The sequence below is a fragment of the Silene latifolia genome, chromosome 11 (assembly GCF_048544455.1).
Source record: "Silene latifolia isolate original U9 population chromosome 11, ASM4854445v1, whole genome shotgun sequence".
Lineage (NCBI taxonomy): Eukaryota > Viridiplantae > Streptophyta > Magnoliopsida > Caryophyllales > Caryophyllaceae > Silene > Silene latifolia.
Window position 1 is genome coordinate 204,252,835 of NC_133536.1, and position 144,179 is coordinate 204,397,013.

General features: G+C 39.8%; 9 protein-coding genes and 1 long non-coding RNA gene across 13 annotated transcripts; 3 read left to right on the forward strand and 7 right to left on the reverse strand.

Annotated features, from left to right (window-relative positions):
* Positions 1 to 3,460: 3,460 nt before the first annotated feature.
* LOC141612399 (uncharacterized) lies at positions 3,461 to 4,864 on the reverse strand. Its single transcript, XM_074431163.1, has 5 exons — positions 4,679 to 4,864; positions 4,500 to 4,571; positions 4,199 to 4,312; positions 3,998 to 4,115; positions 3,461 to 3,915 (listed from the first exon to the last, which is right to left on the reverse strand). The coding sequence occupies exons 2-5, from the start codon at positions 4,559 to 4,561 to the stop codon at positions 3,535 to 3,537; spliced, it is 675 nt and encodes a 224-aa protein (XP_074287264.1). The 5' UTR covers positions 4,562 to 4,571; positions 4,679 to 4,864; the 3' UTR covers positions 3,461 to 3,534.
* Positions 4,865 to 19,055: 14,191 nt separating this feature from the next.
* LOC141614726 (protein FAR1-RELATED SEQUENCE 7-like) lies at positions 19,056 to 19,739 on the reverse strand. The gene has a single exon (XM_074433472.1). The coding sequence runs from the start codon at positions 19,737 to 19,739 to the stop codon at positions 19,056 to 19,058; it is 684 nt and encodes a 227-aa protein (XP_074289573.1).
* A 953-nt stretch (positions 19,740 to 20,692) lies between these two features.
* Positions 20,693 to 22,397, reverse strand: LOC141614727 (protein FAR1-RELATED SEQUENCE 5-like). The gene is made up of 2 exons (XM_074433473.1): positions 22,256 to 22,397; positions 20,693 to 21,531 (listed from the first exon to the last, which is right to left on the reverse strand). The coding sequence occupies exons 1-2, from the start codon at positions 22,395 to 22,397 to the stop codon at positions 20,693 to 20,695; spliced, it is 981 nt and encodes a 326-aa protein (XP_074289574.1).
* Positions 22,398 to 29,788: 7,391 nt separating this feature from the next.
* LOC141614728 (protein FAR1-RELATED SEQUENCE 5-like) lies at positions 29,789 to 32,357 on the reverse strand. Its single transcript, XM_074433474.1, has 4 exons — positions 32,216 to 32,357; positions 31,508 to 31,559; positions 30,557 to 31,423; positions 29,789 to 29,864 (listed from the first exon to the last, which is right to left on the reverse strand). The coding sequence occupies exons 1-4, from the start codon at positions 32,355 to 32,357 to the stop codon at positions 29,789 to 29,791; spliced, it is 1,137 nt and encodes a 378-aa protein (XP_074289575.1).
* Positions 32,358 to 35,669: 3,312 nt separating this feature from the next.
* LOC141612397 (uncharacterized) lies at positions 35,670 to 41,641 on the reverse strand. Of its 3 annotated transcripts, XM_074431158.1 has the most exons (7): positions 41,375 to 41,641; positions 41,024 to 41,126; positions 40,235 to 40,270; positions 39,661 to 39,712; positions 38,011 to 38,071; positions 36,558 to 36,613; positions 35,670 to 36,015 (listed from the first exon to the last, which is right to left on the reverse strand). In XM_074431158.1, the coding sequence occupies exons 1-7, from the start codon at positions 41,482 to 41,484 to the stop codon at positions 36,005 to 36,007; spliced, it is 429 nt and encodes a 142-aa protein (XP_074287259.1). In that variant the 5' UTR covers positions 41,485 to 41,641; the 3' UTR covers positions 35,670 to 36,004. The 3 variants fall into 3 exon arrangements, 1 of the variants encoding a protein (XP_074287259.1); XR_012529080.1 differs by lacking the exons at positions 40,235 to 40,270; positions 41,024 to 41,126; positions 41,375 to 41,641 and adding exons at positions 38,468 to 38,570; positions 40,038 to 40,228 and having other exon boundaries at positions 36,558 to 38,071; XR_012529081.1 differs by lacking the exons at positions 39,661 to 39,712; positions 40,235 to 40,270; positions 41,024 to 41,126; positions 41,375 to 41,641 and adding an exon at positions 38,468 to 39,654 and having other exon boundaries at positions 36,558 to 38,071.
* Positions 41,642 to 41,708: 67 nt separating this feature from the next.
* On the reverse strand, positions 41,709 to 43,635 carry LOC141612395 (uncharacterized). Its single transcript, XM_074431157.1, has 6 exons — positions 43,490 to 43,635; positions 43,296 to 43,368; positions 43,090 to 43,200; positions 42,532 to 42,658; positions 42,215 to 42,422; positions 41,709 to 42,104 (listed from the first exon to the last, which is right to left on the reverse strand). The coding sequence occupies exons 2-6, from the start codon at positions 43,358 to 43,360 to the stop codon at positions 41,974 to 41,976; spliced, it is 642 nt and encodes a 213-aa protein (XP_074287258.1). The 5' UTR covers positions 43,361 to 43,368; positions 43,490 to 43,635; the 3' UTR covers positions 41,709 to 41,973.
* Positions 43,636 to 57,928: 14,293 nt separating this feature from the next.
* On the reverse strand, positions 57,929 to 64,286 carry LOC141614729 (uncharacterized). Its single transcript, XM_074433475.1, has 8 exons — positions 64,228 to 64,286; positions 64,010 to 64,126; positions 63,455 to 63,584; positions 63,148 to 63,355; positions 62,839 to 63,015; positions 61,343 to 62,436; positions 60,116 to 61,214; positions 57,929 to 60,060 (listed from the first exon to the last, which is right to left on the reverse strand). The coding sequence occupies exons 1-8, from the start codon at positions 64,284 to 64,286 to the stop codon at positions 57,929 to 57,931; spliced, it is 5,016 nt and encodes a 1,671-aa protein (XP_074289576.1).
* Positions 64,287 to 66,135: 1,849 nt separating this feature from the next.
* LOC141615366 (uncharacterized) lies at positions 66,136 to 67,735 on the forward strand. The gene is made up of 5 exons (XM_074433756.1): positions 66,136 to 66,483; positions 66,624 to 66,731; positions 66,877 to 67,006; positions 67,086 to 67,293; positions 67,401 to 67,735. The coding sequence occupies exons 1-5, from the start codon at positions 66,419 to 66,421 to the stop codon at positions 67,607 to 67,609; spliced, it is 720 nt and encodes a 239-aa protein (XP_074289857.1). The 5' UTR covers positions 66,136 to 66,418; the 3' UTR covers positions 67,610 to 67,735.
* A 508-nt stretch (positions 67,736 to 68,243) lies between these two features.
* Positions 68,244 to 71,988, forward strand: LOC141612400 (uncharacterized). 2 transcript variants are annotated; one of them, XM_074431164.1, is made up of 6 exons: positions 68,244 to 68,478; positions 68,703 to 68,820; positions 69,883 to 70,005; positions 70,100 to 70,226; positions 70,332 to 70,533; positions 71,611 to 71,988. In XM_074431164.1, exons 2-6 carry the CDS (start codon positions 68,711 to 68,713, stop codon positions 71,772 to 71,774), a joined length of 726 nt encoding a protein of 241 aa, XP_074287265.1. In that variant the 5' UTR covers positions 68,244 to 68,478; positions 68,703 to 68,710; the 3' UTR covers positions 71,775 to 71,988. The 2 variants fall into 2 exon arrangements, with proteins under 2 accessions (XP_074287265.1, XP_074287266.1); XM_074431165.1 differs by having other exon boundaries at positions 68,254 to 68,478; positions 71,616 to 71,988.
* A 34,041-nt stretch (positions 71,989 to 106,029) lies between these two features.
* LOC141615367 (uncharacterized) lies at positions 106,030 to 108,682 on the forward strand. Its single transcript, XR_012529820.1, has 3 exons — positions 106,030 to 106,510; positions 106,623 to 106,695; positions 108,493 to 108,682. It is a non-coding gene; the product is annotated as an uncharacterized LOC141615367 (long non-coding RNA).
* The last annotated feature ends 35,497 nt before the right edge of the window (positions 108,683 to 144,179 follow it).

Consider the following 144,179-nt stretch of genomic DNA (forward strand, 5'->3'; position numbering starts at 1 on the left):
AAAAAAGGGTACAATTAGAAAACATGCTGACCTAAGTTCGATACTATAGTTAAATTTATGCTTCGGCACACATAAGAGAACAGCACAGGTAAATTCAAGTTTCTCCTTTAATTGTAAAAGCTCGCTTCACTGGTAAATCTACTTGTTAAAGTCATGAGAGGTAGCAAAACCCTCTTTTCCTCTTCTCTTCAAACTCCCAATAATTTGTTTTACCCAAATTCTTGTCTAATTAGAGAAAATGCGCGGCAAAGAGTTCCCGCGGACTAAGATGATCGGCGGAGTAATTTGAAATTCTTTTTGGTTATGGTGTTCTTATGAAAAGAACTAATTGACCGAGTAGAGTTGTTTTAATTTTAAATTGATTTCATCCGACATTGGATGGACATATGATTTTCGCTCTCTTTTATTTTCGTGTCTTATTGTGTTGGCTTATCACCTTATCTTCTAACACATAATTATTTCACAAAAATGATATTCACACAATTTGTTTCTATGATTAATGTTTATGTAACACATGAAGATGTAATAGAACACAAGATGGGAAAAGAATTCAGATTCCAAAACTCTACGAATTTCCAAGAACGGGATTAGCAAAAAAGTATTGTTAACTCATCATATACGGAGTAACTTTGTAATGTGCAAATTATATGATAGACCGTTCTATGGTACGACAACCATTTTTTAAAAAGGTTATCACTTTTTAAAAGTGGTCCAATTTTAACATAAAATAGTCAATTTTTCATTTCTTGCCTTTGTCATTCCTTTAGGATGGTTTATATATAAACAATATAAAGAAATTCATATAAACAATTATGTAAAGACCCATTAATACTAAATCCAACACCCTCCCTAAGTTGGAGCATACAAGTGACAAAATGCCCAACTTACAAAGAAGAAAATTAAAATGTCGTTTCCTCGTACTTTTGAGGGTACATGACTCAGAGAAATAATGTTTTCTCTAATTGAATCACGTAAAAAATGGCAATCCACCTCTATATGTTTTGTTCTTTCATGAAATACCGGATTCTTAGCAAGATAAAAAGCGGACTGACTGTCACAAGATACTCTCATCGGCTCTGTATGAAAGACACCAAAACATTCTAATAGTCCCTTGAGTCATTTAAATTCACAAATCAATGTGGCTAAAGAACGATATTCCGCCTCAGCAAAGGAACGAGAAACGGTCGCCTGTTTCTTTATCTTCTACGAGATATGAGAGGAACCCAAAAAGAAAATCCACCCAGAAACAGAGCACTGTGTGACTGAACAACCCGCCAATCTGAGTTACACCAACTAGCCACCGTCAAAGCACAATCACTTCAAAAAAGGAGTCATTGACCAAGACACCCTTTCAAGTATCTAACAACCTTTAATACGGCCTCCCAATGATCAATACATGGTTTATGTAAAAATTGGGACAAAACATAAACTGGGTAGACTAGATCCGGTCGGGTAAAAGCCAATTACAAGTAAATCAAGCGTCCGACAAGTTCGCGATACCGTTCAATATCAGGAAACGGCTCGCTCTTTGATCGGCTAAGTTGATGATTTTGTTCCATTCGAGACATGCTTGCAACCAAGAAGACCAGCTTCAGAGTTTATATAAAATATGTATTTTCGTTGACAAAGAAAGATCCCCTCTTTACTACGAATAACTTCAATGCGCAAAAAATATTTACCCTAAGATCTTTCATGTGAAAACAAGTAGACAAATAGGTGTTGAACTCAACAATGGCAGCGAAATCATTACCCGAAATAACTAAATCGTCAATGTAAACAAGTACATGTACATTAACACATGTAGCACCCTTCTTCAATGTAAATAATAAGTAATCAGAATATGACTGTTAAATTCCATATTTTTTTAACGAGACGGCTAATTTATCAAACCAACAACGTGGAACCTGCTTCATCCATATCATGGCTTATGGTGGCTTTATGTACACCTCCTCAGATAGATCACCTTCCAAAGGGGTTGCAAATGGATCCGCTGGCTCACCAATCATTGATGGTTCTAAAACCGCCGCTAAGCCTACGTTACATGCAAAGTGTAGTTGATGCCAGCCACCTGATGGTTCCCAAACACTACAAGACACACCTTAAGACGCTCAAATACTTCCATCCGAATTATACTTTACTTTGTAGAACTATACTTTACTTTGTTAGATCTCACATGGGACTAGGCCGTACCCTTCGAGGAAAAGAGTGTCCACTTTACAAGTTCAGGGAGGTTTCATCCCAAAACCAATTGGCAATGGTTGGAGTAGCTCCTTGGGTTATAAGCTATATCACTTTTCTCTATTTTTCCGATGTGGGAGACCTACATGTGATTCTTCACACGCCCCTTCACATCTAACATTTCCTTTTCGATCGATCAACAAGAACGTCATTCTTTTTCGATCCTGTTTCGTCGGGCGGGAACATCTTCATTTTTCGGACCTCCTAAATAGTGGTCCAGTTTTTTCGTCGAACGGGAACATTGTCGCTTTTTGGACTCGTCTTCGCCTAAAAACTCAGGACTAAACCTTGGGCTGGGATACTAAGTGAATAAACAAACACAAACTGTTCTATAAGACCTATATTTAGGTAAGACTAACCAAATAGCCTAAGGCCCAACAAAACTACTTAATAAAAATACGAAATAATACTTTTATTTTAATAACGTAATATTTTAAATTAATAACCTATATATTTAAATATGTTAATTTTGATCATTATAAAATATAAACTTATCATAATAAAATCAAAAACTTAATTTTTACTTTGGCTTTTCTTCTATTGGGTCATTCATATGTTATAGGACGATCCTATAAAAAAGTTGATAATAAACAAATTAAATTTTCATTTCTTGCCTTTCTCATTCCTTTAGGATGGTTTATATATAAACAATATGTAGAAGCCCATATCAACAATAATATAAAGGCCCATTAATACTAAATCCAACAAATGCAGAACTTTTATTATCCAATGTTACTTGTATGTCATTCTCGTATTTGGTAAAGTATTTACCAAAGTATAATCCTACAAGCAACGCTGAATTATAAGGCATGATTGGCCAAATATAATACTACATAATAGGACAAGCAACAAGTGGGATGATGGAGGCAAAAATATCACCATTTTGAAACTATTTGACTCGTCTTTAGCTATAGACGGATATATCCATCTATAGCAAGACTAGCTAATTCTAGACTCCTGTAAAACTATAAATCATTAGTTTTAACGCGACTCGTTTTCAAGCAATTTTTAAACGAGCTAGGTAGGATGTGTAGCCGTTCAAATCCAATGATAACCATTTAAAATAAATAATGAATTACTTGTGTCATAAATAATTCAATTATTTTTAATGCCAACCTTCGAACAATTTGGTTTCTCTATAATCTATTCCAGACTTGTGTAAAACTATAAATCGTTAGTTTAAAAGCGACTAATTTTTAAAGAACCTTTGTCAAACAATCACTCAAATACATTACACCATGTATATCTATATCCAAAAGAACAGCAGCATTATCATTTCAACTATTCGAGCCAAATTTAATTTCCCCAACAGTTTTGTGCACGCTTCTTCAAGACTTTCCCATTGCTACGAGGACGCAAGGTACGCGAAATATCCTTGTAACAGCCTTGACGAAATTTACTTTTAGGATGGGAAAACGAACCCGTTGGACATATTTCACAGTGATCAATTGCTTTACTATCTAAGACGCGACATGCAGTTGTCACGTACTTTGCACGGCCACCTTCATGTCCGGCAATCATCACTTCCGCGAAGAACAGTTCAGCTTTCCCAGGACCGGCTTGAGATGTTTCAGTTGATGTATCAGCTTTCGCAGTAAAACTGGAGTGAATCCAAATTTTACTGGAGCGGATAAAAGCATTACTGTTAATGGGATCAACGAGCATATAATTTGTACCCTGTCAATCAATATAAGATATGCGGATTACTACACAAATATAATCGGGTGCAAATATAAAAATTAGTTATAGGTAAACTTACATGTCTGGTATTGTAGTACTCTAAAGCTCGTTCAGCAGACTTAATGGTTTGCGACTGATCTTTTACATACCTTTTAGCTGGATATTTGGGTTTATCATAGCATAGCCCAGGTAAAAACCTGAAATGTCACGGCAGAAATTGTTACGTTCTGACCCCGAAAAAAAAATAATGGAACAGGTTTATTAAAGCTCTAGGACATACCCGACCGGAGCAGCACTATCACCATGACTATGAGATTGTATTTTCTCCTCAATCAAAACTCCATTCTCCACAAATAATTTAGTACCATAGTTAGTGTTGAAAACATCCAAAACCCTGTTACTTTTCGACAATGAATTAAAAGAAAAAACATTTGCGAATAGAAACAAAATTAAAATAGGGTTTTACTAACGTGTGGTGTTAGTCACGGTAATGATCCAAAACTTTAATATTTTTGAATTTTCAGATATTTTCCGATATACCGAGAAAACACACAACAGAAATTCAGTTAAACAAAATATACCGGCGTTTCTCGTTGCCGAACGGCCAGCCGTGGGTATCACTATCACTGTCTTTAGTTGCCATTTTTTTTATCCTTCATACAACAATAAGGCAACCAATTTAATCAACAATCGAGGTCTCAAATTCACAACATCACAAATAAACAAGAAAAAACACAATCAGAATGACGAAATCACTAACCTAAAATCTAGATGATGATTAGTAATTCAAATAATTGTAATAAACCATATACTTCGTAAAAGACACGATTCACATGCAGCAATTGAACATAATAAGAAATTAAAAAAGAGGAATTTGGTACAAGCCCTAATTTCTTTAGAAGAGAGGAGTTAATGCGTGAATTGCTTGATTGGAAAAGGGTTATTTATTAACTGAGATTTTTGGGTTTGACTTTATAATTTTGGAAAATTTTCGGCTCTAAGTTTTTTTTTTTTTTTTTTAGATTAATTTCACTTGGTGTTACGAGGTTTGGACTACTTTTTACTCTGGTGACTTAAGTTTTGAATAAATTCCGAGCTTAGTAGAGCTAAGTATTTATATTTTGTTGTGAAATATAGAGTAGAGAGAATTATGGAGAGAAGGTAGAGAGAAAGTAAGGGAGACAAAACTGTATTCTTATTTCATTATGAAGGGTATATATATATATACAATACAATGGGAGAAGGTTTCCATAAGACAATATATTCTATAGTATTCTATGATATGGACATCCATATAATAATATTTCATAACACTCCCCCTTGGATGTCCATTACTGAAGAAGATGTCTCATTAATACCTTACTAGAAAAACCTCATGGGAAAAAAACTAGAAAGGAAAAAAGTACAATGATTTTCAAACACGCATAATAATAGCTGCCTCGTTAAAACCTTTCCATGGAAAACCCAGTGGGACAAAACCATGGATAAGGAAAAAGAGTACAACACGTGTTTACTCCCCCTGATGATTACATAACTTGATGTATCTTAAAATGATCTATGCTTTGACATTCCTTCTTGATGATCGTTGAAGTAGTACCCATTGTGGTTGATAAACTTGAATCTTCACTCAATAGAAATCCATGACAGCTTCGATATTATATTTCTTTGACAACTCACAGTCTGGATATAATCATTTCATAACAACTCTTGGATCATCATTTGAAATAATAATTCCGCAATAATGATATAGGATCTCATCAATAAACGACATAACATTATATGTCTAAAACAATTGTCATCTCAACAATTACAATGACGTGACTATAGCGTAATAATGCGCTCATAGTGCTACCTCGTTAAAAAAACCTTGCTAGGAAAAACCCATTGGGACAAAAACCTAGTCAAAGGGAAAAAGAGTGTAGTCATCATTCCTTAATTCCTCGTATTAAGGAAAATCAATCTGATAATTATTGAATAAATCATCCAACTCCTTTGAGCGATTTTCTTTGCTAAAGCGTATATGTATGGATTGACATTTTTCATTGTAGACTTGACTACATTGTTTTCCAATTGTTATGGTACTTCTGGACCATAAGCTAATTTCACATGTTTAGCAAGAAGCTCATTTCAATAATTATTCTCATATGCTCAGACTTCAGGTTGAGACAATAACTTTTCAAATAAACTCTGTAGGAGTTTTGATATTCCACTTTCGGAACTAATCACGATATCTTTCAATCGTATTGTAGAGGTTTAAATATTTCATCAAGAGTTTTCAATAACTCAAATTGATCAACCATTAACAATTGATGATCATTTATAAGAGGCTCCTACAGGGAGTTATCCTCAAAGGAGTAGAGATCATAATATATTTCTCCTTTTCAACATTATCCATTCAAAATTATATTATGAAACATGTGCATGCATATGATATAAAACTAAGTTATAAATAACATATCCTAAAATAATCCAATAATAATAATGTATATAGTAAAACTAAATGCAGTGATAAACTTATTATCTATATGCACATGATGATGACTCGATAATGCAAACTGTACAGTTTTCTTTTCCAATATTTATAATTTAAATTGACTTCAAGTCAATAACTGGACATCTAGTCCATGAGCTCATTTATAATCATAGATTATATGTCGACAATGAAAATAGACTTAATTAAATTTACGATCCCCATTATAAAGTCCATAAAATATCGCGCGCAAATGTATGTAGGTTCCATAAATATATCGATATAATTTCATCACTTCTTGATGATATCAGTATTGTTTAATGATATCTGAATCTGAATATGTATGTGGTACCATTATATTCATTTAAGCCATCTATTATCTTTCGGATATCGTGTCATTTCAGGGACACTTCAAATATAGCAATTATATGTCATACCAACTACTTAAACTTGCTATTTCACATTCATTGGAACCGTCAATTCATATCGACTTTTATTATAATACACTTCAAGTGTATATACTTGTATTATTCTGGTAAAACATATGGTTATATCAAATTCAAAAACCTCTACTCAATGAATTTAACGTATAACCTTCTGAACTTTTGGTTCAGTATGGGATCAATTTTGTTTTTACCAGCTTTAACTCACTTTTCCCCCCTAAGGTGGTAAAAACTATAACCAATGTATAGTCTAAATATTTATCATAACCACCTTAGATCTCAATTTCTCATATCATCGATGAGCTCTTATATGGGCATATTTGTACTATATAACAGATATTTCTGGAAGAAAAGTGTAATGCAGTTGGATTTTTAATGTGCTGATTTACAATGCCCAATTTATGAGATCAACGATTTTATATAAAAATCTGAATGTGATTTTTAATCACGGGAACTACTCAGAAACATCATCATGTGATTACACTCAATATAATGTCAATCCATACACGAACATTTAAGTTCTTTATTCAATATCGAGTAGTGTTTAGATCTCCAACATCATACATACTCAATCTCAGTGTAGTGTCTTGCCTTTAATAAAATTTGTACACGAGAGAATTTCAGCACTTATCTTTTCTTGAAGATAAACTCAAGGTTTATCAAAACGGGTATAGTAAGAACCCGGATGGCTTTAATTTGTCACATCTGAATCATTTCATGTCAACTTTCTTAGTTTGCCAAAAATACACGGCAAACGTTAATCAAAATTGGATGTATCTCAATAATTTCACTTATCACATGCCATATTTTTGTTGACTATATTCACCATGCTTATCTTATGGTTATTAATACTTTATCCAACCGGATAAATGATGTGACATATGACACAATAGGTGTCTCATATATGTAGGCAAGACTCGTCAATATTCCAATAGGGAATATATATATTACTCTTTGACTCTTTGAGTATTTTCATATGACCTTTCATGAAATATTCACTTTCATGAGATATTTTCATTTCTTTCAATGAACAAATTTGGCTTAATAAGGCCACATCATTAAGCTCAATTAAGGCTTTTTTACTTGGCTCATCAAATGCCATATTATTAGGCTCAATTAAGGCCGCAATGTTAGGCTTATCATAACGCCATATTCTTGATCTGTATTACAAACAGAGTCTTTATGAGATGTCACATTCATCTTCAAAGAATGGATCAAATTTCATATTTCATTATACCGTTCAACTTCAGGTGAACAAGAATCAAGTCGCAAATAATAAATTTGCCTTTCATAAAGACCGCTTTAAACTAAACAGCGGTTCATATTCTCATAGACGTGGACTTCTGGCCACTAGCATTTACACGTGGACTTCTGACCACTTACACTTATACAATATGAAAATATTGTACTGATGAGACGGTGTTAAAATTATTATACACCTTCAAAAACTTTGAACTTTAGGTCAAAGTTACAATTTGGACATATCTCTCATCTTTATAATAAATCAAATCCAAAATAATATGATATATCCTTTTTTTTAAAAAAAAACTTGCATACCACATGCATAATTCTTCGGATGAACAAGAAATTAATTCAAAATCTTTCTCAAATTCCTTTCCTGTTATATCTCAGAAACATAATGGAAAATTCACAATAGATAATTATTATCCCAATACAATCTCTATACATAAGTAAACAATGTTACATATCCGACGAACTCAACAAACAACAATATAATAATCGTTGGCATGAAATATTCAACGAAAGCAGCAAACATCTTGATGCCCTAGTTGGGAACAAAATTAGTGACAATGGAATACTCCATATTTCATCATAAATACGAGTAAGAAACAAATTTGGTACAACACCTCATGACTATTAGTAAATTAAAGAAACCAAGTTATGCACTCCTACACGCTGCAATTGCTATAATAGTATAATCACATCACAATTTGCGAAGATGTTCCTTATCAATCATGGTATAATCATATTAATTACTTTTCAGAGGGTTATGCATGTAGACATGTAGTAAACACATAAATTACTTGGACATTCAATTGTTACGTGTATATATAACAGGGGGTCATCCCATAATATTAGGTGATGATGTCGAACAATAAATAAATCATTACTCCCTCCGTCCAGGTCATAATATGTTAACAATAAAAAAATCATTTTTAATAGAATTAATCACAATGACAATAATTCTAGAGCAATAAGCAATTATGTAATAATGAATGGGCATCACAATTTGTTTATAGGAAGACAATCATGTGAAAATAATAAAAGATTAACCATCAGCAAATTAAATATCCCAAATATTAATATGATTAAGAAAATAATTAACAAACAATCGGATTAACCGCTCGCAAACTAATAGGTATGATACTATAACAAAAATCAATCAAGATGTCGCAAAATCAATTAACGTATTCCATAAAACATAGTGTGTTAGACAACTAGACGAAGAAAAGGAACGTGCTTGATGCACTATGTATAAATTTGTTTATTATATTACTTATCATGGTTGTTTTATAATAATAATAATGAGTAATACAAAAAGATTGAACGGATTATATAACATAATTAAGACGTGTTCACCGTTTTATTAACCGTAGGATGATTGCGAAAACATACATACCTTAATTACCGAAATAGAATAATAAGATCTGATATGAACCTCATGATTATCAGATTTTAATAATGCATGAATTATATACAAATTAAGGATGTAATTACTTTTCGCTCATTGGTTGAGATTCGTGCTAATAACGTGTTGTGAAATATAGAGTAGAGAGAATTATGGAGAGAAGGTAGAGAGAAAGTAAGGGAGACAAAACTGTATTCTTATTTCATTATGAAGGGTATATATATACAATACAATGGGAGAAGGTTTCCATAAGACAATATATTCTAGAGTATTCTAAGATATGGACATCCATATAATAATATTTCATAACATATTTGTATTTTTCTTTATTTTTTTTTTAATTTGATTAAAACTTAAAGAAAGTATAAAGAAAATAATGATTGAACAAAGTTTGAGTTGGGCTCGAGCCTAATCCAAACTAATTCAGAGCATTGATTTTTTAAGCTCGGGAAATTCCGAGCCAATTTCAATCTCAAACTCAAGTTTCCAAGCCGATTCTGAGCCCACTAGAGCTCGGGCTAGACAACTTCCTCTCAAAGCAACCTCACAGATCCCACTCAATCTTTTACACCAATGTATTGTACTATCTCGACCGGGGTCGAGAGCATGTAGCACCTTGATTGCACTCACTCAGCTAACTCGAGCTCAAATCGGCTCGGTTACACCACTATACGAGATATGTGTGCTTTATAACAAGACAATATTGGGCTTGCTCTATACTCCGTAGTATACCGCCAGAAGTCAGGTGATAAGAGGACGTGAGTATTTTGGTCTTTCTGTTGTAAGAAGTCAGCTTAACTGTATTCATCCATAGACGGATAGAAGTATAAAACATTAAAAAGGAGTAATCACATAACATCATCAACATAAGCATTAAGCATCTACGATTAATACTTATATTGTTGTTTCATTAATGTAAACTAATGCAGATCCAGCGCGAAAGTGCGATTTTTTAGACCGTGTTTTCGTAGAGAATTTAACAATTAAATTGATTGTAAAACAAATTTTAATAATGTGTATAGTTGATAGTAATTAATTAAATAGTCCATTCTTGATTGTTTTTATAGAGAATTTAACAATTAAATTGATTGTAAAAATTTAGCAACTTATAGTTTATAGTTGAGTTAATTGGATTTTACTCCTTTTTTAACATCGTTTTATTTCCTTATTTGTGCAAACAATTTTGAGGATTCCCATGCTACTTCACCAGCTTACACCCTATTTTGGGATATACAACAGTTCGTCTAATTATAAACGATCACTAATTATAGACGATCATTATCCGTCTATAAATATAGACGGATATTAGCCATTTCACAAAATTAAAGTCGGTGGACAAGTGGGGTATTCATTTCCCATTATTTGCACTACTCACTTTCATTTGTAAAAGAAATACTATTCGTTTATAACTACAAACAGATAGTATCCGTCTATAATGAGAATTTGTGTTCAAATATAATTTCTATAAACTAATAACCAAACATTTGACTCAAGAAACTTTATTTTTGACACAAAGATAAAACAAATGTAATAAAATTATCTTTTCATCTTTTACTTTTAAATGACCCACTAGCAAATGTTATCATATTTACAAGTGTTAACCCGGGCTTGACTGTTAACCCGCATTCAACTTACCCAAATGACTCGACTTGGACCTTATTTGTTGCACGTTGATAATTATCTCGAACTAAATTGATGATAATGACAAACCCGGAAACAACCCTATCTAACCCGAATTCTTACAATTCCGAAATAACTCGACCCAGCCTAGTTGACCGTTTGACAAGTCTAATTGTTGCAACTATTCAAATGAGTGATATTTGACCCACTTAAACTTAAAACGGATAAGTTCATTCAGTTTTTTTTTTTTTTTTTTTTTTTAAAAAACAGGTTTTCTAAAGTATTTATAAAGGAGGAGATGAAAATTAAAGGATGCTAGCTTTGAGTGAGCTACTCCGTATTAAGTACATCCCATCTGCCTCTCATAGTCTCATTTACCTCCCCCCATCTACATAGTACAAACCCTCATTTACCTTCTACTTGTCCTTTAATTCTCTTCACAATCTCGTTTGCTCCCTCCCTCTACGGCTCTACATTTCATTTCTTCATTTCAGTTATGTCGTCGTCACGGAGGTTAACTCTTCATCTTCTCATTTTTGCATGTTTTTTCTATCTTTAATTTTTTGAGCAAGTTTTACATGGTTTTTAGATCTCATTTTTCATGCTAGCATGTGCAATAATATTATAGAACTACTAGTTGTATGCATGCATGATTGCTTGAATGCTTGTAAGGCTTGAGGAAAGTGCAAGCTTAGTTACTCCATGAACAATAAGATACTTATGTTTGTCTACTAAAATTATGGGTTTTAATAGTTATAGATGTAAGATATATGCACACCTAAATTTTAGGGACAGTTGACGTAGTTGGGTGAAAAAGAAAACTCAACTCCAACCCGGGTTAGATCGGACGAGTCTGAGTTGAGTCGTCAGATCCATGTGATGTGTTATAGCCATAACCTAAATTATGGTCGATAAATTGGTTATCCTTAATTTAGCATGGACTTCTTCTTATAACATTGGATTTTTCTAAGTTTACCGTAAAAATAATTAATTTCTTCAACCATAATAATTTCAATTACGTAGTATATGGTTCAAAGTCGGAATTTAACTATGGTTTAAAGATTGTACTACCTTTGAAATAATGATATGCTCTACTGGTAAATTTTTATTTTGAAAAATTTCTTTTATGTTGAATTAATTATATCGATCAATTGTTTTTATTGAAATAACAATAAAAGATATAAAATGACCGAGACGGAGGGAGCATACTAATAAAAAACGGGAAAAAAATATAAAACAATAATAACAATAATCTTTGCAAAATACTAACAAACGTAGCAATATTCGTGACAAAATAATAATAAACTGTGGCAAAAGTTAAGTAGATTGTGACCATATACGTAACAATAAATATATTTGATGATAAATTATAACAATATACGTACTGATTAATATTTTTTTTCTTACGAGTTCCTTTTGTCTTTAGGACCCAGTGTCGCAAATCCATGCTATAATATCACCATCGTGACAACATAGTTATTCCCGTGAATTTCACGGGTAATAAAATTAGTTCTTAAAATAAAAAGGACAAAAACTCACTGAAACATCCGATATGAAACAGACCGTGATAGAGCGCCACCGGTTGACACTCAATCCGCGTGTCACCCTCTCACATGCATTCTTAATTGAAGGTCTCCACTCACTCCATGTGAGAGGTTAACGCTCAAATTGAGTGTCACCCAATAACGCATTTTCATTTTCCATATGAAAAAGGACAACAGATGTACAATATGGACAGTTGTTATCCAAATCACCACTTCATAGTCATACAGTCATACAGAAGACCATAGTACAATCGAAAATTTGACCAATGCGTACTGTGCATGCTTTTTTATCGTCTGAATTCTTTTGCATGAGAATTAATTGGCAATACCAAAAATGGAAAATCTTGTACTCCCTTGGTATACCAATTTCATAACTCCACTGTAATTCTCTAAGCTACTTCTTTATTTAACATTCCATCATTTCTCCCTCAACCACTCATCATGTTGTCTACAATGAAGGCAAGAAGGTTAAGTGTTCATTTTACTCATTTTTTATGTTCCTAATATAACAAAAAAAATTTATTGCTTTAAATATGTTTCCTAGTAGATAAATGTTACGCTGAAATAATGAAAATTCAAAACTAGGATTCTAAGAATCTCGCTCTTTGATTACAACAATCTTCTTGTCATTTTTGTCACACTTCTTGTTGTCTCGACATTCTTAGTGATTATTCAAACAATGTTGTAGTTATTGTGGGGGAATACAAGGATGATTCCTTGTTCAATGCTAATGAAGTCGTTGAAACCTTGTGGATCTATCAAAATGTTGATGGTGACAAAGATAATTGTCGGTGGAGAAGTCAGGTCCTAGGCCTTCCTTAATCTTGATTACATCATTTTCATTTACTTGCTTTATTTTCTTCAGTAGTTTAATTGTTAGTTTAGTTGATTAGTTTAAGATAACTCTTCTCCTTTATTGCCGACTTAGCTAAACACAAGTTTAAAAACGATTAGTAATCTCCCACGCTCCTTGTGGATTCGACCCTCATATTGTGCAATGACAACCGTGCACTTGCGAGGTTAAATTTGAACCATCAAGTTTTTGGCGCCATTGACGGGGAGCAAAGGTTAGATATTACTCGTTTAGTTCTAGTTTAGACTAAGTCTTTCTTTGTTACTAATCATATTCTTGGGCGTGTAGGTCTTTTGCATGAATAGGCGGCAAAGACGAGGTCAACCAACATTCCCAATTGATCTCGAAGTTGAAGCCACCGCTAGGAGACTTAACGCATTACGAAGAAGGGGTTTGATAGAAGCATCAAGTTGAAATGTTGAAGAACCGTTAGTAGTGGAAAGCGAATTAGAAGAACCTAGTAATCAAGAATTCTTTGAGAATCCTTTTGGGACTCCCGAAGAAGAAGTCATGGGTGCGGTTCCTATGAGAGACAATTTAGCTTCAAAAACAATAGTCAACCCGAGTATTGTGAAGCCACCTATTCAAGCAAATAACTTTGAAGTGAAGGGTACACTACTACAACTAGTTTGGGACCGGTACATGCATACCCGGTCTCCCTTAGGTTGTGAGTAGTAGGCTCCTTGTGTGGCATGTCACATCACAACGCATAAACGTGGCGTCCTTTCCTTTTTGACCATGAGATGTTCATTTGTGTGCATAACTTGAAACAAATGGTTGCATATCTTTTTTTAAGCCTCACATTGCCAAATAAGCCTAATTTTCGATTCTTTAGACTAGGACCGATTTTGCTTAACCCTTTTGAGCTTTAACCTTTCATTTGACACCTACAAAACCAATCACATACCATAAACAACCTTCCTTGATCAAGAAAGTTGCTTACATGTTGTCGGTTGTATGAAGAAGTGTACTTGAGTCCTAGTTGATGAGTTCTAGCTAGGCTCATTTGAGTTGGAACAATGGTTTCATTTGGTTTGTTTTGAATAAAGAAGTTTTGAAAAGAAAAGAAAAGAAAAAAATGTGAAAGAAAAAAAAGATATTTTTTTATTACTTGTATCAAGTTTGATGTGAAAAGCCATGCAACGCTCCTCATTCGTCATCAAGGAAAAAGGTGTTGCAAAATAAAAGGGGCATATGATGTTTTTCCAATGTGAGTTGAGTTTACACAATGTTTGCTTGAATTTGGCAAGCCGAGTTCATGTTAGGGTGTAGACGTTACTTAATTGTTGCAATAAAGTGATGATTTTCATGTTTTTCCAAAGAGAGTCGGGTTTGCACAATTTTTGCATAATTTGGGAAACCGAATTTTTGTTAGGATGTAGACGTTACTCTTTTGTTGTAATAAAGTGGAAGAAATGGAATTTTTGGCAACTTCTTGATATGTACCTCCACATTTTCCCAAAAATGGTGCTTGCACCAATCCCGTTTCGACCCCTCACATAGCCTCGTAACAACCCTTGTTTCTCTTTATGCACATTCCCTTTTTTTGCATCTCATGTATGATCATGTAATAGGAGATTCTACGTTAGATTGCGGGCATGTCTCACGAGTCGGGTAGTTGAGTGATTTTGATTACTTTTTGGCACATAAATCACCCGCCCTTCAAAAATGAGCGATTAGTGAAAAGCGTGAGGAAGTCGGTAATCTAGGCCCTCTTAGTCATGGGTCAACTCGGTAGAATCTTGTGTGTGTCATGTCAATCCTGAAGGTTAGGCTTTGCTTTCCCCTTTCCCGCCTTTGAATTTGTTTTCTAGGCATTTGGTTCTCATTTTGAGGTTGCTTGAGCCATCACTAGGGAATTGACACCCCGTTAAGACTCTGAGACTATCTCCCGATCGAGGCCTTTAACTTTTCAAAACAAAATCCCCGCTTAGATGAGGAAAGCGGTTGAATTTTTGCTTGATGCATCATATGCTTAGTTACGTGCCTTGATGTGGATGTGTCTAAATTTTCCGTAAGTCCCCAATTGCCTTACAAAGGGACGTATACCTCATTACGTTTCATTGTGAGTTTAAGGGACGGAGGAGGCCGGTTAATTGCATACCATCAGATATTATTAGTCTATATTAGCATTTGGTTAATTAAGGGTCTCGTTTTTTGCTCACTTAATTACTCGGAGACGAGTAAGGTTCAAGTGTGGAGAGGTTTGATCTACAATTTATTTACACCAAATTTCCCTTCTATTTTCATGTATTTTGACTCCAATTGAGTCGGTTTTATATGTCTTATCTTGCATTTTGTGTCCGATCTCCTCGTCTATGATTTTGTGCCTCTCCTACAGGATTTGAGGCGGTTATAGAGGAATCGGAGCAAATAAGACGATTCGATGAGTAAGCACGGAGAAAAGAAGGAGGAATTGCTGAAGAAGTGTTCTCTGCCGGCAGGGCGGCAGCCGGCCCACCGACAGGGAACCCCTCCAATACCTTAGACAATTTGGAGAAGAGGAATGAAGCAAAATGAAAAGGAACTTGCTGCCGGTTGGCAACCCGGTAATTGATGGTATCAAATTAAACCTCGCAAGTGCACGATTCTCGTCGCACAAAATTGAGGGTCGATCCCACGAGGAGCTAGGAAGATTACCAATCATTTTTAGTCTCTTTTTTAGCTAAGTCGATAATAAATGAGAAGGGTATTATTCTAACAACTAAACTAAACAAAATAAAATGCAATTTAACAAGAGAGATGAAAATAAGCAAGATAAGATTAAGGTGTAATTCAAATGATTAAAAAGGCCTAGAACTCGGTTCTCCCACAACAATTCGTAATTCCACATCACGATTCCCTAGGGTAATCATAAGGGTAGACAAGCAAGGGGGAGATGACTCTAATTCGCCTACTAACTCCCTCTCGGGCTCATAATAGGACACTAGCTCTACCCACCAACCCCCCTCTCGGGTTCGAAGGTCGGAATCCCTAACTTAATACCCAACTACCCCAAAAACATGCATTTTTACAAGGTAGCCTAGTATTAGGCTAAGGTCACTAAGCACTCATCGTATTCCGGGTCATCCCACTCCTCCTCTCGGAGGTCGATTTCAAACGCTAGTCTAGAGGTACCCTCCCTTGGTTCTCCCTTTCGGTCTCAACCTAGGTTAGTGATAAGACCAACTTCCGGGTATCCAATTTACAACCTAACCAACTCTCGTTGGTGGACAAGGGTTACAAATTGACACTACCCAAAATCAATCCATAAACCAAATCATTCCTCTAAACTACCCTCACCAATTTCCCCAAACAATTAACCTTTATGAGAATCAATTAATGGAATTACTCATGCCGGGTCAAACCGAGTCCTAGTAGAAGACTAATCACTAATCGTTTTTCTAAAGGCAAGAGAAACAACAAAGATGGATTCTTTGAGCATAATCATGGTGGAAGAATACATTCTACTACTAATCATGCAATAATCCAACACAAATTAGGAAGAAGGATAATTTAATCTAAGAATTGATGAGGATTAAACTAAAAGACACAAACTTTAACTCGAGAAACTCAAAGTTTCAATCTTTTACACAAGGAAAAATCAAAGACTCAATCTTTGAATGCAAACAACAATGATGAACAAAGAAAAGATGAACAAGAGAGATATAAACAACAATCAAACAACAAAGGGTGCAATTCTAACTTAAACAACTAAACAAAACTTAAGAGAAAAACAAAATGTAAACAAATGAAATTAAGAAGAGAAATCATAACAACTCAATAGCAAAGAAAGGAACTTGGATTGAAAATAAGAAAGGAGATGCCTTCAATCTTCTTACAACCCAATTTCTACACTAATAATGGTATAATTATTGAAGAACTTGTTCTAATTAGGGAAAGATTAACAAAGTAATTAACAAGGTTTTGAAACTTGGAAAAGGGAAATAATTAGATCTAGGGTTCTTATTACAAAATGAGAGAGTAAAAGAGACTAATTTCTAATCTAATTTCTAAGGTAATGGTAGTGGAATGTGTAGTGTCTAAGGTTAGATGGTGTCTAATATATATATTCTAATAATAATAATAATAATAATAATAATAATAATAATAATAATAATAATAATAATAATAATAATAATAATAATAATAATAAACACTCTAATCCTCCCCAAAGAAAATCAATCGACACTTACAACCCAATAAGCAAAACAAAAAAGGAAACAAAAAGGAAAAGAAAAGGAAAAAGACGGAGCAGGGGGGGTCTGCCGGCCCGCCGGCCGCCGGCCATGTCACCGGTAGCGAGACCATTGAAGCAAGAGGAAGAATTGATGTTGGATGTTGTGTACCGGTTGACCGGTAGAAGGTCTACCGGTAGAGAGCGCGATTTGTTGATGCGAGACGTTGAAAGAATTGTTGTGTGCCGGTGAGAAGGCTACCGGTGCCTATGCCGGTAGCGAGACATTGAGCAAAAGGATGAGAAATTGATGATGTTTGTGCCGGTGGGGGTAGTCGACTGCCGGTTGACCGGCAGAGGATACAATTGCTTTATATTGACTCGGTTTCGGTCTCGAGTCAAAGATGGCGATATATGATGGTGGTGGTGGCGATTTCAGACCATGGGAATGCGTGGTAGTTCGTTTGTCTTGCATTGATGATGACGGATTAAATGACGATTAATGGTGATGATGGCGTGGATTGCTGGAGCATGGTGGTTGTCGACAATGGCGATGGAGGTGGTTGATGATGGTGGCTGCTGCTGTGTTGATGTCGTGGTGAATTGTTGATGCTGGTGGTGACGATGATGAAGGAGGATGATGGTGGTGAAAGGAGTGTGAAAATGGTGGTTTGCAGGTAAAACGAAAGTGGTGTTTGATTATGGAGGAAAGGTGTAGGTGAGTTAATGGTGAAATGAGACGTGAATGGGTGCGTGGAGATGCTGTGGACAAGATGAATGTCGGGTTTTCACGAGAGAAGCTCTGCAATGGTACTTCCATGGAGGTAGATTGATGTTGATGCTGAGTTGGTTATGATGATGAGATGATGACGCGAAAGCAGGGGAACTTAGTTTGTGATGAAGACGGGTTGACTTTGATAAAGTCAAAGATTGACTTTGTTCTTGCCATCATTTATATCGTCTTAAACTCCGTCTTGCTTTCCCGTCTCACCTTAACATTAAATTAGAATGATATTAATACTAATATTATACAATAATCCCACTAATTATTAATTATAACTAGGATGACTAATTATTATAAATTAGTAATTAAATGAGCTTTTTAGACATTTAAGCACACAAAATCGAGTCGGAATAAGGTATAAATACGGGATAAAATACGACTAAAATACTACTTATCAGTAGTCAGTTAGCCGGCACACGCACCAGCTTTTTGAAGAATTGAAGAAAAAGAACCAAGCAAGAGGTGTCCTATGCCAGCAAGCCGGCAGCCGGTCCACCGGCAGGGAACAACCCCAAGTCAATTCTATACATTTGGAAAAAAGAACTATCTGCCGACAGGAAGGCCGACAGCCGGTTGACCGGCACAGAGGCCTCTGACGCGTGTTGGGCTTCATTTCTCTACCAATTAATGGCCTCATTTGCAGCACTTCGGCGCATATCAGAAGGTAGTAAACGTTTCCAGACATCCGTTTTTGCAAATTTCGTCCACCTCCTGTGGATGCAACTAGCTGGGATCTCCTGCACAGAATGCATGTGCAGGACCCGTATGATGTGATAACATATTATGCCCATTACTTGGTACTTCCTACAAGTGCAAACACACAAGTTGTTCCCGCAATCATAAGTGACATGATGGGAAGACCCCTCGTTGCCAACCGTGTCGACACTATAAATTAAGGTGGTATCTTCATGGGTGATAAGTGCTGCCCGGGTGCCCATTGCAAGTCCAAACTCCTTCTCAAACACACGGAACAGCTCCATAGTGTATATCTGAGATGCATGTTGTAGAAGGTCTACAAGGGGGAACACGGATGTAGGGGCAGCTCTTATAGAGTTGAATTCTTTCCGCTCCTCCTCTACTCTCCACCTCCTCACGGTCGTCTCATATATTCCAAAGAATTCAGTGACTGGTGTTGTTTTTGAAGCTTGGAACCCCATAGCATGATTTGTACTCTCGCTCCTTTGGGAAGAAAGGATACCCGCTGAGAAATACTGATTATTCAATGCAGTGCACCATTTAATTCGTAAACTGTACAATCTATTGAACCATGGGTGGTTCTCAACACCATACTCTGTCGTCATTCTTTGCCATGTCGCTTCAATTCCTTTTCGTTAAATCAACCATTAAGACATTTGTTGAACAAATTCTGGAATGTCCTATCATGCTTTAAATGACCAAAGTGTGAGATGGCGTTCTGTTGGATGTGCCATTGGCATAGCCTATGCCTGCTTTCTGGGTATATCTGTATGGAGACAGAAGAGAAATTTTAGCATTTAGAAGTCATATATTTATGTTTGCGATGTTCAATTGAAGACAGTACTTAACAGATTCATATGGTGACATTTTAATAATTAACACACAAGTTCAACAGTATAATATGATTATATATCTACGAAAAATGTTGCCATTAAATGGGATTACATAAGTGCTTCATATGGTGACATCTTCAACTTAAGTCAAAGAGCTGATTATTAAAATATGTTGTCAATTGTTTGACAATTGTAAACGTAGGTTAAGTGGTCACATATTGAATAATTAACTAGACATAGTCTGTGCCTACTAAGGACAGAAGACAATGTTAGCGTATAGAGGTCTTAAGTTTATAGCTATATTTTTTTTCCCATGTAATTACCTAAGTGCTTCATATGGTGACATCTTTAATTTACCTTAAAAGGTTGATTACTAAAATATGTTGACAGAGTTTGGAAAATTGTTGTCATTTGAGTTTCCATTTGACTTAGTAAAATATGGTGACATATGTTATTGATCTAATAACATAAGATCTTAATATAGTGATTTCTGCAGTTGTGACCTCAGCATTTCCATATGCCTAATTTGTTATCATATTTCGGATTAATGATATGCAAAGTGAAGTGGTCACATAATGGTGGCATGACTCAACATGCGAAACTTAACAGAAGGACATAGAATATACCGCTTCAACTGCATTTGTCATAGCTTTGTCTTGGTCAGTGAAAATGGAGACAGGACGAGCATCCTCACCCATAGCTTCGTTAAACACATTGAACAACCATTAGAATGATTCTTCTTGCTCGTCGGATAGGAAAACACACCCAAACATGACATTGAACCAGTGGTTATTTATACCGACAAATGCACCACAAATCAGATTGTACCTGTTAGTGCGATACGTTGTGTCAAAGATGACAACATCATGATACAATCGGTAGTCCTCCCTCATCATCGAGTCACACCAGAAAAGGTGGTGGAGTCTCCCTTCTTTGTTGAATTCGACTCGGAAGAAAAACCCGGGATCCTCAGCTTGTCTTTTAGTGAGAAGATTAATTAGCGTGGCTGCATCACCGCCCTCGATCGCTTTAATCTTCAGCCTATGAACAAAGTTGATGTGATCCCTCTTGGTGTGTCCGACGAATACATCGCCCCCCGCTACAGCAGCTGCCACTTTGTATTGAACCGAGGGGGCTACAAAGGCTTCAGTCAAGGCCCTTATAGCCTCTTCCTCAGCATCAGTAATTCTCCTCTCCGAGCGGTGGTGTTGTTGCCATTGAGGGGGAGTCAGCTCATGGTTGTGTTTTGTGGCATGTTGCATTACCTCCCACTGCCCGTCCTCATTCACTTGTGTCCTTAAACCGGCTTTGCATTGGCAACGTGTGACTGCAGAATTCCTCAAAGGATTGCCGTTATCGTCTCGCCTATTACCATTTGCATGTACTCCGGCACATGAACATACAAAGTATCTCTCGAATACGGGTGTACCACTTCCGTTCGCTCTACGAGAAGTTGCTTTCTTAATGCTGAAACCAATGGCCTGTGAGTGTTTCCTGAACATCTCATAAATTAATTCCCATTTCTCTGCTTTCATTCCCAATAGGGATTTTGAATAGTCTATACCTGCATAGGTTTACAGGGTCACATTAGGCAATAAAGTGTAAACATTTATAACATAAATAGCAACATCTGCATTTACATATTTATCCAAACTCTAGTTACAGGGTTACATAAGGACGAAAATTAGACACATTTGTTTGACGTACAAAATTTGTTTCCAAGTAAGCTGGTCCAATGTAGTTGACAGGGTGACATTATGTAGGAAAATGCACACATTAAACAGATAAATAACAATATGCATTATTGTTGACAGGGTGACATTAGGACTAACAGTAAAGCCATTAACACCGAAAATGTAAACATCCATTATATTTAAACAACCGTATTATATTTAAACATCCGTTATATCATACACATATGCTGCACCGAAAACCTACAAATAATATTCAAATTAATAAACTGATAGGCTGACATTTGGACCAACAGTACAGACAAAAGACCGATAAATGTAAACATCCATTATATTACAGTAAAATCAAACATATATGGTACGCATCAAAACTATAAGCTAATATTACAGTTCATGATGGTAAAACTTAACAAAAAAAAAACTTTATGCCCACTGAGGATTTGCACATCAATATAATGCAGTACAAATGTCACAAACACATCAATATAATTCAATAACATGTTATTTCCTTGATTTTAAAATGTATTATAGTAACATTAATAATAACAATAATTTGCCCTACCTTCTGAACAGAAAAATGGCGTAAAAAAGGCATACCTCTACCTCTAGTCGTCGTGTTTTCTGTTGAAGGTTGATCAATTATCCCACCATGATTATTATCTGCACATTCCATTGTTGTTGGAACGATTAGGGCACCATCAACTAACATTTCTGTAAAGGTTTGTTCAAGATCCTCCATTTTTTTTGAACTATGAGAATAATAAAGTTGTAAATTTTTACGACATTTTAGTTGTAAATTATAGAGAATAAAAGGAAAATGTAGAAAGAAGATCAGAATTATGAGAATGAAAGCAAATTGTTGTGCAAAATCATGGTGAAATGGAAGTAGGGTTGTGCAGGGGGGGGGGGCAAAGATCTCAGAAGCATTTAATGCAAGATACACTTATTGCAAATTATTGGAATTAAATATGTTAACAAAAGTACAAATTGGCAATAGAATAATCTTTGCAGTACACAAGTCATGCGTCGCCAACAGTGAAGCCGCCCCCTTTTGATGTGCTGTCAGCGCAGGCTTCCATGCAAACGGGTACCACATTGAGTTAAATGGTATGTATTTGACCCGTCTCTTATTTGTGACGGATATCTCCGTCACAAATAAGAATTTGTGATGTTAATATTTGTAACCAACATCCCTAACCAAATTGGTCACATATTAATATAAAAAAGACATCAAATTAACATCACTTTGACACCATTACAAACATGCTACAATCAAATTATAACTGGTCACAAACAAAACTATGCAACATTTCATATATATAGTACATATAGATAGCTTCCAACATTCATGATTAATTTGGTCACATATTTCAATCAGAACACACCCAAAAAGACACCAAATTAACATCACTTTGACACCATTCAAATCATGCTACAATAAAATAAAAAATGGTCACAAATAAGACGGTGCCGCATTATATATAAAGTTCATAGTTATTTGCTTATTGTCACCTAACTACATTATCTACAAAAGTGATGACAAAGATAATCCACCTAAGTTCATAATCAATAGGCAGAAATTGTTCCCATTTAATGCACAATTTGTCACCATCTCAATTAGACTTCATTCACCATACATACAATCTGTCAGATGCCATCATTCTTAACCAATTTGGTCACATTTTACATTCAAAATAAACCCTAAAAAGACACCAAATTCACAAACTTTGACACCATTCCAATAATGCTACAATAAAATGAAAAATGGTGACAAATAAAACGATGCAACATTTCATATAGAGTCCATATTTATTTGGTTATTGTAAATTAATGATATAATAAACCAAAGTGATCACAAAGCAGGTTAATCTACAGATACAAATTGTTCCCAATTAATCCAAAAATTGTCACCATCTCAATTAGACTTCATTCACCATATATACAATCATGTCAGATGGCATCATTCTTAACCAATTTGGTCACATATTACATTCAAAACAAACCCTAAAAAGACACCAAATTCACAAACTTTGACATCATTCAAATAATGCTACAATCAAATGAAAAATGGTGACAAATAAAATGATGCAACATTTCATATACAGTCCATATTTATTTGGTTATTGTAAATTAATGACATAATAAACCAAAGTGATCACAAAGCAGATTAATCAACAGAGACAAATTGTTCCCAATTAATCCAAAAATTGTCACCATCTCAATTAGACTTCATTCACCATATATACAATCATGTCAGATGCCATCATTCTTAACCAATTTGGTCACATTTTACATTCAAAACAAACCCTAAAAAGACACCAAATTCACAAACTTTGATACCATTCAAATAATGCTACAATAAAATGAAAAATGGTGACAAATAAAACGATGCAACATTTCATATACAATCCATATTTATTTGGTTATTGTAAATTAATGACATAATAAACCAAAGTGATCACAAAGCAGGTTAATCAAAAGATACAAATTGTTCCCAATTAATAAAAAAAATGTCACCATCTCAATGAGACTTTATTCACCATATATACAACCATGTCATATGACATCACTCTTAACCAATTTGGTCATATTTCACATTCAAAATAAACCCAAAAAAACACCAAATTCACAAACTTTGACACCATATTTATTTCGTTATTGTAAATTAATGACATAATAAACCAAAGTGATCACAAAGCAGGTTAATCAACAGATACAAATTGTTCCTAATTAATCAAAAAATTGTCACCATCTCAATTAGACTTCAGTCACCATATATACAGTCATGTCATATGCCATCATAAACCACCTAAGTGATAACAAATTTGGTCACATTTTACATTCAAAACAAATCTATCTACATAAACCACCTAAGTGATAACAGAGGTGGTTCATCAACCGACAATAATTTATCCCAAATTATTCAAAAAATTTATCCCAAATACTGTCCCATTTTATAATCAAAACACACAAAAATGGTGTCAATTTATCAAGCTATAAACAATTTATCAACAACACACCAAAAATGAGGTTGAATCACTTACTTTCCCACCACAAGCGAAGAGTCATCCCCCTTCCGCTTCTTGGATCCCTCACCAACTTATGTCTTCCCCTTTACAATCTTCAGTGCCTTCGGCTTTAGCGGACGATCTGTGCACAACATAGATCCATTTGTAACCACTTAAGATTTGTAACATACCAAAAAAAAATGGTCACATAAAATATGACATAGACCATTCACATCATTTACCAGAAAAAGGTTTTAGCACTTCAGATCTAGCACACAAAATGTGCACAACATAGATCCATTTGTAACCACTTCAGATTTGTAATATACACCAAAAAAATGGTCACATAAAATATGTCATAGACCATTCAACTCATTTACTAGAAAAAGGTTTTATCTTTAGTGACCTCAGTTGGCTTTGACACCGCCTTCTTCTTCAGCGCGCTTTTCCCAACCGTTACCGCCATATTGACAGCGACATTGACACGATCTTTTCATGGCGAAAGAAAATATTATTAAGATGCCAACAAATTACTGAAAAATGTGAATACAAAATTATAAACCATAAACTTGCCTTCGTCATCATCATCCGCCTGTTCATCCTCATCAGCGTCTTCTTCACCCGACTCCTCAATCTCTTCCTCTTCCTCCACAACCTTATCCTTCCCTTTACTATTACCAATGCTGAACGTCACCCTCTTCTTCGTCCCCTTTCTCTGACATGCAAGATCTCCATTCGCATCCTCGTTCACATCCTCTTCTGCCACAACCGCTTTACCTTTTCCCCGCACTTTTGCGGCCACGACTTTCTTTCCTCTGCCTTCTGCCTGGACCTCATTCACTGAACCAAACAACAATAAAATGAACAAACAACATTAATGAACCCTAAGTAGACGATACATCCCAATAATTGAAACCAAAAACCCACTAAGTAGGAATAAGAGAAAATATGATCCAAACCAGTTGAAATTGAAACCATATCAAAAATATGAACGAACCCATACTATTTTAATAAATCAAAAAACATACCATTACCTTCTTCTGCATCATCCACCTTTGGACCTCTAGTAGTTTTCTTATTTGGCCCCCTTCTTGCTGCTTGTTTCGTTGGCATGATAATGATTTTGGTTGATTTGTGGGTATTTTTGGTGGTTATATAATGAGAATATGAAGAGAGAGGATTAAGAGAGAAGAAAGAAAGTTGGGACGATGAATGAAGAGGAGTAAATGTGGAAATAATAATGAATATGATTGGTTTTCAAAATGAAAAAGTGGACGGTTTTTTTGCATTGGGAAGGACGATGCATTAATTAATAATTTATCTCAAAATCTCTTTTCCTTCCCCATGCAAATTCCTGACACAGCCACATATCCCCTCACAACCCGTTTCCACTAAAACACTACTATTCGCCCCGTCTCTTGCTTGTGACGGATAACCCGTCACAAGCAAGACTTATTGTATTAACATATGCTTGAACTATGTCGTAGGAAAAAGAAGGAGGTGGATGGCCATGCATCACCGAGGCAATTGTTCAATATGATTGCTATTCTAACAGAAGCTCAGAAAAAGGATATCGAGGACATCGGTTTCGGTAGGCTGCTAGAGTTGAAGACGCACGCTTTTTATCATCAGATGGTGGACTGGTTGCTCCAGAAATATGACCCTAGTTCGAGGATGTTCTTGTTTAACCGCCATGTCCAATTTGTTCTAACCAAATATGATGTCTACGACGCCTTCATGCTACCGTGTACTGACAAAACTATAGAACCGAGGACCGATCAGGAATTGGCACAGATTTGGCGTGAAAGTTTCAAGGTCACAAAGAAAGATGAGATATCAATAGAGAGTGTTAGAGTAGCAATGATGGGGCTGCCTGACGGGGGTGCTGATTTTAAGAAAATGTTTGTGGTATTTGCTATGGCGACTTTCCTTGCACCAACGGTGCACAATCGTATCGACTTACGCTTGGTGAAAGCAGTGGAGGATGTGGACTCTATTTCACAGCTGGACTGGTGTTCATTGGTATTGCTACGTCTCAACCGAGCAGTTGCGTCGTGGAGGTCCCACGACACCAAAAATGTAGGAGGTTGTCTCATGTTTCTACAGCTGATGTACTTCCACCGTCTGACTTGGTGGGGGCTCCCAGAACCAACTAGCCTACCGCTTGTTCAGCATTGTACTCTTGAGCGTCTGAAGGAGAGAATGGCCCAGGAAATTGCTGCATACCCGCATCATCGCGGCTTTGGGATTGGTGTTTGGGAGCTGCCCACATATCCAATATCAAGGCACCAAGTGAAGCGCTTGTACCGTCGCAGAAATGTCCAGGACCCTCCGTCCAGATTTCTTCAACTCCCACTACCTGAAGGCATTCCGACTGATGAGGAATTGCAGGCCTCTTATGATGATGTACGCTCTCCTCTTTCATCTTTTTTAATGTTGATGTCTTCAGACAGTATGTTACCAGTGGTTGTAAATGTTGGCAGCTAACATTCTTGAGGTTTGTAATGTTTACGTCTGCAAACATTATGTGACCATCTGCATTGGTTATGTTCACATTATATCATTTCATTTTATGTTTACATTATATCATTTCATTCTATGTTTACATTATATCATTTCTTTTGGTATAGGTGCGAGTCCGCAATTGGATGACAACAAGGAGGAACCTTTCAGTGGTCTCCGTTATGCACAAGAGCCTAATGCATGAGTTGGCAGCCCATGAGGGACTTGCAGACGTGCTTCAGTCAGGGTCTGTGGCAAGTACTGTCGGTGAAGGCGAACAGTCCCAGGGGTCATTTACGCAAGCGTTGGGTTCACCGGGGTTTGTTGCTGCTTGGAATGCGCTTGGCGAAAAGTTGGACGCACTTGTGAATGTGGAGATGGTGGAGGCGCCTTCATTTTCTCTTGGCCTTGATGACATTGGCGTTACTAGTCAGAGAACCGGCCCGACTAACACCCGCAGCAAGGCGAGGAAATCAGCTGCCCCGAAGTAGTAGACGTGTCATGGTTGGATGTTGTTTATGGGCCTAATGTATGGCCTTATTTTGGATAATTAATATGGCCCTGATGGATGGCCTTATTTTGGATATTAGATATGGCCGTAATGTATGGCCTCATTTTGGATGTTAATTATGGCCCTGTTGTACGGCCTTATTTTCGGACATGTTCGGTAGGTTGGCTGAATATTTGTGTTTGTATAGCTATGACTTCTTTGTTTGTTATCCAGTTGTGTTTCCCCTCCCTTATATGGGTGTTTTAAGTTGTCCCATTTCGTATAAAAATAGGAACAAATGTTACCTAAGCAGATGGTTTATACTTAGACCAATTATGTTACCGTGTTCTATTTAGTAACATATGTTCCAAGAATAGTGTCTAAACTATCAAAGGCCAATGTCATATCCTTCCAAGCGCTGAATTATTTAAAAATGTCAAGTGTATACATATAATTATGGTATCATATTGTGCAAAAATAAGGACATCGTTTAACGAGTCATAAAGCAGCCTTTAATTCAACATTGTTTCTTAGAATAAAATTAACTAACTCAAATGGTTTACAGTTTGAAAAATTATGTTACCATGTTATATTTGGTAACATATGTTGGAAGAATAATTCCTATACTTTAAAAGAGTGGCAACCCTAAGCTGTTTATACTTTCAGCAATAATGTTACCAAATATTTATAGTTACATATAGTCCAAGAATGGCTGTTTATACTTTCAGCAATAATGTTACCAAATATTTATAGTTACATATAGTCCAAGAATGGCAACATGCCTTTAAAAAGTGAAAACCTTTAATTTAAGATCTGCTAACAGATTGTACAATAATGGTAACATTAATTCGGTACATCGTTTTCCAAAAAGCAGACCATACTTCCAAACATTACGACATATTTCAAAATGACAAAATATCAGACCATTTTAGATAACCTAACAAATAATACAATAATGGTCACAACAGTGATGTCTTCCACGCCCTATGGCTAAGTGGCAGTAGCTTTGATGCGTTGTGGTTTGCAAAAGGTCAAAATGTTACCATATCAGCGACGTTCACAGGAGATGGGGTATTGGGGTGTATGCGTCCCCATCGTTTGCAGCAGCTTTTTTGGCCTTCTTCTTCTTTCCAAGTCCGCTTTTTTTCCTTGCGCTCCTACCTTTCGTCTTTACATGGATAGGATCAAGAATAGGGCGCTCTTCGGTTGTTTGAGTGTTTGTCTTGGCGTCCACAGAAAGCTTCTGCAGTACCACTATTACTTCAGCATTTGTCGCCTCAAATAACTTCTCCACAATTACCCTTACCTCCATTACCTTCTGGCTCTTTGTTATGAGATTGTGGACATTGGTGAGGGTTGAACGTCGCCAATTAATGGCCTCATTTGCAGCACTTTGGCGCATATCAGAAGGTAGTAAACGTTTCCAGACATCCGTTTTTGCAAATTTCGTCCACCTCCTGTGGATGCAACTAGCTGGGATCTCCTGCACATAATGCATGTGCAGGACCCGTATGATGTGGTAACATATGATGCCCATTACTTGGTACTTCCTACAAGTGCAAACACACAAGTTGTTCCCGCAATTATAAGTGACATGATGGGAAGACCCCTCGTTGCCAACCGTGTCGACACTATAAATTAAGGTGGTATCTTCATGGGTGATAAGTGCGGCCCGGGTGCCCATTGCAAGTCCAAACTCCTTCTCAAACACACGGAACAGCTCCATAGTGTATATCTGAGATGCATGTTGTAGAAGGTCTACAAGGGGGAACACGGATGTAGGGGCAGCTCTTATAGAGTTGAATTCTTTCCGCTCCTCCTCTCCTCTCCACCTCCTCACGGTCGTCTCATATATTCCAAAGAATTCAGTGACTGATGTTGTTTTTGAAGCTTGGAACCCCATAGCATGATTTGTACTCTCGCTCCTTTGGGAAGAAAGGATACCCGCTGAGAAATACTGATTATTCAATGCAGTGCACCATTTAATTCGTAAACTGTACAATCTATTGAACCATGGGTGGTTCTCAACACCATACTCTGTCGTCATTCTTTGCCATGTCGTCAATTCCTTTTCGTTAAAGCAACCATTAAGACATTTGTTGAACAAATTCTGGAATGTCCTATCATGCTTTAAATGACCAAAGTGTGAGATGGCGTTCTGTTGGATGTGCCATTGGCATAGCCTATGCCTGCTTTCTGGGTATATCTGTATGGAGACAGAAGAGAAATGTTAGCATTAGAAGTCATATATTTATGTTTGCGATGTTCAATTGAAGACAAGATTTCAATGATTCATATGGTGACATTTTAATAATTAACACACAAGTTCAACAGTATAATATGATTATATATCTACGAAAAATGTTGCCATTAAATGGGATTACATAAGTGCTTCATATGGTGACATCTTCAACTTAAGTCAAAGAGCTGATTATTAAAATATGTTGTCAATTGTTTGACAATTGTAAACGTAGGTTAAGTGGTCACATATTGAATAATTAACTAGACATAGTCTGTGCCTACTAAGGACAGAAGACAATGTTAGCGTATAGAGGTCTTAAGTTTATAGCTATATTTTTTTTCCCATGTAATTACCTAAGTGCTTCATATGGTGACATCTTTAATTTACCTTAAAAGGTTGATTACTAAAATATGTTGACAGAGTTTGGAAAATTGTTGTCATTTGAGTTTCCATTTGACTTAGTAAAATATGGTGACATATGTTATTGATCTAATAACATAAGATCTTAATATAGTGATTTCTGCAGTTGTGACCTCAGCATTTCCATCTGCCTAATTTGTTATCATATTTCGGATTAATGATATACAAAGTGAAGTGGTCACATAATGGTGGCATGACTCAACATGCGAAATTTAACAGAAGGACATAGAATATACCCTTCAACTGCATTTGTCATAGCTTTGTCTTGGTCAGTGAAAATGGAGACAAGACGAGCATCCTCACCCATAGCTTCATTAAACACATTGAACAACCATTGGAATGATTCTTCTTGCTCGTCGGATAGGAAAGCACACCCAAACATGACATTGGACCAGTGGTTATTTATACCGACAAATGCACCACAAATCAGATTGTACCTGTTAGTGCGATACGTTGTGTCAAAGATGACAACATCATGATACAATCGGTAGTCCTCCCTCATCATCGAGTCACACCAGAAAAGGTGGTGGAGTCTCCCTTCTTTGTTGAATTCGACTCCAAAGAAAAACCCGGGATCCTCAGCTTGTCTTTTAGTGAGAAGATTAATTAGCGTGGCTGCATCACCTCCCTCGATCGCTTTAATCTTCAGCCTATGAACAAAGTTGATGTGATCCCTCTTGGTGTGTCCGACGAATACATCGCCCCCCGCTACAGCAGCTGCCACTTTGTATTGAACCGAGGGGGCTACAAAGGCTTCAGTCAAGGCCCTTATAGCCTCTTCCTCAGCATCAGTAATTCTCCTCTCCGAGCGGTGGTGTTGTTGCCATTGAGGGGGAGTCAGCTCATGGTTGTGTTCTGTGGCATGTTGCATTACCTCCCACTGCCCGTCCTCATTCACTTGTGTCCTTAAACCGGCTTTGCATTGGCAACGTGTGACTGCAGAATTCCTCAAAGGATTGCCGTTATCGTCTCGCCTATTACCATTTGCATGTACTCCGGCACATGAACATACAAAGTATCTCTCGAATACGGGTGTACCACTTCCGTTCGCTCTACGAGAAGTTGCTTTCCTAATGCTGAAACCAATGGCCTGTGAGTGTTTCCTGAACATCTCATAAATTAATTCTCATTTCTCTGCTTTCATTCCCAATAGGGATTTTGAATAGTCTGTACCTGCATAGGTTTACAGGGTCACATTAGGCAATAAAGTGTAAACATTTATAACATAAATAGCAACATCTGCATTTACATATTTATCCATACTCTAGTTACAGGGTTACATAAGGACGAAAATTAGACAGATTTGTTTGACGTACAAAATTTGTTTCCAAGTAAGCTGGTCCAATGTAGTTGACAGGGTGACATTATGTAGGAAAATGCACACATTAAACAGATAAATAACAATATGCATTATTGTTGACAGGGTGACATTAGGACTAACAGTAAAGCCATTAACACCGAAAATGTAAACATCCATTATATTTAAACAACCGTATTATATTTAAACATCCGTTATATCATACACATATGCTGCACTGAAAACCTACAAATAATATTCAAATTAATAAACTGACAGGCTGAAATTTGGACCAACAAGATGAGAAAAGACCGATAAATGTAAACATCCATTATATTACAGTAAAATCAAACATATATGGTATGCATCAAAACTATAAGCTAATATTACAGTTCATGATGGTAAAACTTAACAAAAAAAAACTTTATGCCCACTGAGGATTTGCACATCAATATAATGCAATATAAATGTCACAAACACATCAATATAATTCAATAACATGTTATTTCCTTGATTTTAAAATGTATTATAGTAACATTAATAATAACAATAATTTGCCCTACCTTCTGAACAGAAAAATGGCGTAAAAAAGGCATACCTCTACCTCTAGTCGTCGTGTTTTCTGTTGAAGGTTGATCAATTATCCCATCATGATTATTATCTGCACATTCCATTGTTGTTGGAACGATTAGGGCACCATCAACTAACATTTCTGTAAAGGTTTGTTCAAGATCCTCCATTTTTTTTGAACTATGAGATAATAAAGTTGTAAATTTTTACGACATTTTAGTTGTAAATTATAGAGAATAAAAGGAAAATGTAGAAAGAAGATCAGAATTATGAGAATGAAAGCAAATTGTTGTGCAAAATCATGGTGAAATGGAAGTAGGGTTGTGCATGGGGAGCAAAGATCTCAGAAACATTTAATGCAAGATACACTTATTGCAAATTATTGGAATTAAATATGTTAACCAAAGTACAAATTGGCAATAGAATAATCTTTGCAGTACACAAGTCATGCGTCGCCAACAGTGAAGCCGCCCCCTTTTGATGTGCTGTCAGCGCAGGCTTCCATGCAAACGGGTACCACATTGAGTTAAATGGTATGTATTTGACCCGTCTCTTATTTGTGACGGATATCTCCGTCACAAATAAGAATTTGTGAACATTATATTAGATTGTGGTATGATAATCATTAGTAAAATTTACAAATTTATAATCGGATAGTGAAATTTACAACTTAGCAATATGGGATAGTGTAATATAAAAGTTGTACTCCGTCCCAGTTAATAGTTGCTACTGTATTTCTTTTCAAGGATATTTCAATCAATAATTATCTTTTTCTATTTTGGCTAAGTTATTGTGGGTCATCTCCTAAATAAGTGGGATAATATAATTTTTTATGGTTCAAAATAACCCTCTTTTTTTTGTCTTTGTTTCTAAATGAATAAATAACTATTGATGGAGGAGTATGATATTTGTCCGGTTGATATATGCATATAAGAATGTGAAGGTTCTGATTCTTGTGTGATTCTTGTGTGTAATATGGTAGTAAAGTTCTACACAAGTGTTTCTACTTTCTTGTATTCATGTTGAATTGCTAGCTACATGCCTACATGACATAACTACTTAAAAATAAAGGATTGTTCATGTAATATCTTATGAAAGGTTGCACAATTTCCAATTTTATGAAAGTCTAGATGCTATGAAATATGAACCTAGAGATTGATTAGTGGGATGAAATAATAATTTTTCCGTCACAATTATTTATTTATCTTTAATTAAAATATTCTTCATAAAAAAAATCAAACAAATAATTGGAACAAGAGGAGCAATAATCAATTGTTCTTGACTCTCTCAAACCAAATGAAATGCACAAATTCTCATTGAAGACATGACATATCCGTCACAAGTTGAAGACGGATACCATTTTACCTCACAATGTACCCACTTTTTCTCTCTCTGCAACACTATTCATGTGGTCCCCTTTCTCCACTAACCCATTTTGTTACCATTTTATCTCACAAAATATCCGTCACAAATGGTAACCCGTCACAAGAGAGACCAATTGATGAAATGATAGTACTCATGATTGTGTTTAATATCTTGAAATTTGACTGTTTTTTAATATTTGAGTTGTTAAGTTATATGTTTGTGTGATAATGGGGATGTTTTTGAGGGTTTGATCTTTGTGATTTTGTGGGTAAAATTGTCCACAAATTTTCATTTAAAACGGTATTATCTATCTTAAATTTAAGTCGGATGGAGTGCTATGTACTCGATCCGTCTAAATTTTAATGTCGTCTTAATTAAGGAAGACTTAGCAATAGCAAATGAGTTTATATCTCATTTTATTTCTGATTTATGACAACTTAACCATTTTTTTTTTTGTGTTGTTTGAAAAGGGATCAAATAGTCCGTATATGGAATTGTGTTGGCGATGGTGCTGAGTCAGTGAAGATAATTCAGGACGCAACTCAACAACGGCGCGGTAAATATTCGCTTGTTAGGAGTAGGACCATTTAATAAATTGCTAATATAATAGTAGTAGGTCTATTTAATAAAATAAATCTACAATTAGCCTGATACTTATTCAATTTTTTGCTAATATATTTTAAAAAAAATTGCTAATATATTTCAAATACGACCTTACATGACCCTTGAACCATCTTGTGAAAAATTTGCTAATATATTTCAAATACTACACATAAATACCGGATTAAATTTTCCTTCAAAAAGATAAATACTTGATTAAATTTACTTTATGTGTTGTTATTAGTTATTACCATGGATCGGTATGAAAGTATATGACCTTATCTGACGCTTAACAGAACAATCTTCCTCCTTCGTCTTAATTATTTTCTTAGCTTTTATATTTTCTTTTTGATAATCTTTTTTAATCAAAGGTAAACAAAATTAAATGACGTGTGATTTGAAAAATTGCTTTGTAAGCTTAATGACAATTAACAATGTGATTTAAAATTTGTTTTCAGACAAATGTCTTTATGCTGCACTTGGGAAGCACATTGATTACAATCTTAGGATTGCATATTGTAACATTGTGAATGGTGGTCGGGTAAAACTACCTGATTACCAACTAGTTGACTATTTGAGGTGGGAAGATGAGAACAAAGCTGTTTATGGAGATATTAAGAGCATTGAACGCCTTCTAATATATGCAAAATCTAAAGGTGTTCCATTAGCAAATGGTTTAAAAGTCAAAATAGACCATTTTGCTCATTTTCAGCATCCACTGCATCTATGTGTAGATGATATCAGACGTCAACTTGATGATTTTACATTGTTGGCTTCATTTCGGATTCACCGTGATTACTCACCGACTGGAGAGACGCCCTATATGGGTCGGGATGTACAACAATACAGAAAAAGAATACCCGAGACTCATGCTGTCGTCTTGGTTGGAGAATACAAAGATGACTCACTGTTTAATCAAGGTGAGCAGATTGAACCGCTTTGGATCTACCAAAATTCAGATGGCGACAAGCAGAAGAGTTTCCTCGGCAATGGGCTTAATGTGGTTAGGCACAGTTTATTGGAGGAGGTGTGGTGTGCTGAGACTTATTCAACTAGTCTACTGTTGCATGACTATTTCTTGCCCAAGGTCAAGTCATACCGCATATAACCAACCACGGTTCATCGTCTAGTGTCTGTCTTTCTCCGTCGGTTAATGTTGGAACTTTGTCTAATTTAGTATTTCTATCTTTTGTTTTCATATCAAAAACAATCCGGTGTTGCTATACAGTATACACCTTTGAATGATTTTATGTTTTTATGTTGCAAAATTAATGTACTGCTGTTTTTATGTTGAAACTACTGATTTGCAATTGCGACTTGTCTCTCATTTATTCAATTTGCCGACACATGAAACCTATTTACACGAATGACTGCATGAATGTCTATTTATATCTGCCATTTTTCTTGCCTTCCTCTGGATTTTCCGAGACTGCAAGTCTCGATCATAGTCTTGACGTATCTCAACTATCGTCTACATATGTTAAAGTAATTAAACAATGCCACAAATCCTCCAGATGTTAAATTAAAACTGGTCCAAACTCAACCAATACACACTGAATATGAGTTATTAACAGTTCAGGAATTACATTCGACACTTCATAAAAAAAACGATTTGTAATAGAGTCAGTCTCCAGTAAGACCTATGAAGCATTACACAAGTAATTACCGTAATGCTCCAGCATTACACAAGTAATAGAGTCGGTCTCCAGTAAGACCTATGAAGCAAATAAAAGTCATAATGCTCTCTCTGAAATTCACAACATCAAATTAACTTATATGACGCCTTTGAACCTCACTAGACCTACAGTGCTCCCGTTATGCAAGAGGGACATGACAAACTTCCTGCTGTTATTCAGGATTTACCTGCAATTACAACATACGAGTATTGCGGTTAACATTTTGCAAGAGGGGCATGACAAACTCCCGTTATTGCGGTTTGCAGGTTCATCACAATGTGAAAATACCTCCCTCGTAAGCTGTCAACATTTTGGTAACCCAATGAACTCTAAAAGTCTTGCGGTTCAAATCATCAGTGATCTTGTACTAACCATGTGGACACATAAATATGCCTTACTTTTTGTATCACGGCCTAGCTTTCGTCAATATGGCAACATACGTTGATCTTTAAAGCTCACCCAAGACAACCTTAAAACTAAACATCTAAAATAAGTACTCCCTCACTAATAGAAAGTAGACACAGGAAAATAACAAGAAAAGAAGGAAGAGTAAGGGAGAGAAGACAATGTATTCCTCAATTCTGCTACAGAAAGACTAACATCAACTCTAAAAGTTAACGAAACCTGGAGACTTCCATTTACACCCAGGTAACAGTCAAACAACCTCAATCAAGGAGGAAATTCAGTTGCAATCAGGAGTACATATAAAGGGAAGGTGTAGTAGTAAACCTTTCGTATCGATGCCTCTTGTCTGTTCCAGTAATGTTTTTCGCCTGATGCCTAGACTGCAAAGACGAGAAGGTAGAATGAGGAAATATGTCAGCATTCAGTTTAAGCTTGATGTCATCATGTAAGTCAACTGGAGCCGCATTTATGCTTTGGGGCACATGAGATAGCACAGGTAAATACAAAGAGTTAACTTTACAGGAAAAATTACTTCATAAAAGTAAATAGATGGATCTTCCATTATATTCATTCAATCAAATGACTACACAATCTTGTCGAGAAACTAAACTTCTAAACATGCAAATCCCTCGTTTTCTTGCATAATAGAGTATGTCACAACTCACAATAGTGAGCTTCAAGATCGCACATCCCCAGTAAAAAAAACCTACAAACCAAAGAGAAACTAAATCCAGGTTTCAAATGGAAACTTGCTATTTACAACTTCGAAACCAAGAAAAATGCCAACCTCTAATGCTTCGTATACTATCGACCCTATGCCAAGATATGAAAATCAGGCAGGTACTATTATTAATGTTGGAATCACCCCTTTCCACAAACCCAGAATCTTGTAAGCAGAACTGGGATCAACAGCAATTTCAATAGATGATACTAGCATGATCTATTGGGTCGTGTAAAGAACTTAAGAAGATGTATCGATCATGAATCACATCATCTAAGGAAAGTTGAAAAGGAACCATTCCTCACCCGTATATGCTACAGGCCAGGATGTAGTTCCAATATTTCACATCATTCAAAATCTATGATCTCTGAGTCAGAATGTCCGATTGTTAAAACCATGGGCACAGACAAACTTTAAGTAAGGGTGCAAATTCAGACCTACAGTTGGGGTCGTGTGCAATATTTTATTACATTATCGATTGAAAGATGTACTTGAGCCTACACACATATTATGAAGCATTGATCCGATAATTGTGTAATACCCTTAATCCTTTCAGTCCACTGAAAAGTCCAACCAAAAAAAAGGAAATCGTTAACTGAATAACCATGACTGCGGGGCATGAAGAAAATGTGCTTTGTTACAAGTCCAACACTCGGTTGCAAGTGTGGGACACAAGGCTGTTTGGAGGAAAAGGTTCACGTTTTAAGCCCCCATGAGTCGGGGGCTTGTTTTGACAGTAAGGGGTTGTTTGGTTACCCATTAAATAACACAGGAATTCCAATTCATGTGAATTGCAAAATGGGTAACTTGTTTGGTTACCCCCAATTCACATGAAATAGAATTACCTTGGAACTCTAATTCCTCCATAATGGAGGAAGTTGCTTACCTAGGTCCCCCTAGGTAAGTGGGAATGCCTACATGAATTGCATTTCCTTTATGCAACCAAACAACTTTTCCTAATTCACATGAATTCTAAAATCATGTGATTTATCACTTCCTAGGCAATGCAACTTCCTCCATGCAACCAAACGACACCTAAATATATGTTGGATGAACCTGACTTGGCCTGCAGTGCCCCTGTTGTGCAAGGAGGACATGACAAACTCCCTGGATCTGCCTGCAATTACAGCATATTTTGTAAGCTCTTATTTCATAAACAAGGAATACAGGAAGGCCGAGGTGGATGTATAAATAATAAATCCATGCTACACATGGCAGGGCAATCACGAGGCCAAGACCGTGATATGCGATGTTTTGGGGGAAGGGTAGGAGACAGTTCGAGTAATAATGTGTGGTCAGAAGCGGATTGTGTTGTCGCCGCGTGGACAGACAGGTGAGGAATTGCTGGTAGCAGACCTCGTGACAACGGACAAAACAAAATGGGATACTCACAAGGTGCACTCTTTATTATTGCCTTTTGAACATAAAGGCATACTTGGTATTCGGCTTAGCGCTGACCGTCATGTTTGGTGTTGGGAGTTGGGGCCAGAGAAGATGATATATTGGTACGTACACGGTTCAGTTTCCGTGTCGGGTGGAATCAAATGGTCGATCCGGCTGCGGGTCCATCGGGTTACCAGAACGATAGATGGTTATGCAATAGTATCTGAAGTACCCTGCATAGAACTCTTCTTTTAGCAACTGTGATAATGCTATTGCCACGAAGGACACCATGGCCAAGCGAATGCACAAGGAAGATAGCTCTTGAGTCTTTCCCGGTGTGTCATTACGAGGTGGAGACTTTTCTTCATCTCTTTTGGGGTTGTGTGTACAGAGTAACAAGTTTTAATCACCAAATAAATTACTCAGTGACTTGTGATGCTTCGGAATTCATATATACATGATAATCTAACAAAATCAAAGCAATTGTAGTGGGCAATCGAACACCCATACAAACATGTCATTCAACGATAGTACGCAACCTAGGATGAGAGTAGACCAAATTGAATATATGAACCAAAATTATTTTAATTAATTAACAAAATCTAATAAATGAATCTATTACGAGAAGTGGGAATGAGTCACCAAAAACGGTTATTAATCCTAAGTCAAACTTGTCTAAGACGGACTCGCTGGATGATGCATTTACATGGCATATTGAGTGAATGTTTATAATAAACGGGCGGTGGAACCAAATGCTATGGGTTAGCAGTTGCGCATAAAGCGTCCCTTCACCTAAAGGAAGATGTAACCAAGCTTAGCTACTATCACTAAAATGACGGCTTTTCAAAACACACTGAAATCTGCAAACACACAAGTGATAGATAGCTAGCTAAAATCTTGCAATTAAAATCATCAGTAATTTTGGACACATAGAGATGCCTAACTTTCTGCATCACGGCCTAGCTTTCTTCATAACTTGAGACTATCCTATGTTAAAATATGGCCAACATACGTACAACTTTAAAAACTCACCCAAGAGTCCAAGACAGCCTTACAAGTAAACATCTTAAATAATTACCTCCTCACTACTAGAAAGTAGACACGGGAAAATAAAGAGAAACAAGAGTAAGGCAGAGCAGAATGCATCCTCAATTCTGCTGCAGAAAGGTTAACATGAACTCTACAAATTATCGAAGCCTGGAGACTTCCAGTTATGCCCTTCCACATCTACTTGTAGTCAGGTAAAGGTCAAAATAACCTCATTCAAGGAGGCAATTCAGTTGCAGTCAGGAGTACATACAAAGAGAAGGTGAAGTAGTAAACCTTTCGTATTGATGCCTCTTGTCTGTTTCAGCAAATTCTTTGCCCGAAGCCTCTGCAAAACACGTGAAGGTAGAATGAGGAAATATGTCAGCATTTAGCTTAAGCTTGATGTCATCATGTACGTAGACTGGAGTCGCATTTATGCTTAGGGGCACATGATATAGCATAGGTAAATACAAGTTTTTCCTTTTATTGTACTGTAAAAGTTTACTTCACAGGTAAAATTCCTTTTAAAAGGAAAATAGATGGATCTTCCATGACAATTATATGTTCACTCATTCAAATGACTACAAAATCTTGTCGAAACACTAAAACTTATAAACATGCAAACCCCTCGTTTTTTGCATCATATAAAAACCTCTATAATAAAGATGCACCTGGCCACGGTCTATTAGACACGTAAAATAGCACTCGATAGAAAAGATATATCCAATTGTCCTAAAAGATGTCAAATGCTGCCAATTGGAATACAAATCATTACTGTCTCACCAGATTGTTTAAAAGAAGAAAGAATTTGAAACTTATTTGTCTCTTGGAGGATTACATGAAAACTGAATCTTACAGCGAGCATTACCTTCACGACCAAAAGTGGATATGTCACAATAGAAACCTACAAACCAAAGAGAAAGTAATTCAAAACCAAGACAATGCTATGCAGATTCCCCATTGCTAGTGGTCTTCTTCGTTTCACGCCATTCCCTTATTTTAAGGGGATTTTATACCCCATAAACTGCAGAAAAGATTGTTTATTTGCGAGTACATGAGCACACAATAACACCTTAATAGTAACAATAAATGCTCAGTATACTATCGACCCTAAGCCAAGATATGAAAATCAGGCAGGTACTATTATTAATGTTGGAGTCAGCCTTTGCAAAAGCCGAGAATCTTGTAAGCAGACCTGGGATTGACAGCAATTTCACTAGATGATACTAGCACGGTCTATTGGGTTGTGTAAGGAACTTAAGATGTATCAATCACGAATCACATCATTTAAGGAAAGTTGAAAAGAACTATTCCTCACCAGTCACAGCTACAGGCCAGGGTGTAGTTGCACTATCCAATATTTCACCATCATTCAAAAGTTATGATCTCTATTAGTCAGAAAGTCCGACTGTTAATTAAGTATGGGTGCAACTTCAGACATTAATTCACACCACAATAGTTGTTTTTAGTTTTGTGTGGCTGGTGTTTGTCTTTTCAGAACTAAACGTATCATACTGTCAAATCCAAGTACTTTCACAGAGATTCACTGACTTGGTTGAAACTCGAAACTGGAGCATATCTATATTTAGAACAGATAAGGAAGAGAGTGGTTAAAATAAAAGGATAGGGAGTGAGAAGCAACAGCAAAAAGGCTTACTCCGTATGTGGTGGTAGAAAAACAATGTCTTGTTGCATGCCCAGAGAAATAGACAATCACTGGCGGGCCAAAAAAAAATTGATTGCTGCAGACGCGTCTACTTCTGAAGTGGTCAAAAAAAATACATTAGTGTCATGCTATGGTGACGAGATAATACTATGAACCACATTACACTACTATTACTACTTGCTGATGAGCTGATCAACAAGGATCATTTGTAGTAAAGCTTTTTGTAGCATAATACTATATCATTGAAGCATGATTTAATCATAAACAACATTAGTCGTCCATCAATAAACCCATGTGAGGATCCAGAGGTAATGCAGCCTACAAAGGGGAGTAGTAGTTTACATTATCCAAACAAAGTGTAAGGCACCTTCCACTTGTATATTCAAAGAAAAGGAGCCAATGCCTCCTAAACCCTCCCTCAAACCAAAAGTACTACAAAAACATAGTGACATAAGAAGATGGAAGATCAATGCTGCTGCAAAATCCACTGATGTTGATAGGAATTAACAAGTCAACCACCAAGCAACTAACCAAAAGAAAACAGCCATAGGCGTTACACGTATAAAGAAAGGATCAAAATTTAGAAAATTTCATGCATTGCATGAGAAAGCTAACCATTTATGAGCAGCGACATATCCTTGGCATGATGAGAGCTTCCTCGCACGTGTAAATATGCTAAAATCGTTAAATACTTCCCATACAACCAGAGTTTAAAATGTATCTACGCACAAAAGCAAAGTAATGCCGGCAATTACATAAAAGGCCATTTCTTCCAAATTTATAGCTACTAACAACTTCTAGAGAAGTTTGTGTTAATAAGACCAAATATACCCCTCCATAACTTGGGGAATCTATGTCTACTCTAGAATAACTAGGGTCAGACTACAATGGTGGTGCCTTGCCCTATCCCCTATACTCCGACACCTTTCAATGCTTGCTCCCTAGGAGAATTTCCCTTTACCACGAGGGCGTAATGCGCGTGTCTGATATGGGTAACGGCCTTGACGAAATCCACAAGTCGGATGTTGTAGAGTGTCATCTTCACACATCTCGCATGGTGAAGTTGTTTTACCTGCAAAAGATTAATAATAATTTACTTGCATTACAAAACAATTATTGAAAACCAATGGTTGTTACATAGTTTTAGAATTGTTTGCTAATAACATTATAAACATTTCTCACCCTCCAAGGGACGACAGGCAGTGACCAAAAACTTTGTAGTTTTAGTTTTCTGCTTATATTTGGCAATCTTCAACTCAGCAAAAAAGAGTTTGGTGGATGAAGCACCGGAACCCTCAATCTTAACCTTAAAATTGCAATGAAACCAAAGTCCACTAGCCCACAAACGACCAATGCTCGTACCGGCATCAACCAGCTCATAATTGACTTTCTGTCAATCAAAAGATACAACTTAGAAATTACTAAACATTACAGGCTCGTCTTAATGACTTGCTTGCTTATAAGAATGGAAACGCTTAAGAAATTTTACGATAACATACATGTTTAGTGTTGTAGTAGGCCAATGCTACTTTAGCGGTTTCAATATCTTGCGCTGACTGGCCTGCTTTGTCTGCATCGGAAGGGGGTAATCTCTTTGGTGGGGAAGAGCATGTGTAAGCCGAAAGCCTAAATTCAAATAATCATTACATTTAGGGAAAATCAGCACCACTAGCATTATCTAAACTGTAAACTACTCAACAATACAAAATTGACAATTTAATTTATTTACTCCCTTTTATCCCGGTCATTTGTTGTCTTTTTCCATATTGGGGTGTCTCAGTGAGTTGTTGTCCTTTCTATTTTAAGAATGAACTCGATGAACAATTTGATTATTCACACTCAATTTGTTCCACTTGACATTTAGTAATTGACCCCTTCCTCTTTCCTTGGTCTTTGTGCCAAAACCAAAGGACAACAATTGACCGGGACGGGGAAAGTATTTTTTTGGGTGTTGACCAATGACAAGAGTATCCCTACCAGTTTCCAAAACATATAGTCCCTCCGTTGCAATCGATTTATTTTAATCAAAGGTAAACAAAGATGTAGTAGTAGATTACCCAGAATTCTGACAAACTTGACAAGGACCTCGAGTAATTTCTTCCTCAACAAGAACCCCATTCTCTACAAATAGCTTAGTATTATGATCAGTGTAATGAACATCCAAAACCCTATCAATTTTCCAACAAACATACAAATAAGAGTAATACTAATAATAAATAAATTTAATAATGACGATAACGATAGCAATAACTTTGATTAATACCGGCGATTATCGTCGCCAAAGGTGGTGTTACGATTGTCCTTAACTGTTTCCGCTTCCGTTGCCATTGTTTTACCTTCAGTAAAATTAATTAAACAAAAAAAAAAAAAAATGCAAAATCGAAAATTTCTCAAGAAACCGGAATTAATTGAACATAATTATGTACTGTAATAGCTGCAAAAGATGAGAATACTAACCCTAATTTCTTCAAGGATTAAATGGCGCCAAATTCGTGACAGTTGATTACTTGTGTGATTGTGTTCCAATCAATTCTGACGAAGAATGCGTGAGGGCCTTATGTTTCCCTCGTGCGACTATTTTTTTTGGGGCACACGTGTTGTTGCACTATTTTCAATTAAGCGCTTGGTTTGATTAAGGATAAAACGGGATTGAATAGGAAAGTGTTATGTAAGGTGATATGTTTTTTCATGTTTAGTATGATAGTAATTATTTTCTGAATTTATTACTCTTATGAAAGGGTAGTACATTACCCACCTTCTTCTGGGTAATAATTAAGGGAGTAAAAACCTCTACTCAGGGCTTGCCTGCAATGCATGAAATAATTAAGGGATAAATTTTAATTGGGTAATAATTAACTAGTATAGATCCCGCGCAAATGCGCGGTTTTTTAGATAGGGATATTAGAGAATGTAACAATTATACTATTGGTATTTAATAGTGTAAATCCCGCACATTTGCGGTATATATAGATGTTTGTTTTTAGTTATTATTTAAATATTATAAATTGATACATTATTAATTTTTCATATTTTTCATATAACTCATCGTATTTCGATATGAGAAAAAAATGAGCTATGAACTAATCAAGAAAATTTAGTAAAGTTATAAAATATGTTTAATGATTTTTTTCTTTAACATAAAACTAATGATTACAAATAATAAATTTTCTCAAACTATGTTAATGATTTTTTATTTTTTTTGTGATGAAGCTAAATATATCAGTTTAATATTTTATTTTATACAAAATGTGTCAAGTCATTCTCTCATATATAATAATACATAACAAAAATTTAGAGATTTACAGTTTATAAAATTATAGTGAATTTATCTTCTTTAATTAAAATATTATAATTTAGATTTTCAAAGAAAATACAATTATTTGATTAAAAGGTTATATTTTGATGAAATGATAATAATTTAAAGAAAGAAGTATTTTTGTTTTCTTATTTAGCTTGATACATTTTGGAGGAAAACATTGGAGAATTTTATTCTCTTAGTATATAGGAGGATTCATTCCTAATTTTATACCTTCACATTTTTATATTTCGCCTAATTGTACTTTAATATGAGAAAAAAAACGTAGTATGTCATGAATTTTTTTTTAACATAAAGTTAATGATTTTATTTTATAACTTTGCTTAAATTATCTTAATGAGTTTTTTCACGTAGGTAATAATATTATTTTATTGTTTTATACAGTTTAAGTATGCATTAAGTCATTTTCGAAGAAAAATTAACGATTTTGTATTTTATAATTTTATACTCCTTTTATTTTATTTTGATCAAAACATTATATAATTATAATTTAGAATTTAATAAAAAAAGTCATGCTTTAAGAAAAAGATTATAGTTTAATGGGAACATTTTATTTCTTTCCTTATATAAGTAGGTGAAGTTTGGAGGGAAAACTTTTGAGAATTTTTATTCTCTTAGGGCTCGCTTGGAATGAGAGTAATTATTAAGGGAGTAATAAAGCTAAAATGAACTAAAAAATGGAGGGAATGGATGAGGATGATAGATAGAAATGGATAGAAATGGGGAAATATAGTGTAATAGTTCCTCCATTAGGGGAGTAATTGTTACCTACCTCCCCCTCAAGTAATTATTACTCCCCTAATGGAGGAACTATTACACTATATTTCCCCATTTCTATCTCTCATTCTCATCCTTTCCCTCCATTTTTTAGTTCATTTTAGCTCTATTACTCCCTTAATAGTTACTCCCATTCCAAGCGAGCCAGTAGTAGGGGGGATGGATAAGTTAATTACTTGGGTAATGAGTTCCTTGAAGATATGTTTGGCATAGGAGTAATAATTACTGAGAAAATATTTTACTCCCTTAATCATTATCCAGGGGGAGGGTGGGTAATGTATTACCTCTTTATGTGGGTAATAGATTCGGGAGGTGAATAATTACTCACATACCAAACATGTAAAACATACCTTACATATTACTCCCTTATTCATTTCCCCCCTTTTACCCCCAATCCAAGCAAGCCCTCAGTAATTATTACTCCTCTATATGTCAAACCTATTCAAGGAACTCATTACCCAAATAATTAACTTCCCTAGTAATTATCATCCAATAAAAATTTACCCCCTAATTATTCCATGAAATCCAGGCAAGCCCTAAGAATTAAGATGTTGAAATTATCTCCACTCGCCCTTCTCATGAACACGGACACTATCCGTCACAAGCTGAAAACGGATAGTATCTCTCTCACAAAATGCAAATGGATAGTGCAAGTGGGATGGAATTGATACCCCCACCTGCCATTCCACTTGCACAGGGGCGAACCCAGAAATTAAAATATGGGGTAGCGAAATTTTTGTAACATTTTTTACGATAAAAGAAGCACAGACATAAGAATATAATTTTTTTGTAATAATCATATTTTTCAACTTGAAAAGATAAATTATTTCCGACTTTCCGCGCTTATTGTGTTGAGGTTGATGATTGTGCTTGTATCCTCTATAATGACATTATTTTAGGTGAAAAATGCGTAGAATTATAGATGTTACTAATAAAAGATAGGGTACGATATGTAATTTATAACCAAAACTTTAGACAAGTACGGAGTAATAATTTGTAAAATAATAATCTAGTGGGTTATTAATAAGAGGATATGTAATTAAAAAGGCATTTGTAGGAATCGAACTCCGTCACATGTAAATATGAGTTGGAAAAAATGTTTTAAAAGGTAAGGCATTTGTAGGAATCGAACTCCAGCCGCACTAACTGGAATGCCAATACTTTACCACTAAACCACACATGTATTGATGCTTTATATGCAGTCTTATTTATTGTTATAGTTTCGCAAACAGTACTGGGGTAGCGAAACTTCATCTTCCCCGTTTAATTTTCTGGGTTTGGGGTAGCAGCCGCTATCCCTTGCTACTCACTAGGTTCGCCTCTGCACTTGCATTTTGTGAAAGAGTCTATATCCGTCTTCAGCTTGTGACGAATAATGCCCGTCTTCAATGAGACTTGTTTGAAAATACTATTTTTGGAAAAAATGTCGGAAGAACAAAGGTGTTACTTGTTACTCTTTGAAAAGAATAACGATGATATCAAAATAAATAAAAGGGTTTATTTATTAATGTGACAAATATCTGATTACAACTCAAACCATGAAATATAAAACTCGATTGCGGAAGCTAAGTGATTTATCTTTATTCCTTATGTCAACGTCGATCTCCAATCCAGCCCCAACGTCCATTAATTAACCTGTACACAACTCTGCTCACACAATGGGCGAGAACCAAGGTGATTAGGCAGGCCCATCCAAAAGGAGAAGAAGGGATGGACAAGAAAGTAGTGTAAGAGTCAACCAACGGGGTTGAGTAAGATAAAACTACATCTCGTAAAATTAAAAAAAAAAACTTCAAAACATTTATTTATTTAAATAAACTTTAACCAAAACCTAATAACTTTAACCTAGTCCAACGAGATAAGATAGAGGCAATATAGAAGGATCCAACCAAACGGTGTCCGGTCCGTGAGGCCTTCCTCAACTATGTAAAAACTGACCGGCCACTAGTCCCGAGTGCATGCACCCCTCCAAGGGCCAACCCCAAGGAGGAGGATCTAGAGGAACAAGGTCGTGATCAACCGACCCTAGGAAAAGGAAGCTCTTTATAGGAATTCCTCGTCAAGAACACCCTACCCCTCTATCAGATCCGAATTCAGAAGTTCAAAACCCCACGGGAAACATTCCCGAAATCAAATATAACTCGCGGGAAACCTTCCCAAAATCCAATGTAAACTCACGGGAAACATTCCCGAAATCTAATATCAACTCACGGGAAAGCTTCTCGAAAATCCGGTTGTAGTCTCAAGAAAACTTTTTTAAACCTTTCAAAGTATTTCAAATCCTCGTTTTCAAATCGTCCATTTTATCCCAACTAATATTTGAAGAAGATGAGCATTATATCTTACCTCGATAACTTGAACAAAGCTTAATAAATTAAAATTCCTCTTCGGTAAAGTCAAAATCTACATTTTATTATTAATTTATTAACATACATTCATAAATTCTCCATTATGTCATGTCCATGCAAGTGTCGTGTCTAAGTTCCCTTAATCATTCTAGGTAACGGTTTGAGTCGTTTTCGAAATAAAAGTCCCTTAACATGATTAATTACTTTTAAAGGTATAAGCTAAGCCACTCATATATTTTAAGCACCTTTAAGGTTTACTTAATAGGCCTCACTTGTTATTTTAAAACATGTACATGTCACTTAATATTTATCAAACCGAAACAGAAACTTCTAAAAACTTTCAGCATATAACCCGGTTTGTTTTATCATTTATATACTCAAAATATTGTAAACTTTTAAGGTGGCTATCATTTATAGCGATATTAACCTCTCTAGTTTATACCCTAATAAGATTGGGTGGTGGTTTTTTGTATAAATATATTATAAGTGAACGAGTGGTTTCTTAAGACCTAGTACTACATTTCATCTTCTTAAGATCTGGACGAGTGTTTGTGATATTTGGGGTATGTCGTGTATCACGACTATGAGGCACGTGAATTTCTATTATTGTCTTTTATGTTGCAGGTCTTATTTTGTTTATTTATTTGTTGTTTAGTTATCCTACTCAACGGTTTGGTTGACCGAGTATTCTTTAAATATCTGTGATGAATCAATTATTGGGGAGAAGATTAGCTGACAGGTTAGCTTTTGAGATGTGCTGGAAGCTTAGAGGGAGCTTGGGACACATGACCTTCGTCCGAGTCTAGAAGATCACTTAGTTTATGTTTTTTGATAAAATGTAAGTATATATATATATATATATATATATATATATATATATATATATATATATATATATATCAAAAAGACGTCACCATACAATGAGACGAGATATACATACATCAGCTAGACACTATATCCCACCCATACGAACCAGCTCAATAAGCCAAAACGACTATCAAGCCCAAAAACAAAACAAGGCATCAAACATTAAAGAGACAACAAATCGAAATTACAACAAAATCGGATTTGTATGTCCTAAACCCTAAAAAATCAAACAATTTATTATTTTTATATAAATTATAGATTTTTCAAATTTTTGTAAATAAATTTCATTTGCAAAATATTTTGTTAGTTAGTTGTGTTAAAATTAAAAGTCGGAATAAAATATTTTCGACAAAAAATATAAAAAAAAGGTAAGAAAATATTCAAAGTTTTCTATTTTTCAACATTTTAAACGGTTTCATTCATATGTTTCTCACTGAGACCTATTAGCTCCATGTTTGGAGTCATGGCTACACACACAAATGGTGTTATGATGGCCTATTTATAGGCTTTATATGTCGGTGGAAACATTCATGCACATAGCATATTATGTGTTAGATTTCTTAGTGCTCTAATCTATTTTTTTTTTGTGAAAGGTAAGTAATTCTCATTAAGCTCAAACCAAGTAAACAAGATACATCTGTTGGGGTTGGTGTCCTTAACAGTTAGTGCAAGGACTTATAAACCTCTAAAAGGATCAAAGGGCATACTTTGGTATTATTATCAGTTGATCCACGTTTATCAATAACAGTTGGCTTGCTAGATAAGTTTGACGTTATTGTCATACAGATGGCGGTGATCAACTGGTCCCTAAAAGTCACACCTATAGGATACGTTCGAGAGATGTGACGGTATGAAAATACTGTCAAGTAGATGCCAAAATTGACTAACCAGTTAGTCCGAGTTATTTGACTAGTAATTAGTCAAATATGTGATGTTGAGATATTATATTTAATACGGATTAAATATCATGGGCTAAGGCGAATTAACCAGTTAATTCGTAAAATTAAATATAAGCGTTTTATATTTAATTAAATGTATATTGAATATAATTATACAATCTTTTTTTGTCGGACACGTATTAATAATTCAAATAACCCGTATTATTAGCTGATGCCTTAATTTCCGATAACCGATAACAGTTTATAATACAAACCCGTCATATACATTCTAGGATTTGGCGAACTGGACCTCGAGCTAAAATTAAGAGAAAGTGGAAGCCCACTTCCCCATGCATGCACTCGGTCCGGCCGAACCAAACAAAAGGAGAGACTCCCTCTCCTTTTGACCTAATCATCATTTGAAACAAAGATTAGGGTTTGAAGGGCATTCTTCTCTGAGAACCTGAGATCTCTCATCTCGAAAAAACTCACATCAGTTCTCCCTATATTGCAAGGCAATTGGAGAACACTGTTCTAGCACAAGGGCATATCTCGGACAAGTCTTGGGTGCAACGATTAGGAGGAAATCTGCTTTGATTTACTTCTTTCTTTACGCCGCAATTTAAAGGACCCGAGGTTATTTCTATACATTAATCATTTCATTGTGTTTATCGTTTTATGACTATAAATTGCATGTTTAAATTTACGTTATAGTCCTGCAATTAAAGGGTAGTATACGGATATTAACCCACAAGTGGTATCAGAGCGAGGCCACGTAAATTTTTATATGTGTTTTTCATCAAACGCTTATTGAAACGATGAATTTTGGTTAAAAAATCTGTCTCGGCAGCATTTTTTTTACTCGGCAGAAATTTTTTTTGCTGCGGTTTTTGGTTGCTTTGGGAACCGTGTCTTGTTTACACGGTTGCTCTTGTTGTTGTTTTGTCTCGAAAACCAAACCGTGCCATGTTTTACACGGCTGTTTTGTTTCAAATTTGATGTTGTTTTTACATGTTGTTATTTTATACGGAGATTATAGCAACATGTCAAGTTTTTGTCAATTGTTAAAATTGTTTTGATGCGTTTTTGATCAAAATTGCAATTGATTTTGTCTCGACAAACTGTTTTCACGAGGGTTTTGAAGTTTCAGCCTTATAAGCATTCGATCGAGCGTATTTCTACTCGATCGAGTCTTTGTTTCTCGTCTTGTTTTTGATCGATCGAGTCCTGTTGTACTCGATCGACCTCGTTTAAAAAACCTTTTGCTCGATCGAGTCCCTGTTGTACTCGATCGACCCCTTTCTAAACCCTCTTTGCTCGATCGAGTTGTCCTCGTACTCGATCGAGTGGATTTGCTTGATATAAGTTCTCGATCGACCTCCGTTTAGTCGATCGAGTACCCCTGATTAGCATACCCCTCGATCGACTTGCGATTCGATCGATCGAGCCTGTAGTTCCTCGATCGAGCACTTGTGTCCCTGGATCGAGGGATTTAAATCTTTAACTGACTTTGAAAATTTGTTTCTTTTGATTTAAATTTTCTTTTTGCTTCAATATGTACTTTATACGGATATAGTACACTCGCTATGATTGTGAAACGGTTCACACACGTACCATATAGTTGTTTTAAAGCGTCTTTAAAATGACGGATTATAATAGATTAAAATTAATTGATAGAAGCGGTTTTATCACACGAATTTTAATCATTAAAAGGTGGTTTGGATAAATTTAACATAATTACGGAATTATGTCACGAATGAATTTTTTTTGTTGATGCATTTTTATTTATCGTTTTGTTGAATGCCGTGAATGCCATTTTAATTACGTATTTAATTTTTACAATCAATTGTAACTTAGTGTGGCCTTAGTAGAACGTGTTACCGTAATGATGGAACACGGTCTTGGTTGTATTTTGAGATCTTGTATCTCCGTTTTGGTTTTTTTTTTTCACTTGTAATTACAGTTTTAATTAGAATGTAAATAGGTTTATATTTTGTAATTTTAATTGTAATTTTTGAGAAGACCAAAGATGGAGACCGGATGCTCACTCCCGCTACTTGGATCAAGATGGAACATCAAGACAAGCTTTTCGGGTCCAACGGTGGATTCCAAAGTTGTATTATGTTCTTTTACTAGGATAGGCCACACTAGGATATTTTTATTTACGTATTGCATTCCTTTATTTATTTATCGTTACGATAATATGCATCATTTTCCGCCTAAAAACCAAACCACCTAATTATTGCATGAAAACTGACACATATAGAGGTCACGAGTTAGTTTTCATTGACATTCTCATGTCACACGATTTTAAGCCATCATCTAAATTATTTCATTCACGACAGACGCTAGTTATTCGTTCACTTAAAATGAATTAAAACTTAGTTGATGGGATCTTCCTCGTATAAACCAAAATTGAGAACGGTCTTTATAGGTCAAACTCCAATGAGTCCCTTCTTCGTCGGTAGGCATACTATGACCCCTTCTACGTCGGGTAAGTTGGAACCGATTGACCTATTTTATCTCAACACTATGGTCACTCGTACGATCCTGTGATCATGGTGGACTATAGATAGGATTTACGAAAATCTATCGACCAAGAGTTCTTCCGGAAGAATTAGCTAAACAGTTGGCTTATCAATTTACTGAAATTGAGTCTTGGGATCACTTGTATCATTCTTGAGGGAGATCAATTATGCAAGTGCAAGAGTCTACATGTTTAAAATGAATTTTAAAATAGACTTAAATCACCTCGATGAGTTGCTTATTTCGTTTTGTTTTTCTTTCTTTTTCAGTGTAGATCACGTTTTAAATCGCTAAACAACAAATGGTTGGTTCAAGTGATAACCCAATGCCAAGTGCCACATTGGACCGTGAGTCCTGGCTTAGGATCTTCATGAGTCGGATGAATCGGTTTACTCGATCAAGAATGACGGATCCAACTTCGCGGACGGGAGGCGGATTACGGAATCTGCCGCTGCACGGGAAGCTCAAATATCTGCTTGAGCCCATGCCGTTAAACCCAGGCCCCACGGCTGGAATTAACGAAATCAACAAGTATAACGATTTCGCTTTAGAAGCGGGTGCGGTAAAGAACGTACTTATTTTTGCAATGGAACCCAATTTGCAGAAACGCTTCATAGCCCAAGGTGCAAACAAGATTTTCACCACGCTCACTAAGGAATTCTCGAAAGCACCGAGAATCGTGACCTATGAGCATACCACTCGCTTCTTTGATGTGAGACTCGGAAGGGCCAACCGGTTAGCCCACACATTCTCAGCATGATTGAGAATGTCGAGAAGCCGGAGACCTTTAATTGTAACATCAGCGAGAACATTGTTATCGACCGCATGCTTCACTCACTCCACGATGGTTTTTCGCAATTTAGAGCGAATTACTATATGAATGATTTGAAGAAAACTCCCCATGAATCGCACTCCCTCCTCGTACGGACCGAGAAGGACATGAAGTGCGGGGGAGCTCAAAACAGGATGTTCTCGTTGTGTCAAACAAAGGGAAAGGTAAGGGCAAAGCTCCGGCAAACCTAACGATGAGGTAAGGCGAAGTTCAAGAAGTCGGGTTCAGGGAAGAGTGGTCCTGTGAGGCGAGTAACTCATCGGGCATGACAAAGAGCAAGAGTGAAAACATGGAATGCCATCATTGCCACAAGATCGGCATTGGAGATGCACATGTCCTGTTTATCATGAGGACTTAAAGGCAGGTCGTGTTAAACCCGTTGGTATGTCTTCTCTCTCTTCTACTTTTATTCATATGATTGAGATTAACCACGCAAGTTACGGAACTTGGGTACTTGATACTGGTTGTGGTTCTCATCTGTGTAATCATGTGCGGGGCTCAAAACATCGAACCCCTCGTAAAGGGTGAGGTGGACCTGCGTGTTGGGAATGGAGCAAGAGTAGCTGCCATCTCCAAGGGGACATATGTGATCCAGCTTCCTAGCGGATTTGAGTTATCATTATATGATTGCTATTATGTACCCAGTCTTTCTAAAAACATTATTTACTTTTCGCGCTTGATAAACTTGGTTTTTCATTTGTAATAGAGAATAATTCTTGCATTTTCTCATTACACAATATGATTTATGGCAAGGCGGTCTCCATGAATGGAATTTATGTTTTAGATCAGACCAATGAAATATTACACGTAATGAATAAAAAGTTAAAGGTTGGTGACAAAGATCAAACGTATCTATGGCACTCGTATATGGGACACATTAATGAGAAACGCGTAAAACAGCTCATCAAGAATGGAGCTATCTCGGCCTTTGATTTTCAATCATTTGGCACGTGTAAATCATGTCTCATCGGTAAGATGACTCGGATTTCCTTCAAAGGTGTTGGAATGCGCGCTGCTGACCTATTAGGGCTCATACACACGGATGTATGTGGTCCTATGTCAATCACCGCACGAGAAGGCTATAGGTATTTTATCACTTTCACGGACGATTTGAGTAGATATGGCTATGTCTACTTAATGAAGCACAAAAGTGAATCCTTTGAGAAATTCAAAGAATACCAGAATAGGGTACAGAACCTATTAGGTAGAAAGATTAAAACACTGCGTTCAGATCGTGGTGGCGAGTATCTTTCTCACGAGTTTGATCAACACCTAAAGGACCGTGGGATTGCCCTACGATTAACTCCACACTGGAACACCTCAAATTGAACGGTGTGTCCGAACGGAGAAATCGAACACTACTTGATATGGTTCGATCCATGATGAGTCACACGATATTACCTGATTCATTATGGGGTTATGCTCTTATGTCGGCCGCTCTAATACTTAACAAGTCCGTCTAAAGTCATTGACAAGACTCCATATGAACTATGGAAGGGAACGGTCCCTAACTTGTCCTTTATACGGGTTTGGGGCTGCGAGGCTTATGTCAAGTGGAGACCTGAAGATAAGCTCGGCCCGCGATCGGTCAAGACATACTTTATAGGTTATCCTAAAGGATCACGTGGTCATTACTTTTATTCGCCAACCGAACAACGTGTTTTTGTTGCGGCTAGTGCGACATTCTTAGAGAAGGAATTTCTCGAGAATGCAAAGAGTGATAGAACCTTCGACTGTCGGAGATTCCCGAGAACCAAACACCGAGCAACCATTGGAGGAACCAATTCCTTCAATCCCGCTGCGGTGAATATTCCCGAGGAACCTAGGAGGTCGGGTAGAGTCTCTATTCCTCCGGACAGATACATTGGTATGGTCGAGGAACATGACATAGATGACGTTCTACTCTTAACGAGTAGTGAACCCGCAACCTATAAAGGTGCCATGACAAGTTCTGACTCAAAGCTATGGCTTGAGGCCATGCAATCCAAGATGGACTCCATGTATGAGAACAACGTGTGGGATCTTGTTGACTTACCTGCTAAGGTTCGTCCCCTTCAATGCAAATGGCTTTACAAGATAAAGCATTCTCGTGGAAGGTCGCAAGATATCTACAAAGCACGACTAGTTGCTAAAGGTTTCACCCAAGTGCCAGGTTTGCACTACGATGAGATTTTTGCACCCGTAGTTATGCTTTGCGTTCCATTCGGATTATCTTAGCGATTGCTTTTCTTTTCATGACTATGAAATTTGGCAAATGGACGTGAAAACCGCCTTCTTAAACGGCTTTTTGGAGGAAGAGTTGTACATGGTACAACCCGAAGGTTTCATCGATCCTGAACATCCTAAGAAAGTGTGCAAGCTTAAGCGTTCCATTTATGGACTTAAGCAAGCATCAAGGAGTTGGAATCATCGCTTCGACCAAGTGATAAAAGACAATGGATTTACTCGATCGGTCGAGGAACCATGTCTATATATCAAGTCGAGTGGGAGCAAGATTGTCTTCCTAATATTGTATGTTGACGACATACTCCTGATTGGGAATGACATACCTCTCTTAACTTCGGTGAAAGTATGGTTGAAAAACCATTTCCAGATGAAAGATCTGGGAGAGGCACAAAGAATTCTAGGCATCCGTATCTATCGAGATAGATCACGACGGATGTTATCTCTCGATCGAGTCTTACATAGACAAAGTCCTAGAGAGATTCAGCATGACTAACTCCAAGAAGGGGTTCCTTCCTATGGCTCCAGGGGTGCATTTGAGCAAGTCTCAGGCACCAGAGACACCGGAAGAGAAAGAGCGCATGACACGGATTCCATATGCCTCGGCTATAGGATCAATCATGTATGCCATGATATGCACACGTCCGGACGTGGCATATGCATTGAGTATGACAAGTCGATTCCAACAAAGAACCAGGTGAACCACATTGGTTGGTCATCAAGAACATTCTTAAGTACCTCCGGAGGACTAAAGATTGGGCATTGACTTATGGAGGCTCTCAAAAGCTATGCGCAACCGATTCTGCAGATGCTAGCTTCCAAACGGATCGAGACGACTCGAAATCCCGATCTGGATTCGTTTTTACTCTTAATGGCGCTGCATCACCGGAAGAGTTCGAAACAAACTGTTACAGCAGATTCTACGACTGAGTCCGAGTACTATGCCGCGTCTGAAGCAACAAAGGAAGCGATATGGATGCGTCAATTCTTACATGGACTATCTGTAGTGCCTAGTTCGAATGACCCGATCACCATCTATTGCGACAATAGTGGTGCCATCTTCCAAGCTAAGGAGCCTAAGTCTAGCAACAAATCTAGACATGTACAACGGAAAGCTCATCTAATCCGGGATTACGTGGAGCAAAAGGAAGTAGTGATAGAAAAGATTGCTACAGATGATAACATAGCAGATCCTCTCACTAAAGCATTACGACAAGATAAGCATGAAGGGCACGTTAATTCCATGGGAATCAAACGTGTTCCTGAGTTGTAGTACTCTTTTATGGATTAGATTCATTCTCTTTTGTACTCTATACGACATCATCGTTTTGATATTATATATATATTTTGTTTTTCATGTGGAATTGTACGACAATTTTGAACACCACAAAGTGAACTGAACAAACATTATAGTTTTTAGTCCTTAATTGCCCACATGAGCTGATAACTCTGGCAATTATTTTGTGACGTTGGTTGATGGTGGGTTCAACGAGCCATAAGTCAACCGGTTGACTGACCAATCACAGAGGCGATCTATACGGATATTTCGTAGGACACTATTGTGACATCGACGTGGAGTCCTAAATGTTTTATAACATTCGTTGCCCGGTCGTGGATAGGACCTCCATAGTGATCCTCGTAGTCGATTCTTTGACTATCGACTGTCTCTTGAGACTACGGCAGATTTTGGGTGACTTTGGTTTCTTTCTCACGGTCATCCGTAACAGGGGCCAAGTAGATTTTTTCTGGTCATTTCATGCGTGCTTAGATCGGAAGGAGTCGAGTTGAAGGAAATATTCAGCCTTTATCGTGTACTCGATATTTCTCGGGGCCACTCGAGGAGTCAGAATCAAATGCATGGCCATGCTCGGATACGGATTCGTTTTATCGGTTAAGTTACTCTCTAGTCGGGGAAACCACTCTAGATACGGATCGATTGTAAAATACGACCTTTGTGGATCCAGATCTGCAAATTGTTTTACATTGAGTGGGAGAGATTTTAAATGAATATGAGAATCGGTTATCGCACATACACTTGTACGGACAAGTGGGAGTTTGTTGGAGCTTGTGTCCTCCGGTTAGTGCGGATAACGTCATTGCACATACACTTGTACGGACAAGTGGGAGCTTGTTGGGGTTGGTGTCCTTAACAATTAGTGCAAGGACTTATAAACCTCTAAAAGGATCAAAGGGCATACTTTGGTATTATTATCAGTTGATCCACGTTTATCAATAACGATTGGCTTGCTAGATAAGTTTGACGTTATTGTCATACAGATGGCGGTGATCAACTGGTCCCTAAAAGTCACACCTATAGGATACGTTCGAGAGATGTGACGGTATGAAAATACTGTCATGTAGATGCCAAAATTGACTAACCAGTTAGTCCGAGTTATTTGACTAGTAATTAGTCAAATATGTGATGTTGAGATATTATATTTAATACGGATTAAATATCATGGGCTAAGGCGAATTAACCAGTTAATTCGTAAAATTAAATATAAGCGTTTTATATTTAATTAAATGTATATTGAATATAATTATACAATACTGTTTTGTCGGACACGTATTAATAATTCAGCTAACCCGTATTATTAGCTGATGCCTTAATTTCCGATAACCGATAACAGTTTATAATACAAACCCGTCATATACATTCTAGGATTTGGCGAACTGGACCTCGAGCTAAAATTAAGAGAAAGTGGAAGCCCACTTCCCCATGCATGCACTCGGTCCGGCCGAACCAAACAAAAGGAGAGACTCCCTCTCCTTTTGACCTAATCATCATTTGAAACAAAGATTAGGGTTTGAAGGGCATTCTTCTCTGAGAACCTGAGATCTCTCATCTCGAAAAAACTCACATCAGTTCTCCCTATATTGCAAGGCAATTGGAGAACACTGTTCTAGCACAAGGGCATATCTCGGACAAGTCTTGGGTGCAACGATTAGGAGGAAATCTGCTTTGATTTCTGTTCTTTACGCCGCAATTTAAAGGACCCGAGGTTATTTCTATACATTAATCATTTCATTGTGTTTATCGTTTTATGACTATAAATTGCATGTTTAAATTTACGTTATAGTCCTGCAATTAAAGGGTAGTATACGGATATTAACCCACAACATCATAATTTAGCTTACAAGACTAGTAATCCAATCTCTATCCTTAGACATTTTGACCCTACTAAGCTGATTAAGTAGTCTGATTTTCATCAGATTTTTACATTGAACGAATAAAGCAGTAGGTCTCAAAATAACTCCTTCCAAACGGGCTGAATTACGCTGCTGCCATATAGCATAAGTAACGGCCATGAACACAGATAAGCAAACATCCCGCTGAATTAGTGTCCATTTCCTTCTATCAGTCCAAATGATACAGTTCCCCTGCGGTTCAGTGATCTTCAGCCATGTGCAAACCAGTAGTAAGATCTCTCTGTAATATTGACACTGTTGAAACAGATGCGTCACAGTCTCGGAACCAGCCTGGCATATGCAGCACAAATCATCAGAAATTATGCCTAACCTGTGCAGCTTCTCTTTTGTATTCAGAGCATTCCTCATTATCAGCCAATTCACGAAGGAATGCTTAGGGAGACCAACATGATTCCAGATTAGCTTAGCCCATCCCACTTTTGTTTCCTTAAGTCTGATCCAATCATAGCCAGACTTAACAGAATATCCTCTCATATCAGCAAGCCAAACACCCTGTGAGTAACCATTCAGAAACAAATCCCTGGTCTTACATATAGCCTTCCAGTTGCCACTCATATGACTTTTAGGAATATGGTCAGACCAGGAAGAACTTTTTATGTAAATTTGATGCACCCACTTCACCCATAAACTATCCGGCTTGCTATAAATCCACCACACTAACTTCCCAATAGTGGCCAAATTCCAGTGATAACTATTCCTGATGTCAAGACCACCTTCACTCTTAGGGGTACAAATGTGATCCCATCCAACAAGAGGCACCCTCATATAATTGCTAGTGCCATCCCACAAGTAGTTACGACAAATATTATCAATTTGTTTCAACACACCCTTAGGAATAAGAAAAATATTTGCCCAATAAGAAAAAAGAGAAGTAAGAACAGACTTAACAAGGATGAGTCTACCAGCATAGGAGATCTTCCTTGCACCAAGCATTCTGATTCTGTCAACAATTTTCTCCACCAGGATCTTACACTCTTTTTTCCCCAATTTACCAGCAGCTATAGGGACTCCAAGATATCTAAAAGGAATCTGACCCTCAACACACCCTGAACATTCTATGAGTTGCTGTTTGATAGAGTTATGCACCCCATTGAAATAAATGTTAGATTTTGCATTATTCATCTCCAAACCAGAAGCTCTAGAAAAAGTGGCAAAGGACCTTAACAGGAGCATAACAGAAGGATAGTCTCCTTTTGAGAACAATAAAAGGTCGTCAGCAAACATCAGATGTGACAACTTAAGCTTCCTACAGAGGGAGTGATGATTGAAAGGCAAAGCTTCAGTTGTAAAGTTAAGAATTCTGGTGAGGTATTCCATAGCTATGGTGAACAATAAAGGGGAGAGGGGATCTCCCTGTCTAAGCCCTTTTTTTCCATGAAAAAAACCAAAGCTATTACCATTAAGGACAAGAGAATATGAGGCACTAGACACACATTCCATAATAAGCTTCTTGAAGTGAACTGGAAAGAGTAAAGCATCAAGCATTTGACTGAGGAATTGCCAGTTCACTGAGTCATAAGCTTTTTTCAAATCAACTTTGATGAGGCATCGTGGGGAAACAGCAGTTCTCTTGTAAAGTCTAATGATGTCCTGACAAACAAGAATGTTCTCAATAATGTTTCTCCCTTTAACAAAGCCTCCTTGAGTAGGGCTAATAATGTGAGGCAGAACTCTAGCCAATCTGGTACATAAGAGTTTAGAGATCACTTTATAAATGACATTGCAACATGAGATTGGCCTAAACTGTCCAACAGTTTGAGGCAAGTCCACTTTGGGAACAAGTGAGACTAAGGTATGATTCACTTGTTTTAAAAGCCTACCATTGAGAAAGAAATCCTTCACAACAGTGCACACCTCCTCTCCAATCACTTGCCAGACATCCTTGTAAAAGGCACTAGTGAATCCATCCGGGCCTGGTGCTTTATGGCCAGGAATATGGAAGAGAGCATCCCTGATTTCATCATTAGTAACAAGAGTACCTAGTTCAGCACAGAGCTCCTCACTGCAGCAGGGGCCCTTCTGAACAACCTGAGCATTAACAGCCTGCACAGCTGTAGTCTTCCCCAACAGATCTTGGTAAAATGATAAAAAAAGCTTCCTGAATACTATCAGGATCATTTAGCCAAGTGCCCTTCTCATCTGCAATCCTGAATACTTTGTTCTTAGCCTGCCTCTGTTTCATATAACTGTGAAATAGTTTTGAGTTGCTATCCCCACTACAGATCCAGGTGGCTTTGGATTTCTGCATCATGAAGCTATCACAGGCCTTCTGAAACTCAAAATACTCTTTAGAAGCATTGATTTCCATTCCAATCAGATCAACATTGGCAGGATCAGATCTAAGTTGCATCTGAATATGCTCCAAATGCTTCCACGCCCTCATAGTATTATTCTCAATATCAGCATATAAATCCCTATTCAACAGCTTCAAAGGTTTTTTGAGTAACTTAAGCTTCTTTACAAACTGAAACATAGGAGTACCCTGAATGGAAGTCCCCCAAATCTGAGTAACACAAGGAATAAAAAGATCAGAGTCACTCCACATGTTAAAATATTTAAAACTCCCCTTCCTTAAGCCAATATCAGAAGTCTTCTGTATCAAACAAGGTGTGTGATCAAAATACCCCTCAGTATGGAAGTGAGCATAATAATCAGGTCTCTGCTCAGTCCAATCATGATTAACAAGGGCTCTATCAAGCCTACTAAACACTCTAGTAGCTGCATCCTGCTTGTTATTCCAGGTGTAAAAAGAACCAGTTGCAGGCATATCCACCATACTACACTGCTCAAGACAATTTTGAAAATCTTCCATTTCCTCCTCAGAGGTAACTCCTCCCAAACGTTCACTAGGTTTAAGGACAGCATTAAAATCTCCCCCTATGAACCAAGGTCCCTGAATACTCAGGTTGAAGGCAATTAATCTACTCCATAAGGACTTTCTCTCTTGGATACCATTAAAGGCATAGACAATAGTAAAGTAAAACATTGACCCATTAGCAAGATCCTGAACAATAGTATGTATAAATTGAGCATTGTACTCAATAAATTGAACATTGAACAGATTAGGCTTCCATAAGATCCAAACTCCTCCACCTTTATGGTACTGAGTATTTGTAGAAACACACCAACCATTACAAATATTATCCCTAACACCATTTAGAGACGAAGGCTTAACCTTCGTCTCAAGGAGACCAAATAATCCAACCTGATGATGATGAAGAAACCATTTAATGTACTTTTGCTTAGCTGGACTATTCAATCCCCTAACATTCCAAAAGCCTATCATTGCCCCCCCCCCTTTTCAGGGGGTACTCTAATCGTCCCTATCCCCACCTTTGGAGTGGCATTGTTTAAGGCTTCCATGAAGGTGAATTGCCCAAATTTAGAAATGGTACTGCCCTGATCAATCAACTCTTGTCTACTCAATCTTATCACAGCCCTCGCAGGGGTAGCTACTTGACTTGTCCCAGTATGAGCACCCTGTTGAACAACAGGCACCACAGGGGTAAACATAGTCCTAGGACTAGGTTGAACCAGAGGAGTAGCTTTTGGAGAAACAGCTATCCTAGCAACTAGTACCTTAGTTCCAAGATCTTTGACACCTGCAGGCTTAGGTATCCACTGTTGAACAACCTTCTTCTTAGCAGGAGGTTTGGTTTTAGCTTTCTTACAGGCATTAGTTATGTGACCAACTCCCCCACAAGTTTTACAAAGGATAGGGTTCCACTCAAACTCCACCTGAATCTTAACTATATTCCCTAATTCATCCAAGAATTTAACCTCTTTGGGAGCAGGCTTGTCAAAAGGAACATCAATTAAGACCCTGGCCATTCCTAGCCTTGTCTTATCCTCAGTAGGTCCATCACACCGCACAAAATCACCAATCAATCCTGCAATTTTAGGAATACACTGTCCCCAAAACTTAAGAGTTAACAAATGCAACTTAACCCATACAGGAACAACTTTAACATCCGTCTTTGTAAGCGGGTCCTGAGAATGCCAAGGACGTAAGATTACAGGTTTATTCTCGAACAGCAAGTGTCCATGTTTCAAAACTGCTTCCTGTGCTTTCTGATTCTTAAATTTAACCAGAAAAACACCAGAAGGTAAGAAAGAAATACGATCAATCCCATATTCACCCCATAACCCCTGAATAAACTCCTCAACTACTTCCCAGGAAGGATTGGCACCCAATATGAAGCATATAACAGAGTTCTTCCAAAATTCAAGTTCCTTATGAACCTCAGACTCAGTAAATTGCAGCATACCTTCAGGCTCCTCAGGAATGGTAGCCAATTTCTTCCCTTTTCCACGCTGCTGAACAATCCATTCTTCCGTCTCGTCATCTGTGATGAGGTCATCAAGGTCCAAAGGTTCGATTTCCACCGGATTTGTTCTAAGCTTGACCACCGACGAAGACGAATTCCCTGCAACAGAAAAATCCAGAGAAGAGAAACGATTTTTATTACTATTTTTATGATTTTTTGTTGAAGAAGATGAAGAACTTTTATGCGCCGTCATCCCGAAATTCTAGGTTACTGAAAACGATGCTTCTATTTTTCAGAGCTTTTCAGGTGTTTCTCTTTCTATCTCTAGCACTTTGTCAAATCTGTCTACCATTTTTTAGTGCTCTAATCTAGATTTCTCTAGATTATGTTTAACATATTTATCGTTCGTTTGAAGATGAAGTTCCCGGCTGGCGTTTCGGCGATGAGAAACGCCGGTATATTTTGTTTAACTGATCATGTCTTAATTAACATCGGCGAAATAATTGCCAGTAGGAACTAATACTTGTAGATTGAGGTTTCATGGAGCCATTGGAGAAAAACAAGGGCCAACCGGTATTGCTGATGGCTCCTTTGATGGATTGCTCCGACGAATAACTTTCCCATTATAGCGAGGGCGTAAGCCACGTGTCTTGTACTTGTAACGCCCATGACGATATCCGTAGGTAGGATGTAGCATTGCGTCGTTTCCACACATTTCACACTGTTTAGTTGTTTTACCTGCAGAGAATTATAATTAAGCCTATAACTAATTTTATTGATTATTACCAAAAGCGTTCACCAAAGAAAACCGCTAATGTATACGATTAATCGAGTATTAATAGTAAGCGAACATATTAGAGTTGGTCTTACCGGCCATGGGACGACATGCAGTGACCATATACTTGGTAGTTAAAGATTTATGATCGAATTTGGCAATCTTTATTTCAGCAAAAAAGACTTTGGTGAATGAACTGTCTTGACCCTCAAGCTTAGCCGTAAAGTTGCAGTGATACCAAAGTCCACCAGCCCACAGACTGCCGCCACTGCTAATGGGATCCACCAGCTCATACGTCACATTCTGTCGACAAAAAGATAATATTCGTTAGTAAGAAGTGAACATCCTCATGTTTGATTAATTGTGAAAGCGAAAACAGAGAAGTGATTCAGGTTGAATTACGTGTTTAGTATTGTAGTATTCCAATGCTACTTTAGCGGTTCTAATATTTTGCTCTAACTGTGCTGCCTTGTCTTCATCAGACGGAGGTGGCGTCTTTGGTGGAGGAGAGGTGGAATAATACATAGAACGCCTACATAAATACGAATCAAATGAAATCGCAATAGTAACACATTATTGTACTCAAGGAAGCAATAGGAAACAGTTGTATAGTAGCATTGTACAACCGCCTCAAAGTTGTTGAACTCTTAAACAAAGTTGTTGAACTATTTTACAAGTTATTGAGCTATTTTACAAAGTTATTGAGCTTAATAATTATTCTGTTAAGATCAATAACTTTGTACCGTAGCTCGGTACTTTTGTTAGTTGAGCTCGATAACTTTATAACAAAGCTCAACTACATTGAATAAGTTGTATATACAACCAGTTGTATAATACATTAACTGGGAAAACAATAACCGAGAGTGATTAGCCTGTAATCGAATTAGCCAATCACTAAAAATTCCGCTATTCGGCATTATCGTCATTAGTCAATAAGTAGAGATAGAGAAACATTACCCAGGAGCAGGAGATGGAGAAGTATGATTACGAGATACTTGAATTTTTTCCTCGACGAGAACCCCGTTTACCACAGACAACTTGGTATTACGATCGGTGTAGTAGACATCCAAAACTCTGTCAATTACCAATAGAAATACAAAAGAAAAATCAATACAAACAACAAGATTATTATTAACAATAATAAGAAAAAGAAAAAGGAGAAGTTTCATGCATACCGGCTGTTCTCGTCGCCAAAGCTCGTGTTATGGTTATCCTTAATTGTTTCCAACGCCATGTTTTTACCTCACCAAAATTAAATAACCATGTAAAATTGCAAGTTCGTAAGAAAAAGGTAGTAATTGAATAAATATGATATGACGAATTCAAGGAGCAGAAATTGCTATACGAGATAGCGAACAAGTGGAAAGAGGAGAATAAACCCTAATTTTTGTAAATTTTATTCAGAAGATATTATATTGGGTTTGATGGTGTTTTTCTAATGCGTGCCCTAACATTAACAACCTATATGTGGAATTGTGGAAACAATAATAAGATAATCTCATAATTATGGTAAAAATAGATTATCTTGTTATTATTATTTCCACATATAGGTTATTAATGTGTATCCTCGGGGGCACACGTTAAAAAAACTCTTATTTTAATATGGAAAATGAGATAAATACAACTCTAAGGGTTATATTTAAGGTATCAAAAAGGGAAAGAAAATCTTAAATCAAGCATTAATGATATCAATTTACACGTAATTGTATCATAAATTCCTAATTTAATTCCATTTTGAGAAGTAATTTAGTTCTTAAATACAACCCTAAGGGCTGTATTGTATTTATCATTACCCTTTTAATCGGGGGTGTCTAAGGCCACGGGCAACCACGGGCCTGGGAACCGGACCTCCGCTTTTGGTCACCGTATTATAAGCTTTTATTAATGAAATTCAATACAAATCTCGATGTATAATATACTTGTGCATTTATTTTACGTAATTGCTAAATCCCGCACACACTTTTACTATATCCTACACATTTTCCACCATTATTCCATTATTACCCTTCTTATAAAAAAAAAAAAAAACAAAAACCCTTCAACTCCTCACCAATCCTCGACCACCCATTCCCCGGCCCCGACCACCTATCTCCCAACGACGACGACCACCTTGCGCCGTCGATCACCGAACTCGAGTTAGTATCATCACAAACCGTCGACCACTCACATCCCTTCCCCCGCACCGTTTCATCAACAATTAGGGTTTCCATTGATCTGGGTTGTTGAAGGGGTGGTTGGGTCGTCAGGCTTAGGATTCTCGGAGGGGGGAGGGTGTCGAGTGGTAGTGTTAGGCGTGCGTCGTCGAGTTGTGGTTGTTGTAGGCTGTATGCGCGGGGGGGGGGGGGGGGTTGTCGACACGGGGATGGTAGCAAGGAGGTGTGGTCGGCGGGGTGGGGTTGTGGGGGAATGGTCGGCGCGAGGGTGGGGCTGTGGAGGGGTGGTCGGCGGCGCTGGGAGGGTGGTGGACTGGTGGGGGAGAGTTGTCGGGGGTTGGGTATAACGATGGTTTCTTTCTATTTTTCTTTTTTCTTTTTCCTTTTCTCTCTCTCTTTTTCTTGTTTCTCTGGCTGAGAAATGAGAGTGGCACACTCGGTATAACGGGAATAAGTGTGCGGGATTAAGTAAAATAATGTACGGGATTTAGCAAGTCCCTTATTTTAGGGCCTCATTTTTCCGTGTCGCACTGGGCCTATATTTGTTTTAAGACGTCCCTGCTTTTAATATTACTCACATTCACATCAACTAATTAATATCGACATTTTCACGTCACATATTTAGGGGGTGTTTGGTTCACTTGAAAAAGGTAGGAGGTATGGGTTTAGAATGATCTCAACCCATACCATATGTTTGGTTTGCAAATGTGAGAGTTTCATACCCATACCTCAAACCTATAAGGTATGGGTTTCTCGTACCCAAAGAGGGGGTGGGTATGAGATTGATACTCATGGGAACGAAATTAAAATAAGCAAAAATATGAAATAAAAATATAGCATAATATAATTCAAATCATCTATATATATATTAGTCATCGGCTCATGTGTGTAATGTGTATGAAACGCAAGTAATCAGATCCATATCTTTCGAGGGGGTTTGATAGCCGGTGGCTTCAACTTACCTCCCTCATTCGAAAGGATGAGATAGCTTGGTCATACCCTAGGATCAACCTAGTTTTCTTATCTAATCAAAAAAAAATATCATTGGTGAAATTAGGGTTTGTATTCTCATCTTTTGCAGCTATTACACTACATAATTATGGTCAATTAATATTTGTTTCTCTTTCCTCAACAAAAAAAAAAAATAATACTTGTTTCTTGCGAATTTGTACAATTTTGCATTGGTTAATTAATTTTGGTGAAGGTAAAAACAATGGCTACGGAAGCGGGAGCAGTTAAGGACAACCGTAACACAAACTTTTGTGACGATAACCGCCGGTATTAATCAAAGTTATTGCTAATTTGCTATTAATATCTTTATCGTTATCATTAACGTTATCGTCATCGTTATTGTTATTATTATTAAATTTATTTATTATTGGTATTAGTGTTATTGTATGTTTGCTGGAAATTGCTAGGATTTTGTATGTTCATTACACTAATTATAATACTAAGCTGTTCGTGGAGAACGGTGTTCTCGTTGAGGAACAGATTCAAAGTCCTTGCCAAGTTTGTCAAAATTCTGGGTATGTAATCTACTTCTATATTATCTTATATTCTTATGATACGCACTTTGTTTGAATAATACTCTAACGTCTCAATCATTTATTTATATTTGATTAAAATAAATATATGGGACAGAGGTAATTTGGTCATTTGAATTTCTTATAGGGTTTCGACTTATTACACATGTTGTCCCTCTCCAAAGAGGCCACCTCCGACTGATGCAGACGAGGCTGGACAGTTAACGCAGGATATTGAAACCGCTAAAGTAGCATTGGACTACTACAACACGAAACATGTATATTATCATGAAATGTTTATGCGTTTTCATTCTTATAAGCAAGCAAGTTAATAAGGAGTACTTTTTTTATTGACAGAAAGACAAGTATGAGCTGGTTGATGCCATTAACAGTAACGGCTGCTTGTGGGCTAGTGGACTTTGGTTTCATTGCAGTTTCAGGGTTAAGCTTGAGGGTTCTAGCGCCTCATCAACGAAACTTTTTTTTGCCGAGTTGAAGGTTGCCAAATTCGAGCAGGAAACTAAAACTACGAAATTTTTGGTCACTGCGTGTCGTCCCTTAGAGGGTGAGAATATGTCTAAAACTTATGTAATACAGTACAACCATTGATTTGCATTAATCGTTTTGTAATAATACAAGTAACTTTTTAATCAATATGTGCATCTTTTGCAGGTAAAACAACTACACAATGCGAGATGTGTAAAGACGATGACACTCTACTACATCCGAGTTGTGGATTTCGCCAAGGCCGTTACCCATATCACACACGTGTATTACGACCTCGTGCTAAAGGGAAATTTATCCCGAGCAAGAATTCAAAGGTGTCGCCATACAAGGCAGAGGGTGAGGCACCACCATTGTCGTTTGGCCCTAGTTATTAGTAGAGCTATATATTTGCAATTGGTCTTGCTTCAAACGAGCCATTTTGATTTAAAATAATAAGACGAAATTTTGTAATCATTATACGTTTAAATGTGACTAGTATTGAAAAATAAGTTGGCATAAGATGTAACACTGCCTGTACTATTGTGGTTACATTTAACCATAAAATGGTCACATATACCCATCAAAGTAATGACAGCCACTACAAGACTAGGATTATGAAGAAAAATGATAAAATCATTTATTCCGAATTCAGTTCACTTAGTGTTGTATGCAATTACGACTACCATCCAAATGGTCGACGGTAGCTGTGGGGTTGGTCGATGGCCAGCTGAACCAAGAGATTATACCCACGCTATTTTCTTTGTAACTTGGTCTTTGTGTAAAGCATATGTAACATTTCAATGAGACGGAAGGCGCAATGGGATAAACTAAGTCACGAAATAGGTATAAAATTACACGTACAAAACAAGTCCGTACTTAATAGAAATCATAATGATATAAAGAAATTCAGGGACATAAATCAACTCAGAACAAGCCCATGGAAAAAGCGCACCTATTTCTGCACCTGTTCTTGAATTGAGCTCTGGCTGTGAAGTCAAAACCACTATCTATTAATGTTCGTTGATGTTTAGACTCGAATGCGAAACAAAAACAAGTCTCTAAGCCAAACATTAGAGATATTCTAACAGTGTGTAGATTGACAGTCTCATGCCACTCCCACCCGTGTCCCCCAAATATTATAAAATTATATTGTCAAACCCTAAAAATCTCAATTAAATACCCCTTTTCCAATCATCAAGCAATCAAATACGGAGTACCAGTATCTCGATTCAGCGCATTTACTCCTCTCTTCTCAGAAATTAGGGTTTGTACCACAAATTCCCCTTTTTAATTTCTTATTATGTTTAATTGCTGCATGTGAATCGTGTGTTTTATATGGTTTATTTTGATCATTTGAATCCCTAATCCTCGACTAGATTTTAGGTTGGTGATTTCATTATTATTGTTGTGTTTTTTCTTGTTTATTTGTGATGGTTATGAATTTGAAATGATTGTTGATTAAATTTGGTGGATTTATATCATATGAAGGAAAAAAAATGGCAACAAAAGACGATGATACCAACGGCTGGCCGAAAAAACAGTATATTTATCGTTCGTTTGAAGAAAAAGATGTTCCCCGCTGGCCTTCCGGCCCCGAGAAACGCCGGTATATTTTATTCCCTTCAAATAAATACTCCTTGTGTCCCGGTCATTTGTTGTCCTTATCCATATTGGGTGCCGTAGTGAGTTGTTGATGAACAATTTGATAATTCACCCCTAATTTGTTCCACTTGTCCTTTGGTAATTGGCTCATTCCTCTTTCCTTGTTATTTGTGCCAAAATCAAAGGACAACAATTGACTGGGACGGAGGGAGTATCTCTTTTGCTATCAGTGAGTGGGGAGGGTTATCTTATCTGCTTTGCCCTATGACAGATTTCACAACATTTAGGGTTTGTTTGGATTGAGTGATTTGGAGGGGAAAGAAAGGGAGGGAGAGTCGGGGTTTTAAAATTCCTTGTTTGGATAGCAAATGAGGGTGGAAGGAAATGAAGAAGAAGAGATTTGAAAGGATCCAATTTCACTCCTCCAAGCCTAATCAAAATCTCTCCACAATAGGAAGATTTGGAGAGAAATTGTATCCAAACACCCACACCTCATTCCCCCTCCCCTTCCCTTCTCTCCCTTTCCCTTTCCTCCTTCCCCCTCCCCTCCCTTTCCCTCCGCTTTTGCTATCCAAACACACCCTTACTGTCATCCTTATGAGAGGAAAAACCACAAATTTCTGAATTGTAAAACATGTTTCGGAAAGATGGGTGTCCAAGTCTCTGATGCCATATATCCTTTTTGTTGTTGTTAAAAGCCAACACTATAGAATTCGGGATGGGTACATGCCGTAAATAATAAATGCCACCTCTATTATGACTGACTCCAATCAATTTGTTGCGATTAAAGTCATGAATAATGCACATATCAAAATAATAGTAAGTAGCAGAACACCCTAATTCTTGACTCAGTTTGTGAACTGAAATCAAATTGCACTTTGAATCCGGCACATATAGCACACTCTCTAATGTTATGAGAGAACTCAGTTTCACACACCCAACTTTTGTGACTTTCATAGTGTCGCCATTAATCTGTCTTTTCGCCAACACACATCAGAAAAAGAGCCTTTTTGATTTTGTTTGTATTTGCAATTATTTTTTTTAATTCTTCGTCGGAAATTAACAGGGTTTTGGATGCTTTCAACACAAATTATGGTACTAAGATATTTGTGGAGAATGGAGTTTTGGTGGAGGAAAAGATCAATTCCCATCATCCTAGTCACCTGTGCCCTCCTTGTGCTCCTGTTGGGTAATGTTCTATGTTTCTATGATGAGCATGAATAACTTTGTTTAATTGTTTTCTTTATTTTTCGTGTCGAAGTTTAACGTAGTTATTGTTTCAGGTTTTCATCTGTTGGAGTATCTTACGATGCACCAGAAAAGACAGATAGCGTTGTAAAGCCTGCTAAAGATTTCTCGCAAACTATCGAGACTGCTAAACCGGCATTGGTCTACTACAACCGTAGACACGTATGTTTTTCTTTGATATCCTTATTAAAAAATTATAACAAGTCAGTGATGTTGACATTTATTATGTTTACTTGTTTACTAATCCACCTATCGCTTATTTTGCAGAATACAGATTATGTGCTTGTTGATCCCATCAACAGTAATGCGTTTATCCGAACGGGAAAAATTTGGTATCATTCAAGTTTTACTGCAAAGTCCAAAACATCAGCCGAAACATCAACTGTACTATTTTTCGCCGAGTTAAAGATTGCCGGATTTGAATGTGGCGCTCCAAAGTATGCAATAGTCACATGTCGCCCTTTAGACGGTAAGAGTTACAGTTATACGAATTTGCCAAGATTTAATCGCCACTTTTCCTTTTGTGATGCCTTTTTACTAATGGTTTTCGTCTTGTGAAAACATGGCTAATGCATGCTTGCACTTCCATTGAATTCTGTTTTGGTTGGAGCCTTCTTTGTTTAAAATTGGCCTGTTTTTAGCATGTGTGGCAGTAAGGCTGCAGACTATGTTCATTTATGTTAATAATTCAGAGAGATACATGCCTTTTGTGTTGGTTTAGTAGGTCATACTGTTTAATTTGACCCTTTAGTATATGTGTTTCTAATCATTTGGGTAAAATTTTGCTCTTTTGCATCTTATCGAGAGTGTTTGCTCCCTCTCTTGAGCTTATGGTATACTCACTATGTCCTGGTCATTTGTTGTCCTTTTCTATTTTTGGGTGTCTCAGTCATTTGTTGTCCTTTTTATTTAAGAATGAACTTGATGAGTAATTTGATCATCCACACTCAATTTGTTCCACTTGTCATTTAGTAATTGGTCCTCTCCTCTTTCCTTGGTCATTGTGGCAAAACCAAAGGACAATAAATGACCGGGACGGACGGAGTAGTATTTATTTGCATATGGACTTTTGGGCCCTTGACCTTTTCGGTTTTCTTTGTATCTTCATTTTGTTTTTGTAATTGATTTCTTCACCTATACCAGGCCATTTATGTGGTTTATTGATTCTTTCCCAACTTTTTGCCTATTTTTTTGTACCTTGAAACTTCATATTATGTTTTAAATGTTGCTGCTGGGATTCTGGGAAAAAGCTTGTATCTTTCTATGCGAATTTTGTTTGTTCTGCCACCACATTGAGTATTCAAAAGTACATTATATTCTTTCTATATGGAAAATTAGAAAATGCATGATCTATACAATCACTTCTGTTGGATATTAAAAGGTAAAGAATATTGAACCAGTGTTTGAAAATGGAAAAGGTGTGTATTTCGTTTTCAATAGTATTCCCAAAGTTCAGGCCTGCAAAAATTTTCGCATAGGGGCGCTGAGATATGAATCATATGATGACATAAATTTCAATAGTATCTGTTTATCTAATCCTTTGCAGAGCAGAAAGCACTTGATCAGTGTGAGATATGTCCAAAAGGGTTGCTTCCGCATCCTAAAAGCAAATTTCGTCAAGGTTGTTACAAGTCTAATCCACGTGTCTTGCGTCCACGTAGCAATGGGAAAGTGGTGAAGAAGCGTGCAGTCCATAGTTGGGGATACTAAACTTGGCTTGAAAGTCATACTTAGAATGCTAATGCAGCACTTTCGAATATACTCCGTATATGTACGGGACACATTTATGAAATTGTGATGGTTAGGAGTTTTAGAATTGTGTCGAGACAATATGAGAAAAGTTGTGTTGGTTGACAAACTCTGTTTTTGAATTGTGTAATGTAAATAAATGATTGTGATTGGGAAGGAGAGATTAAAACTACCATAGTAGATGTTTGACCGGGAAAGTGGCAAATACACCCCATACGTTTGCAAACTATGTGCAAATCGACCCCAAACGTTTCAACATGTGCAAAATAACTCCATAAGTTTTCGTTTGTGTGCAATTAAACTTTAGGTGCTATTTTCCGGTAAATTGCTCGTCGGAGAAAATTAATAAAACACCGGATATTTTCCCTTAGCCTGCTTCCTCAACAAACATCACCTCAATTCATCACCATCACCATCCCAAATTCATTTCAGTTTCGAAAATTCGCTGCAAATAACAAATCTAGTAAATGTTTCTATTTTTATGGGATATAGTATCATTTTATTGTCTTTGATTGTCTTCTATTATCCAACCTTCAATTTTCTATCTCTAAACTCTCACTTTGTTTCTCTTTCCTCCATTGTTACAACGGAGGTTCTCCTTTTGTTATCCTCTCCTCCTTCGTAGTCAAAACCAAACATGTCACCTAGATTGACAATCAAACCACAAACTCCATGGCAAATCCTAACCCAATTTAAAGCCTGCCTCTAGCCATTTATGATAGATCAGTAATATTTTTTTTATTTTCAGTTTTAAAGTAATATTTATTTTTAAATTTATTGTGTTTAATTATCTCTCCGGCATCTTATCACTCTTTTCCGGCAAGCTAATGACCGGAAAATAGTCATTGGAGTTTAATTGCACATTAACTAAAACTTATGGGGTTAATTTGCACATGTTAAAACATTTGGGGTTGATTTGCACATAGTTGCAAACCTATGGGGTGTATTTGCCACTTACCCGGATGTTTGACAATGCTGACTGCTGAGGCGCTGCCCTCTGTTGGGCTCTTTATGTTTGTTGGGCCTATGCGTGTCTCTGGACTTTGCCTTCCTTTTTAATAAAACTCCAAAATTCGTAAATATCGACGACGTTTTAGTAAATATCGACGACGTTTTCATTGCAAAAGACGTCGACTACGCCTACTCTCTCACTAACAAACTAACTATCCTCTCTAATTCAAAAAACCCAAACAATAAATCAACAATCCACCAATTAACCACCACCACCAACATTCCACACCACCATGTTGCTGGCCGCCGCCGCACGCCGCCGTCGCCACCACCCGTCCACTACTTCCACCACCACGACAACCACTACTTCCACCACCACCATAACAAGTAAGTCTCAATTTTTTTAATTTTTTTTTTTGTTAAAGTTGGCTAAATTGTTGTTTTTAATTGTTTGTTTCCCTTCCCCTTCCTTTATTGTTGTTATTAATTGATTATATGACTTTAATTTTGTTTTGTAATTGATTAGTTAGTAAATTAGTTTATGTGTTAGGTTTTATTAAAATTAATTGAATTAGTTTTGAAATAGGTTAGTTTTTCTTGTAAATTTCATGTTAATTAGTTCGTATGATGTAAATTTTATTATTGTTTGTACTTAGGTTGATGTTGTTTGCGAAATAGATTAGATTTTGAGTCGATTTTTGTTGTTGTTAAATCGGATTTGGGCCGATTTGGGGCAAGACCATGGCAAACGGTGGGATTTTACGTTTGGCCATAGTCTGGAACGTTGGTTTTTGACGTTTGCCCGTGGTCAAACAGAGGAAAATTTCGTTTGGCCATGGTCAAACAACGAGATTTTACGTTTGGCCGTGGTCAAACCAAGGAATTGCACGTTTGGCCATGGTCAAACGTTGGGATTTTACCTTTGCCCATGGTCAAACTAGTAAAAATTACGTTTGGCCATGGTCAACTGTCAGATTTTTACGTTTGGCCATGGTCAAACAAGGGGTTTTTTTGTTTGACCATGGTCAAACAAGGGGCTTTTTTGTTCGTCTGTGGTACGTTTATTTTTTTTAAAACAAAAAAAATCGTGTTTTTTGCTATTATTTGCCGATTTTTGTTACTTTATATATTTTTTAGTCGATTAACGTGTTTTCTAACAACTTTTATTTTCTTAATGCAGATGGGAGATCGAAATAAGAGAGGAAATGTCATCATGCAAGCTCTGCCTTCGCCAAACGTACACGACCGTACTGCTGGGCGGTTTGTTACGGGCTCGAAACGTCGTTTACGTGTTAAGCAGGCCCACAAAGAGCCACCGCCACTTCGAGAGACGTCTCACATGGTTATGATGCCTACTCTCGGTCACGGCCGTAGTGATTCGGAGGAGGCGAGGTCACGGGAGGTTGCTGGTAGTTACCAGAATGATAGAGAGGATGAGCCGTCGGATGACGGTTCCGAGGAGGAGGAGGATGCTGGAGAGTATCGGGTCCAAGAGAACCCATCATCGCAGAGATTGTTGAGTCTGAGGTTGGGCCGGGATAGTAGAGGACGCTATTCGAGTGTTAGAGAGACGTCCTCTAGCACCGATAGGTCGAGGAGGCCGAAGAGGGATAGTTCTTGGATCCTGAGAGAGCTCGTTCCTCGTGGTCCTAGTAACATTGGCATCCTACGGAGTTTTGGTGGACACGTTGCGTTCAACTGTTGGTCGGACCCTAGCCCGGAGAATATGAGGTCGTGGATCAAGCTCTACTAGAGGGCGAAAGCTGCGAGGGAGATTAGGGAGATATGTCTCAGTGAGACTGTTGCTGTTAGGGTACAAGCGAGTGGGCTTGGGGTTTTGAGGGAGTGTTTTACCACCGGTCTAGACGATAACCTCCTTAGTGCTTTTACCGAGAGGTGGCACCCGGATACTAACACTTTCCATATGCCTTTTGGAGAGATTAGTATCATGCTCCATGATGTCCAGCGTATTCTTGGGATACCTGTTAGTGGTGAGCGGGTACGTGTGGACGGTTTGGTCGAGGCTGATGATAGTGGTCTGAGGAGGAAGATTGCGAGGTTTTATGGAGTTCCTGAGTCCGATGTTGTACCACCGCGCTACAAGAATGGCGGTTTACATACATCGGACTTGAGGAATATTGTTTACCTAGGGAACGAGCATGACTCGTTACGGGCTTACCTCTTGAATTTAATGGGTCATAATCTTTTCGTGGATAAGAGTGGTGATAGGGTGTCCGCTCAGTTGTTGCCCTTGTTTGATAGTCTTGATCGGGTTGGTTCCTATGCTTGGGGTGCCACTTGTTTGGCTTACTTGTACCGACAGTTAGGGATAGCATCGCGCCGAGATAGTACTGGTGTTAGTGGGTGTCTACCGTTACTCCAGGCATGGATATACGAGTACTTTCCCAGGTTCCGACCCGACGGTGGTTTCTTTTTTGAGGACCGTCCTCTTGTTGAGGCTTGGGCCAGCTTGCCTCGGGGTAAGGGCGATTCTCATACTTTTCAGATGTATCGTCATAGTTTGGACGATCTTAGGTCGGAGCATGTCCGATGGTTGCCCTACGGGAACCGTCCCCAAGGAGCTTGCAGAGTATCGCTTTAATCGGGTTTTATCAGGCATCTTGATATAGTAGAGCCGTACCAGCGAGATCGATGCATGCGTCAGTTTGGGTATATTAAGGCTATCCCGCTCCCGATGCCTATTCCGATTGTTGAGTCTCGGGCCGCGAACGGGACTTACAAGCTGGACTTCGGGCAAGAGCCCGATAGGACATGGGAGAGCGAAAATGCCATCACACCGTTACGAAAACTGTCAAGGAAAGCATATATGCCTTTCGAGTATGGTGATGGATACATGACCTGGTATACGGAGATTTCACACCCCTATTTGTATCCCTCCTCATACCGCCTCCATTTTCGGTCTGTCGAGTTTCATGAGGAGCAATAAACGAGCATTAATCCATTTTTCACGATTATCCGAGATTTGACGAATGCTGGTTTATGGCATACCGGCACCCCTAATTGTCTTCCGTTGCTACTCAAATTTTGCGTGACCGCTTTATCTGACCCGAGGAACTTTCTATGTGATTGCTGGATAATTTTGTTCTAGGACCCTGGAATCTCAAAAAACCGTGTATTATATACACTTCAATTTGAGCCGTTCGGGAGGTCATACCGGACCCAGTTTCTTTTTCTCCCGGTCTTTCTATCACGCGTCCAAGGTCATTTCAGAAGTTAATCTATTCGATTCAGCCTCTAATAACGAGCATTAAATGAGCATTAATCCATTTTTCACGATTATCCGAGATTCGCGAAGGCTGGTTTATGGCATACCGGCACCTTCAAATGTCTTTCGTTGCTACTCAAATTTTGCGTGACCGCTTTATCTGACCCGAGGAATTTTCTATGTGATTTCCGGATAATTTTGTTCCGGGACCCTGGAATCACGAAAAACGTGTATTATAGAATTCAATTTGAGCCGTTCGGGAAGTCGTACCGGACCCAGTTTCTTTTTCTCCCGGTTTTTTTATCATGCGTCCAAGGTAATTTAAGGAGTTAACCTATTCGATTCAGCCTCTAATAACGAGCATTAATCCATTTTTCATGATTATCCGAGATTCGACAAATGCTGGTTTATGGCATACCGGCACCCCCAATTGTCTTCCTTGCTACTCAAATTTTGCGTGGCTGCTTTATCTGACCCAAGGAACTTTTTATGTGATTTCCGGAGAATTTTGTTCCGGGACCCTGGAATCCCGAAAAATCGTGTATTATATACTTCAATTTGAGCCGTTCAAGAGGTCGTACCGGACCCAGTTTATTTTTCTCCCGGTTTTTCTATCACGCGTCCAAGGTCATTTCAGGAGTTAACCTATTCGATTCAGCCTCTAATAACGAACATTAAACGAGCATTAATCCATTTTTCACGATTATCCGAGGTTCGACGAATGCTGGTTTATGGCATACCGGCACACTCAAATGTCTTATGTTGCTACTCAAATTTTGCGTGGCCTCTTTATCTGACCCGAGGAACTTTCTATGTGATTTCAAGAGAATTTTGTTCCGGGACCCTGGAATCCCGAAAAACCGTGTATTATACACTTCAATTTAAGCCGTTCGGAAGGTCGTACCGGACCTAGTTTCTTTTTCCCCCGGTTTTTCTATCACGCGTCCGAGGTCATTTCAGGAGTTAACCTATTCGATTTAGCCTCTAATAACGAGCTTAAACGAGCATTAATCCATTTTTAACGATTATCTGAGGTTCGACGAATGCTGGTTTATGGCATACCGGCACCCCCAAATATCTTCCGTTGCTACTCAAATTATGCGTGGCCGCTTTATCTGACCCGATGAACTTTCTATGTGATTTCCGGATAATTTTGTTTCGGGACCCTGGAATCCCGAAAAAACGTGTATTATATATACACTACAATTTGACCAGTTCGGAAGGTCGTATCGGACCCAGTTTCTTTTTCTCCCGGTTTTTCTATCACACATCCGAGGGCATTTCAGGAGTTAACATATCGATTGAACCTCTAATAACGAGCATTAAACGAGCATTAATCAATTTTTCACGATTATTCGAGGTTCGACGAATGCTGGTTTATGGCATACCGGCACACCCAAATGTCTTCCGATGCTACTCAAATTTTGTGTGGCCGCTTTATCTGACCCGAGGAACTTTCTATGTGATTTCCGGAGAATTTTATTCCGGGACCCTGGAATCCTGAAAAACCGTGTATTATACACTTCAATTTGAGCCGCTCGGGAGGTCCTACCGGACCCAGTTTATTTTTCTCCCCGTTATTCTATCACACGTCCGAGGTCATTTCAGGAGTTAACATATTCGATTCAGCCTCTAATAACGAGCATTAAACGAGCATTAATCCATTTTTCACGATTATCCGAGTATTGACGAATGTTGGTTTATGTCATACCACCACCCCCAAATGTATGTCGTTACTACTCAAATTTTGCGTAGCCGCTTTATCTGACCCGAGGAACTTTCTATGTGATTTCCGGATAATTTTGTTCCGGGACCCTGGAATCCCGAAACACCGTGTATTACACTTCAATTTGAGCCGTTCGGGAGGTCGTACCGGACCCAGTTTATTTTTCTCCCCGTTTTTCTATCACGCGCCCGAGGTCATTTCAGGCGTTAACCTATTCGATTCAGCCTCTAATAACGAGCATTAAACGAACATTAATCCATTTTTCACGATTATCCGAGGTTCGACGAATGCTGGTTTGTGGCATACCGGAACCCCCAAATGTCATCCGTTGCTACTCAACTTTTGCGTGGCCGCTTTATCTGACCCGAGGAACTTTCTATGTGATTTCCGGAGAATTTTATTCCGGGACCCTGGAACCCCGAAAAACCGTGTATTATACACTTCAATTTAAGCCGTTCGAGAGGTTGTATCGGACCCAGTTTCTTTTTCTCCCCGTTTTTCTATCACGCGTCCAAGGTCATTTCAGGAGTTAACCTATTCGATTTAGCCTCTAATAACGAGCATTAAACGGGCATTAATCTATTTTTCACGATTATCCGAGGTTCGACGAATGCTGGTTTATGTCATACCGGCACCCCCAAATGTCTGCCGTTGCCACTCAAATTTTGCGTGGCCGCTTTATCTGACCCGAGGAACTTTCTATGTGATTTCCGGATAATTTTGTTCCGGGACCCTGGAATCCCGAAACACCGTGTTCTAGACACTTCAATTTGAGCCGTTCGGGAGGTCGTACCGGACCCAGTTTCTTTTTGTCCCCGTTTTTCTATCACGCGTCCGAGGTCATTTCAGGAGTTAATATATTCGATTCAGCCTCTAATCACGAGCATTAAACGAGCATTAATCCATTTTTCACGATTATCCGAGATTCGACGAATGCTGGTTTATGGCATACCGGCACCCCAAAATGTCATCTGTTATTACTCAACTTTTGCGTGGCCGCTTTATCTGACCCGAGGAACTTTCTCTGTGATTTCCGGAGAATTTTATTCCGGGACCCTGGAATCCTGAAAAACCGTGTATTATAGATTTCAATTTGAGCCGATTAGGAGGTCGTACCGCACCTAGTTTCTTTTTCTCCCGGTTTTCTATCACGCGTCCGAGGTTATTTCAGGAGTTAACCTATTCGATTCAGCCTCTAATAACGAGCATTAAACGAGCATTAATCCATTTTTCACATTATCCGAGATTCGAGGAATACTGGTTTATGGCATACCGGCACTCCCAAATATCTTCCGTTGCTACTCAAATTTTGCGTAGCCACTTTATCTCACCCGAGGAACTTTCTATGTGATTTCCGGATAATTTTGTTCCGGGACCCTGGAATCCCGAAAAACCGTGTATTATAACACTTCAATTTGAGCCGTTCGGGAGGTCGTACCTGACCCAGTTTCTTTTTCTCCCGGTTTTTCTATTACACGTCCGAGGGCATTTCAGGATTTAACCTATCGATTGAACCTCTAATACAGGCATTAAACGATCATTAATCAATTTTTCACGATTATCCGAGGTTCGGCGAATGCTGGTTTATGGCATACCGGCACCCCCAAATGTCTTCCGATGCTACTCAAATTTTGCGTGGCCGCTTTATCTGACCCGATGAACTTTCTATGTGATTTCCGGAGAATTTTGTTCCGGGACCCTGGAATCCCGAAAAACCGTGTATACACTTCAATTTGAGCCGTTCTGGAGGTCGTACAGACCCAGTTTCTTTTTCTCCCGGTTTTTCTATCACGCATATGAGGTCATTTCAGGAGTTAACATATTCGATTCAGCCTCTAATAACGAGCATTAAAAGAGCATTAATCCATTTTTCACGATTATCCGAGATTCGAGGAATACTGGTTTATGGCATACCGGCACTCCCAAATATCTTCCGTTGCTACTCAAATTTTGCGTAGCCACTTTATCTCACCCGAGGAACTTTCTATGTGATTTCCGGATAATTTTATTCCGGGACCCTGGAATCCCGAAAAACCGTGTATTATAACACTTCAATTTGAGCCGTTCGGGAGGTCGTACCTGACCCAGTTTCTTTTTCTCCCGGTTTTTCTATCACGCGTCCGAGGGCATTTCAGGAGTTAACCTATCGATTGAACTTCTAATAACGAGCATTAAACGAGCATTAATCCATTTTTCACGATTATCCGAGATTCGACGAATGCTGGTTTAAGGTATACCGGCACCCCAAAATGTCATCTGTTATTACTCAACTTTTGCGTGGCTGCTTTATCTGACCCGAGGAACTTTCTCTGTGATTTCCGGAGAATTTTATTCCGGGACCCTGGAATCCCGAAAAACCGTGCATTATACACTTCAATTTGAGCCGTTTGGGAGGTCGTACCGCACCTAGTTTCTTTTTCTCCCGGTTTTCTATCACGCGTCGGAGGTTATTTCAGGAGTGAACCTATTCGATTCAGCCTCTAATAACGAGCATTAAACGAGCATTAATCCATTTTTCACGATTATCCGAGATTCGAGAAATACTGGTTTATGGCATACCGACACTCCCAAATATCTTCCGTTGCTACTCAAATTTTGCGTGACCACTTTATCTCACCCTAGGAACTTTCTATGTGATTTCCGGATAATTTTTTTCCAGGACTCTGGAAACCCGAAAAACCGTCTATTATACACTTCAATTTGAGCCGTTCGGGAGGTCGTACCGGACCCAGTTTATTTTTCTCCCGGTTTTCTATCACACGTCCGAGGGCATTTCAGGATTTAACCTATCGATTGAACCTCTAATACAGGCATTAAACGATCATTAATCAATTTTTCACGATTATCCGAGGTTCGACGAATGCTAGTTTATGGCATACCGGCACCCCCAAATGTCTTCCGATGCTACTCAAATTTTGCGTGGCCGCTTTATCTGACCCGATGAACTTTCTATGTGATATCCGGAGAATTTTATTCCGCGACCCTGGAATCCCGAAAAACCGTGTATTATACACATCAATTTGAGCCTTTTGGGAGGTCGTACCGGACCCAGTTTCTTTTTCTCCCGGTTTTTCTAGCACGCGTCCGAGGTTATTTCAGGAGTTAACCTATTCGATTGAGCCTCTAATAACGAGCATTAAACGAGCGTTAATCCATTTTTCACGATTATCCGAGATTCGACGTATGCTGGTTTATGGCATACCGGAACCCCCAAATATCTTCCGTTGCTACTCAAATTTTGCGTGGCCGCTTTATCTGACCGGAGGAACTTTCTATGTGATTTCCGGATAATTTTACTCCGGGACCCTGGAATCCCGAAAAACCGTGTATTATACATTTCAATTTGAGCCGTTTGGGAGGTCGTACCGGACCCAGTTTCTTTTTCTCCTGGTTTTCTATCACGCGTCCGAGGTTATTTCAGGAGTTAACCTATTCGATTCAGCCTCTAATAACGAGCATTAAACGAGCGTTAATCCATTTTTCACGATTATCCGAGATTCGACGAATGCTGGTTTATGGCATACCGGCACCCCCAAATGTCTTCCGTTGCTATTCAAATTTTGCGTGGCCGCTTTATCTGACCCGAGAAACTTTCTATGTGATTTCCGGAGAATTTTTTCCGGGACCCTGGAATCCCGAAAAACCGTGTATTATACACTTCAATTTGAGCCGTTCGGGAGGTCGTACCGGACCCAGTTTCTTTATCTTCCGGTTTTTCTATCACGCGTCAAAAGTCATTTCAGGAGTTAACCTATCCGATTCAGCTTCTAATAACGAGCATTAAACGAGCATTAATCCATTTTTCACGGTTATCCGAGATTCGACGAATGCGGGTTTATGGCATACCGGCACCCCTAAATGTCTTCAGTTGCTACTCAAATTTTGCGTGACCGCTTTATCTAACCCGAGGAACTTTCTATGTGATTTCCGAAGAATTTTTTTCCGGGACCCTGGAATCTCGAAATACAGTGTATTATACACTTCAATTTGAGCCGTTCGGGAGGTCGTACCGGACCCAGTTTCTTTTTCCCCCGGTTTTTCTATCACGCGTCCAAGGTCATTTCAGGAGTTAACCTATTCGATTCAGCCTCTAATAACGAGCATTAAACGAGCATTAATCCATTTTTCACGATTATCCGAGATTCGTCGAATGCTGGTTTATGGCATACCGGCACCCCCAAATGTCTTCCGTTGCTACTCAAATTATGCGTGGCCGCTTTATCTGACCCGAGGAACTTTCTATGTGATTTCCGGAGAATTTTAGTCCAGGATTCTGGAATCCCGAAAAACCGAGTATTACACACTTAAATTTGAGCCGTTCGGGAGGTCGTACAGGACCCAGTTTCTTTTTCTCCCGGTTTTTCTATCACGCGTCCGAGTTCATTTCAGGAGTTAACCTATTCGATTCAGCCTCTAATAACGAGCATTAAACGAGCATTAATCCATTTTTCACGATTATCGAAGATTCGACGAATGCTGGTTTATGGCATACAGGTACCCCAAAATATCGTCCGTTGCTACTCAAATTTTGCGTGGCCGCTTTATCTCACCCGACGAACTTTCTATGTGATTTCCGGATAATTTTGTTCCGGGACCATGGAATCCCGAAAAACCGTCTATTATACACTTCAATTTGAGCCGTTCGGGAGGTCGTACCGGACCCAGTTTCTTTTCCTCCCCGTTTTTCTATCACGCATCCGGGGTCATTTCAGGAGTTAACCTATTCGATTCAGCCTCTAATAACGAGCATTAATTCATTTTTCACGATTATTCGAGGTTCGAGGAATGCTGGTTTATGGCATACCGGCACCCCTCAATGTCTGCCGTTGCTAATCAAATTCTGCATGGCCGCTTTATCTGACCCGAGGAACTTTCTATGTGATTTCCGGAGAATTTTGCTGCGCGACCCTGGAATCCCGAAAAACCGTGTATTATACACTTCAATTTGAGCCGTTTGGGAGGTCGTACCGGACCGAGTTTCTTTTTCTCCCGGTTTTTCTATCACGCGTCCGAGGTTATTTCAGGAGTTAACCTATTCGATTCAGCCTGTAATAACGAGCATTAATCCATTTTTCACGATTATCCAAGATTCGACAAATGCTGGTTTATGGCATACCGGCACCCCAAAAAATCTTCCGTTGCTACTCAAATTTTGCGTGGCCGCTTTATCTGACCCGAGGAACTTTCTATATGATTTCCGGATAATTTTACTCCGGGACCCTGGAATCCCGAAAAACCGTGTATTATACACTTCAATTTGAGCCGTTTGGGAGGTCGTACAGGACCCAGTTTCTTTTTCTCCCGATTTTCTATCACGCGTCCAAGTTCATTTCAGGAGTTAACCTATTCGATTGAGCCTCTAATAACGAGCATTAAACGAGCATTAATCCATTTTTCACGATTATCCAAGATTCGACGAATGCTGGTTTATGTCATGCCGGCACACTCAAATATCTTTCGATGCTGCTCAAACTTTGCGTGACCGCTTTATCTGACCCGAGGATTTTTCTATGTGATTTCCGGAAAAATTTATTCCGGGACCCTGGAATCCTGAAAAACCGTGTATTATACACTTCCATTTGAGCCGCTCGGGAGGTCGTACCAGACCCAGTTTATTTTTCTCCCCGTTATTCTATCACATGTCCGAGGTTATTTCAGGAGTTAACATGTTCGATTCAGCCTCTAATAACGAGCATTAAACGAGCATTAATCCATTTTTCACGATTATCCGAGTATCGACGAATGCTGGTTTATGTCATACCACCACCCCCAAATGTATGTCGTTACTACTCAAATTTTGCGTAGCCGCTTTATCTGACCCGAGGAACTTTCTATGTGATTTCCGGATAATTTTGTTCCGAGACCCTGGAATCCCGAAACACCGTGTATTACACTTCAATTTGAGCCGTTCGGGAGGTTGTATCGGACCCAGTTTCTTTTTCTCCCCGTTTTTCTATCACGCGCCCGAGGTCATTTCAGGAGTTAACCTATTCGATTCAGTTTCTAATAACGAGCATTAATTTATTTTTCACGATTATCCGAAGTTCGACGAATGCTGGTTTGTGGCATACCGGCACCCCCAAATGTCATCCGTTGCTACTCAACTTTTGCGTGGCCGCTTTATCTGACCCGAGGAACTTTCTATGTGATTTCCGGAGAATTTTTTTTCGAGACCCTGGAATCCCGAAAAACCGTGTATTATACACTTCAATTTGAGCCGTTTGGGAGGTCGTACCGGACCCAGTTTCTTTATCTTCCGGTTTTTCTATCACGCGTCAAAAGTCATTTCAGGAGTTAACCTATTCGATTCAGCCTCTAATAATGAGCATTAAACGAGCATTAATCCATTTTTCACGGTTATCCGAGATTCGACGAATGCTGGTTTATGGCATACCGGCACCCCTAAATGTCTTCCGTTGCTACTCAAATTTTGCGTGGCCGCTTTATCTGACCCGAGGAATTTTCTATGTGATTTCCGGAGAATTTTTTTCTGGGACCCAGGAATCTCGAAATACAGTGTATTCAATTTGAGCCGTTCGGGAGGTCGTACCGGACCCAGTTTCTTTTTTCCTCGGTTTTTCTATCACGCGTCCAAGGTCATTTCAGGAGTTAACCTATTCGATTCAGCCTCTAATAACGAGCATTAATCCATTTTTCACGATTATCCGAGATTCGACGAATGCTGGTTTATGGCATACCGGCAACCCCAAATGTCTTCCACTGCTACTCAAATTTTGCGTGGCGGTTTTATCTGACCCGAGGAACTTTCTATGTGATTTCCGGAGAATTTTGTTCCAGGACCCTGGAATCCCGAAAAACCGAGTATTATACAGTTCAATTTGAGTCGTTCGGGAGGTCGTACCGGACCCAGTTTCTTATTCTCCCGGTTTTTCTATCACGCGTCCGAGTTCATTTCAGGAGTTAACCTATTCGATTCAGCCTCTAATAACGAGCATTAACAAGCGTTAATCCATTTTTCACGATTATCCGAGATTCGACGAATGCTGGTTTATGGCATACCGGCACCCCCAAATATCTTCCGTTGCTACTCAAATTTTGCGTGGCCGCTTTATCTGACCCGAGGAACTTTCTATGTGATTTCCGGATAATTTTTGTTCCGGGACCCTGGAATCCCGAAACACCGTGTTCTAGACACTTCAATTTGAGCCGTTCGGGAGGTTGTATCGGACCCAGTTTCTTTTTGTCCCCGTTTTTCTATCACGCGTCCGAGGTCATTTCAGGAGTTAATCTATTCGATTCAGCCTCTAATCACGAGCATTAAACGAGCATTAATCCATTTTTCACGATTATCCGAGGTTCGCCGAATGCTGGTTTATGGCATACGGGCACCCCAAAATGTCATATGTTATTACTACTTTTGCGTGGCCGCTTTATCTGACCCAAGGAACTTTCTCTGTTATTTCCAGAGAATTTTATTCCGGGACCCTGGAATCCCGAAAAACCGTGTATTATACACTTCAATTTGAGCCGTTTGGGAGGTCGTACCGGACCTAGTTTCTTTTTCTCCCGGTTTTTCTATCACGCGTCCGAGGGCATTTCAGGAGTTAACCTATCGATTGAACCTCTAATAACGGGCATTAAACGAGCATTAATTAATTTTTCACGATTATCCGAGTTTCGACGAATGCTGGTTTATGGCATACCGGCACCCCCAAATGTCATCCGTTGTTACTTAAATTTTGCGTGGCCGCTTAATCTGACCCGAGAAAATTTCTATGTGATTTCCGGATAATTTTACTCCGGGACCCTGAAATCCCGAAAAACCGTGTATTATACACTTCAATTTGAGCCGTTTGGGAGGTCGTACCGGACCCAGTTTCTTTTTCTCCTGGTTTTTCTATCACGCGTCTGAGGTTATTTCGGGAGTTAACCTATTCGATTCACCCTCTAATAACGAGCATTAAACGAGCATTAATACATTTTTCACGATTATCCAAGGTTCGACGAATGCTGGTTTATGGCATACCGGCACCCCCAAATGTCTTCCGTTGCTACTCAAATTTTGCGTGCCCGCTTTATCTCACCCTAGGAACTTTTTATGTGATTTCCGGATAATTTTGTTCCGGGACCCTGGAATCCCGAAAAACCGTGTATTATACACTTCAATTTGAGCCGTTCGGGAGATCGTACCGGACCCAGTTTCTTTTTCTTCCGGTTTTTCTATCACGCGTCCGAGTCCATTTCAGGAGTTAACCTATCGATTGAACCTCTAATAACGGGCATTAAACGAGCATTAATTAATTTTTCACGATTATCCGAGGTTCGACGAATGCTGGTTTATGGCATACCGGCACCCCCAAATGTCTACCGATGCTACTCAAATTTTGCGTGCCCGCTTTATCTGACCCGAGGAACTTTCTATGTGATTTCCGTAGAATTTTATTCCGCGACCCTGGAATCACGCAAAACCGTGTATTATACACTTCAATTTGAGCCTTTGGGAGGTCGTACCAGACCCAGTTTCTTTTTCTCCCGGTTTTTCTATCACGCGTCCGAGGTTATTTCAGGAGTTAACCTATTCGATTCACCCTCTAATAACGAGAATTAAACGAGCATTAATCCATTTTTCTCGATTATCCAAGATTCGACGAATGCTGGTTTATGGCATACCGGCACCCCCAAATGTCTTCCGTTGCTACTCAAATTTTGCGTGGCCGCTTTATCTCACCCTAGGAACTTTTTATGTGATTTCCGGATAATTTTGTTCCGGGACCCTGGAATCCCGAAAAACCGTGTATTATACACTTCAATTTGAGCCGTTCAGGAGGTCGTACCGGATCTAGTTTCTTTTTCTCCCGGTTTTTCTATCACGCGTCCGAGGGCATCTCAGGAGTTAACCTATCGATTGAACCTCTAATAACGAGCATTAAACGAACATTAATCAATTTTTCACGATTATCCGAGGTTTGACGAATGCTTGTTTATGGCATACCGGCACCCCCAAATGTCTTCCGATTCTACTCAAATTTTCCGTGGCCGCTTTATCTGACCCGAGGAACTTTCTATGTGATTTTCGGAGAATTTCGTTCGAGGACCCTGGAAACCCGAAAAACCGTGTATTATACACTTCAATTTGAGCCGTTCGGGAGGTCGTACCGGACCCAGTTTCTTTTTCTCCCGGTTTTTCTATCACGCGTCCGAGGTCATTTCAGGAGTTAACCTATTCGATTCAGCCTCTAATAACGAGGACTAAACGATCATTAATTCATTTTTTCCGATTATCCAAGGTTCGACGAATGCTGGTTTATGGCATACCGGCACCCCCAAATGTCTTCCGTTGCTACTCAAATTTTGCGTGGCCGCTTTATCTGACCCGAGAATCTTTCTATGTGATTTCCGGAGAATTTTTTTTCGAGACCCAGGAATCTCGAAATACAGTGTATTCAATTTGAGCCGTTCGGGAGGTCGTACCGGACCCAGTTTATTTTTCTCCCGGTTTTTCTATCACGCGTCCAAGGTCATTTCAGGAGTTAACCTATTCGATTCAGCCTCTAATAACGAGCATTAATCCATTTTTCACGATTATCCGAGATTCGACGAATGCTGGTTTATGGCATACCGGCACCCCCAAATATCTTCCGTTGCTACTCAAATTTTGCGTGGCCGCTTTATCTGACCCGAGGAACTTTCTATGTGATTTCCGGATAATTTTACTCCGGGACTCTGGAATCCCGAAAAACCGTGTATTATACACTTCAATTTGAGCCGTTTGGGAGGTCGTACCGGACCCAGTTTCTTTTTCTCCTGGTTTTCCTATCACGCGTCCGAGGTTATTTCAGGAGTTAACCTATTCGATTCACCCTCTAATAACGGGCATTAAACGAGCATTAATTAATTTTTCACGATTATCCGAGGTTCGGCGAATGCTGGTTTATGGCATACCGGCACCCCCAAATGTCTTCCGTTGTTACTCAAATTTTGCATGGCCACTTTATCTGACCCGAGGAACTTTCTATGTGATTTCCGGATAATTTTACTCCGGGACCCTGGAATCCCGAAAAACCGTGTATTATACACTTCAATTTGAGCCGTTTGGGAGGTCGTACCGGACCCAATTTTTTTTTCTCCTTGTTTTTCTATCACGCGTCCGAGGTACGAGCATTAATCCATTTTTCACGATTATCCAAGATTCGACGAATGCTGGTTTATGGAATACCGGCACCCCCAAATGTCTTCCGTTGCTTCTCAAATTTTGCGTGGCCGCTTTATCTCACCCTAGGAAGTTTATATGTGATCTCCGGATAATTTTGTTTCGGGACCCTGGAATCCCGAAAAACCGTGTATTATACACTTCAATTTGAGCCGTTCGGGAGGTCGTACCGGACCTAGATTGTTTTTCTCCCGGTTTTTCTATCACGCGTCCGAGGGCATCTCAGGAGTTAACCAATCGATAGAACCTCTAATAACGAGCATTAAACGAGCATTAATCCATTTTTCACGATTATCCGAGGTTCGACGAATTCTGGTTTATGGCATACCGGCACTCCTCAATGTCTGCCGTTGCTACTCAAATTCTGCGCGGCCGCTTTATCTGACCCGAGGAACTTTCTATGTGATTTCCGGAGAATTTTGCTGCGGGACCCTGGAATCCCGAAAAACCGTGTATTATACATTTCAATTTGAGCCGTTTGGGAGGTCGTACCAGACCGAGTTTCTTTTTCTCCCGATTTTTCTATCACGCGTCCGAGGTTATTTCAGGAGTTACCCTATTCGATTCAGCCTGTAATAACGAGCATTAATCCATTTTTCACGATTATCCAAGATTCGACGAATGCTGGTTTATGGCATACCGGCACCCCAAAATATCTTCCGTTGCTACTCAAATTTTGCGTGGCCGCTTTATCTGATCCGAGGAACTTTCTATATGATTTCAGGATAATTTTGTTCCGGGACCCTGGAATCCCGAAAAACCGTGTATTATACAGTTCAATTTGAGCCGTTCGGAAGGTCGTACCGGACCCAGTTTCTTTTTCTTCCGGTTTTTCTATCACGCGTCCGAGGGCATTTCAGGAGTTAACCTATCGATTGAACCTCTAATAACGAGCATTAAACGAGCATTAATCAAATTTTCACGATTATCCGAGGTTCAACGAATGCTGGTTTATGGCATACCGGCACCCCCAAATGTCTTCCGATGCTACTCAAATTTAACGTGGCCGCTTTATCTTACCCGAGGACTTTTCTATGTAATTTTCGGAGAATTTTATTCCGGGACCCAGGAATCCCGAAAAACCGTGTATTATACACTTCAATTTGAGCCGTTCGGGAGGTCGTACCGGACCCAGTTTCTTTTCCTCCCCGTTTTTTAATCACGCATCCGGGGTCATTTCAAGAGTTAACCTATTCGATTCAGCCTCTAATAACGAGCATTAATCCATTTTTCACGATTATCCGAGGTTCGACGAATGCTCGTTAATGGCATACCGGCACCCCTCAATGTCTGCCGTTGCTACTCAAATTTTGCGTGGCCGCTTTATCTGACCCGAGGAACTTTCTATATGATTTCCGGATAATTTTGTTCCGGGACCCTGGAATCCCGAAAAACCGTGTATTATACACTTCAATTTGAGCTGTTCGGGAGATCGTACCGGACCAAGTTTCTTTTTCTCCCGGTTTTTCTATCACGCGTCCGAGTGCATTTCAGGAGTTAACCTATCGATTGAACCTCTAATAACGGGCATTAAACGAGCATTAATTAATTTTTCACGATTATCCGAGGTTCGACGAATGCTGGTTTATGGCATACCGGCACCCCCAAATGTCTTCCGATGCTACTCAAATTTTGCGTGCCCGCTTTATCTGACCCGAGGAACTTTCTATGTGATTTCCGTAGAATTTTATTCCGCGACCCTGAAATCCCGCAAAACCGTGTATTATACACTTCAATTTGAGCCGTTCGGGAGGTCGTATCGGACCCAATTTCTTTTTCTCCCGGTTTCTATCATACGTCCGACGTCATTTCAGGAGTTGACCTATTCGATTCAGCCTCTAATAACGAGCATTAATCGAGCATTAATCCATTTTTCACGATTATCCGAGGTTCGACGAATGCTGGTTTATGACATACCGGCACCCCCAAATGTCTTACGTTGCTACTCAAATTTTTCATGTCCGCTTTATCTGACCCGAGGAACTTTCTATATGATTTCCGGAAAATTTTGTTCCGGGACCCTGGAATCCCGAAAAACCGAGTATTATACACTTCAATTTGAGCCGTTCGGGAGATCGTACCGGACCCAGTTTCTTTTTCTCCCTGTTTTTCTATGACGCGTCCGAGGTCTTTTAAGGAGTTAACCTATTCGATTCAGCCTCTGATAACGAGCATTAAACGAACATTAATCCATTTTTCACGATTATCCGAGGTTCGATGAATGCTGGTATATGGCATACCGGCACCCCCAAATGTCTTTCGTTGTTACTCAAATTTTGCGTGGCCGCTTTATCTGACCCGAGGAACTTTCTATAGAATTTCCGGAGAATTTAGTTCCGGGACCATGGAATTCCGAAAAACCGAGTATTTATAAACTTCAATTTGAGCCGTTCGGGAGGTCGTACCGGACCCAGTTTCTTTTTCTCCCGGTTTTTCTATCACGCGTCCGAGGTCATTTCAGGAGTTAACCTATTCGATTCAGCCTCTAATAACGAGCATTAAACGAGCATTAATCCATTTTTCACAATTATCCGAGGTTCGATGAATGCTGGTTTATGGCATACCGGCACCTCCAAATGTCTTCCGTTGCTACTCAAATTTTGCGTGACCGTTTTATCGACTCCGAGGAACTTTCTATAGAATTTCCGCACTTTAGTTCCGGGACCATGGAATTCAAAAAACCGTGTATATTATACACTTCAATTTGAGCCGTTCGGGAGGTCGTACGGGACCCGCTTTTTTTTCTCCCGGTTTTTCTATCACGCGTCCGAGGTCATTTCAGGAGTTAACCTATTCGATTCAGCCTCTAATAACGAGCATTAAACGAGCATTAATCCATTTTTCACAATTATCCGAGGTTCGACGAATGCTGGTTTATGACATACCGGCACCCCCAAATGTCTTACGTTGCTACTCAAATTTTTCATGTCCGCTTTATCTGACCCGAGGAACTTTCTATATGATTTCCGGAAAATTTTGTTCCGGGACCATGGAATTCCGAAAAACCGTGTATTTATACACTTCAATTTGAGCCGTTCGGGAGGTCGTACCGGACCCAGTTTCTTTTTCTCCCGGTTTTTCTATCACGCGTCCGAGGTCATTTCAGGAGTTAACCTATTCGATTCAGCCTCTAATAACGAGCATTAAACGAGCATTAATCCATTTTTCACAATTATCCGAGGTTCGATGAATGCTGGTTTATGGCATACCGGCACCTCCAAATGTCTTCCGTTGCTACTCAAATTTTGCGTGACCGTTTTATCTGACCTGAGGAACTTTCTATAGAATTTCCGGAGAATTTAGTTCCGGGACCATGGAATTCCGAAAAACCGTGTATTTATACACTTCAATTTGAGCCGTTCGGGAGGTCGTCTGGGACCCGTTTCTTTTTCTCCCGGTTTTTCTATCACGCGTCCGAGGTCATTTCAGGAGTTAACCTATTCGATTCAGCCTCTAATAACGAGCATTAAACGAGCATTAATCCATTTTTCACAATTATCCGAGGTTCGACGAATGCTGGTTTATGACATACCGGCACCCCCAAATGTCTTACGTTGCTACTCAAATTTTTCATGTCCGCTTTATCTGACCCGAGGAACTTTCTATATGATTTCCGGAAAATTTTGTTCCGGGACCCTGGAATCCCGAAAAACCGAGTATTATACACTTCAATTTGAGCCGTTCGGGAGATCGTACCGGACCCAGTTTCTTTTTCTCCCTGTTTTTCTATGACGCGTCCGAGGTCTTTTAAGGAGTTAACCTATTCGATTCAGCCTCTGATAACGAGCATTAAACGAACATTAATCCATTTTTCACGATTATCCGAGGTTCGATGAATGCTGGTATATGGCATACCGGCACCCCCAAATGTCTTCCGTTGTTACTCAAATTTTGCGTGGCCGCTTTATCTGACCCGAGGAACTTTCTATAGAATTTCCGGAGAATTTAGTTCCGGGACCATGGAATTCCGAAAAACCGTGTATTTATAAACTTCAATTTGAGCCGTTCGGGAGGTCGTACCGGACCCAGTTTCTTTTTCTCCCGGTTTTTCTATCACGCGTCCGAGGTCATTTCAGGAGTTAACCTATTCGATTCAGCCTCTAATAACGAGCATTAAACGAGCATTAATCCATTTTCACAATTATCCGAGGTTCGATGAATGCTGGTTTATGGCATACCGGCACCTCCAAATGTCTTCCGTTGCTACTCAAATTTTGCGTGACCGCTTTATCTGACCTGAGGAACTTTCTATAGAATTTCCGGAGAATTTAGTTCCGGGACCATGGAATTAAAAAAGCCGTGTATTTATACACTTCAATTTGAGCTGTTCGGGAGGTCGTACGGACCCGCTTTCTTTTTCTCCCGGTTTTTCTATCACGCGTCCGAGGTCATTTCAGGAGTTAACCTATTCGATTCAGCCTCTAATAATGAGCATTAAACGAGCATTAATCCATTTTTCACGATTATCCGAGGTTCGACGAATGCTGGTATATGGCATACCGGCACCCCCAAATGTCTTCCGTTGTTACTCAAATTTTGCGTGGCCGCTTTATCTGACCCGAGAAACTTTCTATAGAATTTCCGGAGAATTTAGTTCCGGGACCATGGAATTCAAAAAACCGTGTATTTATAGACTTCAATTTGAGCCGTTCGGGATGTCGTTCCGGACCTAGTTTCTTTTTCTCCCGGTTTTTCTATCACGCGTCCGAGGTCATTTCAGGAGTTAACCTATTCCATTCAGCCTCTAATAATGAGCATTAAACGAGCATTAATCCATTTTTCACGATTATCCGAGGTTCGACGAATGCTGGTATATGGCATACCGGCACCCCCAAATGTCTTCCGTTGTTACTCAAATTTTGCGTGGCCGCTTTATCTGACCCGAGGAACTTTCTATAGAATTTCCGGAGAATTTAGTTCCGGGACCATGGAATTCCGAAAAACCGTGTATTTATAGACTTCAATTTGAGCCGTTCGGGATGTCGTTCCGGACCTAGTTTCTTTTTCTCCCGGTTTTTCTATCACGCGTCCGAGGTCATTTCAGGAGTTAACCTATTCCATTCAGCCTCTAATAACGAGCATTAAACGAACATTAATCCATTTTTCACGATTATCCGAGGTTCGATGAATGCTGGTATATGGCATACCGGCACCCCCAAATGTCTTCCGTTGTTACTCAAATTTTGCGTGGCCGCTTTATCTGACCCGAGGAACTTTCTATAGAATTTCCGGAGAATTTAGTTCCGGGACCATGGAATTCCGAAAAACCGTGTATTTATACACTTCAATTTGAGCCGTTCGGGAGGTCGTACCGGACCCAGTTTCTTTTTCTCCCGGTTTTTCTATCACGCGTCCGAGGTCATTTCAGGAGTTAACCTATTCGATTCAGCCTCTAATAACGAGCATTAAACGAGCATTAATCCATTTTTCACAATTATCCGAGGTTCGATGAATGCTGGTTTATGGCATACCGGCACCTCCAAATGTCTTCCGTTGCTACTCAAATTTTGCGTGACCGCTTTATCTGACCTGAGGAACTTTCTATAGAATTTCCGGAGAATTTAGTTCCGGGACCATGGAATTCCGAAAAACCGTGTATTTATACACTTCAATTTGAGCCGTTCGGGAGGTCGTACCGGACCCAGTTTCTTTTTCTCCCGGTTTTTCTATCACGCGTCCGAGGTCATTTCAGGAGTTAACCTATTCGATTCAGCCTCTAATAACGAGCATTAAACGAGCATTAATCCATTTTTCACAATTATCCGAGGTTCGATGAATGCTGGTTTATGGCATACCGGCACCTCCAAATGTCTTCTGTTGCTACTCAAATTTTGCGTGGCCGTTTTATCTGACCCGAGGAACTTTCTATAGAATTTCCGGAGAATTTAGTTCCGGGACCATGGAATTCCGAAAAACCATGTATTTATACACTTTAATTTGAGCCGTTCGGGAGGTCGTACCGGACCCAGTTTCTTTTTCTCCCGGTTTTTCTATCACGCGTCCGAGGTCATTTCAGGAGTTAACCTATTCGATTCTGCCTCTAATAATGAGCATTAAACGAGCATTAATCCATTTTTCACGATTATCCGAGGTTCGACGAATGCTGGTATATGGCATACCGGCACCCCCAAATGTCTTCCGTTGTTACTCAAATTTTGCGTGGCCGCTTTATCTGACCCGAGGAACTTTCTATAGAATTTCCGGAGAATTTAGTTCCGGGACCATGGAATTCCGAAAAACCGTGTATTTATAGACTTCAATTTGAGCCGTTCGGGATGTCGTTCCGGACCTAGTTTCTTTTTCTCCCGGTTTTTCTATCACGCGTCCGAGGTCATTTCAGGAGTTAACCTATTCCATTCAGCCTCTAATAATGAGCATTAAACGAGCATTAATCCATTTTTCACGATTATCCGAGATTCGACGAATGCTGGTTTATAGCATACCGGCACCCCCAAATGTCTTCCGTTGCTACTCAAATTATGCGTGGCCGCTTTATCTGACCCGAGGAACTTTCTATGTGAATTCCGGAGAATTTTAGTCCAGGACCCTGGAATTCCGAAAAACCGAGTATTATACACTTCAATTTGAGCCGTTCGGGAGGTCGTACAGGACCCAGTTTCTTTTTCTCCCGGTTTTTCTATCACGCGTCCAAGTTCATTTCAGGAGTTAACCTATTCGATTCAGCCTCTAATAACGAGCATTAAACGAGCATTAATCCATTTTTCACGATTATCCAAGATTCGACGAATGCTGGTTTATGTCATGCCGGCACACCCAAATGTCTTCCGATGCTGCTCAAATTTTGTGTGGCCGCTTTATCTGACCCGAGGAACTTTCTATGTGATTTCCGGAGAATTTTATTCCGGGACCGTGGAATCCCGAAAAACCGTGTATTATACAATTTAATTTGAGCCGTTCGGGAGGTCGTATCGGACCCAATTTCTTTTTCTCCCGGTTTTTCTATCACGCGTCCGAGGTTATTTAAGAAGTTAACCTATTCGATTCAGACTGTAATAACGAGCATTAATCCATTTTTCACGATTATCCAAGGTTCGACGAATGCTGGTTTATGGCATACCGGCACCCCAAAATATCTTCCGTTGCTACTCAAATTTTGCGTGGCCGCTTTATCTGACCCAAGGAACTTTCTATATGATTTCCGGATAATTTTACTCCGGGACTCTGGAATCCCGACAAACCGTGTTTTATACACTTCAATTTGAGCCGTACGGGAGGACGTACAGGACCCAGTTTCTTTTTCTCCCGGTTTTTCTATCACGCGTCCAAGTTCATTTCAGGAGTTAACCTATTTGATTCAGCCTCTAATAACGAGCATTAAACGAGCATTAATCCATTTTTCACGATTATCCAAGATTCGACGAATGCTGGTTTATGTCATGCCGGCAGACCCAAATGTCTTCCGATGCTGCTCAAATTTTGCGTGGCCGTTTTATCTGACCCGAGAAACTTTCTATGTGATTTCCGGAGAATTTTATTCCGGGACCCTGGAATCCCGAAAAACCGTGTATTATACAATTTAATTTGAGCCGTTCGGGAGGTCGTATCAGAACCAATTTCTTTTTCTCCCGGTTTCTATCATACGTCCGACGTCATTTCAGGAGTTGGCCTATTTGATTCAGCGCTAATAACGAGCATTAATCGAGCATTAATCCATTTTTCATGATTATCCGAGGTTCGACGAATGCTGGTTTATGGCATACCGGCACCCCCAAATGTCTTCCGTTGCTACTCAAATTTTGCGTGTCCACTTTATCTGACCCTAGGAACCTTCTATGTGATTTCCGGAGAATTTTGTTTCGGGACCCTGGAATCCCGAAAAACCGTGTATTATACACGTCAATTTGAGCCGTTCGGGAGGTCATACCGGACCCAGTTTCTTTTTTTGCTGGTCTTTCTATCACGCGCCCGGGGTTATTTCAGAAGCTAACCTATTCGATTAAGCCTCTAATAACGAGTATTAAACGAGCATTAATCAATTTTTCATGATTATCCGTGGTTCGACGAATGCTGGTTATGGCATACCGGCACCCCCAAATGTCTTCCGTTGTTACTCAAATTTTGCGTGGCCGCTTTATCTGACCCGAGGAACTTTCTATGTGATTTCCGGAGAATTTTGTTCCGGGACCCTGGAATCCCGAAAAACCGTGTATTATACACTTCAATTTCAGCCGCTCGGAAGGTCGTACAAGACCCAATTTATTTTTATCTCGATTTATTTATCAGGCGTCCGAGGTCATTTCAGGAGTTAACCTATTTGATTCAGCCTCTAATAACGAGCATTAATCAATTTTTCACGATTATCCGATTTCGACGAATGCTGGTTTATGACATATTGGCACCCCCAAATGTCTTCCGTTGCTACTCAAACTTTGCATGGCCGCTTTATCTGACACGAGGAACTTTCTATGTGATTTCCTGAAAATTTTATTCCGGGACCCTGGAATACCGAAAAACCGTGTATTATACACTTCAATTTGAGCCGTTCGAGATGTCATACCAGACCCAGTTTCGTTTTCTCCCGGTTTTTCTATCACGCGTCCGAGGTCATTTCAGGAGTTAAACTATTCGATTCAGCCTCTAATAAAGAGCATTAAATGAGCATTAATCCATTTTTCACGATTATCCGAGTTTCGATGAATGCTGGTTTATGGCATACCGGCACCCCCAAATGTCTTCCGTTGCTACTCAAATTTTGCGTGGCCGCTTTATTTGACCCGAGAAACTTTCTATGTGATTTCCGGAGAATTTTGTTCCGGGAACCTAGAATCCCGAAAAACCGTGTATTTTACACTTCAATTTGAGCCGTTCCTCCTGACACCGTTATGGGTGTGTTTTCTATACTTGATCAACCTTTCCTTACTTTTATCCTGTGATGCTCATCCTTTCCTTCATAAGCTCTCTTTTGCTTAACCTTGGGAACTAACTTAGTACTCACTCGACTTATCCTTCGTTTTTACTTCTCCTTCCATAACACCTTGCTTGTGGATCTCTTTCTCTTGAAGGATTTCTTTACCGTCTTGAAGATACCTCCCTCTCTTCGAGCACCTTGTCATATTCTCTTATCTTTGTGCTTCTATGCCTTTCGCAACTCTTATTCCATATCTTAGGAGTTGTCTTTATACCTTTTCTCCTTATAATGCCCCTCATGTACCCCTTCATCTTTGTCTTATGGAATGTTAACTTTGGTCGAATAATTTACCTTTTGTGGAATTTGTTTGTGTTTAACCCTAGTTTTGAGAGGTCAGGATGTTAGAAAGACTTAGATAATGTGATGATAAATACTTAGTGATTCTTATGCCTAGTTCCTTGACCAAGTAAGTATAATTGATTGGTGGATTCTTCGTGTCAGAAATAAGTTGTCTATGTGATTAAGATTATAGAACTTGGCTTTGTTGTTTATGTTTGGGATTTGAAAGCTTAGTAGGTTGAGTGTCGTCACCTTAGGAGTAAACATGAGATAAGTTGAGGATATGAATTTGGAAGAAAACCCATTCTTAGATGTTAAAGGTCCCAAATGGAATGGCGATGTGATTTGATATTAGTTTTCCCTTGAAGAATTTGGTTGAGAAGTCTTTGTTAATTCGTTCTTTGGTTTTTAAAATATCGAGGTTGTGTGGAGAACTTGAGATAAAGAGACGTTGTTATCCTTGAGTGGTAGACTTACCTTAGGGATATCCTAATATGTGATAGGATAGGTGAACAATGAGTCTAACCAATGTATCAACCCTTAAGCGAGCGTTTATTTTTACCTTGATCAGCCATAGAGGTGTAACCCTTTAAGAGAGACTTGAATATAAGGAATGAGATGAATTGCCTCGACCCATGTTTTGGAATTTGGTTGTTTTGTTATGATGGTACAATATCCTAATAGGCGTGACCTTGTTAGGGAGAACCTTATGTTTTAGAAAGCGTATGGTTTAAGCCCTAAAATCCCCCTTCGTACCATTAATCATCTTCCTTCCCTCCGCTTATACCTTGATTAAATTTAATTCTTAAGTATAAAAGTTACTTGTTGTTTCCTTGCCTTGAATACCTCTCTAATTCTAATGTCTCTTACTGGTGTTAACTAGTTACCTTTATTGTTGACTCCTTTAATCTCACACCTCGTCATGTTCATGTATCCCTTTGAAATTTCCTATCATTTCTTGACCTAGTTATTACTCTTTGTTTATTTAGTGGAGTGATGGCTTTGTTGGCTACGTTGTAGGGTGAGTGTGATGCCCTTGAGGATTCTTTGCAAACCTTGATTTCGTCAAAATTGGATAAGTGGAACTTGAGTTGAGTTGGGTAGGAAAAATCGTATGACAATCCATTTAATTTTGGTTGGTGGTCTTTATGATTTGGGGAATGTGATCATTTAGGCTTGTGAATTCGGGTGTGAATAAGATTTTGGTTTGGAGTGTTAGAAAGTATAAAGACCTTGAGATTTTGACCTTTGATTTAGGATTTTACCATAGCGAGAACTCCTAGTAGTCGTTAGTTGGTTATGTGTGTAACTCTTTTAGTAGTTTTGATCTTTCGTGGAAATTGTTTATAGATGATTTACATTTGAGAGTTATGGAATCACAATTGTGATGGGGTGACTTGACCCACGGGGTAGCATAGGAGTAAATTGTGAGTATTTTGAGGAAATTTTTGGGAGTTATGTAGTTATGATTTTAGTGGTTAGGAAGTTTTCGGAACCGTTCAGGGTGACTTTGTTGTTCGAGATTTAAGTATCTAGTGTTTCCTTGTTGCCTAATTTCCCGCCCTCTTTGACCATAAGTGTTTCCGTTCATACCTCTCTTCCTCGTTTATGCTTGCTCCTCCTTTATAATTTGATGCTAACCTATGAAACTCAATCTTTGATATCCTGATAGATTCTATTTCAACTCTTCTCCTAGGAAGTTCATCATATCTCTTTCGTTGGTTAAGTTTGAACCCTCTTAGCGTATCTTGTTTTCGTGATATCTAAGTTACTTTTCAATTCATAAAATTTCTAAACGTTTCAAACTACCATTTTTGGTTCGTCGTTAAAAGTTTATGTTACTTTTACTAAGCCCTACCTATTTTTAGAGTTCAAAGATGAAAATTTGTTTCAGTTATCCTTTTGCTCTACGAGTATAACTTCATTTTATTGATTTTTAATTGCTAAACCCGAGTTACTTTTAACTGTGCTCAATTTCTAACTAGTTTTGGTCTACTTATGATTTCGTTGTCAAGAGTTTAATATTATATTTTCAGGAATTTGGCTTCCTTTTGAATTTAGAAATGAAACCTTTATTTCCATTTTGACCTTTGCAAAAGAGAATTTGAGTGAATTGCCTTTTCTTTTGATGTGACGTTGATCGGATGTTAGAACACGTTATTTGAAACGTTTAATAACTTGTTCTGCGCTTGTCGGCGAATGATTTTTGTTTTAAATTTGTCTTAGACTTGGAAAGTTAGCGTTCTTGTGTGCACGACAAGAGCAATTTCGTTCCATGAATGAGACTTATACTTTTGAAAATTCTATTAATGTTTTTGAAAGTATTTTGATTTTCGATTTATACAAATGATTTGCTTTTGACCATATCTTCGATTTGGAATGTGATGTTCTTGAATGCGCAACGAGAGCATTTTCGTTCCTTTGATGAGAATTTGGTTATGTCGGAAAATTTTATTTGAGATTTTTGAAAGGATTTCGATTCTTACGATAAGTAACCTTTTGATGTTTTGTTTACCGATTTCAAAATTTCGGTTTTATTTTTTTTTATATCACTTTCCCTTTCTATTTTCAAGTTTCGAGGACGAAACTTTTTAAAAGTTGGGGTGATTGTAACACCCGCGAATTTTCCATTTTGGCAAATATAATTTAATTAACCGTTCTATTGTCTTATTTATATTTTAATTATTTAATTTAATTAATTTCATTATTAAACATGATTTTTATAAATATTATATTTTTAAAGCTTAAGTTATACAAAATAAATATTTTGGTCGGACAATAATAATAATAATAATAATATTCTCCGTCTTGAGTTATAGTAGGCTTGAGACGAAAATTCTAGTGGAAACCGACTCAATTTGAGTTGTTGGGCTTGTTACAACTTATGGGCTTTTTCTCCTTCTCTTTTCTTTTCATAAAACCCTCACATAATACCTCACAACTTCATCTCCCTCATTATTTTTCTGAAATTCTCCTCAACAACAAACACCATTTTTATACATCTACCTTTCAAAACTTCAAAACACCATAACTTGCTCAATTCTTATCCAAATTAAGTGATTTTCGCGTCTATCTCTTCCTCTCATCGCCCTCCTTCTTTCTAGGTAAGAAAAGATCCGACTTTCCTCCATTAATGGGGCTGTCGAGCCAATTTCTCATGGTACCCTTTTTTTCTAGTTTCGATTTTTAGTCTTATTTTGTGTTTTCTTATGTTTAGGAGAAAGGTTAGTTGGCCCTTAAGTGGATTCTTGCTTGTGAGACGATTACATTAGAGATTGAGAGCTAAAAAGGTAACGGTGATGGGTTACTCGACTTACATGTCAAATTTGTGTAGTTTATGTGTGGTTAGATGCATATAAATGTTAAAGTTGGTAACTTTCATGATTCATGCCATTGTTGTCTTGAATGAAGTGGTTTTATGAGCATTTTCATATGTTTGAGTGACATGCTATCTTATTTGAAGGTTCATGATTGATGTCATATGTTTATACTACCCTAACATGCCAAAATTTTCATGTATTCATCATATTAGAGAAGTATGAGATGATTGAAATTAAGATGGTTGAATTTGGAAGGCTTTAGATGGCTAATTGTTGGTTTTTCGTGTTCTGTGTGTCCCTGCCGGTGGGCCGGCAGCCGGCCTACCAACCGGCAGCGAGACCTTGCATTTTTGAGTTGGAAAAATTGGAATTTAAGCCTTTGTGTGTCTTTGCCGGTGGACCGCAGCAGTCCTACCAACCGGCAAAGAGCCCTTGTGTTTTGTCAAGTTCGCATGCTAGAGTGTGTGTCCCTGCCGGTGGGCCGGCTGCCGGTCAACCGGCAGAGCACACACATTGTGCCTTTTATATCTGGGTGTGTTCCCTGCCGGTGGGCGCGGCTAGGTCTACCTGGCGAGAACACACATTTCAAATTTAGCGTGTTCCCTGGGTGGGCGGCAGGGTCAACCGCGAGAGAACACACAATGTGCCTTTTTGAACAAAAAGAGACTATAGCAGTGTTCCCTGCCGGTGGGCCGGCCACGGTCTCTACCGGCAAAACACACACATCAGCATTTTTACCTTGTTTCACCTTTAGCATGTATCCTCTGCCGGTGGGCGGCAACCGGGTGCCCCACACCGTGAGCAGAGCGCACTGATAAATTGTTTTACTCTTATACTTATGCATGCTTCACATGAATTGTTTACGTATGTTTGTGCAATCATTGTTACTCGTATTTGTGACCGGAGTGTGACGGTTTACATTGTGTGACTACTCGACATTCCTCATTTACTTGCCCTCGGACATTGGGTCACGGTTAGGTGCCATTGTTTCCGAGTTGGGCTATTTTCCTTCCGCCTCTTCGGACCGGGGGTCACGGTTAGGTGACAAGGTTCCGTTTGAGGTTACTCGACTTTCGGGCACGGTTAGGTGTACCATATTTCGAGTCTTGGATACGATTTGGTATCGTTTGTCGAATCGAGTGTCGTCCATCCCGAGAGTCTGCCCAGGTTTAGACTAGGACCGTATTATGATCGTCGTCCTACCAAGAGGTTGGAGTTTAGAGGGTTGTCTTGTTTTGAGTCAAAGCTTGTAAATGTCTTGCTTGTTACGGTCATTGGTGTGTTCTTATATACGAGAGTGCACGTCTTCTATGCTTGATAGTGAGAGTCTTGGTCCTATCGGATACTAGTGGTGTGATGCAAGCCCCTAGTTGCGATATGATTGCCGGGATTGATGTTCCCATCCGTTCTTATGGTGAGATGTAAGCCATAAGTATGAATGTGACATTAGTAGCCACGTCCCGTGCTATGGTTGTTGAGAGGTTTTCAAAGGAATGGCTATTGGTTTCCATCCATGTATTTTCTATTTAATTGATCCGTTATTTACTTTCTTCATATGATTCGATGCCTATCTCATTAAGAATGCAACATGCCTATATCGTCATGATTATCGTTATGTTCCCTTGTTCATATCATTCAAGTATGATGCATGATTAATATGTTTAATTAAGTTCTTGCTTATGTGCATTTCGACATATTGTGGCTGGGAGAACCCTGAGTTACTCCCCACCGACCGTATGCGTTCATGTTTACGTGAATGACAGGTTTGTGATGCAGATTATGGGGAAGACGTGTGAGCTAGCGAGAACGTTGACCCTTGGACCTTAGTTATAGGTTGCTTAGACTCACCTATCGTTAGACTTGTGTTTATTCGTGGGATATCTTTTCCCCAACGCACTTGTTTTAAATTGTAAAACTTAATTATCTTTCTTTTCATTTTTGTTTGATCGCTTATGGTGGATTTCGCACTTTAAGCTTTTAAAAAGGTTTTAAAAATCTCGTATTTTCCGCTTTAATTTTGATGCCCTATCGAGGGGTGTCACAGTTGGTATCAGAGCATATGTTGCTCCCGACGCACACACGTGTACCCCGAATTTAACCTTGAACTTGACCTTGAATAATGAATGAGAGATGGGTAGACTTAAGGACCTAAGGTGGTAGTCTGTAGTGTGTTTGCTCTTTGTTAGGTACTAACATGTTTGTTGATTGTCGTTTAATAATTGTTGTGTTCTTGAATCAATGACCGTGAGTTTATCTATACGAATATCAAGATTTGGTGCCGATTGCTGAGGATTGAAGATTTGTTCAACCTTTAGAGAATGCTTCTACTTCCTTGAGAGTGTTCCTCGTTCTTTGTGTATCTTGCCTTATTCTTTATCTCTTGGTGCTTATCCTCCTTCGAAACTCTCTTCTGTTTTACTTTAAAAGCTACGCTTATCACCCCGGGATTGGATGCTATGCTATGCCCTTGAAGTGTTACCATTGCAAGAAGCCCGGACATCTCGTCAAGGATTGCCCCGAGAAGAAGACTATCCCTCCTCCTCTCCCTCATGCTCCGGAAGCCGAGCCAAGAAGAGTCACTCTTGTCGAGAATCAAGTCGGAACCGCCGTTCCTCCTGACACCGTTATGGGTGTGTTTTCTATACTTGATCAACCTTTCCTTACTTTTATCCTGTGATGCTCATCCTTTCCTTCATAAGCTCTCTTTTGCTTAACCTTGGGAACTAACTTAGTACTCACTCGACTTATCCTTCGTTTTTACTTCTCCTTCCATAACACCTTGCTTGTGGATCTCTTTCTCTTGAAGGATTTCTTTACCGTCTTGAAGATACCTCCCTCTCTTCGAGCACCTTGTCATATTCTCTTATCTTTGTGCTTCTATGCCTTTCGCAACTCTTATTCCATATCTTAGGAGTTGTCTTTATACCTTTTCTCCTTATAATGCCCCTCATGTACCCCTTCATCTTTGTCTTATGGAATGTTAACTTTGGTCGAATAATTTACCTTTTGTGGAATTTGTTTGTGTTTAACCCTAGTTTTGAGAGGTCAGGATGTTAGAAAGACTTAGATAATGTGATGATAAATACTTAGTGATTCTTATGCCTAGTTCCTTGACCAAGTAAGTATAATTGATTGGTGGATTCTTCGTGTCAGAAATAAGTTGTCTATGTGATTAAGATTATAGAACTTGGCTTTGTTGTTTATGTTTGGGATTTGAAAGCTTAGTAGGTTGAGTGTCGTCACCTTAGGAGTAAACATGAGATAAGTTGAGGATATGAATTTGGAAGAAAACCCATTCTTAGATGTTAAAGGTCCCAAATGGAATGGCGATGTGATTTGATATTAGTTTTCCCTTGAAGAATTTGGTTGAGAAGTCTTTGTTAATTCGTTCTTTGGTTTTTAAAATATCGAGGTTGTGTGGAGAACTTGAGATAAAGAGACGTTGTTATCCTTGAGTGGTAGACTTACCTTAGGGATATCCTAATATGTGATAGGATAGGTGAACAATGAGTCTAACCAATGTATCAACCCTTAAGCGAGCGTTTATTTTTACCTTGATCAGCCATAGAGGTGTAACTCTTTAAGAGAGACTTGCATATAAGGAATGAGATGAATTGCCTCGACCCATGTTTTGGAATTTGGTTGTTTTGTTATGATGGTACAATATCCTAATAGGCGTGACCTTGTTAGGGAGAACCTTATGTTTTAGAAAGCGTATGGTTTAAGCCCTAAAATCCCCCTTCGTACCATTAATCATCTTCCTTCCCTCCGCTTATACCTTGATTAAATTTAATTCTTAAGTATAAAAGTTACTTGTTGTTTCCTTGCCTTGAATACCTCTCTAATTCTAATGTCTCTTACTGGTGTTAACTAGTTACCTTTATTGTTGACTCCTTTAATCTCACACCTCGTCATGTTCATGTATCCCTTTGAAATTTCCTATCATTTCTTGACCTAGTTATTACTCTTTGTTTATTTAGTGGAGTGATGGCTTTGTTGGCTACGTTGTAGGGTGAGTGTGATGCCCTTGAGGATTCTTTGCAAACCTTGATTTCGTCAAAATTGGATAAGTGGAACTTGAGTTGAGTTGGGTAGGAAAAATCGTATGACAATCCATTTAATTTTGGTTGGTGGTCTTTATGATTTGGGGAATGTGATCATTTAGGCTTGTGAATTCGGGTGTGAATAAGATTTTGGTTTGGAGTGTTAGAAAGTATAAAGACCTTGAGATTTTGACCTTTGATTTAGGATTTTACCATAGCGAGAACTCCTAGTAGTCGTTAGTTGGTTATGTGTGTAACTCTTTTAGTAGTTTTGATCTTTCGTGGAAATTGTTTATAGATGATTTACATTTGAGAGTTATGGAATCACAATTGTGATGGGGTGACTTGACCCACGGGGTAGCATAGGAGTAAATTGTGAGTATTTTGAGGAAATTTTTGGGAGTTATGTAGTTATGATTTTAGTGGTTAGGAAGTTTTCGGGCACCGTTCGGGGTGACTTTGTTGTTCGAGATTTAAGTATCTAGTGTTTCCTTGTTGCCTAATTTCCCGTCCTCTTTGACCATAAGTGTTTCCGTTCATACCTCTCTTCCTCGTTTATGCTTGCTCCTCCTTTATAATTTGATGCTAACCTATGAAACTCAATCTTTGATATCCTGATAGATTCTATTTCAACTCTTCTCCTAGGAAGTTCATCATATCTCTTTCGTTGGTTAAGTTTGAACCCTCTTAGCGTATCTTGTTTTCGTGATATCTAAGTTACTTTTCAATTCATAAAATTTCTAAACGTTTCAAACTACCATTTTTGGTTCGTCGTTAAAAGTTTATGTTACTTTTACTAAGCCCTACCTATTTTTAGAGTTCAAAGATGAAAATTTGTTTCAGTTATCCTTTTGCTCTACGAGTATAACTTCATTTTATTGATTTTTAATTGCTAAACCCGAGTTACTTTTAACTGTGCTCAATTTCTAACTAGTTTTGGTCTACTTATGATTTCGTTGTCAAGAGTTTAATATTATATTTTCAGGAATTTGGCTTCCTTTTGAATTTAGAAATGAAACCTTTATTTCCATTTTGACCTTTGCAAAAGAGAATTTGAGTGAATTGCCTTTTCTTTTGATGTGACGTTGATCGGATGTTAGAACACGTTATTTGAAACGTTTAATAACTTGTTCTGCGCTTGTCGGCGAATGATTTTTGTTTTAAATTTGTCTTAGACTTGGAAAGTTAGCGTTCTTGTGTGCACGACAAGAGCAATTTCGTTCCATGAATGAGACTTATACTTTTGAAAATTCTATTAATGTTTTTGAAAGTATTTTGATTTTCGATTTATACAAATGATTTGCTTTTGACCATATCTTCGATTTGGAATGTGATGTTCTTGAATGCGCAACGAGAGCATTTTCGTTCCTTTGATGAGAATTTGGTTATGTCGGAAAATTTTATTTGAGATTTTTGAAAGGATTTCGATTCTTACGATAAGTAACCTTTTGATGTTTTGTTTACCGATTTCAAAATTTCGGTTTTATTTTTTTTATATCACTTTCCCTTTCTATTTTCAAGTTTCGAGGACGAAACTTTTTAAAAGTTGGGGTGATTGTAACACCCGCGAATTTTCCATTTTGGCAAATATAATTTAATTAACCGTTCTATTGTCTTATTTATATTTTAATTATTTAATTTAATTAATTTCATTATTAAACATGATTTTTATAAATATTATATTTTTAAAGCTTAAGTTATACAAAATAAATATTTTGGTCGGACAATAATAATAATAATAATAATATTCTCCGTCTTGAGTTATAGTAGGCTTGAGACGAAAATTCTAGTGGAAACCGACTCAATTTGAGTTGTTGGGCTTGTTACAACTTATGGGCTTTTTCTCCTTCTCTTTTCTTTTCATAAAACCCTCACATAATACCTCACAACTTCATCTCCCTCATTATTTTTCTGAAATTCTCCTCAACAACAAACACCATTTTTATACATCTACCTTTCAAAACTTCAAAACACCATAACTTGCTCAATTCTTATCCAAATTAAGTGATTTTCGCGTCTATCTCTTCCTCTCATCGCCCTCCTTCTTTCTAGGTAAGAAAAGATCCGACTTTCCTCCATTAATGGGGCTGTCGAGCCAACTTCTCATGGTACCCTTTTTTCTAGTTTCGATTTTTAGTCTTATTTTGTGTTTTCTTATGTTTAGGAGAAAGGTTAGTTGGCCCGGAAGTGGATTCTTGCTTGTGAGACGATTACATTAGAGATTGAGAGCTAAAAAGGTAACGGTGATGGGTTACTCGACTTACATGTCAAATTTGTGTAGTTTATGTGTGGTTAGATGCATATAAATGTTAAAGTTGGTAACTTTCATGATTCATGCCATTGTTGTCTTGAATGAAGTGGTTTTATGAGCATTTTCATATGTTTGAGTGACATGCTATCTTATTTGAAGGTTCATGATTGATGTCATATGTTTATACTACCCTAACATGCCAAAATTTTCATGTATTCATCATATTAGAGAAGTATGAGATGATTGAAATTAAGATGGTTGAATTTGGAAGGCTTTAGATGGCTAATTGTTGGTTTTTCGTGTTCTGTGTGTCCCTGCCGGTGGGCCGGCAGCCGGCCTACCAACCGGCAGCGAGACCTTGCATTTTTGAGTTGGAAAAATTGGAATTTAAGCCTTTGTGTGTCTTTGCCGGTGGACCGGCAGCCGGTCTACCAACCGGCAAAGAGCCCTTGTGTTTTGTCAAGTTCGCATGCTAGAGTGTGTGTCCCTGCCGGTGGGCCGGCTGCCGGTCAACCGGCAGAGCACACACATTGTGCCTTTTATATCTGGGTGTGTTCCCTGCCGGTGGGCCGGCAGCCGGTCTACCGGCAGAACACACATTTCAGCATTTAGCAGGTGTTCCCTGCCGGTGGGCCGGCAGCCGGTCAACCGGCAGAGAACACACAATGTGCCTTTTTGAACAAAAAGAGACTATAGCAGGTGTTCCCTGCCGGTGGGCCGGCCGCCGGTCTACCGGCAAAACACACACATCAGCATTTTTACCTTGTTTCACCTTTAGCATGTATCCTCTGCCGGTGGGCCGGCAACCGGTGCCCACACCGGCAGAGCGCACCTGATAAATTGTTTTACTCTTATACTTATGCATGCTTCACATGAATTGTTTACGTATGTTTGTGCAATCATTGTTACTCGTATTTGTGACCGGAGTGTGACGGTTTACATTGTGTGACTACTCGACATTCCTCATTTACTTGCCCTCGGACATTGGGTCACGGTTAGGTGCCATTGTTTCCGAGTTGGGCTATTTTCCTTCCGCCTCTTCGGACCGGGGGTCACGGTTAGGTGACAAGGTTCCGTTTGAGGTTACTCGACTTTCGGGCACGGTTAGGTGTACCATATTTCGAGTCTTGGATACGATTTGGTATCGTTTGTCGAATCGGGTGTCGTCCATCCCGAGAGTCTGGCCAGGTTTAGACTAGGACCGTATTATGATCGTCGTCCTACCAAGAGGTTGGAGTTTAGAGGGTTGTCTTGTTTTGAGTCAAAGCTTGTAAATGTCTTGCTTGTTACGGTCATTGGTGTGTTCTTATATACGAGAGTGCACGTCTTCTATGCTTGATAGTGAGAGTCTTGGTCCTATCGGATACTAGTGGTGTGATGCAAGCCCCTAGTTGCGATATGATTGCCGGGATTGATGTTCCCATCCGTTCTTATGGTGAGATGTAAGCCATAAGTATGAATGTGACATTAGTAGCCACGTCCCGTGCTATGGTTGTTGAGAGGTTTTCAAAGGAATGGCTATTGGTTTCCATCCATGTATTTTCTATTTAATTGATCCGTTATTTACTTTCTTCATATGATTCGATGCCTATCTCATTAAGAATGCAACATGCCTATATCGTCATGATTATCGTTATGTTCCCTTGTTCATATCATTCAAGTATGATGCATGATTAATATGTTTAATTAAGTTCTTGCTTATGTGCATTTCGACATATTGTGGCTGGGAGAACCCTGAGTTACTCCCCACTGACTGTGGCGTTCATGTTTACGTGAATGACAGGTTTGTGATGCAGATTATGGGGAAGACGTGTGAGCTAGCGAGAACGTTGACCCTTGGACCTTAGTTATAGGTTGCTTAGACTCACCTATCGTTAGACTTGTGTTTATTCGTGGGATATCTTTTCCCCAACGCACTTGTTTTAAATTGTAAAACTTAATTATCTTTCTTTTCATTTTTGTTTGATCGCTTATGGTGGATTTCGCACTTTAAGCTTTTAAAAAGGTTTTAAAAATCTCGTATTTTCCGCTTTAATTTTGATGCCCTATCGAGGGGTGTCACAATACCGACACCCCCAAATGTCTTCCGTTGCTACTCAAATTTTGCGTGGCCTCTTTATCTGACCCGAGGAAATTTCTATGTGATTTCCGGAGAATTTTGTTCCGGGACCATGGAATCCCGAAAAACCGTGTATTTATACACGTCAATTTGAGCCGTTCGGGAGGTCATACCGGACCCAGTTTCTTTTTTTCCCGGTCTTTCTATCACGCGCCCGAGGTTATTTCAGAAGCTAACCTATTCGATTCAGCCTCTAATAACGAGTATATAACGAGCATTAATCCATATTTAACGATTATCCGAGGTTCGGCGAATGCTGGTTTATGGCATACCGACATCCCCAAATGTCTTCCGTTGCTACTCAAATTTTGCGTGGCCGCTTTATCTGACCCGAGGAACTTTCTATGTGATTTCCGGAGAATTTTGTTCCGGGACCCTGGAATCCCGAAAAACCGTGTATTATACACATCAATTTGAGCCGTTCGGGAGGTCATACCGGACCCAGTTTCTTTTTCTCCCGGTTTTTCTATCACGCGTCCGAGGTCAATTCGATTGCTAACCTTTCGATTGACCTCTAATAACGAGCATTAAACGAGCATTAATCCATTTTTCACGGTTATCCCTGGTTCGACGAATGCTGGTTTATTGTATACCGGCTCCCCCCAATGTCTTCCGTTGCTACTCAAATTTAGCGTGGCCGCTATATCTTACCCGAGGAACTCTCTATGTGATTTCCGGAGAATTTTGTTCCGGGACACTTGAATCCCTAAAAACCGTGTATTATACACTTCAATTTGAGCCGTTCAGGAGGTCGTATCGGACCCAGTTTCTTTTTCTACCGGTTTTTCTATCACGCGTCCGAGGTCATTTCAGGAGTTAACCTATTCGATTCAGCCTCTAATAACGAGCATTAATCCATTTCTCACGATTATCCTAGGTTCGACGAATGGTGGTTTATGGTATACTGGCACCCCCAAGTGTATTCCGTTGCTACTCAAATTTTGCGTGGCCGCTTTATCTAACCTGAGGAACTTTATATGTGATTTCCGGAGAATTTTGTTCCGGGACCCTGTAATCTCGAAAAACCGTGTATTATACACTTCAATTTGAGCCGTTCAGGAGGTCGTACCGGAACCAGTTTCTTTTTCTCCCAGGTTTTCTATCACGCGTCCGAGGTCATTTCAGGAGTTAACCTATTCGATTCATCCTCTAATAACGAGCATTAAACGAGCATTAATCCATTTTGACGATTATCCGAGGTTCGATGAATGCTAATTATGGCATACCGACACCCCCAAATGTCTTCCGTTGCTACTCAAATATTGAGTGGCCGCTTTATCTGACCCGAGGAACTTTCTATCTGATTTCCGGAGAATTTTGTTCCGGGACCCTGGAGTCCCGAAAAACCGTGTATTATACACTTCAATTTGAGCCGTTCGGGATGTCGTACCGCACCTAGTTTCTTTTTCTCCCGGTTTTTCTACCACGCGTCCGAGGTCATTTCAGAGTTAACACATTGACCTCTAATAACGAGCATTAACGAGCATTAATAAATTTTTCAGGATTATCCCAGGTTCGACGAATGCTGGTTTATGGCATACCAGCACCCCCAAATGTCTCCCGTTGCTACTCAAATTTTAAGTGGCCGCTTTATCTGATCCGAGGAACGTTCTATGTGATTTTCGGAGAATTTAGTTCCGTGAACCTAAATCCCGAAAAACCGTGTATTATACACTACAATTTGAGCCGTTCGGGATGTCGTAACGGACCTAGTTTCCTTTTCTCCCGGTTTTTCTATCATGCCTCCGAGGTCATTTCAGGAGTTAACCTATTCGATTCAGCCACTAATAACGAGCATTAATCAATTTTTCAAGATTATCCGAGTTTTGACGAATGCTGGTTTATGACATATTGGCACCCCCAAATGTCTTCCGTTGCTACTCAAACTTTGCGTGGCCGCTTTATCTGACATGAGGAACTTTCTATGTGATTTCCGGAGAATTTTGTTCCGGGAACCTAGAATACCGAAAAACCGTGTATTTTACACTTCAATTTGAGCCGTTCGGGATGTCGTACCGGACCTAGTTTCTTTTTCTCCTGGTTTTTCTATCACGCGTTCGAGGTCATTTCAAGAGTTAACCTATTCGATTCAGCCTCTAATAACGAGCATTAAACAAGCATTAATCAATTTTTCACGATCATCCGAGGTTCGACGAATGCTGGTTTATGACATACCCGCACCCCCAAATGTCTTCCGTTGCTACTCAAATTTTGCGTGGCCGCTTTATCTGACACGAGGAACTTTCTATGTGATTTCCGGAGAATTTTGTTCCGGGACCCTGGAATACCGAAAAAACGTGTATTATACACTTCAATTTGAGCCGTTTGGGAGGTCGTACCGGACCCAGTTTCTTTTTCTCTCGGTTTTTCTATTAGGCGTCCGAGGTCATTTCAGGAGTTAAAATATTCGATTCAGCCTCTAATAACGAGCATTAATTCATTTTTCACGATTATCCGAGGTTCGACGAATGCTGGTGTATGGCATACAGGCACCCCCCAATGTCTTCCGTTGCTACTCAAATTTAGCGTGGCCGCTTTATCTTACCCGAGGAACTCTCTATGTGATTTCCGGAGTATTTTGTTCCGGGACCCTTGAATCCCTAAAAACCGTGTATTATACACTTCAATTTGAGCCGTTCGGGAGGTCGTATCGGACCCAGTTTCTTTTTCTCCCGGTTTTTCTATCATGCGTCCGACGTCATTTCAGGAGTTAACCAATTCGATTCAGCCTCTAATAACGGGCATTAAGCGAGCATTAATCCATTTTTCACTATTATCCGAGGTTCGATGAATGCTGGTTTATGGCATACCGCCACCCCCAAATGTCTTCCGTTGCTTCTCAAATTTTGCGTGGCCTCTTTATCTGACCCGAGGAAATTTCTATGTGATTTCCGGAGAATTTTGTTCCGGGACCATGGAATCCCGAAAAACCGTGTATTTATACACTTCAATTTGAGCCGTTCGGGATGTCGTACCGGACCCAGTTTCTTTTTCTCCTGGTTTTCTATCACGCGTCTGAGGTCTTTTCAGGAGTTAACCTATTCGATTCAGCCTCTAATAACGAGCATTAAACAAGCATTAATCCATTTTTCAAGATTATCCGAGTTTCGACGAATCTTTGGTTTATGGCATACCGGCAACCCCAATGTCTTCCGCTGCTACTCAAATTTTGCGTGGCCGCTTTATTCGACCCGAGGAACTTTCTATGTGATTTCCGGAGAATTTTGTTCCGGGACCCCGAATCCCGAAAAACCGTGTATTATACACATCAATTTGAGCCGTTCGGGAGGTCATACGGGACCAGTTTCTTTTTCTCCGGTTTTTCTATCACGCGTCCGAGGTCAATTCGAAAGCTAACCTTTCGATTCAGCCTCTAATAACGGGCATTAAACGAGCATTAATCCATTTTTCACGGTTATCCCTGGTTCGACGAATCTTTGGTTTATTGTATACTGGCTCCCCCAATGTCTTCCGTTGCTACTCAAATTTAGCGTGGCCGCTATATCTTACCCGAGGAACTCTCTATGTGATTTCCGGAGAATTTTGTTCCGGGACACTTGAATCCCTAAAAACCGTGTATTATACACTTCAATTTGAGCCGTTCAGGAGGTCGTATCGGACCCAGTTTCTTTTTCTACCGGTTTTTCTATCACGCGTCCGAGGTCATTTCTGGAGTTAACCTATTCGATTCAGCCTCTAATAACGAGCATTAATCCATTTCTCACGATTATCCTAGGTTCGACGAATGGTGGTTTATGGTATACTGGCACCCCCAAGTGTATTCCGTTGCTACTCAAATTTTGCGTGGCCGCTTTATCTAACCCGGGGAACTTTATATGTGATTTCCGGAGAATTTTGTTCCGGGACCCTGGAATCTCGAAAAACCGTGTATTATACACTTCAATTTGAGCCGTTCAGGAGGTCGTACCGGAACCAGTTTCTTTTTCTCCCAGTTTTTCTATCACGCGTCCGAGGTCATTTCAGGAGTTAACCTATTCGATTCAGCCTCTAATAACGAGCATTAATCCATTTTCACGATTATCCGAGGTTCGATGAATGCTGGTTATGGCATACCGGCACCCCCAAATGTCTTCCGTTGCTACTCAAATATTGCGTGGCCGCTTTATCGACCCCAGGAACTTTCTATGCGATTTCCGGAGAATTTTGTTCCGGGACCCTGGAGTCCCGAAAAACCGTGTATTATACACTTCAATTTGAGCCGTTCGGGATGTCGTACCGCACCTAGTTTCTTTTTCTCCCGGTTTTTCTACCACGCGTCCGAGGTCATTTCAGCAGTTAACCTGTTCGATTCAGCCTCTAATAACGAGCATTAACGAGCATTAATAAATTTTTCAGGATTATCCGAGGTTCGACGAATGCTGGTTTATGGCATACCAGCACCCCCAAATGTCTCCCGTTGCTACTCAAATTTTAAGTGGCCGCTTTATCTGATCCGAGGAACTTTCTATGTGATTTTCGGAGAATTTTGTTCCGTGAACCTAAATCCCGAAAAACCGTGTATTATACACTACAATTTGAGCCGTTCGGGATGTCGTAACGGACCTAGTTTCCTTTTCTCTTGGTTTTTCTATCATGCCTCCGAGGTCATTTCAGGAGTTAACCAATTCGATTCAGCCTCTAATAACGAGCATTAAGCGAGCATTAATCCATTTTTCACTATTATCCGAGGTTCGATGAATGCTGGTTTATGGCATACCGGCACCCCAAAATGTCTTCCGTTGCTACTCTAACTTTGCGTGGCCGCTTTATCTGACCCGAGGAACCTTCTATGTGATTTCCGGAGAATTTTGTTTCGGGACCCTGGAATCCCGAAAAACCGTGTATTATACACGTCAATTTGAGCCGTTCGGGAGGTCATACGGACCCGTTTCTTTTCTCCTTGTCTTTCTATCACGCGCCCGAGGTTATTTCAGAAGCTAACCTATTCGATTCAGCCTCTAATAACGAGCATTAAACGAGCATTTATCAATTTTTCACGATTATCCGTGGTTCGACGAATGCTGGTGTATGGCATACCGGCACCCCCAAATGTCTTCCGCTGCTACTTAAATTTTGTGTGGCCGCTTAATCTTACCCGAGAAACTTTCTATGTGATTTCCGGAGAATTTTGTTCCGGGACCCTGGAATCCCGATAAACCGTGTATTATACACGTCAATTTGAGCCGTTCAGGAGGTCATACCGGACCCGGTTTCTTTTTCTCCCGGTTTTTCTATCGCGCGTCCGAGGTCAATTCAAAAGCTAACCTTTCGATTCAGCCTCTAATAACGAGCATTAAACGAGCATTACTCAATTTTTCACGATTATCGCTGGTTCGACGAATGATGGTTTATTGTATACCTGCTCCCCCCAATGTCTTCCGTTGCTACTCAAATTTAGCGTGGCCGCTATATCTTACCCGAGGAACTCTCTATGTGATTTCCGGAGTATTTTGTTCCAGGACCCTTGAATCCCTAAAAACCGTGTATTATACACTTCAATTTGAGTCGTTCAGGAGGTCGTATCGGACCCAGTTTCTTTTTCTCCCGGTTTTTCTATCACGCGTCCGAGGTCATTTCAGGAGTTAACCTATTCGATTCGGCCTCTAATAACGAGCATTAAATGAGCATTACTCCATTTTCACGATTATCTGAGATTCGACGAATGCTGGTTTATGGCATACCCGCACCCCCAAATGTCTTCAGTTGATACTCAAATTTTGTGTGTCTTCTTTATCTTACCCGAGGAACTTTCTATGTGATTTCCGGAGAATTTTGTTCTGGGACCCTGGAATCCCGAAAATCCGTGTATTATACACTTCAATTTGAGCCGTTCGGTAGGTCGTATCGGACCTGTTTTTTTTTTCTCCCGGTTTTTCTATCACGCGTCCGAGGTCATTTCGGGAGTTAACCTATTCGATTGACCTATAATAACGAGCATTAAACGAGCATTAATCCATTTTTCACGATTATCCGTGGTTCGACGAATCTTTGGTTTATGGCATACCGGCACCTCCCAATGTCTTCCGTTGCTACTCAAATTTAGCGTGGCCACTTTATCTGACCCGAGGAACTTTCTATGTGATTTCTGGAGAATTTTGTTCCGGGACACTTGAATCCCTAAAAACCGTGTATTATACACTTCAATTTGAGCCGTTCAGGAGGTCGTATCGGACCCAGTTTCTTTTTCTACCGGTTTTTCTATCACGCGTCCGAGGTCATTTCAGGAGTTAACCTATTCGATTCAGCCTCTAATAACGAGCATTAATCCATTTCTCACGATTATCCTAGGTTCGACGAATGGTGGTTTATGGTATACTGGCACCCCCAAGTGTATTCCGTTGCTACTCAAATTTTGCGTGGCCGCTTTATCTAACCCGGGGAACTTTATATGTGATTTCCGGAGAATTTTGTTCCGGGACCCTGGAATCTCGAAAAACCGTGTATTATACACTTCAATTTGAGCCGTTCAGGAGGTCGTACCGGAACCAGTTTCTTTTTCTCCCAGTTTTTCTATCACGCGTCCGAGGTCATTTCAGGAGTTAACCTATTCGATTCAGCCTCTAATAACGAGCATTAATCCATTTTCACGATTATCCGAGGTTCGATGAATGCTGGTTATGGCATACCGGCACCCCCAAATGTCTTCCGTTGCTACTCAAATATTGAGTGGCCGCTTTATCTGACCCGAGGAACTTTCTATCTGATTTCCGGAGAATTTTGTTCCGGGACCCTGGAGTCCCGAAAAACCGTGTATTATACACTTCAATTTGAGCCGTTCGGGATGTCGTACCGCACCTAGTTTCTTTTTCTCCCGGTTTTTCTACCACGCGTCCGAGGTCATTTCAGCAGTTAACCTGTTCGATTCAGCCTCTAATAACGAGCATTAACGAGCATTAATAAATTTTTCAGGATTATCCGGGTTCGACGAATCTTTGGTTTATGGCATACCAAAGACCCCCAAATGTCTCCCGTTGTTACTCAAATTTTAAGTGGCCGCTTTATCTGATCCGAGGAACTTTCTATGTGATTTTCGGAGAATTTTGTTCCGTGAACCTAAATCCCGAAAAACCGTGTATTATACACTACAATTTGAGCCGTTCGGGATGTCGTAACGGACCTAGTTTCCTTTTCTCTTGGTTTTTCTATCATGCCTCCGAGGTCATTTCAGGAGTTAACCAATTCGATTCAGCCTCTAATAACGAGCATTAAGCGAGCATTAATCCATTTTTCACTATTATCCGAGGTTCGATGAATGCTGGTTTATGGCATACCGGCACCCCAAAATGTCTTCCGTTGCTACTCTAACTTTGCGTGGCCGCTTTATCTGACCCGAGGAACCTTCTATGTGATTTCCGGAGAATTTTGTTTCGGGACCCTGGAATCCCGAAAAACCGTGTATTATACACGTCAATTTGAGCCGTTCGGGAGGTCATACCGGACCCAGTTTCTTTTCTCCTTGTCTTTCTATCACGCGCCCGAGGTTATTTCAGAAGCTAACCTATTCGATTCAGCCTCTAATAACGAGCATTAAACGAGCATTTATCAATTTTTCACGATTATCCGTGGTTCGACGAATGCTGGTGTATGGCATACCGGCACCCCCAAATGTCTTCCGCTGCTACTTAAATTTTGTGTGGCCGCTTAATCTTACCCGAGAAACTTTCTATGTGATTTCCGGAGAATTTTGTTCCGGGACCCTGGAATCCCGAAAAACCGTGTATTATACATTTCAATTTCAGCCGCTCGGGAGGTCATACAAGACCCAATTTTTTTTTCTCTCGATTTATTTATCACGCGTACGAGGTCATTTCAGGAGTTAACCTATTCGATTTAGCCTCTAATAACGAGCATTAATCCATATTTCACGATTATCCGAGGTTCGGCGAATGCTGGTTTATGGTATACCGGCACCCCCAAATGTCTTCCGTTGCTACTCAAATTTTGCGTGGCCGCTTTATCTGACCCGAGGAACTTTCTATGTGATTTCCGGAGAATTTTGTTCCGGGACCCTGGAATCCCGATAAACCGTGTATTATACACGTCAATTTGAGCCGTTCAGGAGGTCATACCGGACCCGGTTTCTTTTTCTCCCGGTTTTTCTATCGCGCGTCCGAGGTCAATTCAAAAGCTAACCTTTCGATTCAGCCTCTAATAACGAGCATTAAACGAGCATTACTCAATTTTTCACGATTATCGCTTTGGTTCGACGAATGATGGTTTATTGTATACTGCTCCCCCCAATGTCTTCCGTTGCTACTCAAATTTAGCGTGGCCGCTATATCTTACCCGAGGAACTCTCTATGTGATTTCCGGAGTATTTTGTTCCAGGACCCTTGAATCCCTAAAAACCGTGTATTATACACTTCAATTTGAGTCGTTCAGGAGGTCGTATCGGACCCAGTTTCTTTTTCTCCCGGTTTTTCTATCACGCGTCCGAGGTCATTTCAGGAGTTAACCTATTCGATTCGGCCTCTAATAACGAGCATTAAATGAGCATTACTCCATTTTCACGATTATCTGAGATTCGACGAATGCTGGTTTATGGCATACCCGCACCCCCAAATGTCTTCAGTTGATACTCAAATTTTGTGTGTCTTCTTTATCTTACCCGAGGAACTTTCTATGTGATTTCCGGAGAATTTTGTTCTGGGACCCTGGAATCCCGAAAATCCGTGTATTATACACTTCAATTTGAGCCGTTCGGTAGGTCGTATCGGACCCTGTTTGTTTTTCTCCCGGTTTATCTATCACGCGTCCGAGGTCATTTCAGGAGTTAACCTATTCGATTCAGCCTATAATAACGAGCATTAAACGAGCATTAATCCATTTTTCACGATTATCCGTGGTTCGACGAATGCTGGTTTATGGCATACCGGCACCTCCCAATGTCTTCCGTTGCTACTCAAATTTAGCGTGGCCACTTTATCTGACCCGAGGAACTTTCTATGTGATTTCTGGAGAATTTTGTTCCGGGACACTTGAATCCCTAAAAACCGTGTATTATACACTTCAATTTGAGCCGTTCAGGAGGTCGTATCGGACCCAGTTTCTTTTTCTACCGGTTTTTCTATCACGCGTCCGAGGTCATTTCAGGAGTTAACCTATTCGATTCAGCCTCTAATAACGAGCATTAATCCATTTCTCACGATTATCCTAGGTTCGACGAATGGTGGTTTATGGTATACTGGCACCCCCAAGTGTATTCCGTTGCTACTCAAATTTTGCGTGGCCGCTTTATCTAACCCGGGGAACTTTATATGTGATTTCCGGAGAATTTTGTTCCGGGACCCTGGAATCTCGAAAAACCGTGTATTATACACTTCAATTTGAGCCGTTCAGGAGGTCGTGCGGAACCGTTTCTTTTTCTCCCGGTTTTTCTATCACGCGTCCAAGGTCATTTCAGGAGTTAACCTATTCGATTCAGCCTCTAATAACGAGCATTAATCCATTTTCACGATTATCCGAGGTTCGATGAATGCTGGTTATGGCATACCGGCACCCCCAAATGTCTTCCGTTGCTACTCAAATATTGAGTGGCCGCTTTATCTGACCCGAGGAACTTTCTATCTGATTTCCGGAGAATTTTGTTCCGGGACCCTGGAGTCCCGAAAAACCGTGTATTATACACTTCAATTTGAGCCGTTCGGGATGTCGTACCGCACCTAGTTTCTTTTTCTCCCGGTTTTCTACCACGCGTCCGAGGTCATTTCAGCGATTAACTGTTGTTCGATTGACCTCTAATAACGAGCATTAACGAGCATTAATAAATTTTTCAGGATTATCCGAGGTTCGACGAATGCTGGTTTATGGCATACCAGCACCCCCAAATGTCTCCCGTTGCTACTCAAATTTTAAGTGGCCGCTTTATCTGATCCGAGGAACTTTCTATGTGATTTTCGGAGAATTTTGTTCCGTGAACCTAAATCCCGAAAAACCGTGTATTATACACTACAATTTGAGCCGTTCGGGATGTCGTAACGGACCTAGTTTCCTTTTCTCTTGGTTTTTCTATCATGCCTCCGAGGTCATTTCAGGAGTTAACCAATTCGATTCAGCCTCTAATAACGAGCATTAAGCGAGCATTAATCCATTTTTCACTATTATCCGAGGTTCGATGAATGCTGGTTTATGGCATACCGGCACCCCAAAATGTCTTCCGTTGCTACTCTAACTGCGTGGCCGCTTATCGACCCGAGGAACTTTCTATGTGATTTCCGGAGAATTTTGTTTCGGGACCACGGAATCCCGAAAAACCGTGTATTATACACGTCAATTTGAGCCGTTCGGGAGGTCATACCGGACCCAGTTTCTTTTCTCCTTGTCTTTCTATCACGCGCCCGAGGTTATTTCAGAAGCTAACCTATTCGATTCAGCCTCTAATAACGAGCATTAAACGAGCATTTATCAATTTTTCACGATTATCCGTGGTTCGACGAATCTTTGGTGTATGGCATACCTAAGCACCCCAAATGTCTTCCGCTGCTACTTAAATTTTGTGTGGCCGCTTAATCTTACCCGAGAAACTTTCTATGTGATTTCCGGAGAATTTTGTTCCGGGACCCTGGAATCCCGAAAAACCGTGTATTATACATTTCAATTTCAGCCGCTCGGGAGGTCGTACAAGACCCAATTTTTTTTTCTCTCGATTTATTTATCACGCGTACGAGGTCATTTCAGGAGTTAACCTATTCGATTTAGCCTCTAATAACAAGCATTAATCCATATTTCACGATTATCCGAGGTTCGGCGAATGCTGGTTTATGGTATACCGGCACCCCCAAATGTCTTCCGTTGCTACTCAAATTTTGCGTGGCCGCTTTATCTGACCCGAGGAACTTTCTATGTGATTTCCGGAGAATTTTGTTCCGGGACCCTGGAATCCCGAGAAACCGTGTATTATACACGTCAATTTGAGCCGTTCAGGAGGTCATACCGGACCCGGTTTCTTTTTCTCCCGGTTTTTCTATCGCGCGTCCGAGGTCAATTCAAAAGCTAACCTTTCGATTCAGCCTCTAATAACGAGCATTAAACGAGCATTACTCAATTTTTCACGATTATCGCTGGTTCGACGAATGATGGTTTATTGTATACCTGCTCCCCCCAATGTCTTCCGTTGCTACTCAAATTTAGCGTGGCCGCTATATCTTACCCGAGGAACTCTCTATGTGATTTCCGGAGTATTTTGTTCCAGGACCCTTGAATCCCTAAAAACCGTGTATTATACACTTCAATTTGAGTCGTTCGGAGGTCGTATCGGACCCGCTTTCTTTTTCTCCCGGTTTTTCTATCACGCGTCCGAGGTCATTTCAGGAGTTAACCTATTCGATTCGGCCTCTAATAACGAGCATTAAATGAGCATTACTCCATTTTCACGATTATCTGAGATTCGACGAATGCTGGTTTATGGCATACCCGCACCCCCAAATGTCTTGATTGATACTCAAATTTTGTGTGTCTTCTTTATCTTACCCGAGGAACTTTCTATGTGATTTCCGAGAATTTTGTTCCGGGACCCCGGAATCCCGAAAATCCGTGTATTATACACTTCAATTTGAGCCGTTCGGTAGGTCGTATCGGACCCTGTTTGTTTTTCTCCCGGTTTATCTATCACGCGTCCGAGGTCATTTCAGGAGTTAACCTATTCGATTCAGCCTATAATAACGAGCATTAAACGAGCATTAATCCATTTTTCACGATTATCCGTGGTTCGACGAATGCTGGTTTATGGCATACCGGCACCTCCCAATGTCTTCCGTTGCTACTCAAATTTAGCGTGGCCACTTTATCTGACCCGAGGAACTTTCTATGTGATTTCTGGAGAATTTTGTTCCGGGACCTGGAATCCCGAAAAACCGTGTATTATACACTTCAATTTGAGCCGTTCAGGAGGTCGTACCGGACCCAAATTCATTTTCTCCCGGTTTTTCTATCACGCGTCCGAGGTCATTTCAGGAGTTAACCTATTCGATTCAGCCTCTAATAACGAGCATTAATCCATTTCTCACGATTGTCCTTGGTTCGACGAATGGTGGTTTATGGTATACCGGCACCCCCAAGTGTATTCCGTTGCTACTCAAATTTTGCGTGGCCCCTTTATCTGACCCGGGGAACTTTATATGTGATTTCCGGAGAATTTTGTTCCGGGACCCTAGAATACCGAAAAACCGTGTATTTTACACTTCAATTTGAGCCGTTCGGGATGTCGTACCGGACCTAGTTTCTTTTTCTCTTGGTTTTTCTATCACGCGTTCGAGGTCATTTCAAGAGTTAACCTATTCGATTCAGCCTCTAACAACGAGCATTAAACAAGCATTAATCAATTTTTCACGATCATCCGAGGTTCGACGAATGCTGGTTTATGACATACCCGCACCCCCAAATGTCTTCCGTTGCTACTCAAATTTTGCGTGGCCGCTTTATCTGACACGAGGAACTTTCTATGTGATTTCCGGAGAATTTTGTTCCGGGACCCTGGAATACCGAAAAAACGTGTATTATATACTTCAATTTGAGCCGTTTGGGAGGTCGTACCGGACCCAGTTTCTTTTTCTCTCGGTTTTTCTATTAGGCGTCCGAGGTCATTTCAGGAGTTAAAATATTCGATTCAGCCTCTAATATTGAGCATTAATTCATTTTTCACGATTATCCGAGGTTCGACGAATGCTGGTGTATGGCATACAGGCACCCCAAAATGTCTTTCGTTGCTACTCAAATTTTGCGTGGCCGATTTATCTGATCCGAGGAACTTTCTATGTGCTTTTCGGAAAATTTTGTTCCGTGACCCTGGAATCCCGAAAAACCGTGTATTATACACTTCAATTTGAGCCGTTCGGGAGGTCGTACCGGACCCAGTTTCTTTTTCTCTCGATTTATTTATCACGCGTACGAGGTCATTTCAGGAGTTAACCTATTCGATTTAGCCTCTAATAACAAGCATTAATCCATATTTCACGATTATCCGAGGTTCGGCGAATGCTGGTTTATGGTATACCGGCACCCCCAAATGTCTTCCGTTGCTACTCAAATTTTGCGTGGCCGCTTTATCTGACCCGAGGAACTTTCTATGTGATTTCCGGAGAATTTTGTTCCGGGACCACTGAATCCCGAGAAACCGTGTATTATACACGTCAATTTGAGCCGTTCAGGAGGTCATACCGGACACGGTTTCTTTTTCTCCCGGTTTTTCTATCGCGCGTCCGAGGTCAATTCAGAAGCTAACCTTTCGATTCAGCCTCTAATAACGAGCATTAAACGAGCATTACTCCATTTTTCACGATTATCGCTGGTTCGACGAATGATGGTTTATTGTATACCGGCTCCCCCCAATGTCTTCCGTTGCTACTCAAATTTAGCGTGGCCTCTATATCTTACCCGAGGAACTCTCTATGTGATTTCCGGAGTATTTTGTTCCGGGACCCTTGAATCCCTAAAAACCGTGTATTATACACTTCAATTTGAGTCGTTCAGGAGGTCGTATCGGACCCAGTTTCTTTTTCTCCCGGTTTTTCTATCACGCGTCCGAGGTCATTTCAGGAGTTAACCTATTCGATTCGGCCTCTAATAACGAGCATTAAATGAGCATTACTCCATTTTCACGATTATCTGAGATTCGACGAATGCTGGTTTATGGCATACCCGCACCCCCAAATGTCTTCAGTTGATACTTAAATTTTGTGTGTCTTCTTTATCTTACCCGAGGAACTTTCTATGTGATTTCCGGAGAATTTGGTTCTGGGACCCTGGAATCCCGAAAATCCGTGTATTATACACTTCAATTTGAGCCGTTCGGTAGGTCGTATCGGACCCTGTTTGTTTTTCTCCCGGTTTATCTATCACGCGTCCGAGGTCATTTCAGGAGTTAACCTATTCGATTCAGCCTATAATAACGAGCATTAAACGAGCATTAATCCATTTTTCACGATTATCCGTGGTTCGACGAATGCTGGTTTATGGCATACCGGCACCTCCCAATGTCTTCCGTTGCTACTCAAATTTAGCGTGGCCACTTTATCTGACCCGAGGAACTTTCTATGTGATTTCTGGAGAATTTTGTTCCGGGACCTGGAATCCCGAAAAACCGTGTATTATACACTTCAATTTGAGCCGTTCAGGAGGTCGTACCGGACCCAAATTCATTTTCTCCCGGTTTTTCTATCACGCGTCCGAGGTCATTTCAGGAGTTAACCTATTCGATTCAGCCTCTAATAACGAGCATTAATCCATTTCTCACGATTATCCTTGGTTCGACGAATGGTGGTTTATGGTATACCGGCACCCCCAAGTGTATTCCGTTGCTACTCAAATTTTGCGTGGCCCCTTTATCTGACCCGGGGAACTTTATATGTGATTTCCGGAGAATTTTGTTCCGGGACCCTAGAATACCGAAAAACCGTGTATTTTACACTTCAATTTGAGCCGTTCGGGATGTCGTACCGGACCTAGTTTCTTTTTCTCCTGGTTTTTCTATCACGCGTTCGAGGTCATTTCAAGAGTTAACCTATTCGATCCAGCCTCTATTAACGAGCATTAAACAAGCATTAATCAATTTTTCACGATCATCCGAGGTTCGACGAATGCTGGTTTATGACATACCCGCACCCCCAAATGTCTTCCGTTGCTACTCAAATTTTGCGTGGCCGCTTTATCTGACCCGAGGAACTTTCTATGTGATTTCCGGAGAATTTTGTTCCGGGACCCTGGAATACCGAAAAAACGTGTATTATACACTTCAATTTGAGCCGTTTGGGAGGTCGTACCGGACCCAGTTTCTTTTTCTCTCGGTTTTCTATTAGGCGTCCGAGGTCATTTCAGGAGTTAAAATATTCGATTCAGCCTCTAATAACGAGCATTAATTCATTTTTCACGATTATCCGAGGTTCGACGAATGCTGGTGTATGGCATACAGGCACCCCAAAATGTCTTTCGTTGCTACCCAAATTTTGCGTGGCCGCTTTATCTGATCCGAGGAACTTTCTATGTGCTTTTCGGAAAATTTTGTTCCGTGACCCTGGAATCCCGAAAAACCGTGTATTATACACTTCAATTTGAGCCGTTCGGGAGGTCGTACCGGACCCAGTTTCTTTTTCTCCCGGTTTTTCTATCATGCGTCCGACGTCATTTCAGGAGTTAACCAATTCGATTCAGCCTCTAATAACGGGCATTAAGCGAGCATTAATCCATTTTTCACTATTATCCGAGGTTCGATGAATGGTGGTTTATGGCATACCGACACCCCCAAATGTCTTCCGTTGCTACTCAAATTTTGCGTGGCCTCTTTATCTGACCCGAGGAAATTTCTATGTGATTTCCGGAGAATTTTGTTCCGGGACCATGGAATCCCGAAAAACCGTGTTTTATACACTTCAATTTGAGCCGTTCGGGATGTCGTATCGGACCCGTTTTTTTTTTCTCCTGGTTTTCTATCACGCGTCGAGGTCTTTTCAGGAGTTAACCTATTCGATTCAGCCTCTAATAACGAGCATTAAACAAGCATTAATCCATTTTTCAAGATTATCCGAGTTTCGACGAATGCTGGTTTATGGCATACCGGCAACCCCAATGTCTTCCGTTGCTACTCAAATTTAGCGTGGCCACTTTATCTGACCCGAGGAACTTTCTATGTGATTTCTGGAGAATTTTGTTCCGGGACCTGGAATCCCGAAAAACCGTGTATTATACACTTCAATTTGAGCCGTTCAGGAGGTCGTACCGGACCCAAATTCATTTTCTCCCGGTTTTTCTATCACGCGTCCGAGGTCATTTCAGGAGTTAACCTATTCGATTCAGCCTCTAATAACGAGCATTAATCCATTTCTCACGATTATCCTTGGTTCGACGAATGGTGGTTTATGGTATACCGGCACCCCCAAGTGTATTCCGTTGCTACTCAAATTTTGCGTGGCCCCTTTATCTGACCCGGGGAACTTTATATGTGATTTCCGGAGAATTTTGTTCCGGGACCCTAGAATACCGAAAAACCGTGTATTTTACACTTCAATTTGAGCCGTTCGGGATGTCGTACCGGACCTAGTTTCTTTTTCTCCTGGTTTTTCTATCACGCGTTCGAGGTCATTTCAAGAGTTAACCTATTCGATTCAGCCTCTAATAACGAGCATTAAACAAGCATTAATCAATTTTTCACGATCATCCGAGGTTCGACGAATCTTTGGTTTATGACATACCCGCACCCCCAAATGTCTTCCGTTGCTACTCAAATTTTGCGTGGCCGCTTTATCGACCCGAGGAACTTTCTATGCGATTTCCGGAGAATTTTGTTCCGGGACCCGGAATACCGAAAAAACGTGTATTATACACTTCAATTTGAGCCGTTTGGGAGGTCGTCGGACCCGTTTCTTTTTCTCTCGGTTTTTCTATTAGGCGTCCGAGGTCATTTCGGAGTTAAAATATTCGATTCACCTCTAATAACGAGCATTAATTCATTTTTCACGATTATCCGAGGTTCGACGAATGCTGGTGTATGGCATACAGGCACCCCAAAATGTCTTTCGTTGCTACTCAAATTTTGCGTGGCCGCTTTATCTGATCCGAGGAACTTTCTATGTGCTTTTCGGAAAATTTTGTTCCGTGACCCTGGAATCCCGAAAAACCGTGTATTATACACTTCAATTTGAGCCGTTCGGGAGGTCGTACCGGACCCAGTTTCTTTTTCTCCCGGCTTTTCTATCATGCGTCCGACGTCATTTCAGGAGTTAACCAATTCGATTCAGCCTCTAATAACGGGCATTAAGCGAGCATTAATCCATTTTTCACTATTATCCGAGGTTCGATGAATGGTGGTTTATGGCATACCGACACCCCCAAATGTCTTCCGTTGCTACTCAAATTTTGCGTGGCCTCTTTATCTGACCCGAGGAAATTTCTATGTGATTTCCGGAGAATTTTGTTCCGGGACCATGGAATCCCGAAAAACCGTGTATTTATACACTTCAATTTGAGCCGTTCGGGATGTCGTACCGGACCCAGTTTCTTTTTCTCCTGGTTTTCTATCACGCGTCTGAGGTCTTTTCAGGAGTTAACCTATTCGATTCAGCCTCTAATAACGAGCATTAAACAAGCATTAATCCATTTTTCAAGATTATCCGAGTTTCGACGAATGCTGGTTTATGGCATACCGGCAACCCCAATGTCTTCCGCTGCTACTCAAATTTTGCGTGGCCGCTTTATCTGACTCGAGGAACTTTCTATGTGATTTCCGGAGAATTTTGTTCCGGGACCCTGGAATCCCGAAAAACCGTGTATTATACACATCAATTTGAGCCGTTCGGGAGGTCATACCGGACCCAGTTTCTTTTTCTCCCGGTTTTTCTATCACGCGTCCGAGGTCAATTCAGAAGCTAACCTTTCGATTCAGCCTCTAATAACGAGCATTAAACGAGCATTAATCCATTTTTCACGGTTATCCCTGGTTCGACGAATGCTGGTTTATTGTATACCGGCTCCCCCCAATGTCTTCCGTTGCTACTCAAATTTAGCGTGGCCGCTATATCTTACCCGAGGAACTCTCTATGTGATTTCCGGAGAATTTTGTTCCGGGACACTTGAATCCCTAAAAACCGTGTATTATACACTTCAATTTGAGCCGTTCAGGAGGTCGTATCGGACCCAGTTTCTTTTTCTACCGGTTTTTCTATCACGCGTCCGAGGTCATTTCAGGAGTTAACCTATTCGATTCAGCCTCTAATAACGAGCATTAATCCATTTCTCACGATTATCCTAGGTTCGACGAATGGTGGTTTATGGTATACTGGCACCCCCAAGTGTATTCCGTTGCTACTCAAATTTTGCGTGGCCGCTTTATCTAACCCGGGGAACTTTATATGTGATTTCCGGAGAATTTTGTTCCGGGACCCTGGAATCTCGAAAAACCGTGTATTATAAACTTCAATTTGAGCCGTTCAGGAGGTCGTACCGGAACCAGTTTCTTTTTCTCCCAGTTTTTCTATCACGCGTCCGAGGTCATTTCAGGAGTTAACCTATTCGATTCATCCTCTAATAACGAGCATTAAACGAGCATTAATCCATTTTCACGATTATCCGAGGTTCGATGAATGCTGGTTATGGCATACCGGCACCCCCAAATGTCTTCCGTTGCTACTCAAATATTGAGTGGCCGCTTTATCTGACCCGAGGAACTTTCTATCTGATTTCCGGAGAATTTTGTTCCGGGACCCTGGAGTCCCGAAAAACCGTGTATTATACACTTCAATTTGAGCCGTTCGGGATGTCGTACCGCACCTAGTTTCTTTTTCTCCCGGTTTTTCTACCACGCGTCCGAGGTCATTTCAGGAGTTAACTTGTTCGATTCAGCCTCTAATAACGAGCATTAACGAGCATTAATAAATTTTTCAGGATTATCCGAGGTTCGACGAATGCTGGTTTATGGCATACCAGCACCCCCAAATGTCTCCCCTTGCTACTCAAATTTTAAGTGGCCGCTTTATCTGCTCCGAGGAACTTTCTATGTGATTTTCGGAGAATTTTGTTCCGTGAACCTAAATCCCGAAAAACCGTGTATTATACACTACAATTTGAGCCGTTCGGGATGTCGTAACGGACCTAGTTTCCTTTTCTCCCGGTTTTTCTATCATGCCTCCGAGGTCATTTCAGGAGTTAACCTATTCGATTCAGCCACTAATAACGAGCATTAATCAATTTTTCACGATTATCCGAGTTTTGACGAATGCTGGTTTATGACATATTGGCACCCCCAAATGTCTTCCGTTGCTACTCAAACTTTGCGTGGCCGCTTTATCTGACATGAGGAACTTTCTATGTGATTTCCGGAGAATTTTGTTCCGGGAACCTAGAATACCGAAAAACCGTGTATTTTACACTTCAATTTGAGCCGTTCGGGATGTCGTACCGGACCTAGTTTCTTTTTCTCCTGGTTTTTCTATTACGCGTTCGAGGTCATTTCAGGAGTTAACCTATTCGATTCAGCCTCTAATAACGAGCATTAAACAAGCATTAATCAATTTTTCACGATCATCCGAGGTTCGACGAATGCTGGTTTATGACATACCCGCACCCCCAAATGTCTTCCGTTGCTACTCAAATTTTGCGTGGCCGCTTTATCTGACACGAGGAACTTTCTATGTGATTTCCGGAGAATTTTGTTCTGGGACCCTGGAATACCGAAAAAAAGTGTATTATACACTTCAATTTGAGCCGTTTGGGAGGTCGTACCGGACCCAGTTTCTTTTTCTCTCGGTTTTTCTATTAGGCGTCCGAGGTCATTTCAGGAGTTAAAATATTCGATTCAGCCTCTAATAACGAGCATTAATCCATTTTTCACGATTATCCGAGGTTCGACGAATGCTGGTGTATGGCATACAGGCACCCCAAAATGTCTTTCGTTGCTACTCAAATTTTGCGTGGCAGCTTTATCTGATCCGAGAAACTTTCTATGTGATTTTCGGAGAATTTTGTTCCGTGACCACGAATCCCGAAAAACCTTGTATTATACACTTCAATTTGAGCCGTTCGGGAGGTCGTACCGGACCCAATTTCTTTTTCTCCCTGTTTTTCTATCATGCGGCCGACGGCATTTCAGGAGTTAACCAATTCGATTCAGCCTCTAATAACGAGCATTAAGCGAGCATTAATCCATTTTTCACTATTATCCGAGGTTCGATGAATGCTGGTTTATGGCATACCGGCACACCCAAATGTCTTCCGTTGCTACTCAAATTTTGCGTGGCCTCTTTATCTGCCCGAGGAAATTTCTATGTGATTTCCGGAGAATTTAGTTCCGGGACAATGGAATCCCGAAAAACCGTGTATTTATACACTTCAATTTGAGCCGTTCGGGAGGTCGTACTGGACCCAGTTTCTTTTTCTCCCTGTTTTCTATCACGCGTCTGAGGTCTTTTCAGGAGTTAACCAATTCGATTCAGCCTCTAATAACGAGCATTAAGCGAGCATTAATCCATTTTTCACTATTATCCGAGGTTCGATGAATGCTGGTTTATGGCATACCGGCACCCCCAAATGTCTTCCGTTGCTACTCTAACTTTGCATGGCCGCTTTATCTGACCCGAGGAACCTTCTATGTGATGTCCGAAGAATTTTGTTTCGGGACCCTGGAATCCCGAAAAACCGTGTATTATACACGTCAATTTGAGCCGTTCGGGAGGTCATACCGGACCCAGTTTCTTTTCTCCTTGTCTTTCTATCACGCGCCCGAGGTTATTTCAGAAGCTAACCTATTCGATTCAGCCTCTAATAACGAGCATTAAACGAGCATTAATCAATTTTTCACGATTATCCGTGGTTCGACGAATCTTTGGTGTATGGCATACCGCACCCCCAATGTCTTCCGCTTTGCTACTTAAATTTTGTGTGGCCGCTTAATCTTACCCGAGAAACTTTCTATGTGATTTCCGGAGAATTTTGTTCCGGGACCCTGGAATCCCGAAAAACCGTGTATTATACATTTCAATTTCAGCCGCTCAGGAGGTCGTACAAGACCCAATTTTTTTTTCTCTCGATTTATTTATCACGCGTACGAGGTCATTTCAGGAGTTAACCTATTCGATTTAGCCTCTAATAACGAGCATTAATCCATATTTCACGATTATCCGAGGTTCGGCGAATGCTGGTTTATGGTATACCGGCACCCCCAAATGTCTTCCGTTGCTACTCAAATTTTGCGTGGCCGCTTTATCTGACCCGAGGAACTTTCTATGTGATTTCCGGAGAATTTTGTTCCGGGACCCTGGAATCCCGAGAAACCGTGTATTATACACGTCAATTTGAGCCATTCAGGAGGTCATACCGGACCCGGTTTCTTTTTCTCCCGGTTTTTCTATCGCGCGTCCGAGGTCAATTCAGAAGCTAACCTTTCGATTCAGCCTCTAATAACGAGCATTAAACGAGCATTACTCCATTTTTCACGATTATCGCTGGTTCGACGAATGATGGTTTATTGTATACCGGCTCCCCCCAATGTCTTCCGTTGCTACTCAAATTTAGCGTGGCCGCTATATCTTACCCGAGGAACTCTCTATGTGATTTCCGGAGTATTTTGTTCCGGGACCCTTGAATCCCTAAAAACCGTGTATTATACACTTCAATTTGAGTCGTTCAGGAGGTCGTATCGGACCCAGTTTCTTTTTCTCCCGGTTTTTCTATCACGCGTCCGAGGTCATTTCAGGAGTTAACCTATTCGATTCGGCCTCTAATAACGAGCATTAAATGAGCATTACTCCATTTTCACGATTATCTGAGATTCGACGAATGCTGGTTTATGGCATACCCGCACCCCCAAATGTCTTCAGTTGATACTCAAATTTTGTGTGTCTTCTTTATCTTACCCGAGGAACTTTCTATGTGATTTCCGGAGAATTTTGTTCTGGGACCCTGGAATCCCGAAAATCCGTGTATTATACACTTCAATTTGAGCCGTTCGGTAGGTCGTATCGGACCCTATTTGTTTTTCTCCCGGTTTATCTATCACGCGTCCGAGGTCATTTCAGGAGTTAACCTATTCGATTCAGCCTATAATAACGAGCATTAAACGAGCATTAATCCATTTTTCACGATTATCCGTGGTTCGACGAATGCTGGTTTATGGCATACCGGCACCTCCCAATGTCTTCCGTTGCTACTCAAATTTAGCGTGGCCACTTTATCTGACCCGAGGAACTTTCTATGTGATTTCTGGAGAATTTTGTTCCGGGACCTGGAATCCCGAAAAACCGTGTATTATACACTTCAATTTGAGCCGTTCAGGAGGTCGTACCGGACCCAAATTCATTTTCTCCCGGTTTTTCTATCACGCGTCCGAGCTCATTTCTGGAGTTAACCTATTCGATTCAGCCTCAAATAACGAGCATTAATCCATTTCTCACGATTATCCTTGGTTCGACGAATGGTGGTTTATGGTATACCGGCACCCCCAAGTGTATTCCGTTGCTACTCAAATTTTGCGTGGCCCCTTTATCTGACCCGGGGAACTTTATATGTGATTTCCGGAGAATTTTGTTCCGGGACCCTGCAATCCTGAAAAACCGTGTATTATACACTTCAATTTGAGCCGTTCGGGATGTCGTAACGGACCTAGTTTCCTTTTCTCCCGGTTTTTCTATCATGCCTCCGAGGTCATTTCAGGAGTTAACCTATTCGATTCAGCCACTAATAACGAGCATTAATCAATTTTTCACGATTATCCGAGTTTTGACGAATGCTGGTTTATGACATATTGGCACCCCCAAATGTCTTCCGTTGCTACTCAAACTTTGCGTGGCCGCTTTATCTGACATGAGGAACTTTCTATGTGATTTCCGGAGAATTTTGTTCCGGGAACCTAGAATACCGAAAAACCGTGTATTTTACACTTCAATTTGAGCCGTTCGGGATGTCGTACCGGACCTAGTTTCTTTTTCTCCTGGTTTTTCTATCACGCGTTCGAGGTCATTTCAGGAGTTAACCTATTCGATTCAGCCTCTAATAACGAGCATTAAACAAGCATTAATCAATTTTTCACGATCATCCGAGGTTCGACGAATGCTGGTTTATGACATACCCGCACCCCCAAATGTCTTCCGTTGCTACTCAAATTTTGCGTGGCCGCTTTATCTGACACGAGGAACTTTCTATGTGATTTCCGGAGAATTTTGTTCTGGGACCCTGGAATACCGAAAAAAAGTGTATTATACACTTCAATTTGAGCCGTTTGGGAGGTCGTACCGGACCCAGTTTCTTTTTCTCTCGGTTTTTCTATTAGGCGTCCGAGGTCATTTCAGGAGTTAAAATATTCGATTCAGCCTCTAATAACGAGCATTAATCCATTTTTCACGATTATCCGAGGTTCGACGAATGCTGGTGTATGGCATACAGGCACCCCAAAATGTCTTTCGTTGCTACTCAAATTTTGCGTGGCAGCTTTATCTGATCCGAGAAACTTTCTATGTGATTTTCGGAGAATTTTGTTCCGTGACCCTGGAATCCCGAAAAACCTTGTATTATACACTTCAATTTGAGCCGTTCGGGAGGTCGTACCGGACCCAATTTCTTTTTCTCCCTGTTTTTCTATCATGCGGCCGACGGCATTTCAGGAGTTAACCAATTCGATTCAGCCTCTAATAACGAGCATTAAGCGAGCATTAATCCATTTTTCACTATTATCCGAGGTTCGATGAATGCTGGTTTATGGCATACCGGCACACCCAAATGTCTTCCGTTGCTACTCAAATTTTGCGTGGCCTCTTTATCTGCCCGAGGAAATTTCTATGTGATTTCCGGAGAATTTAGTTCCGGGACAATGGAATCCCGAAAAACCGTGTATTTATACACTTCAATTTGAGCCGTTCGGGAGGTCGTACTGGACCCAGTTTCTTTTTCTCCTGTTTTCTATCACGCGTCGAGGTCTTTTCAGAGTTAACCAATTCGATTCAGCCTCTAATAACGAGCATTAAGCGAGCATTAATCCATTTTTCACTATTATCCGAGGTTCGATGAATGCTGGTTTATGGCATACCGGCACCCCCAAATGTCTTCCGTTGCTACTCTAACTTTGCATGGCCGCTTTATCTGACCCGAGGAACCTTCTGTGATGTCCGAAGAATTTTGTTCCGGGACCATGGAATCCCGAAAAACCGTGTATTATACACGTCAATTTGAGCCGTTCGGGAGGTCATACCGGACCCAGTTTCTTTTCTCCTTGTCTTTCTATCACGCGCCCGAGGTTATTTCAGAAGCTAACCTATTCGATTCAGCCTCTAATAACGAGCATTAAACGAGCATTAATCAATTTTTCACGATTATCCGTGGTTCGACGAATGCTGGTGTATGGCATACCGGCACCCCCAAATGTCTTCCGCTGCTACTTAAATTTTGTGTGGCCGCTTAATCTTACCCGAGAAACTTTCTATGTGATTTCCGGAGAATTTTGTTCCGGGACCCTGGAATCCCGAAAAACCGTGTATTATACATTTCAATTTCAGCCGCTCAGGAGGTCGTACAAGACCCAATTTTTTTTTCTCTCGATTTATTTATCACGCGTACGAGGTCATTTCAGGAGTTAACCTATTCGATTTAGCCTCTAATAACGAGCATTAATCCATATTTCACGATTATCCGAGGTTCGGCGAATGCTGGTTTATGGTATACCGGCACCCCCAAATGTCTTCCGTTGCTACTCAAATTTTGCGTGGCCGCTTTATCTGACCCGAGGAACTTTCTATGTGATTTCCGGAGAATTTTGTTCCGGGACCCTGGAATCCCGAGAAACCGTGTATTATACACTTCAATTTGAGTCGTTCAGGAGGTCGTATCGGACCCAGTTTCTTTTTCTCCCGGTTTTTCTATCACGCGTCCGAGGTCATTTCAGGAGTTAACCTATTCGATTCGGCCTCTAATAACGAGCATTAAATGAGCATTACTCCATTTTCACGATTATCTGAGATTCGACGAATGCTGGTTTATGGCATACCCGCACCCCCAAATGTCTTCAGTTGATACTCAAATTTTGTGTGTCTTCTTTATCTTACCCGAGGAACTTTCTATGTGATTTCCGGAGAATTTTGTTCTGGGACCCTGGAATCCCGAAAATCCGTGTATTATACACTTCAATTTGAGCCGTTCGGTAGGTCGTATCGGACCCTATTTGTTTTTCTCCCGGTTTATCTATCACGCGTCCGAGGTCATTTCAGGAGTTAACCTATTCGATTCAGCCTATAATAACGAGCATTAAACGAGCATTAATCCATTTTTCACGATTATCCGTGGTTCGACGAATGCTGGTTTATGGCATACCGGCACCTCCCAATGTCTTCCGTTGCTACTCAAATTTAGCGTGGCCACTTTATCGACCCGAGGAACTTTCTATGTGATTTACGGAGAATTTTGTTCGGGACACGAGTCCCGAAAAACCGTGTATTATACACTTCAATTTGAGCCGTTCAGGAGGTCGTACCGGACCCAAATTCATTTTCTCCCGGTTTTTCTATCACGCGTCCGAGCTCATTTCTGGAGTTAACCTATTCGATTCAGCCTCTAATAACGAGCATTAATCCATTTCTCACGATTATCCTTGGTTCGACGAATGGTGGTTTATGGTATACCGGCACCCCCAAGTGTATTCCGTTGCTACTCAAATTTTGCGTGGCCCCTTTATCTGACCCGGGGAACTTTATATGTGATTTCCGGAGAATTTTGTTCCGGGACCCTGCAATCCTGAATAACCGTGTATTATACACTTCAATTTGAGCCGTTCGGGATGTCGTACCGGACCTAGTTTCTTTTTCTCCCGGTTTTTTTATCACGCGTCCAAGGTCAATTAAGGAGTTAACGTATTCGATTTAGCCTCTAATAACGAGCATTAAACGAGCATTAATCCATTTTTCACGATTATCCGAGGTTCGACGAATGCTGGTTTATGGCATACCGCCACCCCCAAATGTCTTCCGTTGCTACTCAAATTTTGCGTGGCCGCTATATCCTACCCGAGGAACTCTCTATGTGATTTCCGGAGTATTTTGTTCCGGGACCCTTGAATCCCTAAAAACCGTGTATTATACACTTCAATTTGAGCCGTTCAGGAGGTCGTATCGGACCCAGTTTCTTTTTCTCTCGGTTTTTCTATCACGCGTCCGAGGTCATTTCAGGAGTTAACCTATTCGATTCAGCCTCTAATAACGAGCATTAAATGAGCATTACTCCATTTTCACTATTATCCGAGGTTCGACAAATACTGGTTTATGGCATACCCGCACCCCCAAATGTCTTCGGTTGATACTCAAATTTTGTGTGTCTTCTTTATCTTACCCGAGGAAATTTCTATGTGATTTCCGGAGAATTTTGTTCTGGGACCCTGGAATCCCGAAAATCCGTGTATTATACACTTCAATTTGAGCCGTTCGGTAGGTCGTATCGGACCCTGTTTCTTTTTCTCCCGGTTTATCTATCACGCGTCCGAGGTCATTTCAAAAGTTAACCTATTCGATTCAGCCTCTAATAACGAGCATTAAACGAGCATTAATCCATTTTTCACGATTATCCGTGGTTCGACGAATGCTGGTTTATGGCATACCGGCACCCCCCAATGTCTTCCGTTGCTACTCAAATTTAGCGTGGCCGCTTTATGTGACCCGAGGAACTTTCTATGTGATTTCTGGAGAATTTTGTTACGGGACCTGGAATCCCGAAAAACCGTGTACTATACATTTCAATTTGAGCCGTTCGGGAGGTCGTACCAGACCCAAATTCATTTTCTCCCGGTTTTTCTATCACGCGTCCGAGGTCATTTCAGGAGTTAACCTATTCGATTCAGCCTCTAATAACGAGCATTAATCCATTTCTCACGATTATCCTAGGTTCGACGAATGGTGGTTTTTGGTATACCGGCACCCCCATGTGTATTCCGTTGCTACTCAAATTTTGCGTGGCCGCTTTATCTGACCCGGGGAACTTTATATGTGATTTCCGGAGAATTTTGTTCCGGGACCCTGCTATCCCGAAAAACCGTGTATTATACACTTCATTTTGAGCCGTTCGGGATGTCGTACCGGACCTAGTTTCTTTTTCTCCCGGATTTTCTATCACGCGTCTGTTTAGGTATTTTTACCCAAATCGATTAATTAGGGTCAATGTAGTCTATATTCGTTGGTTGGATGTATGTTTGTTCGTACGTCGTTAATTAAATAAGAAAATAAAGTGCGTAATGTAAATTGACACGTAAGATTTTGGTGACGCGGAAAACCCAATGTGGGAACAACCGCGGGAGGGACAGTACCCTGCCAAGTATTGCACTATATGAATAGGAGGATGATTACAATGGTAACGTTTGTGCTAATCTTGCTGGCGTTAGGCGTCAGGCCTGCAAGATCGCAGACGGGTGTATATTTGTGAATGGTATGCCGTGATGCGGTTCTCTTGAGTATAATCTTGAATGAATGTATGAATGAGTGAATGCCGTTCTTGATTTCCTTCCCTTGGCTATTTCCACAAGGACTTCTTTCCAAATCCGGACTCCCTTGCCAATTCTCCCCAATCTCCCTAACTTCTCCCTAACTTCTCCCTAACACTCCTTTCCTTAACGCGGGCACCTCCTATGGCGGGCTCTTGACCCTTCTCAAGCCCATCTCCACTTTCCTTGACCGCGGGCTCCCTTCTTCCTCATCACTTCTTTGTAATCTTTATTTTACCAAATGGGCTTTCTTTATTATGCTATTTTTAGCCCAAACAGCGTCCAAGGTCATTTTAGGAGTTAACCTATTCGATTCAGCATCTAATAACGAGCATTAAACGAGCATTAATCCATTTTTCACGATTATCGAGGTTCGACGAATGCTGGTTTATGGCATACCGCCACCCCCAAATGTCTTCCGTTGCTACTCAAATTTTGCGTGGCCGCTATATCTTACCCGAGGAACTCTCTATGTGATTTTCCGAGTATTTTGTTCTGGGACCCTTGAATCCCTAAAATCCGTGTATTATACACTTCAATTTGAGCCGTTCAAGAGGTCGTATCGGACCCAGTTTCTTTTTCTCTCGGTTTTTCTATCACGCGTCCGAGGTCATTTCAGGAGTTAACCTATTCGATTCAGCCTCTAATAACGAGCATTAAATGAGCATTAATCCATTTTCACGATTATCCGAGGTTCGACGAATGCTGGTTTATGGCATACCCGCACCCCCAAATGTCTTCGGTTGATACTCAAATTTTGTGTGTCTTCTTTATCTTACCCGAGGAAATTTATATGTGATTTCCGGAGAATTTTGTTCTGGGACCCTGGAATCCCGAAAATCCGTGTATTATACACTTCAATTTGAGCCGTTCGGTAGGTCGTATCGGACCCTGTTTCTTTTTCTCCCGGTTTATCTATCACGCGTCCGAGGTCATTTCAGGATTTAACCTATTCGATTCAGCCTCTAATAACGAGCATTAAACGAGCATTAATCCATTTTTCACGATTATCCGTGGTTCGACGAATGCTGGTTTATGGCATACCGGCACCCCCAATGTCTTCCGTTGCTACTCAAATTTAGCGTGGCCGTTTTATGTGACCCGAGGAACTTTCTATGTGATTTTTGGAGAATTTTGTTCAGGGACCTGGAATCCCGAAAAACCGTGTACTATACACTTCAATTTGAGCCGTTCGGGAGGTCGTACCAGACCCAAATTCATTTTCTCCCGGTTTTTCTATCACGCGTCCGAGGTCATTTCAGGAGTTAACCTATTCGATTCAGCCTCTAATAACGAGCATTAATCCATTTCTCACGATTATCCTAGGTTCGACGAATGGTGGTTTATGGTATACCGGCACCCCCAAGTGTATTCCGTTGCTACTCAAATTTAGCGTGGCCGCTTTATGTGACCCGAGGAACTTTCTATGTGATTTCTGGAGAATTTTGTTCCGGGACCTGGAATCCCGAAAAACCGTGTACTATACACTTTAATTTGAGCCGTTCGGGAGGTCGTACCAAACCCAAATTCATTTTCTCCCGGTTTTTCTATCACGCCTCCGAGGTCATTTCAGGAGTTAACCTATTCGATTCAGCCTCTAATAACGAGCATTAATCCATTTCTTACGATTATCCTAGGTTCGACGAAAGGTGGTTTATGGTATACCGGCACCCCCAAGTGTATTCCGTTGTTACTCAAATTTTTCGTGGCCGCCTTATCTGACCCGGGGAACATTATATGTGATTTCCGGAGAATTTTGTTCCGGGACCCTGGAATCCCGAAAAACCGTGTATTATACACTTCAATTTGAGCCGTTCGGGATGTCGTACCGGACCTAGTTTCTTTTTCTCCCGGTTTTTCTATCACACGTCCAAGGTCATTTTAGGAGTTAACCTATTCGATTCAGCCTCTAATAACGAGCATTAAACGAGCATTAATCCATTTTTCACGATTATCCGAGGTTCGACGAATGCTGGTTTATGGCATACCGCCACCCCCAAATGTCTTCCGTTGCTACTCAAATTTTGCGTGGCCGCTTTATCTGACCCGAGGAAATTTCTATGTGATTTCCGGAGAATTTATTTCTGGGACCATGGAATCCCGAAAAACCGTGTATTTATACACTTCAATTTGAGCCGTTCAGGAGGTCGTACCGGAACCAGTTTCTTTTTCTCCCGGTTTTTCTATCACGCGACCGAGGTCATTTTAGGAGTTAACCTATTCGATTCAGCCTCTAATAACGAGCATTAATCCATTTTTCACGATTATCCGATGTTCGATGAATGCTGATTATGGCATACCGGCACCCCTAAATGTCTTCCGTTGCTACTCAAATTTTGAGTGGCCACTTTATCTGACCCGAGGAACTTTTTATGTGATTTCTGGAGAATTTTGTTCTAGGACCCTTGAATCCCGAAAAACCGTGTATTATACACTTCAATTTGAGCCGTTCAGGAGGTCAGATCGAACCCAGTTTCTTTTTCTCCCGGGTTTTCTATCACGTGTCCGAGGTCATTTCAAGATTTAGCTTATTCGATTCAGCCTGTAATAACGAGCATTAAACGAGCATTACTCAATTTTTCACGATTATCCGAGGTTCGATGAATGCTGGCTTATGGCATACCGGCATCCCCAAATGTCTTCCGTTGCTACTCAAATTTAGCGTGGCCTCTTTATCTTACCCGAGGAACTTTCTATGTGATTTCCGGAGAATTTTGTTCCGGGACCCTGGAATCCTGAAAAACCGTGTATTATGCACTTCAATTTGAGCCGTTCGAAAGGTCGTACAGGACCCAATTTCTTTTTCTCCCGATTTATCTATCACGCGTCCGAGGTCATTTCTGGAGTTAACCTATTCGATTCAGCCTCTAATAACGAGCATTAAACGAGCATTAATCCATTTTTCACGATTATCCGAGGTTCGGCGAATACTGGTTTAAGGCATACCGGCACCCCCAAATGTCTTCCGTTGCTACTCAAATTTTGCGTGGCCGCTTTATCCGACCCAAGGAACTTTCTATGTGATTTCCGGAGAATTTTGTTCCGGGACCCTGGAATCCCGAAAAACCGTGTGTTATACACTTCAATTTGAGCCGTTCGGGATGTCGTATCGGACATAGTTTCTTTTTCTCCCGGTTTTTCTATCACGCGTCCGAGGTCATTTCAGGAGTTAACCTATTCGATTCAGCCTCTAATAACGAGCATTAATCAAATTTTCACGATTATCCGAGGTTCGACGATTCTTTGGTTAATGGCATACCGGCACCCCCAAATGTCTTCCGTTGCTACACAAATTTTGAGTGGCCGCTTTATCTGACCCGAGGAACTTTCTATGGGATTTCCGGAGAATTTTGTTTTGGGACCCTGGAATCCCGAAAAACCGTGTATTATACACTTCAATTTGAGCCGTTCGGGATGTCGTACCGGACCTAGTTTCTTTTTCTCCCGGTTTTTCTATCGCGCGTCCGAGGTCATTTCGGGAGTTAACCTATTCGATTCAGCCTCTAATAACGAGCATTAAACGAGCATTAATCAATTTTTCACTATTATCCGAGGTTCGACGAACGTTGGTTTATGTCATACCGGCACCCCCAAATGTCTTCCGTTGCTACTTAAATTTTATGTGGCCGCTTTATCTTACCCGAGGAACTTTCTATGTGATTTCCGGAGAATTTTGTTCCAGGGCCCTGGAATCCCGAAAAATCGTGTATTATACACTTCCATTTGAGCCTCTCGGGAGGTCGTACCAGACCTAGTTTCTTTTTCTCCCGGTTTTTCTGTCACGCGTCCGAGGTCATTTCAGGAGTTAACCTATTCGATTCAGCCTCTAATAACGAGCATTAAACGAGCATTAATCAATTTTTCACGATTATCCGTGGTTCGGCGAATGCTGGTGTATGGCATACCGGCACCCCCAAATGTCTTCCGTTGCTACTCAAATTTTGTGTGGCCGCTTTATCTTACCCGAGGAACTTTCTATGTGATTTCTGGAGAATTTTGTTCCGGGACCCTGGAATCCCGAAAAACCGTGTATTATACACTTTAATTTGAGCCGTTCGGGAGGTCGTACAGGACCCAATTTCTTTTTCTCCCGATTTATCTATCACGCGTCCGAGGTCATTTCAGGAGTTAACCTATTCGATTGAGCCTCTAATAACGAGCATTAATCCATTTTTCACGATTATCCGAGGTTCGGCGAATGCTGGTTTATGGCATACCGGCACCCCCAAATGTCTTCCGTTGCTACTCAAATTTTGCGTGGCCGCTTTATCTGACCCGAGGAACTTTCTATGTGATTTCCGGAGAATTTTGTTCCGGGACCATGGAATCCCGAAAAACCGTAGTTATACACTTCAATTTGAGCCGTTCGGGATGTCGTACCGGACCTAGTTTCTTTTTCTCCCGGTTTTTCTATCACGCGTCCGAGGTCATATCAGGAGTTAACCTATTCGATTCAGCCTCTAATAACGAGCATTAATCAATTTTTCACGATTATCCGAGGTTCGACGAATGCTGGTTTATGGCATACCGGCACCCCCAAATGTCTTCCGTTGCTACTTAAATTTTGTGTGGCCGCTTTATCTTACCCGAGGAACTTTCTATGTGATTTCCGGAGATTTTTGTTCCGGGGCCCTGGAATCCTGAAAAACCGTGAATTATACACTTCCATTTGAGCCGCTCGGGAGGTCGTACCAGACCTAGTTTCTTTTTCTCTCGGTTTTTCTGTCACGCGTCCGAGGTCAGTTCAGGAGTTAACCTTTTCGATTCAGCCTCTAATAACGACCATTAAACGAGAATTAATCAATTTTTCACGATTATCCTTGGTTCGACGAATGCTGGTGTATGGTATACCGGCACCCCCAATTGTCTTCCGTTGCTACTCAAATTTTGTGTGGCCGCTTTATCTTACCCGGGGAACTTTCTATGTGATTTCCGGAGAATTTAGTTCCGGGACCATGGAATCCCGAAAAACCGTGTATTTATACACTTCAATTTGAGCCGTTCAGGAGGTCGTACCGGAACCAGTTTATTTTTCTCCCGCTTAGACTATCACGCGTCCGAGGTCATTTCAGGAGTTAACCTATTCGATTCAGCCTCTAATAACGAGCATTAAAGGAGCATTAATCCATTTTTCACGATTATCCGAGGTTCGATGAATGCTGGTTATGGCATACCGGCACCCCCAAATGTCTTCCGTTGCTACTCAGATTTTGAGTGGCCGCTTTATCTGACCCGATGAACTTTCTATGTGATTTCTGGAGAATTTTGTTCCGGGACCCTGGAATCCCGAAAAACCGTGTATTATACACTTAAATTTGAGCCGTTCGGGATGTCGTACCGGACCTAGTTTCTTTTTCTCCTGGTTTTTCTACCACGCGTCCGAGGTCATGTCAGGAGTTAACCTGTTCGATTCAGCCTCTAATAACGAGCATCAACGAGCGTTAATAAATTTTTCACGATTATCCGAGGTTCGACGAATGCTGGTTTATGGCATACCGGCACCCCAAATGTCTCCCGTTGCTACTCAAATTTTAAGTGGCCGCTTTATCTGACCCGAGGAAGTTTCTATGTGATTTCTGGAGAATTTTGTTCCGGGACCCTGAAATCCCAAAAAACCATGTATTATACACTTTAATTTGAGCCGTTCGGGATGTCGTACCGGACCTAGTTTCTTTTTCTCCCGGTTTTTCTATCACGCGTCCGAGGTCATTTCAGGAGTTAACCTATTTGATTCAGCCTCTAATAACGAGCATTAATCAATTTTTCACGAATATCCAAGGTTCCACGAATGCTGGTTTATGGCATACCGGCACCCCCAAATGTCTTACGTTGCTACTCAAATTTTGTGTGGCCGCTTTATCTTTCCCGAGGAACTTTCTATGTGATTTCCGGAGAATTTTATTCCGGGACCCTTGAATCCCGAAAAACCGTGTATTATACACTTCAATTTGAGCCGTTCAGGAGGTCAGATCGAACCCAGTTTCTTTTTCTCCCGGGTTTTCTATCACGCGTCCGAGGTCATTTCAAGATTTAGCTTATTCGATTCAGCCTGTAATAACGAGCATTAAACGAGCATTACTTCATTTTTCAGGATTATCCGAGGTTCGATGAATGCTGGCTTATGGCATACCGGCACCCCCAAATGTCTTCTGTTGCTACTCAAATTTTGAGTGGCCGCTTTATCTGACCCGAGGAACTTTCTATGTGATTTCCGGAGAATTTTGTTCCGGGACCCTGGAATCCCGAAAAACCGTGTATTATTATACTTCAATTTGAGCCGTTCGGGATGTCGTACCGAACCTAGTTTCTTTTTCTCCCAGTTTTTCTATCACGCGTCCGAGGTCATTTCAGGAGTTAACCTATTCGATTCAGCCTCTAATAACGAGCATTAATCAATTTTTCACGATTATCCGAGGTTCGACGAATGTTGGTTTATGGCATACCGGCACCCCCAAATGTCTTCCGTTGCTACTTAAATTTTGTGTGGCCGCTTTATCTTACCCGAGGAACTTTCTATGTGATTTCCGGAGAATTTTGTTCCGGGGCCCTGGAATCCTGAAAAACCGTGAATTATACACTTCCATCTGAGCCGCTCGGGAGGTCGTACCAGACCTAGTTTCTTTTTCTCCCGGTTTTTCTGTCACGCGTCCGAGGTCATTTCAGGAGTTTACCTTTTCGATTCAGCCTCTAATAACGAGCATTAAACGAGCATTAATCAATTTTTCACGATTATCCGTGGTTCGACGAATGCTGGCGTATGGCATACCGGCACCCCCAAATGTCTTCCTTTGCTACTCAAATTTTGTGTGGCCGCTTTATCTTACCCAAGGAACTTTCTATGTGATTTCCGGAGAATTTTGTTCCGGGACCCTGGAATCCCGAAAAACTGTGTATTATACACTTCAATTTGAGCCGTTCGGGAGGTCGTACAGGACCCAATTTCTTTTTCTCTCGATTTATCTATCACGTGTCCGAGGTCATTTCAGTAGTTAACCTATTTGATTCAGCCTCTAATAACGAGCATTAATCAATTTTTCACGATTATCCGAGGTTCGACAAATGCTGGTTTATGGCATACCGGCACCCCCAAATGTCTTCCGTTGCTACTCAAATTTTTTGTGGCCGCTTTATCTTACCTGAGTAACTTTCTATGTGATTTCCGGAGAATTTCGTTCCGGGACCCTGGAATCCCGAAAAACTATGTATTATCACTTCAATTTGAGCCGTTCGGGATGTCGTGCCGGACCTAGTTTCTTTTTCTCCCGGTTTTTCTATCACGCGTCTGAGGTCATTTCAGGAGTTAACCTATTCGATTCAGCCTCTAATAACGAGCATTAAACGAGCATTAATCAATTTTTCACGATTATCCGAGGTTCGACGAATGTTGGTTTATGGCATACCGGCACCCCCAAATGTCTTCCGTTGCTACTTAAATTTTGCATGGCCGCTTTATCTTACCCGAGGAACTTTCTATGTGATTTCCGGAGGATTTTGTTCCGGGGCCCTGGAATCCTGAAAAACCGTGAATTATACACTTCCATCTGAGCCGCTCGGGAGGTCGTACCAGACCTAGTTTCTTTTTCTCCCGGTTTTTCTGTCACGCGTCCGAGGTCATTTCAGGAGTTTACCTTTTCGATTCAGCCTCTAATAACGAGCATTAAACGAGCATTAATCAAATTTTCACGATTATCCGTGGTTCGACGAATGCTGGCGTATGGCATACCGGCACCCCCAAATGTCTTCCGTTGCTACTCAAATTTTGTGTGGCCGCTTTATCTTACCCAAGGAACTTTCTATGTGATTTCCGGAGAATTTTGTTCCGGGACCCTGGAATCTCGAAAAACTGTGTATATACACTTCAATTTGAGCCGTTCGGGAGGTCGTACAGGACCCAATTTCTTTTTCTCTCGATTTATCTATCACGCGTCCGAGGTCATTTCAGTAGTTAACCTATTTGATTTAGCCTCTAATAACGAGCATTAAACGAGCATTAATCCATTTTTCACGATTATCCGAGGTTCGGCGAATTCTGGTTTATGGCATACCGGCACCCCCAAATGTCTTCCGTTGCTACTCAAATTTTGCGTGGCCGCTTTATCGACCCGAGGAACTTTCTATGTGATTTCCGGAGAATTGTTTTCCGGGACCACGGAATCCCGAAAAACCATGTATTATACACGTCCATTTGAGCCGCTCGGAAGGTCGAGAAACCCGGTTTCTTTTTCTCCCGGTTTTTCTATCGCGCGTCCGAGGTCAATTCAAAAGCTAACCTGTTCGATTCAGCCTCTAATAACGAGCATTAATCCATTTTTCACGATTATCGCTAGTTCGACGAATGCTGGTTTATGGCATACCGGCACCCCCCAATGTTTTTCGTTGCTACTCAAATTTAGCGTGGCGGCTTTATCTTACCCGAGGAACT

What these genes read in the sequence shown, in the direction of transcription:
- LOC141612399 (XM_074431163.1), bottom strand. Translation starts at nt 4,561, where the DNA reads ATGGCAACTAAAGACAGTGATAGTGATACCCACGGCTGGCCGTTCGGC. An exon ending in GATAGTGCTGCTCCGGTCGG is followed by an intron (nt 4,116 to 4,198) that starts GTATGTCCTAGA and finishes GTGACATTTCAG; the next exon opens with GTTTTTACCTGGGCTATGCT. An exon ending in AGTACTACAATACCAGACAT is followed by an intron (nt 3,916 to 3,997) that starts GTAAGTTTACCT and finishes ATTGATTGACAG; the next exon opens with GGTACAAATTATATGCTCGT.
- LOC141614726 (XM_074433472.1), bottom strand. Translation starts at nt 19,739, where the DNA reads ATGACGACAGAGTATGGTGTTGAGAACCACCCATGGTTCAATAGATTG.
- LOC141614727 (XM_074433473.1), bottom strand. Translation starts at nt 22,397, where the DNA reads ATGGAGGATCTTGAACAAACCTTTACAGAAATGTTAGTTGATGGTGCC. An exon ending in CACGACGACTAGAGGTAGAG is followed by an intron (nt 21,532 to 22,255) that starts GTATGCCTTTTT and finishes AAACCTATGCAG; the next exon opens with GTATAGACTATTCAAAATCC.
- LOC141614728 (XM_074433474.1), bottom strand. Translation starts at nt 32,357, where the DNA reads ATGGAGGATCTTGAACAAACCTTTACAGAAATGTTAGTTGATGGTGCC. An exon ending in CACGACGACTAGAGGTAGAG is followed by an intron (nt 31,560 to 32,215) that starts GTATGCCTTTTT and finishes ATGTAAATGCAG; the next exon opens with ATGTTGCTATTTATGTTATA. An exon ending in TTATTGCCTAATGTGACCCT is followed by an intron (nt 31,424 to 31,507) that starts GTAAACCTATGC and finishes TGAGATGTTCAG; the next exon opens with GAAACACTCACAGGCCATTG.
- LOC141612397 (XM_074431158.1), bottom strand. Translation starts at nt 41,484, where the DNA reads ATGTCACTATGTTTTTGTAGTACTTTTGGTTTGAGGGAGGGTTTAGGA. An exon ending in TTACACTTTGTTTGGATAAT is followed by an intron (nt 41,127 to 41,374) that starts GTAAACTACTAC and finishes TGACCACTTCAG; the next exon opens with AAGTAGACGCGTCTGCAGCA. An exon ending in TTTCTACCACCACATACGGA is followed by an intron (nt 40,271 to 41,023) that starts GTAAGCCTTTTT and finishes TTTGGTTTGTAG; the next exon opens with GTTTCTATTGTGACATATCC.
- LOC141612395 (XM_074431157.1), bottom strand. Translation starts at nt 43,360, where the DNA reads ATGGCAACGGAAGCGGAAACAGTTAAGGACAATCGTAACACCACCTTT. An exon ending in CAAGTTTGTCAGAATTCTGG is followed by an intron (nt 42,659 to 43,089) that starts GTAATCTACTAC and finishes ATTTGAATTTAG; the next exon opens with GCTTTCGGCTTACACATGCT. An exon ending in TGCCTGTCGTCCCTTGGAGG is followed by an intron (nt 42,105 to 42,214) that starts GTGAGAAATGTT and finishes AATCTTTTGCAG; the next exon opens with GTAAAACAACTTCACCATGC.
- LOC141614729 (XM_074433475.1), bottom strand. Translation starts at nt 64,286, where the DNA reads ATGGCGTTGGAAACAATTAAGGATAACCATAACACGAGCTTTGGCGAC. An exon ending in TTTGGCGACGAGAACAGCCG is followed by an intron (nt 64,127 to 64,227) that starts GTATGCATGAAA and finishes GGTAATTGACAG; the next exon opens with AGTTTTGGATGTCTACTACA. An exon ending in TCTCCATCTCCTGCTCCTGG is followed by an intron (nt 63,585 to 64,009) that starts GTAATGTTTCTC and finishes GTATTTATGTAG; the next exon opens with GCGTTCTATGTATTATTCCA.
- LOC141615366 (XM_074433756.1), top strand. Translation starts at nt 66,419, where the DNA reads ATGGCTACGGAAGCGGGAGCAGTTAAGGACAACCGTAACACAAACTTT. An exon ending in CAAGTTTGTCAAAATTCTGG is followed by an intron (nt 66,732 to 66,876) that starts GTATGTAATCTA and finishes AATTTCTTATAG; the next exon opens with GGTTTCGACTTATTACACAT. An exon ending in TGCGTGTCGTCCCTTAGAGG is followed by an intron (nt 67,294 to 67,400) that starts GTGAGAATATGT and finishes CATCTTTTGCAG; the next exon opens with GTAAAACAACTACACAATGC.
- LOC141612400 (XM_074431164.1), top strand. Translation starts at nt 68,711, where the DNA reads ATGGCAACAAAAGACGATGATACCAACGGCTGGCCGAAAAAACAGTAT. An exon ending in TCTACTACAACCGTAGACAC is followed by an intron (nt 70,227 to 70,331) that starts GTATGTTTTTCT and finishes CTTATTTTGCAG; the next exon opens with AATACAGATTATGTGCTTGT. An exon ending in CACATGTCGCCCTTTAGACG is followed by an intron (nt 70,534 to 71,610) that starts GTAAGAGTTACA and finishes AATCCTTTGCAG; the next exon opens with AGCAGAAAGCACTTGATCAG.